Below are 105,472 nucleotides of genomic sequence, written 5' to 3'. Positions count from 1 at the left end.
ATCGTGCTTAGTAGCCCTTCATGGCCTAATCTTCCATGAAAAAGCCCGTACTGCTTCTATAAAAATTCTTGCAGCATCATTTTCTCAGAGGAAACGTGGAGCTTTGACTTTAGATCCATGATCCCCTGTGATAAAAGACTGCAAAGATCTCCATAATGTATTGTGGGGTGCAAAATAGTAGGGAGGGTGTTAATTAAAGTGATTTAAAAGGAGTAGGATCATTTCCCCTATCTCTGTGGTCAAATGCACATGTTAAAACTTCAAATCTATGCCCACATTGGCCTTGTAGCTTCTGTTACATAAGTGACTCTTCCCCCTTATTTTCCTACGAAGATAGCATTTTTAAATTACAACTAAATTTGCAACTTGTCTTCCCTTCAACCTTACATAACCTGCAAATAAGGCCATTTTTTTTCCTGACCAAAGTAACAAATATTTGCAATGTGTCAGCTTGCAGATAACTCTGTGTGCCCTGCTAGATCTTGCTTATAAAAGGCCATTGTCCGAGGAGCTTGAGTTATATCTATTCAGCCATGGAGAGAAATAAGAAGTTTCATTTTTTGGCTCTTGCTCTTGCAGGTAAGATAGAATTTTATAGTTGGATAGCAGTTTATTGGAAGATATCAGTATGAGTCAGTCCATTGCTCTATCTAGCTCACTGTTGTCTAGACCAGGGATTCCCAAACTTGGGTCTCCAGCTGTTTTGGGACTACAATTCTCATCACTCTTGACCACTGGTCCTGCTAGCTAGGGATGATGGGAGTTGTAGTCCAAAAACAGCTGGAGACCCAAGTTTGGGGATCCATGGTCTAGAAAAACTGGCAGTGGTCCTTCCAATTTATATGACCCTTTGCCAATTGGATGCCCTCCCATCAGCCTCAGTTTGGGGCCAATGGAATTGGTCACCCCAAACATCCTGAGGACACCAGATTGGCGAAGGCGAGGTTAAACATTCCCATGCTCAGCTCCAGTGCTGAAGTCAACTTTGCTACCTTCACAGGTGCAGTTCTCTGTTTAAGTCAAATGTGCCTTGAGGTTATGGAACAAAAATACACCTTAAAAAAACCCGTTGTAGGTGCCTGTAAAGGTGAACTGCGGTAGAAAAGTTGCCCAGATCAGTTTGTGTTTCCCTTGATAAAAGACTGTCTTCAAAATGCATCTATTATGTCCCTTTTCTTGTTCTTGGATCGTGTTCAACAGCTGTTATTGATTCTTTATTCATTCAGTAATGTGTACCTCACCCTTCCAATGCATTCCTGTTTTTGTTTTATTGGTTTTTGGGAGCAGTTTACAGTAGTCCAAAGTGCTGTGATCCATAAGAACAATACAAACAGTCTGAGGAGATAGAAATTCAAAGACTCCCTGGGAAAGAAACCCTCGTCTGCCTAATATGACAAAAGCTTGCTGGAAAAGGGAAGCTTTCACCAGGCAGTAAGGGAGAGGGCCATATCAACCTACAGTAATCTGGTGCAACCACCAAGAAGGCCCATTCTCTTGTCCCAGCCAGTCAGGTATCCTGCACAGCTGGGACATAGAGGAAGGTGTCTCCACCAGGTTTTAGGGAGTAGCAGGCTGGTTACAGGTACTGGAAGAGGCATTGATCTGTGAGGATGTCTACCTCCTTCGATCATTAAGTAGCAAAATAGTTCAAAACAGAATCAGAGAAAAGGGAGAAGATACTGGAAAGGATTAATGTTTTTTGATAAATTAACCGGCAGTCTATCATTTCAAGTGCCTTCCCTTCTTTGCCTCTTTACAAATAAGATCCTGCAGGTTCTTTGAAAAGGGTGGTTTCTGAGCAATTTGTAAAGAAACACGCCCTTGAAGAAGGCACTTTTGCAAATTTTGCAGGTGAATATAACAATAAACATGCATCCTTTCCAGCATCTTTGAGATACACTTTCCTTTTTTTTGTTTACATCATTGGATGCTTCTTGTTTCGTAAGATTTTCCTTTCAGCAAACTACAGGTGAAACTCGAAAAATTAGAATATCGTGGAAAGGTTAATTTCTTTCAGTAATCCAACTTAAAAGGTGAAACTAATATACGAGATAGACTCGTAACATGCAAAGCGAGATATGTCAAGCCTTTATTTGTTATAATTGTGATGATTATGGCGTACAGCTGATGAGAACCCAAAATTAACAATTTCAACTTTGGGGTTTTCATCAGCTGTACGCCATAACCATCACAATTATAACAAACCAAGGCTTGACATATCTCGCTTTGCATGTCATGAGTCTATCTCATATATTAAACTCTAGTAGCTAATGAAAACAATTGCTTACATAAATGGACTTTTCCACGATATTCTTATTTTTTGAGTTTCACCTGTAGTTCTCCACACAACGTGCTTTAGGCTGTAGCTCTTTTTTAGGAACAACTGGACTGGTTTCAGCTGGAAAACGGCAGCAATTCTGCCAGCTATCTACTAAAGCAGGTAAAAAATGCAATATCCCTCTTAATTCCTGTGACGGTGCCTTCCCGTTCTTGCCCAAAATGGGTGGCCAAATGTTGGCTTTGGGAATGGCACGTGGCCATTCTTACCAGCAGGCCATAAAGATTGTCAGTCACCCATGTGGAAAACCAATATAGGCAGCATCTGCTTTCCCCAAAATGAGAGATTTTTTTTTTTAAGCCACCAGTGGGCAGCACAAGCTTTTGCTAAGGGGTTTTAAATCGTTTTTATTATTATTATTATTGTTAATTCTAAGAACTTCTGTGCGAGTTCAGATCTAGAATTAAAATGCTTCCCTTATCTAGAGATTGCGTGGGATTACGCATTTATGTATTCACGGGGGAGAAAGCGTATGGGATACGATCTCATTCAAAATGTTTCTGTTTGCAAAGTGGAATACAATGAACAGTATTCTTAATGCCAGGCGGGATTAAGCATTATTCTAAGCATGCCATAGAACAGTTCCCAAAGCAAACTGGGTCCCTGCTGTAGCGCAATTGCCAGAATTGTAGCAGCACAATATGCAGATTGTGTTTATGAAGTGTTTTCATGGCACTTTAAATATCAGTACATGATGTCCCCTTAAGCTTCAATATTTAAAAGGCCACAAACATTCTTGGCATCAGGTCACCAAAGAAAAGAAAGACTTTCTGGGGGTGGTCTGGGAGAAACTGTTACACCTCATATTGAGGGAACTCTAAAATCTTGAAAGGGTGGACTGGAAAGATGACAGTTGCAATTTGCTCAACAAATACTCTGGTGTCAAGGTTCTTTTAATTCTGCAGAACGTATTCGTTTTCGGAGGGCGGCGAACGTGCACAGACTTGACCTCTATCTCTGTAAAGTTCACCATTACTCCGTGGGGTTAGGAAGCATTTTCAGAATGCCAGAAGTCCCAAAATGGTTTCGAAAGGCAATGGGATTGTGACCAGTCAAATAGCGCTAGGTGAAAATATGTAGACCTACAGCATGGAAGAAGAAGAAGAAGAAGAAGAAGAAGAAGAGTTTGGATTTGATATCCCGCTTTATCACTACCCTAAGGAGTCTCAAAGCGGCTAACATTCTCCTTTCCCTTCCTCCCCCACAACAAACACTCTGTGAGGTGAGTGGGACTGAGAGACTTCAGAGAAGTGTGACTAGCCCAAGGTCACCCAGCAGCTGCATGTGGAGGAGCGGAGACGCGAACCCGGTTCCCCAGATTACGAGTCTACCGCTCTTAACCACTACACTACTACACCACATGGAGATCTGCTAGAGCAGGAATGGGGGAATATTTGGACCCGCCAGATGTCAGACATGAATTCCCATTGGCCCAAGTCAGCTTGGCAAAGTATACAATGAGAGTTAAGTCAGAGATCTTTGTCCTACTGTTCTGCACACAGTGGCATGCCGTCAGTGAACTAGGGGGACTAGGCTAGTCTCCTAAATGTTCCCGGAGAATTAGAGTATTAAAGTATTAAAGCCTGGAGCCTCCTTCCCAAGGCCCAGGATGCTTCTGCCTGGCTTAGGGAGGGAGGGGTGATGCTCACATGCATGATATTGTGGCGTCACCACCACCCCAGTCTCTCTCTCAAGCTGGCGCCTCTGGCCCTAATTGTTGCCCTACGAAAAATTTCACCGCACGCTACTGACTGCACAATAGTTCCGTCCCCACAACTTAGTTATCCTAGGTGCATCTGAAAAGGAGCACAATCATCTGTACATTCAGAGCTCAGTAGGCCAGATCCTAAGTCAGTGTTCATGGAAATGCAGCCTTAGGTATCCTCTTCCACTTATCTTCCTTTTGTGTCAAGAATGAGCCCATGGTGGACTCTGGAGGGAGCAGTTTGAAGCAGACAGCAAGAGCAAAGGATTGGCCGAGAGTGATTGTCTAATAGCTACTCAAAGGTCAGGAACTAGGAAACAAGGGTGATCAGGCCAGGGCACAGGGAACAGACAATTCCCCCCCCCCCAATAAGCAGGGCCAGCTCAAGAAATTTCGCTGCCTGAGGCGAAGGACAAGTTGTGCATACCCCCAATTAGAAGCCAATTGGACTGGTAGTTGAAGCTTTCTCCAATACTAGTGAAAGGACACTTGAGGGCAGCAGGATACCGTGTGTGGTGGGGAGGCCACATGATAATCATAGCTCTGGCCACACACCCCATCTCATTATCTGCCGCCTGAGGCAGCTACCTCACTCTGCCAGCCCTGCCAATGGGCGTTCGGTGCTAACTGAACCCTTAAAAACTCCCTGGGTGTGGCTTACCCCTTCCAGGCCCTGTGGAAGGAATAAGTCAGACCTAGGGAATATACAGAATAATAGAGAAAATGGTGAGCAGGCTTGTTGGCATGTGAGGCCCACCGGGACGAGAACTCTGTGTCTCACTGCCCTGTTTCATGGGTTGTCTCTGGTTTGGAAGGTTCCAGGTTTCTGGGGTTGGGCTCAGTGTCAAGATTCAGATGTAGGATTTGGGCTGCTGTGCCTCTTGACTCAGTTGGCCTCTGCCAACTGTCAGTCACTGGGACCATGACCCCCGAGTTCATAAATTATACTCTGGTGGGTAGCTAGGTGCAAGGTAGCACCTCTTACCGGGGCTTTTTTTTCCCAGCCAGAACTTGCTGGAACTCTGGCACTTCTCAGGCGGGCGCCATTGCCATTCTAAGATAGCAAGAGGTGTTTGTGGTGAGTTCCAGCACCTCCTTTTTCCAGAAGAATAGCGCTGTCTATTATAAACCCATGGGAGTCATACGTATACTATAGAAGTGGATTAACTAGTTCCCAATACATTAACTGAAGAGTCGTCATGACCAGAAAGATCCCTTCGTTGGAATTGTGAATGTTGCTGCCATGCCACAGCTTCACTCCCACAATGGTTTATTGTGTGACTTAACCTTCCTGCAGCTTTGACATGCTTCTCATAAGAAAAGAGCCTCGCTTCGGAGATGGATTCAATCACTGATATACTGTTAAATTAAGTGGGGATAATTACATTGAGTTGTAATTTGGGAGCCAGCAATTAATATTTCCAGAAGCTTTAGTCAAAAGTGAAATGCTCCGTGCAGTGGGATTTTAATTGACTTTATATAATGTTTGGTGGCAACAGCAACTTCTTATTAACATTCATTCTTAGGAAGGAACTAATCTTGCATGCTCCACCTTATGTAATTTATTTCTAAGTGGCATTTGTGAAAATCACCCTAAAGAGGGCAATAGACCAATGGACTTTGGGATTATGACAATGGAGAGGGAAGGTCGCCATGAATGGCACCTACATTGGAGGGGCACTCCCTTTTTTCTTCACGTTGCCCAAAGATGTCTCAGAAGCTCTTAGGTCACATCCAAACCATACATTTTAATCGCTTCTGTGCTACTGTGACAGTCTGTCCTGATCCCCTGGCCTACCTGGCAGCCAGAAAGCATGCCAAGACCAAGTCCAAAATCCGAGGGCTGTTCAGCATCTGCAAAGTCCACAGTCCAAGATCCTAAGCCAAAGGTCAGGAAACGAGGTTTAGGGTCGATCCAATGGCAGATCAAGTTGATGGATTATGCTGAAATGGCTAAAATGACTGGAAGAATCAGAAATCAGGAAGATTGTATCCACTAATTTCTGTTTCTCCCCTCTTAGTTTTAAGCCAGGCTTGCACTGCGAGGGAAGATGGACTATATGGTTACTCTCTGACCGGAAAACCAGAGAAGACAGAGAAGGGCTGGAGGTAAACGGCAGCTTTTGTTATTCCTCTCCACCCCAATTCTTTGTGTATTTGATAATTTGTACACTGACAACACTTTTCTGATATCTCTTGAAGCCTTGCTTGATTGTGAAGGGGCCATATGCTTTGCAAATGGATGTGGATTGTTTAATGCTGAAAACAATGTAAAGAGCAACAGGAAAGTGCAACAATTGTGCATATGGTGCAATACATATGCTAGCACAGATAAAATATAGGCATCCCCAACATGCCATCAGAATGCTTCCTCTTTGGCTTCTCTGAGGTTGGAGAGGAACCAGCTGCAGACCTTTCTGCAACCACAGGCTTCTAACTACGGATCTTCCTTCCTGAGGGCAGACCTCTCTCTCTCTCTCTCTCTGTTTTCAGAGAGGGAAGTCTGATTTTAATGTATTTTAATATTTGTTGGAAGCCGCCCAGAGTGGCTTGGGGGACCTAGCCAGATGGGCGGCGTACAAATAAAATAATAATAATAATAATAATAATAATAATAATAATAATAAATTTTATTCTTTATACCCCGCCCATCTGGCTTTATACCCCGCCCATTCTTTATACCCCAGCCACTCTGGGCGGCTTACAGCACATAGAGATTGTAAAACATTAGACATTAAAAATTTCCCGATACAGGGATGCCTTCAGATGTCTTCTAAAAGTCAGTTAGTTGTTTATTTGCTTGACTTTTATGGAAGGGTGTTCCACAGGGCAGGTGCCACTACCAAGAAGGCCCTCTGCCTCGCACTATATCAAGGGGATACTCCCTGATATTGAAAAGAATAAGTCAATCTTTGCTCATGTGGAGTTCATAGCTGCATCTACACAGCTATTAAAAAACGCTCTGAAAAATAACCGCTTTAAAGCATACAATGGAAAATTACATAGAGTTCCAATTTCAACTCCGCAGCGCCATCTGGTGTCACATTGTTATAAGGCATTTATAACGTTTTTATTTTTACTAATGTAGTTGGGTCCATGCATGTAGTCTAAGATCCTTTGAGCTCGGTTCTACTTGTGGAAAGGGTGCTTGCGACACCTGCTAATGGAAGAGGGGTAGGCAAAGTCTGCTGATTCCTCTTTCCTTCTGTCCCCGCACCCTCAATCTGCTCTGGGACATTGTGGAACCATATGGAGTAGCACAGGAGAGGGAGATTAGGCAAATATTCCCTCTCTCCTTCTGTCAGAAAGAGCTTTTCCTGTATCAGAGGTGCTGCGCTTCATGGTAAAACTCCTTCTATGAGCAGAAGGGTATCTTAGGTTCCAGTCCTGAGTGTCTGGAGAGTAGAAACTATTAATGCTTTATTTTAAGAACAAACAATGGAGCCTGACTCATGGCATAATAATTGATTTGATTTCCGCAAACGGAATTGCAACGCAATGGTTCTGAATCAATAAAACTGTTCACTGGACGGGAACTAGATGACATAAAGTTGGGTTTAATTACCACAAACTGAATCACAGTGCAATTATTCTGGATGAATAAAGGGTTCACTAGACGGGACACAGAGTAATAATGGACATTTATGTCCCAGATGTCTTCTCTGCCTGTGGACCTGTGTAGCCATGTGGCATTTTATTGAATTATAAGGCCTTGATTGTAGAATTTTGATCCTGATTTAGCTGATCCGGATTAAAATCCCAACCGATTCATGGATCCATTTCCTTAGAGTCTCCATGTAAACTGTATTGTAAAACACTTTGCAGAAATGTCATAAAGCGGTGGGTAATATTCTTTCGATGGGATAAATTTAGACACATGAACTGTTCACTAGAGTGAGATTTTGGAGATGTATGTTTAGTTTTCTGAACTGAATGTTCAGAAAACTAAATATTTTTTTTCATTCTCCCTTGCTGACTGCTCATAGGAACAGACAATATAGTATGAAGATAAATGGCTGTGTATCTTTTCCAGGGTGGCCCTGTCAAGACGTGGAATAGCTTCCCTCTATGAAAATGACATTCCTCAACTTGCGTTGGATGTGGAGTTTCAGACAGAAGACAGAGTCAGGTTTAAGGTGAGTGAAAGAGAAAGCAAGCAAGGAAAGAAGTTGGTCAACTATCATTTATGCACAGCAACCTACTGATAACTGTATGTTTATTTTGTGTGTGTCTCTTCTTATTTGGAAACAGATCTATGACCCTAACAACCAACGATTCGAAGTTCCTCTCAAGATTGAATCCCCTCCTCTTGCTGCTGCTGACACCAGCTACGACATTGAATTTGCCAATGATTTATCTCTTCGGTTCAAAATCATAAGGAAAGCCACAGGAACTGTGCTGTGAGTACAAGCTATATTAAGTTTGCTTGCTGGGGAAAAAACAACAAGAAGAAGTGATGGAACTGAGATGAGCACCATTTCTCATGCATTACAGCTTGGCTCAGCATGAAAGGGAAAGAAAAATGATCCTTTCTGTCCTGAGTATAAGTTCTGTTTGTCACAGAAATAGCAGGGAGCAAATTATTCCTTGTCTTCGCTGAAGGCGAAGGTCTAGGGGGATAAAAATGCCAAGTGCACACATGCAGATGAAGAAATATTGAATGAGTATATTTTCTTTCCATAATCCCTCATCAGATGGGTGATTAGCTAATACTCTTCGCCCTCGTGCAGATATGAGTTAGTTTAAGGCTTCTTCAGGAAAAGGTGCATTATCTGTGTTTAGATCTTCACATGTAACGATCACACTGTATCAACCGCGCTTCATAGCCATGTAGCCATAGCCAGTCTCAACTTTTGGTCATGCATACTGTACATGCAGTGAAATGGGTGATCGTCATATGTTATAGCCTACATGTAGGATGGCATTTATTCTCACATGAAATCTGCGTAGGAAATTGAGAACGTGGGAAGGGGCCCCGAGACAAGGATATCATGTTGCTAATATCGTCTTCTAGGTTTGGGGCATCTGGTTCTGGTTTCTGAAATGTGAATTTAATGGCATTGCCGGCTTTACGGAAAGAGGAGACTGAGCAGTAGTTTAGAGGAAGCCAGAGGGCAGTCTTGGCTAATACGTTTATCGGCAGTAAAACAAGATGCTTGCTTGGCTGATTAACATTGCCTGGAAGGAAAAACAATATCAGGAAATCATGCTTCCTTTCAGGGGCTTATGTAAGTTCTTTCAAAATCTGCTTTTCTTTCTTTCTTTCTTTCTTTCTTTCTTTCTTTCTTTCTTTCTTTCTTTGGAGAATTAATTTTCAAGGTGATGCTTGGTTTGTCGCTTTTACCAAAAGAGGATGTGTTGAATGAAACATTAGCGTGGGAAAAAGACTAGCAGGGATTTCATATAAAACATGTTTAGAAAGGAGGGGGGAAGGCATAGACAGTGCCAGGGGGAGGCAAGGGGGGCTGTTAAAAACAACCCCCCCCCAGCAAGTCGCTCTCCTTCCACTTGTCTCCCCCCCCCCCAATTTCTGGACTCCTGTTTATTAACAAGTGCATTTAATTTTTCTTTCTCACTTTTCACCCACTTAGAAATATACTTTGCCCCTTCAATATCCCCTCCGCCATTTTTCCCAGTGCAATTATAAATTATCAGTAGAATCAAAGAATTGTCAAGTTGGAAGGGACCACAGACCACAAGGGTAATCTAGTTCAACCCTCTGCAATGCAGGAATCTTTTGCCCAACATGGGGCTTGAACTCGCAACCCTGAGGTTAAGAGTCTCGGGCTCCACCAACTGAGCTATATATGTCACCAGTAAAACAATTATAATCTGTAAAACGCTATTAGCAAAACAACTAAAGAAATAAGCTGAGCCGCACAATTGCAGCAGAAGTCTTATTACAGGATTCACAAAGTACTACAGCTACTCTACAAAACAATATTGGCACGAATTCTCCCCACCCTGATGACCCATAATCTTTCACTCTGTTCAGTTCGTTCTTGTATGCACTGTTCCCTGGCATGAGGCTCAGGAAAGACCCAGGCAGTAGCAACGGGGTGTGTGTGTGTGTGTTGTAAGTGGGGCACTGCTTCTCTCCCAGCTTCCAAACACAACTTGCCATCTACACTGCTACATTGGCTGCTACCAGAACCATGTTCTGCTGACCAGGCGCCACTGTGCCTCTTAGTGAAACGCCATTCAGATACATCAGAAGTATCAGGTGGGTGGGTGTGGGTGTGAAATGTCAAGTGTAAGGTTAAAATGATGATGATAATAATAATGATAATGATAATGATAATGATAATGATAATAATAATAATAATAATAATAATAATAATAATAATAATAATATGCCAATGCAGACTTTTCCAGCACAAGGAAAGCCTGGCAGGAATTAGAAAACAGTGGAGAGGAATATTTAGATAGGATCTCTCTGTGTGTTTTCCAACCAGGGGTTTCAAAATTAAAGCAGAATTTTGGATAATTGAGTGAAAAAGCAGGCAGTCATGGGGGCTTGCAGAAGAGCTTGTGGCAGGAAAAAGGCATTAATTAATATGCCAGAAAACTAACTCTCTCTCTCTCTCTCTCTCTCTCTCTCTCTCTCTCTCTCACACACACACACACACACACACACACACACAGAGAGAGAGAGAGAGAGAGAGAGAGAGAGAGAGAGAGAGAGAATGTGCAGCCAGCTGCAGCAATGTAAGGCCAGTCATTTGCCAATAAATAAAGGGACCAATTGTGCATCTTTGGAAATAAAATATTGCTCAAAGCAATCAATAAGCTGCAAATGAGGCCGACGGGCAGTTTTTCCAGCTGCATTTGAATGTCTGAATAGATGGTAAATTGTGTCTAGAGAGCAACACAAAATCCATCTGTACCTGCTGTATAATTTGTGGGCCCCTGCAGAAGCTCTGCCATTGCTCAGCCAGCTCTGAGTTCCCAGACCTTTTTGTACCCTTTATCTCTGTCAAGCAGGCCTTTTATTTTTGGATAACCTTGCCCCGAAAACCCTAATGCACCTTCCTATCCCACTATCTTTCTGGTATAATTCAGGTAACCCCATTCCAACAGATGCTGTTGACATAGTGACATGTAGATATTTACATCCAGGTTAAATCACCTCCCTGCCTTTTCTATACTATAATCACTGTGATAAGTAATACGACACATTACTTACTATACCACAGAGATTTAACAAAGACTGGCTAATTTTCATAGATAAATGGGTTAGACCGAATAAACATGCTTTTGACAGTGATATTAGGAGCTTTGCTCAGTTCCCTTCCATGATCTGGCTGGGAAGCAGCTATCCAGAGTTTTTCCCAGGCCAGTGTGACCGCCCACCACGTAGCAATTGTCACAACTCGGCGGTTTAGGCATTGGGTTAGTCTTTGGTGGAGGGGAGGTTGTAGCCCAGGTTTTCCCAAACTTGGGTCTCCAGCTGTTTTTGGACTACAACTCCCATCATCCCTAGCTAGCAGGACCAATGGTCAGGGATGATGGGAATTGTAGTCCAAAATAGTTGGAGACCCAAGTTTGGAAAACATTGCTGTAGTCTCTGCCTGCTCCTCCAGGTTTCAGGGGTATCCCCTTAAAGAGATCCAGTGGGAGTTGCTTCTGTCGAAGCCCAGCCGGGGATGGGGGCCATAGCATTCCTCAAAGGAGCCCCTATTTGGCATGTGTCATAGGGCCCCCTTCACCCCTGGGTTGACCCCATCTGGTATACACCAGTATCTCAATGGTTATATTGAATGCCTATGCCAAACCTCTGCATATGTAGTCAATAAAGTTGTGGCCTGATTTGACCCAAAATACTGCTTATTGGAAAAGGGACGTGGGTGGCGTTGTGGTCTAAATCACAGAGTCTAGGGCTTGCCGATCGGAAGATTGGCTGTTTGAATCCCTGCGACAGGGTGAGCTCCTGTTGCTCGGTCCCAGCTCCTGTCCACCTAGCAGTTCGAAAGCACAAGTAGATAAATAGGTACAGCTCCGGCGGGAAGGTAAACGGTGTTTCCGTGCGCTGCTCTGGTTCGCCAGAAGCGGCTTAGTCATGCTGGCCACATGACCCGGAAGCTGTCTGTGGACAAACGCCGGCTCCCTTGGCCTATAGAGCGAGATGAGTGCTGCAACCTCAGAGTCATCCGCGACTGGACCTACGGTAATGGTCAGGGGTCCCTTTACCTTTACTGCTTATTGGGGTGACAGTCATGGGGGCTGCTGGGGGGTGGGTGGGTCATGCAAATATGCTTTATCTGGCTACTATATTGTGTAACATATAGCTATGTTCTGTATCTAAGTGAAAAATCCCAATGGGAAGTTTTAAAATGTCAGACTTGCAAGAGAAATAGAGGCAGCATATTGAATGGGGACAAGTTAGCCTAGGGAGGAGTGTACATTCTTGATTGCTGTTTACATTATACTCAGTATTTCAGTTCCTGCAGAGAGATTGTTTGCAGTGACCAAAATGCATGAGCATCAGATAGTATTCGTAGGGGTTAATAGGCCAGGACTCTGTCAGAGGAGTTAAGTAGGCAAGGCTGCGATGTTAAATTGGGTAGACATCAAGAGATGACCTCCTGCAAATATGGTGGTTACATAGTAAGGACGGACGTCAGCGAAATACTCTACACGTGAATATTTTTTTTCAAACCTTGACAGCACCAGGTGTTAGGTGAAAAGCAGAGATTACATGCACAGCTTCCGTGCAACTGATTCTTACAATACTTATGTGCAAATGCCTCAACCCCAGGGCTGTATCCAAGGTTAGTTCTGCTCAGAGAAGACACATCAAAGTTAATGGAAGTGCATAAATTCGTTAATTTCAATAATAAGGGGTCGTTAATTTCAATGGGTTTACTCTGAGTATAACTTTGTTCGACACAACTTTGCCACCTTCAGGGAAGCCCCAACGTTTTCCTTCCGTTGCTCACAGTTGCAGGCTGCAATGGCACCGGGAGCATGCAATGGCACTGGGAACATGTTTTTTATGCAGGGTACCGCGTAGAGCTTTTAAAAGTATTAAGCAGTTCGCGAGATGAGCGCCGCAACCCCAGAGTCGTCCGCGACTCGACCTAATGGTCAGGGTCCCTTTACCTTTACCTTTACTTGCTTTTAAATAAATGCACACATGGATACTGTGCGGACCAACCTTTAGCTCTGATGAACGGAGTGGAACTGAGCAGAAGGCTATGAATCACGGGGATGGGGAAAGAGAGTACTTGAATTAGTTTGTATTTGGCTGTTAGTTTGTTAAGATTGTTCTGTGGGTTGTGAGTTCTGTAAGGCTTTGGGAATTTTATAATGATTAGCCTTTTAGATGTAGTTCTGGGATTTTCTGCACGAAAGGCAGATGTTCAGGGGTGGCCAACTCCCAAGAGACTGCGATCCACTCACAGAGTTAAAAACTGGCAGTGATCTACCCCCTTTTTTGGGGTTCAGGTCAAATTTGTTGAGCTTTTTTTTTTAGGGAAGCAGCAAGGCCCATTTTGGGGGGGTTCAAAGTTGTTGAGTTTTTTCAGGGAGGTAAAATATTCAACTTTTCTTTAGGGGAAACACAGTTGTTCAGTTTGTTTGGGGGGAGTCAATGATCTCCCAGTGATCTACCGCAGACATCCAGTGATCTACCGGTACATCACGATCTACCTGTTGGACATGCCTGTATCTATAGCATTCCCCACATTAAGTGCAGCCCCCAGCCTGGATAAGGTTGCCCACCTCTGCATTACAAAACCACCCAGTGATACTCCCATGTTACCATGGGGGTAAGCTTGTGTCGCAAATCCAACGCTAGGGGAATAACTGCTACCTCTTAACCTTACATCCAGTTACAGGTAGGTAGCCGTGTTGGTCTGCCATAGTCAAAACAAAATGAAATAAAAAATTCCTCACAGTAGCACCTTAGAGACCAACTAAGTTAGTTCTTGGTATGAGCTTTCGTGTGCATGCACACTTCTTCAGATACACTGAAACGGAAGTCACCAGACCCTTATATATAGTGAGAGGGTGGGGAGGGGTATTACTCAGAAGGGTGGTGGGAATGGGTGATCAGCTGATAGGTGTGGAAAACCTGTTGACGACTCTTAGCGGCTGCAATTGGTCTTGCAGGGAAAGGCAAGGGGTGAGATGGCTAAAGATAGCTTTGTCATGTATAATGAGATAAGAATCCAATGTCTTTGTTCAGACCAGGTTTCTCCATGGTTTTAAGTTTGGTGATTAGTTGCAATTCAGCCACTTCTCTTTCCAGTCTATTTCTGAAGTTCCTTTGTATTAAGACAGCTACTTTGAGATCTTTTATAGAATGTCCTGGGAGATTGAAGTATTCTCCTACTGATTTCTCTGTCTTGTGATTCCTGATATCAGATTTATGTCCATTTATCCTTTGGCGTAGGGTTTGGCCTGTTTGTCCACATGTAGACGACTGTTAACGACTGCAATTATTACAGGGTCTTACAGGGAAAGGCAAGGGGTGAGATGGCTAAAGATAGCTTTGTCATGTATAATGAGATAGGAATCCAATGTCTTTGTTCAGACCAGGTTTTAACCTTAGAGTTTAGGGTACTATCCACATCCTTTGCCCACATGCAGAGTTTCTTAGTCATTTGCATTCATGCCGGAAACCAACCATATGCCAGGTAATAATGGAGTTCTGCGTCACCTCACTTGTCGAGAAATTAACTGTGAAGCTGCCCCTTGGTGGTAGTCCAGTATCTTCCTTAAAGCCTTTATGGAAGGTGACCTGATTACATCCAAGTAACAGGATGCTAAATTAGATGGAGTGCTACTATGATCCTACGTGATCATTCTCGAATGGCCAACAATATATTTCCCCCTTTAACAACTTAGTGTGGGCATGCCATTTGTAATACAGGTCAGAAAATCTTTTCCCCAGCCAGACAATTTCTCTGCAATATTGACTCTGGTGCGACGCTTTGTTAAACGCTGCAGCTGGGAAAGCAAGAAACAAATAACCACATCTAATCAGAAACTTTGCTAATTTCCAATCCGCTGCTCTGGAGTTCATTTGTTATATATATAGATTCTGGTGGCAAACAAAGGCTGCGAGGGGGCTTCCTGCACAGAGAAAAGCTATTAGAATGATTAAAAACGCCATTGTTTTAAGCTGCAGTTCCTCCTGAAAGCAATGCAAATTGCTGCGTGGAATTTGTACAGCCCCCAACACAGCCATTCTTCTTGTTGAGCGTGTTCGATTTTTGCAAAGAAAGAGGTGATTCGATTTGTTTTTGTTTGAGGGCGATGTTTAGTAGGGTGATTTAGAAATCTGGTGTTTGTGTTGTGGTGTGTGTGCTTTAATCTAGAAATGCACTCTTCCAAGCAAATGCATATCGAGAATGTGCTTTATTTCCACTGAATGGGCAGCAGAGTTCTGCCAAGGCACAGATGTGGGATTTGGTGAGCTGTTTTCTTGGTGGATTGCATTCAATGCAAGGATCTTAATAGAACATGCAATTGTAAGAGAGGTGGGTAAGCACTTAATAACCAATTGGTTACTTTATTTAGTATTAGATTTGCATCCCACACTCCATCCAAGGAACTCAAGATGGCACACATGAGTCTACCGTTTCCCCATCTTTGTCCTCACAACAACCCTGTGAAGTAGATTAAGCTGAGAGACCATGACTGTCCCAATCTTATTATTTATACCCCACCCATCTGGCTGGGTTTCCCAGCCACTCTGGGCAGTTTACAGTACATATAAAAAATTGTAGAACATTAGAAATTAAAAGCATCCCGATACAGGGCTGCCTTCAAGTGTCTTCTAAAAGTCAGATAGTTGTTCATTTCCTTGACATCCAATGGGAGGGCGTTCCACAGGGCGGGTGCCACTAATGAGAAGACCCTATGCCTGGTTCCTTGTATCCACACTTCTCGCAGTAAGGGAACTGCCAGAAGGCCCTTGGTGCTGGACCTCAGTGTCCGGGCTGGAAAATGGGGGTGAATACGCTCCTTCAGGTATACAGGACCGAGGCCGTTTAGGGCTTTAAAGGTCAGCACCAACATTTTGAATTGGGCTCAGAAACGTACTGGGAGCCAATGTAGGTATTTCAGGACTGGTGTTATATGGTCTCGGCGGCCACTCCCAGTCACCAGTCTAGCTGCCACATTCTGGATTAGTTGTAGTTTCCGGGTCACCTTCAAAGGTAGCCCCGTGTAGAGCACATTGCAGTAGTCCAAGCAGGAGACAACCAGAGCATACACAGTATGTGGGCAGGTAGGGTCTCAGCCTGCGTACCAGATGGAGCTGCCCTGGACACAGAATTGACCTGTGCCTCCATGGACAGCTGTGAGTCTAAAATGACTCCCAGGCTGCCTACCGGGTCCTTCAAGGGCACAGTTACCCCATTCAGGATCAGGGTGTCCCCCACACCTGCCTGCCCCCTGTCCCCCCCAAAAAAACAGTACTTCTGTCTTGTCAGGATTCAACCTCAATCTGTTAGTCACCATCCATCCTCCAACCGCCTCCAGACACAGGACATTCACCACCTTCACTGGTTCTGATTTCAAAGAGAGGTAGAGCTGAGTATCATCCGCATACTGATGAACACCCAGCTCACCCCTTCTGATGATCTCTCCCAGTGGCTTCATATAGATGTTAAAAAGCACAGAGGAGAGGACAGATCCTCAAGGCACCCCATAAGTGAGAGCCCAAGGGTCTGAATACTCATCCCCCAATACCACTTTCTGGACATGGCCCAGGAGGAAGGAGTGCCCCCCCAGCTCCCAGATGGTCCAGAAGGATGTTATGGTCAATGGTATCAAAGGCCTATGACTCATTGCCCTAGACACTCCACCAGTCTGGTTTCTGAGCACTACGATTGATTGCGTCCATAGTCCATCTTGTCTTTGACTTACTCACCATGGTTCATTGAAATGTAGGATCATGGCCATTTTTTTTAATTGAGTAGACAATTTATTATTGGGTATTTATTTTATTATTTCAGTCTCAGAACTACTCTTTGTGATTATGAGCCCAGGGTGGATACAGTGTAAAAGCTTTAAATTGTAAAAATCACTTATCTCAAATAAAACCTCAAAGGCAAATGTGAAATCTCAGCAACACCTGAGCACACTTAATTTCATAGCTGGCCACCTACAACCCCCTACAAAGGTCTGAGTGAATAAGGGCAATGTTTACCTGGCACTGAAAGGTAAACAATGAAGAAGAAGAAGAAGAAGAAGAAGAAGAAGAAGAAGAAGAAGAAGAAGAAGAAGAAGAAGAGTTTGTATTTGATATCCCGCTTCTCACAACCCGAAGGAGTCTCAAAGCGGCTAACATTCTCCTTTCCCTTCCTCCCCCACAACAAACACTCCGTGAGGTGAGTGGGGCTGAGAGACTTCAAAGAAGTGTGACTAGCCAAGGTCACCCAGCAGCTGCATGTGGAGGAGCGGAGACACGAATCCGGTTCACCAGATTATGACATTGGCAGATTGAAGGAAGGGGGTCCCACAAATATAAAGATCTTAATACATGTGCGGACTGGAATAGGGAGAAATGTCTGGGGTTTGTATCCAACAAAATCATCCTGTTAGCATGTTTTGGCGTTAGTAGCTTGCTTTTAAGCACTCTGTTTTATTGTTAGTTTGGGTTATATTTTTATAACCAAAGTGAAGGGGGCCTATAAATGATGCTGGATGAAAAAAAAAAACCCAAAAATTATCCCCGTGAGAATGCCATGTAATGCTTACAAAGGGCATGCCCATTTATTTATTTATTCATTTGTTGTTGGGTTTTTTAAATCAAAAATCCAAGTTAGCTTCCAAGGAGATAAAATTTTCAAAATATGGGAGGCTCAAAGACTCTTGAGAAAATCGTTTTGTTTTGTTGTTGTTTTTAATCTAAGAGACAGGGGAACTTGGAGGAGAATTCAAAATGATCCAGAGAAGGGGGAGAAACCAGGATGTGACATTGGAATGATGCCTTGATCCTTTGCCACATTCAAAGTCTCTGTGATGTTTGGACGAACAGAATCCTGGGCTGTAAAATATAAGGAAACTATAAAATGGTCTTAGAGGAGAAGGTGTTTTGCAAGTTGCCTGGCTCCTGTCCCTTGGACGGGTTTTGCTCATTTGAAGGGGCAGTCGTGCAGGCATTGGCATTTCAGGCAGAATTGCAATGCGCAGCAATAAATGTTCCTTTGGGTTGTTTACAAAGAGGCAACTGCTGGAAGTTCATAGAGAACCCAGCCAAGTGCAAATGCCAGTTTCATGAATACTGTCATGATTTATCCAAGAGTCGCCATCAAAGTTTTACAACTATGAAAGTTTATAAAGCTCCCCAGCTGTACAGATAATAAAAGCAGAGGGTGGTAATGCCTGGAACTATTGTAGGAAGAAAGCAGGTTGATATCCTCAGGAGAAAATTAAATGGAACAAAGCTTTTGAGCCATGTGAACTCTTAATGTTCAGGGAATAAGTGACCATGTTTCAGCAAGCCACACTCCTCTGCCTTTCAGTCATCCATGAAATGCTCCAACTAAATTAGTTATATTCTGACTCCTAAAAATAAACCAAGCATTCCCCCACCTCGCTGTATTTATTTTCCAAGCTGGCTCACTGTTCCATAATGGTTACACTTTCTCCTAATGTTGTGGACAGAGAATGTCTTTCTGCACGTCTTCTGTACGCTGTTAAGTTCAAGAACCAGTCAGAAAGGCAGTCTTCAGCCTGCCACCACCCCTCCTGGGCTCCTGAGTCAGTCTGTCTTCCTGATGAGAAGCTAAAAATAGCGGCATATCTTTCTAGGCCTCCTGAAACAGTGTTTGGAACGAAGCACCTGTTTTCGAAAGGATATTTACAACAGCAAAACAAGGTACTTCCCAAGCGAGGGAGCTGTTGTATACTTAAAAATATGTGTGCTGCATCCTTTGCTAGAAACCTCATTTTGGTTCCTATTTCCTGCAGACCTTTGGGGAACCAGCAGAAGTAAGGGTGAACTTTAGAACAGAGCCACAACAAAATCTTGCGCTCTGTCCTCTGTGCTACATGCATTCACTGCCCCAGCCTTCAACCTGGGTCTTCCCTCTTCCTCCTCCTCCAAGACCTAGCACAGTGTTTTTTTTCCCTCTTCAGCCATTTTGAAGCAGATCATGCTGTGAGTGGGTGGCTTGACTGACCAGCCCCTCACTTCTGTATTCCACTCCCCACCTTTTATCCATGCCAGTGCATACATGCACAGGTTGGTTTGTTTGTTTTTGCAGTTTTGAGAGGTTGCGTCATTTTATCTTTCATTATGTTATGTAATTCTGCAAATCTGCAAGTGTTGCCATTTTGCCTACAAAACCATTAGCGCACACACAGACACACACACACACACACACACACACACACACACACACACCCAGGTTCAGTGTTAGAGGGAGTGACAGAACAAAGATGAATACGCTATCTGATTTTGGGCAGAAGATTGGAGTGGATCCTCTCTGTCTTGGGTTATTCCTTGTGGATCACGTTGAGATGTTTGAGATGGAAGTTTGGAATAAGATAACATGAGAGAAAGAGAGAGGGGGAGATTTTGAGGTTAGATTGAACGGGCCACCATTTTATGAGCTTTCACACTCTGTTTTTAATGTGATGGAATCATAGTCTTGCCATTTTCATTCAAATCATGCCAGAGACTCAGTTGTACACTGAATGCAGATTGTACAGTATAGTATAGGAATAAGTGAATTGCCATGACAACTTTAATAATAAATGTCAGCGTGTAGTGGTGGGCCCTTCAGATATAACTGGCGAAAGGAAACAATTGTATGATTCCTGCAAGTATTTATAGGAGTGTTCTGTGGGTTAAAGAAACAATTGAAGAGTTACACCCCCACATTACCCAGTTTCAGTTGTTGCCTTTTCGTAAGTATAACGTTGCCCAATGGCAAGAGGTTTGGACTGGAAGCTGGGCATCTTCAGCCGTGGATTCCTTGTGAGGTGCTGAGCACATCGCCCACATCTTGGCTCGGTTTGCAGCCAAATTATAACGGATTGTTTCATAGAACTCTTGTGAGAATGAACTTAATAAATACTGTACTGTGAAGACTCTTTTCACAGTATATATGTACTCAGTGCTTTTTTTCCTTAAATAAATGTTTAGGGGTACCCTCATTTTCCTACTCATATTGAAATACTGCCCCTCAATGAGGCCAAACTTAGAGGTATGCGTATCCCTGCATACCCCCAGAAAAAAGTACTGTATGTAGTTAATAGTAACTTGCTGACTAGGCCTACCCAATAGTTCTTAACAGAGCTTTAGCAATTCTTCATGTTGTCATAAGAGGTTTTTGCTTCTTTGCTTTTAAAATTGAAAGGTGGTTGATACAAACTCCTGAGGATATATTGTAGTCGCTTCAGCAATAAGAACAAGCCAACAGCTAATGTTCCCAATGACATATGCTTCAGCTGTCGGTGAGAGGTGACACAGGAGCGAAAATTGAAAACTACTTGTGCTATTGCAGTGATGGGGTAATGCTTTCCCCTAAAACATTACCAAAAGGTGACCCTTCCTCTCTGTTACCTCAGTAAAATCTCTGGTTCATGCCCTGGTTGTCTCTCAGGTAGACTACAGCAATCTTCTCATCTCTGGTCTTCCATTGTCGCACTTCAATTCTCTCATGTCTATCCAGCATCCATGTGCCAAACCCCATCCACCATTTTCATCGCTCTGGCCATGGGACACTCTTCCTCACATTCTTTGCCCCTCTCCCTGCATCTCTCAACACTTATATACCAATACTTGTCTGCAGTCTTCACTCTTCCAACTCCACCATCTCAAGGTCTCCAGCTCCCTCAAAAAGACTCTGCCTTTTCTTGTTCCATACTTTGTAAATTTGAACTGCCTCCCAAAGCATGTGTGAATCTGACTCCATTGTTGTTGTTGTTGTTCATTCGTTCAGTCGTGTCCGACTCTTCATGACCCCATGGACCAGAGCACGCCAGGCACGCCTATCCTTCACTGCCTCTCGCAGTTTGGCCAAACTCATGTTAGTAGCTTCGAGAACACTGTCCAACCATCTCATCCCCTTCTCCTTGTGCCCTCCATCTTTCCCAACATCAGGGTCTTTTCCAGGGAGTCTTCCCTTCTCATGAGGTGGCCAAAGTACTGGAGCCTCAACTTCAGGATGTGTCCTTCTAGTGAGCACTCAGGGCTTATTTCTTTGAGAATGGATAGGTTTGATCTTCTTGCAGTCCATGGGACTCTCAAGAGTCTCCTCCAGCACCATAATTCAAAAGCATCAATTCTTCGGCGATCAGCCTTCTTTATGGCTCCATTAGTACCTTCCAAAATCTCCTCAAAGACCAGCTTCTGTGAAGCCTAAAGGCATAATTCCCTACTTCCCATGTCCTGTTGTAACTCAGCCTATAACAAAGCATATATTCCCTTAGTTCATCAGTCCTCCCTTCTCTTCCTTACCCATTCCCTGCTTTTCCTGTAACAGATTGTAGGTTGTAAATTCCTCAAGGCAGGAACCTGCTCTCCTATACTCTGTAAAGCATCATACACACTAATGATGCTACATAAATAAGCAAATAATTTTTTGCCAATCATGTGGGTATGCAGCCCATAGGTACAGAAGCTTCTATCGGCAAATATGTGGGTGGCTTCCACTGTGAGGTGCACACTTTACAGCTACTAGGTACATCAAAGACTGGAAGCAATTGGCTTCTTCCTCCCCCTAATCCAGCAAAATTACTTTGTCACTCGCTGTTTGTTCAGTAAGCATGTTATGATAGCTAATGATCGCTAATGTTCACATAATCCAGGTACAACTGGATTACAAAAATAAATAAGGAATTATCGTCTTTCAAAGACAAAGTTCATTGTTCTTTCTTGATGGGAGGCCGTAAGTCATATGGAGCTAGCCACTGGAACCCACACAAATAAGGCATTTGTCTCAAATTCAGCAAACTCTGTTCTATCAAACTGTATGAACGCCATCTCTGAAAGGATCTAATACAAAAGCAATAAATAGCTGTGGTAATTGATTCATTTTGGGTGTGGAGAACATTCCACTTAATTCATTCATTGGTTAATTTGATCTTCCACTTCATTTTATCAAAGCCCCTAATAGCAAGTAATTTCTATTAAGAGAAATGCCAATTCCATGAGGTCCTTTTTCAGACAATTTGGTTTAATTTATTGTAGCAAGTCCGCAAGTTGATGAAGGCAGAGAGAAGGCCATACATAAATACACCGTTCAAGTCAAAAGGTTCGTCATAGCCCTGGTAACAACCAACGTAATGGAGAAGGCTAATTTGAATGTGCCTGTGAGTAACACAGGGGATCTAGCTGAAATAAATATAAAAGGGCCATGAGAGGAAAGAAGGCAAAAATAGAAAATCAAAGGGAAAAGAACCTTCTCTGTGCTTTGATCAGGTCTGATGTGTCCTAATTTTATCTTCTAGCTACTGTCAGTTCAGGGAGATGGTAGGCACCTCAAATCTTAATGGCCAGCCAGGAAAGGAGCCTCTCTCTCTCTCTCTCTCTCTCTCTCTCTCTCTCTCACACACACACACACACACACACACACACACCAGATTATGGTTGTATGCTTCACCGTTGCGCTGAGGGAAAGGAGTGCAATGGCAAATTTTCACAAGTGGGTCAGAGTGATAACCCTGGTTTATATCCCTGTTGCAGAGCAAACAAATGGGCTTTAAGAAACAGAATTGATTATTATTGTTGCTTATTAAATTTACATGCCACCCGTCATCCAAGGATCACAAAACACAAGATATGTACTGTAATAACAAACAAAAACAACACCTCCACGCACAGTTCAAATGGCCATAGATTAATTAATTAGCCAATTAACTGATGGAATCACTGTGGTGTGAGGGGGGCATCCTGTGTGGTCGGGGGGGGGTGAGGAAGTTACCTTCCTTGGGAGCTTCCTTCCCCAACTTTGGGTTTTGCTAGTACACACATTTATACCATACATTTGAAGCATATTGATGCCACTTTAAACAGCATTTGAAGCATATTGATGCCACTTTAAACAGTCTCCCCAATAATCCTGGGGGTTGTAGTTTGTTAAAGGTGCTGAGCTTTGTTAGGAGACCTCTATTCTCCCCCAGAGCTACAATTCTGAGTTACCATGAAGAGGGATTGGTTTTTAAATCACTCCGGTGACTGTAGTTCTGTGGGGAACCGGGTTCTCCCCCATCAACAAACTTCACTTCCCAGAATTATTTGGGGGAAGCCACGACTGTTTTTAAAGTGGTATCATAGTGCTTTAAGTATGTAGTGTGGACGTGGGCCAAAATGACCAGCAAGGCAGGAAGGATTGGTCCAGTTGTCCGGGCAATGGAGATGTCCTGGTTGCAGGCATCTGATTGGCCTCTGTGAAAACAGGATGTTGAACTTGATGGGCCTTTGGCCTGGATCGGGGGGCTTCTCTTATGTTCACACACACACACACACTTCAGAATCAGGGCCGTATGACAGCTTAGTGTGCTTCCAGTGACATCACTGCATTTGCCTACCATCAATTGCCTCACCCAAATTCTCAGCTGCATTTGAACTTCAGCTTTGTTCCTTATTGCTGAAAATTCTAAAAAAAAAAAAAAAAAAAAAGCCTCAACCAGTAGGGAACATACGCCAGAAAAATAAATGCACCGTAACAATGGGGATTCGGTATGTCTATGTGCATAAGTGCTTATTCTTAGTGACATTCTAAATGTCACCATGTGCTGTGCAGTGTGTTTGTGTGTGTGACCCACAGGCATCAGAAGAACTGGCAGTCAGATCAAGGAGTGATTTTGTTTCAGAGACCATATATTGTATTCGCATTTCTTTTAGCGATGTTTTTATTTTTATTTTAAAAAACTTACCTTTTATTTTTTTAAAAAAACTTACTGCCTGGTCTTTTACCATGTGCTATGGCCATAGGGCTAATGCAATAAATAAATTGAGGTTGAACTTACCTGTTTAATTTTTAGGTATGTTACTTTCAAGTATGTTGCTGTCTGTGACAGACGCCATAGTTTGTATCGGGCTTAATGAAATTCAATATCTAGCAAAAGCAACCGCATCACATTTATGCTTGCTCTTCTTTTTGACCTAGGTGGGACACGTCCCTTGCAGATCTGGTGTTTTCCCAGCAATACCTGCGCATTTCAACCAATGTCCCATCCAGTTCTGTGTACGGCTTTGGTGAACACCAGCACCCATCCTTTAAGCACAATATGAACCATATAACCTATGGGATGTATTCTAGAGACCAGTCTCCCAAAGTACGTAGTTCAATATTACATCTTGCACTCCTCTCCCAGAAAGAGCCTTGTGCCTTCTATACGTTTTTCTGCCATTTATTAATAGTAGCTATTAGTTAGGCTTCCCCTCACACATTAATCCAAGTTATTAACTATCAAGCACCACATTCTGCTTCTCTGTGAAGTTTTGGCTCATTTCACATAACCCTTGGCCATCTCGGATGAATTGTAGGCAGATGTTGATCGTTGTTTTTTTTAAACATGAATTATGTCCTTTTTAAATTAAGTCCATTCATATCCTCCAGTGGATCCTGATAGTTCTGCTTTAATTAGGACACTGTCCTGAGGAATTTAGGAAAACCTAAAAAGGGGAAGAGGTCAGATTTTTAAGACAACTGTTGATGGTTCCTGTTTGGGCAAATCATCTGAGGAACTTAAAGGAAACCAAATATTTTATTTTATTTTATTTTATTCTTTAAAATAAGACTAGCAAAATTTTAACTTAAGACTGTACAACTTCTTAGGAAGGTGCTATGCCAGTTCAGCAGCCTAGACACTGTTGCGATAACTATACCTAAGTAAAGCAATAAAACTAAAACTAGATGTAATCATTATTATTTTTATTTCAGATGAATGCAAATCTGTATGGAGTTCATCCTTTTTACATGTGCATAGAGAACGACGCAAACGCTCACGGTGTACTTTTCCTCAATTCCAACGCACAAGGTAATCAAAGGTTAACAATTGAACAGAACTGTTTAGACTGCAGTTCTTTAAAATATATATATATATATATTTGGCAAATAATTTCCCTTATTGATGTAATTTAGGGATGAGGCATACCTGAAGTCCCATGTCATATTACTACCTGGAACCAAATCCTATTGAACTCCATGTGATCGGATTTACTGGTGTGTGTTTGTGTGTGTGTGCAAGCGCGCCTAAGCTACAAGCTTAAAGCCTCTTTGCACACTGGAGAAGTGTTGCACCTGCATGCATGGATTCCTGGGTTTTCCCATTCACTTCACAGGAGGAGGGGAAACACATGACAACATTTTTGTATGTGAGGAACTCTAGCCATTCAGGACTGCTCAAGGCATTGCTGTCTGAGGAAAACGACAAAATGGCACACACACCATTCTGAGTACAGGACATGCAGCTGGATCTCATGTTAAAACGGACATGAGATTTTCTCAATGACACTGAAGCGCCTCAGACCCCCTAACTTAGGGGGTGTAGGGCATGTGACAACCCTTCACTTCCCTGATGCTTCTCACCACTCAGCCTCTATTGCTTGAGGTAGCCACTTCATTCTACCTAACAGACATGGGTGGTGCTGTGGTCTAAACCACGGAGCCTCTTGGGCTTGCCAATCAGAAGGTTGGCGGTTTGAATCCCCGCGATGGGGTGAGATCCCGTTGCTTCGCCATAGCTCCTGCCAACCTAGCAGTTTGAAAGCATGCCAGTGCAAGTAGATAAATAGGTAAGTGGCATTTCCATGCGCTCTGGTTTCCGTCACAGTGTCCTGTTGCACCAGAAGCGGTTTAGTCCTGCTGGCCACATGACCTGGAAAGCTGTCTGTGGACAAATGCCAGCTCCCTCAGCCTGAAAAGCAAGATGAGCGCTGCAACCTGATAGTCGCTTTTGACTGGACTTAACCGTCCAGGGGTCCTTTACCTTTACCTAATAGAAGGCCAGCTTTCACATGCACTGAAATGAAAAATGTATGGCCATACCTGTAGATCACATACCAAAAAAAGCCACTACTTAGTACACAATATAAAATGATCAAAGTATTGTAATACATGGTACCTCGATTTAAGAACAGTCCTGTTTACGAACGATTCGGTTTACAAACTCCGCAAAACCGGAAGTAGTAGTTTGCGAACTTTACCTTGGTCTAAGAATGGAATCTGAATGGTGGAAGGGCACTGGTGGCAGGAGGCCTCATTAGGGAAAGCGCGCCTCAGTTTAAGAACGGTTTCAGTTTAAGAACGGACTTCCGGAACGGATTAAGTTCATAAACCGAGGTACCACTGTACATTTCCCACCACAATTCAAAGTGCTGGTTTTTGACCTCTAAGGCTTAACATAGCTTTGGACCACAACACCTCCTGCCATGTCTCTGAGCCTACCTGGGTCCTTAATGTCATTGTAGAGGCTCTTCTCCAGGTGCCTCCTCCAGCAGAGGGTGACTGAAGGAGAGATGGTCATTTCACTAGTGGCCTCCTGGCCTTTGGAATGCTTTCTCCAGGGTCTCCAGGTCTGGTCTTGACTTTGGTGACATCTTTTTGCCACCAAGCCAAGACTTTTCTTTACTCATTAGATTGTTGAGGTTTTCATATCTGGTTTGTTTTTAGTCAGTTTTTAGTCAGTGAGTACCTTTTAGTTGGTCCAACTTTTTATAGTATTTATTTTTCTTGTATTTATGGAAGTTGCCTTGAGACCCTTGTGATATAAGGTAGAAAATAAAGGGACAATAATGGTCCAAAGTGCGGCTTTAATTCTAGACTGACCGATCTAGAACTGAGGCTGAAATCCTATGCAAATGTTCTTGAGAGTAAGGTCCATTGACCTCAATGAATTTACTTCTGAGTAAGGAAGGAGAGGGATTATAGGAATATAATTCTGTTAACATCTTCTAGAACTCAGTGATGACGCTAGTTTGTGTCTGCTAAATAAAGATAACCTCTTCAGTGAAAAGTGTTTTAATTTTTCTAAAATGGTATCACAGGATTCCCAAAGTCTCGCTCTCATGTTCCCAGAACCTGTAATAGGCTATTGTTAAATCAAGCAAAATGGGTCTGTTCCACTAAAAATTATGATTAACTGTTAAAAATAGATGCATGTGCTAAAAAACCCCACGAAAAACTGAAGTTGCTACAAATTTCCTTGGGGGTTCATACAGTTGAAACAAACCAATTTAGATTTGTCCTGTATTCTGTTGATGGGGAATAGCTTTGCTTGTTGCCATGGTCACCTTACTGTATTAATCTCGCCCTGTAATTTTCAAAAAGGAGAATCTTCCCTAAAGCAATGAAATAAAAATTCTTAGCCAAGCAGAGGCGACAAAAGAAGCATATTTTGCAGTCAGATCTCTATTTAAGCATTGTTAAAATGTCTAGAGTTGCCGAGTTGTTATTTTCTAAATAAAAAAGGAACCCTGACTTCTTCTTCTTCTTCTTCTTCTTCTTCTTCTTCTTCTTCTTCTTCTTCTTCTTCTTCTTCTTCTTCTTCTTCTTACTGTGCTTCAGAATCGTACGTCAAATCCTACCACTGCATAATCACTGGCTTTTTCCCCTGTTTTCACATGCACTGGGCTATATGCCTGCCAAATATGGGTTTGAAGGAGTGTCTGTTTCTGTTTAGTTAAATAATGCTAAATATTTTGAGCTTGCTTGTTGGGGAATGTGGGTGGGGTTACCTTAAGCCCCTGAATGACCTACATAGCAATAATAATAATGTACAGAAAAGTCAAGATCATTGCATAGGGATCCTTAGCTTTGAGGTAATTTATACTGAATGCAACATATCTGTTAACTTCTTTTAGATGTCACGTTGCACCCAGACCCATCTTTGACCTTCCGCACCATTGGAGGGGTTCTCGATTTCTATGTCTTCCTCGGCCCAACTCCAGAAAATGTAATCCAGCAATACACAGAGGTTAGTTGAAAAATCTGTTCAGGCATGCTGTGCTAAGAAAAGCATTTACTTGTTGATCTGGTTGTGGGTTTGCATGAGGTATTGCATTACAGTACAATGATGACAGTGAAACTCAGTGCGTCACCCCTTTGCAAAACAACAACAAAAACACACCCTCTTGATTTGTACTGATCTTTAAATCGACAACTATACTTACTTATTTGCAATGGGGTGGTTTTATTAGCCCCCTTGACTCTTGGTTGCATTTGTTGAGTTCCACTGGAAAAAAAAAATCTATCTTCAGAAGCCAGTGGGGCAACTTTAATATCGGTCCTATCTATGAATTCTAATACAGAGGTAGAAGGAATTGATGTAAAACATTTTTAAAATGTTATCAATCTGCTAAAAGCTAATGTTTATCAGTCTAGTATCTGGATGGCTTTCGAGGAGTAAGAACTGAAATAAATAATAGGATATTGGAACGATCACCAAGGGTTTGTGACCCATGTTCCATCTAGATTTGTTTATTTGGTTCCTCCTATTGCTCCCTCCCGTCTCTTCATTGCATTTTTCTGGCACATAGCAACAATATTTTCTCAAAGCACAAAAGGCCTTTTCCAGTATATAATCCTCAATAACTTGGAGCTCTGATTACAGCCCCTTTAACGCCACCTGTGAATCCTTGTTTTCATGAGAAGGTGCCAAATTCCACAAGAACGCATTGCTGTGTTACTGTTATGCACACTGCATTTCCTTCCTTTGTTTCACTCAGTCTGACTTGAGAGGGCTCCTTCCTAAGAGAGGCGTTGCTTGCAAAATGATTGGCTGAAATGCTCATAGCATTTACCTGTAATTCTCTGGTGAACACTTCAGAAAATTTACCATTGTTGCTTAGGCTTGTTTCTTAAGCAAGGTTCCTTTGGTAATTCCACACTGCTGCTGTTTTGGGGATGGGTTCAGTTGCAATCAACCCGTCACCCCAAATATCAGATAAGGAAACGGGTGAGGAAATGCCCCTGAAAATGTAGGATAACACTTGCCCTGATGCAGCACTCTCTACCCTCCAAGCAAATCAGGATGAATCCTCAATAATTCGATTGGTAGACAGGTATTGCAGAATTCATAGAATCACAAAATTGTAGCATTGGTATATGGCAGGCATGTCCAACAGGTAGATCGTGATCTACTGGTAGATCACTGGATGTCTGTGGTAGATCACTGGCTTTCCTCCTCCCCCAAAAAGCTCAACAACTTTGACCTGAATCCCCAAAAAGGGGGTAGATCACTGCCGGTTTTTAACTCTGTAAGTACCGGTAGATCACAGTCTCTTGGGAGTTGGCCACCCCTGGTATATGGGAAGAACACTTTATCTTCCCTTCCCTAGGATTTCTTCTCCTTCTTAGCTAAAAATTTTCGCAACTAATAATCCTGTTGCTAAAGAGTCCTGTGATACTTTGTAGATGAACTGCAATGTGGCGTAAACATTTTTTGGCCAGAGCCTGCTTTTGCTTGTGTTTCTTATCCTAAGTGGGCAGATACCTCATATATTGGGGTAATAGATGGAATAGTGGGGGCAGGGAGGAGCATTATTACCTCAGAGAAGCAGCAATGCAAGAGAGGTGCTTCTGCCATTGCAGTGTTCCCACCATAGGAGGTGGGGCCCACAGCCAACTGGTAATGAGTTGACAAAGCAAGACATAAACTCCGAGGAAAGGGCAATTGCTCTCTCCAGAGGGACTAGCCTCTCCCAATGTCTACTCAGCCAAAGTCTGATCATGTCAAAGCCACACATGAATTCTAACTCAACAGTTTCATGCTGACATCTCCCTTTGAAATTTCCTAGCTGAAATCTGTTTCTGAAGGCCAAACTGGACATGTGCTTATTATATATAAAGACAAGGGGCTTTTATATTAGAAAAAGTGCACAGGGGAAGGGAGTGAAACCCTCAACTGCTTTACCTCAGTGCACTGTTTGTTCTCTCTCAGCCTAGCTCTAATATTGGAAGTAAACTAGCAGAGATTATATGGTTCAAGCAGGGGTGTGTAAACAGCGGTTGTGTTGTGAGGTGCTGATTAATATATTTTATGCAGTTACTTTCACTGTCAGTGCCATTGATGGTAACTTTATTTTCTGTTTGTGCTGTACCAGTTATATTGTAATAATAGGAAAACTCATTGGGAAATTGCCTGCATAAATATAGTCATCATTCAGAATTTCTCAGGTGAAATCCTAATCAATTAGCAAACGTCTGGGAAGCCTGCCCCTGTTCCCTGATGTCTGAAATTAAAATTTCCCCAACTCAGCACAGTGGGAGCAACTGAAAATATAAAGCTTGGTCTTGATCTCCGTTGATACCCAATGGCAACTAGGGTGGAGCTGTAAAAAATAACCTAAGCACCACCTCATATTTCCAAAATAAACACATGACAGGCTAGCAGTAATGGATACTGCCCCCGAGTTCTTTGCTACAGTGGAAATCGCAGTGGGAAGTCTGAGGAAGTGCTCTGAGGTAATTTCACTGTGAAATTATTTCTGAAGCCAGCTTCCTGGAAATCTTTAAACGCCAGATGCTATTATTAGAACATTATTCAATTGGGGGAATATGTTGACTGCAAATTTTAAAAGCAAGTGATGTGCCGAGGGAGACAATTTAGTTTGTTCAGACCTGGCATGACTTTTAACCTGCGAGATTGCTAGCATTCAATCCCTTCTTCTTCTTCTTCTTCTTCTTCTTCTTCTTCTTCTTCTTCTTCATTGGGGGGCTGAGGAGAGATGATAATAAAAAAAGTCTTCACAATTTTTTTTTAAAAAATTAGCTTCTAGAGTCCTGGGAACGGTAGTTTGTTATGGGTGCTGGGAATTGTAGCTCTGTGAAAGGTTTTTTTTGGGGGGGGGCATGTGCTTTAAATGGATGGTGTGTATGTAATTAATGTGCATAGTACCCAAGGCCTGCCAAGCTGCTTTGGCACATTAAGCCAAAATCCCACAAGTTCTACTCCTTCTCCCTAGCAGTAAAATTACAATAACTTAAGTAATTAACCATTTTTTTTTTTTGCCCTTTCAAGACTCCTACGATCAGCTACCTGAGGCAGTCACCTCACTATGTACTATGGTGGGGCCGGCCCTACCACTTTTCATTATACGTGGCGTTGCTTTTTCGGAAAGCGGCTCCACAAAATAAACCTTCCAGCACGTAGAAAGTGATCCTGCCCAGCCTGCAGACTTCCTCCCTGATTTGTCAACTTCATTTGGGTGCACTTTTAGGTTTGCATAACCTTCACCTGAAAAAACATGTCTTAGTGGCGAACGATAGAAAAGATTGCCATGTCCTCAGAGTTAAGATAAATCGAAAGGGAACATATTCCACGGTTTATTTATTAGAAATTATTTTTCAAAACCAAAACTAATGTATTTTATTGTTGTGCTCTTTTGGATAACTTTTTAAAGCCAACATATCCTCTGAATTACACCAATTGTTTCCAAACAGATATATTACATTCTCATAAGAATTCAGCTGTGAAGCTTTTTCAGAGTTATCCCTTTATGAATGGTCAAATGCAGGAGACACTGTTTGCAGGAAGAATTCACACACAAAAAATTCCTCTTTGACATTCCCTCATCTCTTTGTTTCTGGCTAAGTAGCCTATAGATTTAGTCCTTCCACAGTTTCAGTTATTTTTTCTACACCCTCTATTGTACTTTTGCAAATTATTCTATAGCCTTTGTTCTGCCCAGTTTTGCAAAGCGTACCGAAAGCTCTACACCGAGGCTGCATTTCAAGGAAATAAAGCTCTATTCTGGTAACATCAAACGTAAATTCCAGGTCTACTAAATTCTGCTCTGCTTCAGAGGAACCATCTGGAATATGTGCCAGATGTTGGTTGCTTTATTGGGAAGCTTCAGGGGGGGTCCATTTGAAAGACCATCTAAGGCGTAATTAGACTAAGGAACATTTGTTTCCACAGCTGTCCTGCTTTTAAATTCTTCTCTTGGACTATTCTGTTAATTCAAAATCAAGTTCACCTTAGGTGCTCCAGCCTAATGAACTTGGGAAAGGAATTGTTTTAAAAGTTAAGCCCACCTTGCAAGCAGTTTTCTTGTAATTGTTCAACCCTATATGATGTTTCCTCAGGGGGGCTCTGGCAGAATATAGCCTTCCCTTAGGTTACACCCGATGTTTACAAGCTCAAGGATGCAGTTACATAATTGAATCTATAACAGGATTATGTATGGGTCACGCTGCCTAGAGAAGGACTACTATAGCCCAAACCAGGATGCTCCTAAAGGCATGCTAATGCAGATGAAAAGTCTAGGTTATTGAAGGACGCACCCTTGAGGTCTAACATCAATATCAACTCAGTACCTAGTTGGTGAAAAGGTGCTGCAGAGGTCTGACTTGTAGACAAAAGAAACTTTAAATATATGGTGTGGATGTGACCTGAGATAATGTCATGCAGGGGTGGTACTTAAGTGTTTGGGAACACATACCCTCAAATATTTAGCAGCAGGGTACATTGAGGCCCTTCAGTTATCGAGAGGAAGCATTAATGCTGTGAGAAAGACTTTCAGTGCTGGAGTCTTTCTCTGAACTCCTGCTGAACTCTTTCTCCTGCAGAAGTATGACTGAGAAGCTTAGTTTGATCATGCCCTGAGATGATGCATGCATTTTGCCATTGCTCTTGCCAGGAACCTGAGAAAGCCAGGGAAACTCAGGGGTTCCTGCAAAATATCCTCCCAATACCAGCTGGGGGGCTGGGGGGGGGAGACGTCCCAGCTCTGACATATATGTTTAACAAATTGCATAGGTGCAAACCTAATTAATTAGTCCCCATAACTTCTCCCAAGTCCAAAGAAAGCAGACACCCCCAGTGGCATACCAAGGGGGGCGATGGGGGCGGAGCACCCTGGGTGCCAGCCTGGGGGGAGGGTGACACTCGGCACTGCCACCCCCCACTCCCAAGCCACCTCCCAGCACCCCTTCCGTGTGGCAGCAACTTTTAAGGCTGCAGCGCGCGCTGCAGCCTTAAAAGTTGCCGCTCGCGCCCGGCATCTGGGGTGGACTGCGCATGTCCGCACATGCGCACTCCACCCTGGATGCTGCACATGTGTTGTGACGTCAGGGTGCGCGCACATGCACACGCGCTAGGGAGCAGCGCCCCACCCCCGGGAGGTGCCCCCGCATTTGCCGCTCCGGGCGGCAAAGCGGCTCCCTACGCCACTGGACACCCCGCCCTTTGCACTAATTAATTCTGGAGTCTGGACGGTAATGGAAGCAGCTTCTAGCAAGCCTCTTCTCCACCTTTCCCCATGAAGAATGTCTCAGTCGCTATGTGGTGGGAATCTTGTACTGATACGTCTGTAACAACCCAGTACTTGATTGTTATTTTTATGTTAAAAGGGTTCACTAAGGGCCAAGTAGCATACCATGGTAGAAGCATAAGTTGCAGCTCTACTGTTGTTTTTCCTTTAATGAATTATAGGTGAAGCGGGTATTTATTGGGACCACAGCATACACGAAGGAGGTTGATCCCTTCCTTCTCCAAACATGATTGGGACGAAAGACACACCCTCTTCTTGTTCGGCTGTGATGCTTAGAAAATAAGTTCCCATTAGTGCCAAGAAGTAAACCTATTTCTGTCTTCCAGCTTTCCAGCCAATGAGTGCAAAAGCAGTGAGATAATTAAAAAGCACTAGGCAGATTTTAAATGACATAATTTCTTTTTTTGTTCATATTCCCTACAAGAAACTCACAACATTTTTGATCACAGCATTTCTGGCTAAGGGACGGTGCCGGATTTATGTAAAAGCTAAACAAGCTTTAGCTTAGGGGGCCCCCCAAAAAATTAAAGGGAAAAAACTGGATGTACATTTCCAAAATATAAGATAAAAAACAAATAAAATAAAACCTACATACAGCAACAGTGTTTTGTGTTGTGTAGGCTCCTATGATGTAAGTAATGGGCCCCGCCTGCTCGCCTGCTCCCTAAAATATCACTGGTTTGCTCATTTCTATATACAGTGGTACTTTAGTTCTCTAACTTAATCCGTTCCAGAAGTCTGTTTGTTGTTGACAAAGGACAGCTGGACATATAAAGGGCCCCATTACCTTCAGTAGCTTAGGGCCTCATCAAACCTAAATCTGGCCCTGCTAAGGGACAGTAGACCTTTGAGTCATAACTAACTGTGTACATAGATGGGAGGTTACTTGTTAGCTTTCAGAATCAGCAGCCAGGTGAAAAGTGCATTCAGTGCTGAAAACCTCTATAACTGGTTCCTCCCCGCTCCTCCCAAAAAAAAACCACATCCCTTTCCAAAGCTCTTCTTACTAATTCTTTCCACGACAAGCCAACTCCTCATTTCTTATGTTGCGTTATTCTGATTAGTAGCTGAACACCTGTACAATGCTATGATTTTGATAAAGCTTCAAGAGTTCAGTTTTATGGTATCCAGTTGCACTTCCAACATAAGATTATAAGATTATATACTATATATAAGATAGCAATCTTTACAGTGCTTTGGCATTTGGAGAAACCTGCAGTTGTCTGCAGCTCATCCCTGCGGGTGGCAAAGACATCTTGTGTGATGGTTTCAAGGAGTGCACAATTGTTATTTTGCCATTCAACAATCTGCAAATGCTTAGCTATACCAAATCAAGTGCCTGAACTATGAGTAAAGTAAAGGTAAAGGGACCCCTGACCATTAGGTCCAGTCGTGTCCGACTCTGGGGTTGCAGCGCTCAACTCGCATTACTAGCCGAGGGAGCCGGCGTACAGCTTCTGGGTCATGTGGCCAGCATGGTACCTATTTATCTACTTGCACTTTTGACGTGCTTTCAAACTGCTAGGTGGGCGGGAGCTGGGACCGAGCAACAGGAGCTCACCCCATTGCGGGAATTTGAACCGCCAACCTTCTGATCAGCAAGCCCTAGTAGTCGATTACAATTAGCTGAGCTTTTTTTTGTGTGTGTGTGTGTGTGTGTGTCTGACCTCAGGAGTTGAATGCAAATAATTAAAACTCAGAGAGCTCTGAATAAACACCAACCTTTTGATGAGGTAGCTTAGCAGACTGTGGCATTAAAAATAGTATCATTCTGGGCTGGAAAGTTCAAAATGTTGTATTGATTTAATTAAAGGCTTGCTAATTGGCAATGGCTATGAAGAAACTGGGGACTGGACTGAGCCAATATGTGGAAGAAAACTCAGGGTATTTTTTCCAGCATTTAATTAGCGGAACAGTATTGCTATACAAATGCATGGAACAGCCACCTGTCAATGGGAAGAGCTAAATATGATCTCTCCAATGTGCCATTTAGACTTGAACTTTAAATGGAGGTAAATTGAAACAACTAGGGTACTGACTATAGCAGGAGCAAGAAGGTAGTTTTAGTAAATTCCAGGCACAGTTGAGGCTTGTATTGGATAGAAAGAGGCAGACACCAGTCATTGGGTGAAATTAGGACACAATTTTGTAATAATAATTAAAAACTTTTATTTATATCCCGCCCTCCCCGGCCGAAGTCGGGCTCAGGGTGGCTAACATCAGATACATAACATTGGTATAAAATCAAACAATAATGAAATTACCTCCCAAAAACATCTCAAAATCAAATTCAAGTCTAATTAGATGGCTTTCCACAGGGTTAGGGTTGGGAACAGTAAGTGCTCCAATGAACTGAAATTTCAGCCTTCACGACATAGGAAAATAGCCAAGTAAACATCTATTTTGGTGGAGGAGGGTCAAGATATACATGAAATTTCATATATAGCTATATAATCCCTAGTATAGTAAAATAAGACCTTTGGATCAGGCTTTTTTTTTTTTTTTTAAAAAATGTTTTTTATGAACCGCCCTAGTAGGGCAGTAATTGTTCCTTGATAATTTGTCACCCCCTCCATTATGGAACGTGGGGCAGAGCGCCCCCTACACCCCCCCTTGCTACGCCCCTGCTTTACGGGCCTGAAAAGGGGGCTGCAGTATCTGTCTTACCCACCACAAAACACCCACTGCTGAAGTGATCAGTGATGTTTATACCCCAAAATGAAAATCCATGTGTTTCTCATCATCTGACAAAAGCCTGAACAAATATGCATTGGGTGAAGAAAATAAGAACGGGATGCTTTCTCTCCCACTTTGCCCTATTTAGCATAGATCTCCTCAACACCCTGTCATTCAAGGCTACGAAAGTAGCAAGGACTGCAAAATCAGGCTTCTGTAGGATTTTATAAGGCTGGCTATATTTGAGGTGGAAAATCCATCAGAAGGTGACCTGTATCCAGTAGTTCTATAACGATATTCTCATCTTGTGAAATTACTAATTACTAGGATGGCAAAATGTTGAGAGGCAAAATCAGCTCATGGTAGCTATTCCACAATGCTGGCTTTGAGACATTTTGGCACCTCTGTTGAAAACGATACTTCATCTGATTTCCACCCACCCTACTCGGTAATGATAGATTAAGAGGGGGGAAAGTGCTCTCCTTCAGGGTGGAATCTTCTCCTCGACAAAACTGCTTCTTGATAATGCTGGTTGTGTTCCTCCTCTTCAAAAGAGCTATTGTGCGAATATTCCTTGTGGTACTTTAACTACAAAACTTTGCCTGCATCTCCGTGACATCTTACTTGTTTAAAAGGCCTCTAATCAGCTTCCCTAGCTCCCTTGCCTGCTCAAGGTGCAGAGAAAAACTAACACCCAACTAAAATAGATTTGAAAAGTATTTTTCTTTCCAGAAACAAGGTTTGCAATCCTTTGCACAATACCTAGGATCAAGTCCCCTTGAACTCACTACTTCTGAGTAGAAATATATGCTCACTCTCCACAGATTGTGACACTAGACTCCTGCTTTGAAGTGATAATTTCCCCACAGTTCCAAGGTTTGCACTACAAAGAATAGAATTACAGTGGAACCTCGGTTTTCGAGCATCTCGGAAGCTGAACGTTTCAGAAGCCAAACGCCAAAAACCTGGAAGTAATTGCTTCCGTTTTTTTAACGCGCCTCGGAAGTTGAACGGCTTCCACTGTGCGTTTTTCTTGTTTCTCAATGTATTTTGCCGACTGCCCATTGCTGCTCGGTTTTCGAACGTTTCGGAAGTTGAACGGTCTTCTGGAACAGATTATGTTTGAAAACCGAGGTTCCCCTGTAGCACTTTGCTGAGTATAACACACCTGTTAAATTTACCTGAGTCTCATATTAACAGAAAGAACTAAAATATGTAAATTTCTCTGTCACTGTATGAGATTCTGCAGTGCACTTAAAAAAACAAAAACAAAAACAAAAATGTTCTGCTTCTGTTTTTTGCTTTTAAGGCTATTGGACGGCCACATCTTCCTCCCTACTGGTCTCTGGGGTACCAGCTCTCACGATGGGGATATCCTGACATTGGTGCAGTAGAACAGGTTGTAAAGCGCATGACACAGTATGGCATCCCCTACGTAAGTGGGCATTTTGCAATGTGTATTTAAATTGGTTTCGCAGGGGGAAACAATGAACAAGAACAGATTGTATCCCTAAAGGAATAGTATTGATAATGTTTGTTGGTATTATATTAATTGTATAATTGATAGGGCATGGGATAATTTCTGTGCCAGCTTTTATTATGATAGCAGCCTGAGCAAAAAGGTAAAAGTTAACCTTTGTGCTTTATTCTTCTTAAACACAACATATTTCTGTTGCAATTGCCAGGATGTCCAGTACGGAGACATTGACTATATGGACCGTAAGCTGGACTTTACATATGACAAAGAAAAGTATGCTGGCCTACCGGAATTCATGCAAGAGCTGAAGAAGGATGGATTGCATTATGTCATTGTTCTGGTAAATGAGCTTAAGCACTAACCTTGTTTACGTTGCTTTCTTTCATACGACTTGCTGTATGAATTGTGGCATTGAAGCAAAGATTCTCTCCTCTACTTTCTTTTATAACAGGATGCCCCCCCCCGGGTAATGCACATTGTGCTCTCAGTATGCCCTGTTCAATTTTTTTCTTTTTTTTTGGGGGGGGGGGTCCCTAGTGAAAATATGAGAATGGGAGGGGTGGAAAGTGAGTGAGTACTGTGTGGGAGAGGAAGAAAACACAAACACCATTATGGATTTGGGGGGGGGGTGCTGTACAGCAGGGATGGAGGGACATCAGGCCTGGAGGCCACATGAGGTCTTTTAAGCCTCTCTCTCTGGCTCTCAGGACTTACCCCTCAGGACTGTACCTTCCTCAAGTGCCTCACTGGAATGTATCCTCTTGCATCCAATGCCCTGCCTACTTTTGCTTTTGCCCCCCCCCCCAACCACCATTGGCATGGCACCCCCAGAAGGCTCCCCACAGGGGAATGAGACCGTTGGGTTTGAAAAAAACCTCCCCACCCCTGCTATGCAAAAATTCTGTTATATATCCAGCTCAATGTATCTCTCTGTGAGGGTCTGCATGAATATGGAAAAAGGAATTTCCTGACTACCTTGAATCCACTAAAATCACTGCTTTGGATTTTGTAAGGGCAGGGGCAGGGGCGTAGCAAGCCTCTGCGCTGCCTGGGGCGGCGGCGGCGCAGAGGCAGCACCCTGGGGGAGGGGCACGACACGTGCGTCGTGGCGTCGTGACGCACGTGGATGCCGCTGAAAGGGGGAAAAGGGGAAGCTTCCCCTTTTCCCCCTTTCCGTTGCTTTTTTCGGCATGAGGGGCGGGCCAACGAGGAGGGGGCATTACGCTTGTTGCTGGCATGATGCCCCCTCCTCGCTGGCCCACCCCTGCCAAAAAAAAAGCGGCGGAAAAGGGAAAAAAGGGAAGCAGAGCAGGCGCTTGAATGCGCCTGCTCTGCTTCCCCCCCTCCCAGTGGTTTTTTTCTGCGGGGGGTGGGCCAGCAAGGAGGGGGCATCATGCTTGTCGCTGGCATGACGCCCCCTCTTCACTGGCCCACCCCCCGCCGAAAAAACCCGCTGGGAGGGGGGGAAATGGAAGCAGTGCAGGCGTGTTCAAGCGCCTGCTTTGCCTCCCCCTTTCCCCCTTCCAGCGGCTTTTTTTCTGTGTGAGGGGGCGGGCCAGTGAGGAGGGGGTGTCATGCCAGCGACAAGCGTGACGCCCCCTCCTCGCTGGCCTGCCCCTCGCGCTGAAAAATAGCCGCTGGAAGGGGGGAAAGGCGACATGCCCCCGTTCGGGGCCCGCCCGCCCGGCGGGGCGGGGCAAGGGGCGGCCAAAGTGTCACCCCCCCCTCCCCTGGAACCCGGGGCGGGTTGCCCCCCTTGCTACGCCCCTGGGCAGGGGGAAGTACATTGGTTGTCATGATCATAATCTGTTCAGAAGGCAGAAGTTAGTTCTTAGGCCATCTTGTGCCCTTTAAAGCCAACTCACGTTACCAGAATGGTGTGGGAGATACTTCTGTGAAGTTAGATTCTTTACTGCTCTGAAAATGTCTGTTGGGAGGAGCCACTGAGACTGGCCAAGTGACATAGTTCCTGTTCATGTCAGCCTCAGGGAACCACATCCCTCTAACTGTCATGGATGCTCAGATGAAATGTGCAGCATAAATGCACAAAACATCGTTATAACGCTAGCCTAATAGTTTCCCTCTCAATGCTAGCCTAATATTTCATCTCTAATTCAGAATCCATAAGCATGCCAGAAAACACAGTTCTTCAGTTTAGTAAATCCATCACCAAAGGAAGCACATTAAGAATTCTTAATGCATCCTGCAGACTAATAGGACCCGGTGTTTTAATTGCAAGAATACCGATTAAAGCTGAAGAGCACTTTTTGCTTTCTCCCAAGAGCTGTGCTGATGAAAACATGTCAAAAATGGGTCTTTACTTAGAATGGAAGGGGCATAATCTAGGGACAAATGCAAATGTTCTCAGCCACAGCTGCCTCTGTGAGCTACTAGGTGGAGGGAGACAGTCTGCTCCCCTATTCTAGAGACCAATACATGCAGAATAAACTCATTCCCTTATTAGGAGGTGAACGTGTGAATGGCAAACGCATTTCAGTGTGAAGTGCAAGCTAGTAATGAGTGACCAGGAGAGGGATGTTGTGGTTTTGATTAACAGCTCAGTGAAAACAGGGTTGTGGTGTAGCTGCTTCGAAAATGGCAAATGCCCTGTTAGGGATCATCAGCAAAGCAATCAAGAACGAAACCGCCAAAAGTAGGTGGGTTATATGAGTTCTTTGTGGTGTAAGTGGGCATTATTGTCTTGGAAGATGTTTAGTAAGGGAGAGACATTGCACATTCTTTTGAAAATCAAGAAAATATTTTTTTAAATACATTTTTTAAAAAGTATGAAACCGCCATCTGAAAAATGAATTTCTGGAAAAGGTGTGGCATAGAACAATCAAAATTATCATGTGTCTGGAGCAACTCTCCTATGAAGAAAGTTCATCATGTTTGGAGCTTTTTAGCCTAGATACAGTGTTTCGCAAACTTGGGTCTCCAGCTGTTTTGGGACTACAACTGCCATCATCCCTAGCAAGCAAGACCAAGGATGATGGGAATTGTAGTCCATAAACAGCTAGGGACCCAAGTTTGAGGGACACTGGCTTAGAAGAAATGTAAATTTAGGGGGAGAAACATGATAGAGGTGGCTTTAAAAGAGAATTGGAAAATTTCATGGAGGATAAGGCTGTTAATGGCTACTAGCCATGATGGCTGTGTTCTACCAGCTGCTTGGAATCACGAGTGGTGAGGGTGCAATTGCACTGATGTCTTGCTTGGGGGGCTTTCCATGGGCATCTGGTTCTCAACTCCGAGAACAGTGTCCTGGACTAAATGGGCCTTTTGCCTGACCCGGCAAGGCACTTGCTATGTTCTTCCTACGCATCTATGATAATTAAGCCAACGTATAAAGCCAAATTAGCTATGTAGTTGTACCCATAATGCTATCAAAGATTTTGAGTTTCCCTTTAAGGTCAGGTTCCTCTATTTATCTTTGACCGTGGTGAACTCCCAATGAGCAGTGACTATCTACTGGTTCCCCTTCATGGATCACTGCCTTGTCGTGGCGAAGGGGCTTGAATTACTCAGGCAAGCTATGGACAGGTCAAGATGGACAGGTCATAGCGGAGAGTTTGGACCAAACGTGATCCACCTGGAGAAGGAACTGGCAAGCCGCTCCAGTATCCCTGCCAAGAAAACTCCATGGACAAAGACAACAGGCATATAAAAGATATGACGCTGGAAGATGAGCCCCTCAGGTCGGAAGGCGTCCAACTTGCTACTGGGGAAGAGCGGAGGACAAGTACAAGTAGATCCAGAGCTGATGAAGCGGCTGGGCCAAAGCCGAAAGGACGCTCAGTTGCGGATATGCCTGGAAGCGAAAGGAAAGTCCAATGCTGTAAAGAAAAGTATTGCATAGGAACCTGGAATGTAAGAACCATGAACCTTGGTAAGCTGGATGTGGTAAAAAATGAGATGGCAAGAATAAACATTGACATCCTAGGCATCAGTGAACTAAAATGGACAGGAATGGGCGAATTCAGTTCGGATGACTATCATATCTACTATTGTGGGCAGGAATCCCGTAAAAGAAATGGAGTGGCCCTCATAGTCAACAAAAGAGTGGCGAAAGCTGTACTGGGATGCAACCTCAAAAATGATAGAATGATCTCGATACGAATCCAAGGCAGTCCTTTTAACATCACAGTAATCCAAGTTTATGCACCAACTACCAGTGCTGAAGAAACCGAAATTGATCAATTCTATGAAGACTTACAACACCTTATAGAAATGACACCAAAGAAGGATGTTCTTCTCATTATAGGGGATTGGAATGCTAAAGTAGGAAGTCAAGAGATAAAAGGAACAACTGGCAAGTTTGGCCTTGGAGATCAAAATGAAGCAGGGCAAAGGCTAATAGAGTTCTGCCAAGAGAACAAGCTGGTCATCACAAACACTCTTTTCCAACAACACAAGAGACGACTCTACACATGGACATCACCAGATGGGCAACATCGAAATCAGATTGATTATATTCTCTGCAGCCAAAGATGGAGAAGCTCTATACACTCAGCAAAAACAAGACCTGGAGCTGACTGTGGCTCAGATCATCAGCTTCTTATAGCAAAATTCCAGCTTAAACTGAAGAAAGTAGGAAAAACCACTGGGCCAGTAAGATTCAATCTAAATCAAATTCCTTATGAATACACAGTTGAAGTGAAGAACAGGTTCAAGGATTTAGATTTGGTGGATAGAGTACCTGAAGAACTGTGGATGGAGGCTCGTAACATTATACAGGAGACAGCAACGAAAACTATCCCAATGAAAAAGAAATGCAAGAAAGCAAAGTGGCTGACCAATGAGGCCTTACAAATAGCGGGGGAGAGAAGACAAGCAAAATGCGAAGGAGATCGTGAAAGATACAGGAAATTGAATGCAGATTTCCAAAGAATAGCAAGGAGAGACAAGAGGGCCTTTCTAAACGAGCAATGCAAAGAAATAGAGGAAAATAACAGAATGGGAAAAACCAGAGATTTATTCAAGAAAATTGGAGATATGAAAGGAACATTTCGTACAAAGATTACCACAATTAAGGACAAAAGTGGAAAGGACCTAACAGAAGCAGAAGACATCAAGAAGAGGTGGCAAGAATACACAGAGGAATTATACCAGAAAGATATGGAGGTCTCATACACCCCAGGAAATGTGGTTGCTGACCTTGAGCCAGACATCCTGGAGAGTGAAGTCAAATGGGCCTTAGAAAGCCTCGCTAACAACAAGGCCAGTGGAAGTGATGATATTCCAGCTGAACTATTTAAAATTTTAAAAGAGGATGCTGTTAAGGTGCTGCACTCAATATGCCAGCAAGTTTGGAAAACTCAGCAGTGGCCAGAGGATTGGAGAAGATCAGTCTACATCCCAATCCCAAAGAAGGGCAATGCCAAAGAATGCTCCAACTACCGCACAATTGCACTCATTTCACACGCTAGCAAGGTTATGCTTAAAATTCTACAAGGCAGGCTTAAGCAGTATGTGGACCGAGAACTCCCAGAAGTGCAAGCTGGATTTCGAAGGGGCAGAGGAACCAGAGACCAAATTGCAAACATGCGCTGGATTATGGAGAAAGCCAGAGAGTTCCAGAAAAACATCTACTTCTGCTTCATTGATTATGCAAAAGCATTTGACTGTGTCGACCACAGCAAACTATGGCAAGTTCTTAAAGAAATGGGAGTGCCGGATCACCTCATTTGCCTCCTGAGAAATCTCTATGTGGGACAAGAAGCTACAGTTAGAACTGGATATGGAACAACTGATTGGTTCAAAATTGGGAAAGGAGTACGACAAGGCTGTATATTGTCTCCCTGCTTATTTAACTTATATGCAGAATACATCATGCGAAAGGCTGGACTGGATGAATCCCCAACCGGAATTAAGATTGCCGGAAAAAATATCAACAACCTCAGATATGCTGATGATACTACCTTGATGGCAGAAAGTGAGGAAGAATTGAAGAACCTTTTAATGAGGGTGAAAGAAGAGAGCGCAAAATATGGTCTGAAGCTCAACATCAAAAAACTAAGATCATGGCCACTGGTCCCATCACCTCCTGGCAAATAGAAGGGGAAGAAATGGAGGCAGTGAGAGATTTCACTTTCTTGGGTTCCATGATCACTGCAGATGGTGACAGCAGTCACGAAATCAGAAGACGCCTGCTTCTTGGGAGGAAAGCAATGACAAACCTAGACAGCATCTTAAAAAGCAAAGACATCACCTTGCCGACAAAAGTCCGTATAGTTAAAGCTATGGTTTTCCCAGTAGTAATGTACGGAAGTGAGAGCTGGACCATAAAGAAGGCTGATCGCCGTAGAATTGATGCTTTTGAATTATGGTGCTGGAGGAGACTCTTGAGAGTCCCGTGGACTGCAAGAAGATCAAACCTATCCATTCTCAAAGAAATCAGCCCTGAGTACTCACTAGAAGGACAGATCCTGAAGTTGAGGCTCCAGTACTTTGGCCACCTCATGAGAAGAGAAGAATCCCTAGAAAGGACCCTGATGTTGGGAAAGATGGAGGGCACAAGGAGAAGGGGACGACAGATGAGATGGTTGGACAGTGTTCTTGAAGCTACTAACATGAGTTTGGCCAAACTGCGAGAGGCAGTGAAGGATAGGCGTGCCTGGCGTACTCTGGTCCATGGGGTCACGAAGAGTCGGACACGACTGAACGACTGAACAACAACAATCTACTGGTTTGTGTTGTCCTTCTGAATGAGCCTCCACATTGTGAAATGCACCAGCTTCCTCTGGACTTTGGATTTAGGAGAACGGGGATATTTCTGGGAGCGGATGGTGGGGTGACCGGGTTCTTCTGACCTCCTGACAGCTGAGTTACTGCTGCTTAGTGGAGGGAGATGGGCGAGGCAATGGAGAAGCTATAACTCATCTGTTTGGAAGTCAGGTAAGCACAACCAGTTCACCATGCTATCCACTACTGGCATTGGGTTTCAATGCATGGAGAAGTGGAGGCAAATTTGGAAGCAGTATTCACATCATAAAAAATCACTGTTGTGTTGTTGTTTTTAAGTGAGTGTATCATGAAAAATATATGAGGCAATTTCAGTCGCTCTTGGCTACCACCCCTTTGCCTCCTGGCAATTCCCCCCCCCCAAGAATGTCAGGGCTTACTCATCATCCTTTGCTGCCTGCCTTGAACAATGGCCCCATTTTCGCCTCTGAGTCAGAGCAAATGCATTGTTTCCATACAAAGGTTGATGCTCTAAAAGTAACAATGGTTATCAAGCAGAATGATAAACATCTATTCCAGCAGAATGACTTTAATGAGGAAGGTTGCCTGCTCTTTATCAACCCCCACGGAAAAGAGAATTCGTTGCAACAGCAAATGGAAACAATTTAGAATTCACTAAACAATTAAAAACAATATTCAGGAACTTTGGCATACAAAAAAAACTAGGGGTAGGATTAGTTCTGAAATGGTATGTTTCAAGACCGGGTGTATGATCTTGAGGACTAGGACATTAAGGATTTAAGATCAGTCCCACCGAGGTTGAACATGGTGGGATTTACTTCTGAGCAAACAGGCTCAGGTTTGGGCTGTTTGCTCCCAGTATGAATGTGATCCGGTTTTGTCAAATGTTGCTTATTTACAGTAGTCCCCACTGCATGCACTGGGGGGGGGGGAATGTGCATTATTCTTGAGTATATGTTTATCAAAATTATATCCTACTCTTCTGCCAGCTTACGCATCCAGGGCCGGACCTTTAACTCCAGCAAAAGAACTGCCTTGTTGGTGTGCCATTCAGACAATTCTCTGGACCCTTTCCTAAACTATTCTGTCAGTCTCTAATATGGCACTCATTCCCTGAGGAATAGGTAGGGGCATGTGAAAAAGGCAGGGAGTTTATTTGGAATGCAAAATCAGTCACCAGAGCCTTTTGTTCTCCTTGGTGTGAGGCTGGAGCTGCATAATATATTAGATTTATGCACTACAATAACACTTTTGGCTACGAGGTATCAGAGGTTCAGATTAGGTGTAGATAATTAAACTGAGTTGTTTTAGAGTGTTAATGTCCCCTGGATATCACCTGTCTGGGTTTTAATTACTACGTAAGGGCAGCACTTTTAAAAAACACCACATCTGAGGGGTTCTGCGTAAGTACACCCACTGAACGTTTGGACTCCTCAAGTCTGTAGGTGCCATGCTTCCCCCCCCCCCGAAAGTATTGTACAGTCTGCCAGAAATAAGAGTATTGTGCCCAAAAGCACAGTATTTATCGTAAAAGATTTCCCCCCCCCCCAAAAAAACGAGACAAACTGAGCCGTTATTTAGTTATTAGGAAAGGAATGGAATGAGATTAAAGGCTCAATTCTATGACCCGCTCTTAGCACTTACATGTTTAGGATTGTGCCTGCTGTGTTGGAACGATCTCATGTGTTGGCATTGTGCTGGTACAATAAGCCACGCCAGGACGTCACACTGGTGCAACAGTGTGGCTCAGAGCTCCTGTGCCACCACCGCTAGAGTGGCATTGTGCAATGCTCTTACGTGGCAATTAATTGGATGGAAAGGAAACTCAGGACAGAAGAAAGAAAGTGCTGTGGAATTTTCTCCTGCAGGAGACAGCAATGGCAATAAACTTGGATGCTTTAAAAGAAGATTAGACAAATTTGTGGAGGGTAAGGCTATGAGTGGCTACTAATGGCTGTGTTTTACACCCCTGGTTTTCAACATCACGATATATTGCTGATATATAATTATGTCTGAAATAAGGCTGGAACTATGTAGAGGCGAGTTGTAGGACTGAATGATATCTGATTTTCAACTTCATGATATATCACCTGCAAAACATCACCATATATTGATATATCACAATGTCTGAAATAAGGATGGAGCTATGTGCTGTAGAGACATTGGCTGGTTTCCCCCAACATTGTTATATGTGCATAGCACACACGTAAGCATACAACATGATTTACAACATATTGCCAGGTCAGAAATGATTAAACCAATATCATGAGATGGACTACACAGATATGAAAAATGCTATAAAAAGAATGCTATAAAAATATAGCTCCCAATGCAATTTAGCAGTGGTGCAGTTAGATGTTTTTTTGTTTGCTTACTTTCCAAACCCCTTGGTCCCTTGGAAAGAAGATAATCTGAATAGTTTGTCACTAGAAGATTAATCGTAAAGAACCCCAACATGGCTCATGCCAAATCACAATTCGTTCTCATGGCAAACCGTTCAGGCAGTGTGTGTTAGTTACATTTCCAAAGTGCAGCCATACCCAGTGCACAATTTGAAGGTGCACGATGTGACAACTTCCTAAGTATTGGCTTCATTTGGTGATCAAGTTTTTAAGCTTCTTGGAAATTCTCTATTCAAGAAGTTTAAATTCCTATAAATACTCCGGTGTCCTAAGAGTCGGTAGTCCAGTGCCAACAGGATTTTTCTGGATTCACACTTTGACTGAAGAAGCTTCTTCTCGCTCTCTTTTCATGGCCTCTTCTGTGATAATGTTCTCTGGTGGCAACCTGGTAGCTTCCACTCAGAAGTGGCCTAAGCAATTTCATACGTGATGGGAATAATCCAAATGGCACCTCCATGGTGGTTAATAATATGGTAAGAACATGTGGTAATAATTAATTAATTGCACATTTGCCACCATTTAACGGTACCCCAAAAACCTGTTGCATGTTGAAATTGGCTACTTCATCTTGCCTAATGGTAGGGCTGGTCATGCTTCCATCTTTGGCATTCTGTTAGCCTACCAATAGTTTCTTCCATGCCATCATTTGGAAATAATGTTACATAGCCGATGACTATGTAGGGAAGGATTTATGTTGTGCTCTGTTAATATAATATATTTGCATTTCTGTCACCTTAAATTTTAACTTTAAGGCTAATAGGTTTCTAGTGGATGATTTCCAGGTTATTGTCATACCCAAACAGTAGTTCCATTTTGTTCAGTATAGTCAGGCATCTCAGACCCGTTCTTCAAAACCGGTATTGTTGCAGTGTTTCTATTTCCTATCCTTTACTTTTGTTCTGTTTTGTTCCCTCGTCAGGATCCTTTCCTAAGTAAAGATCAAGCTAGAGGGTCTTACCAACCCTACGAACTTGGGGAACGATTGGGAATTTGGGTAAAAAATTCAGATGGAGTGACTCCAGCTGTTGGGCAGGTAGGTATGTATGGGGCAATCCTTTAGATTGGATAAGGTTGTTGTTGTTGTTGAATAGTTTACATTGCTATAACACAGTTTCCCAAACTTGGGTCTCGAAGTGGTTTTTTTTGGACTACAGTTCCCATCATCCCTGACTACTGGTCCTGCTAGCTAGGGCTGATGGGAGTTGTAGTCCCAAAACAGCTGGGAAGCCCTGGTGTATCATGTTGATAGTTATGTTATCATGGCAACAATGTTCAATCACAGTAGCAGTAAAGGAAGAGAGACCAACACCCATTCCCACAATACCATTGCCACACACTAGTTATGACACTGCTCTTGATGATTTCATATGGACATAGGACATCAAGTCAAACATTGGTCCATCTAACCTAGTATTGTTGACAGTGACTGGCAGCAGCTCTCCACAGTTAATTGGACATAAGCAATAGTATCCCAAGAAGAAGCATTTCCTTACCTTCTGCCTTAAGGGACATCTTTGTGAGAAGAAAAGGCTAAAGAGGAAACCCTACACAAATCCGGAGTAGAGTTTCTAAATCCCTGGCGCCTTGTACACCTCCTTCTAGCAACTCCTGCACCCAAGCTGGTGCCAAATGTATTGCTCTGCTTCCCTTTGGACCACATCAGTGAGGCCGAGAGGGAGGCAAAAACAACATGGGAGACAGGAGTTACGAGTTACCTGTCTCAGCAGCCACCGCAGATGCTGTTATTCTCCAGCGGTTTTACTTCACCCCTGGAGGCACACAGATGCCAACAAGTGGTACACTCTGAGCTTGCATCCCACGCAATCTCTTAAATTTTCCATGTCCATTAGCAGGACCAAAATGTCCTTATCTTTATATATTTCATTCTCACTTCCAGGCCTTGGCTCCAGGAAATTCAGTGTACCCTGACTTCTTCAACCCCAAAACAGCTGACTGGTGGACCCAGATGTGTGTTCAGTTCCATAATGTCCTTCCTTATGATGGTATTTGGATGGTACGTTTGATAATATTTCCCTCTATATTTTATCTCTCTCTCTTCCCCCACCCAAAGTACACCATACAACCTAACCTGTTTCTTACGTTTTTTTTATTTTATTTGGTTAGGATATGAATGAACCCTCAAATTTTCTCAATGGCCAGATCCCAGGCTGTGCTCACAACAACCTCAACAATCCACCTTACATTCCCAGTAAGTGACTTTTGAAAAACAAATATCCTTTACCTGATTCCTATAGCCACTTGCAGCATCAAAAGGTTTAGTAGACACTTACTGAAAGAGCCAGAATCAGTCCTTCTAAGACATCCCTGGTATTTCACCATTCATCTTGAGCTACGTATATAGAACTCAGGGCTTGATTGTCCCTAAGGGAGAAGATAAAAAGGGGCTTGTATATAAGTGATACAGTTGTTAATGATTCCGACAGTAGGTTCTCTTCCAAGGTAGCTACAGTCTCTATCATGATGTTGTTAATCACATTTGTCTCTTGCCATTGTACTACACTGTGGGCGAATCCATGGTGCCCTCTGTGGAGAAAAATGTGTGGAATTCCCCTTCAAAAATTCAAGGCCTGTACAGGACAGACAGGTAAATGGCTACTTGTGTTGGATAGTGCCCCTGAAAAATACCTAAGCCAAGGATGGGGATGAGCCCCAGCCAGCATGACCAAAGGCCATGAATGACGAAAGCTGTAGTCCAGTAACATCTGGAGAGCATAAGCTCTCCTCCTTCTCTTCATCACTTTTTCCTCTTCTCCCATCCTTGCGACCACAACTGTTTCAGCAGGATGAAGAGTGTTGGAGGTTGGAGTGGAGTTGTGGGGCAGTAGCAGTCTCATAGAGTTCACTTGCACTCTTTACAACTACCTCTCCAATCCAATGGTGTCAAGACCCACCAGGGTTAGAAATATCGACGTCCATTGGCTCTGATGTGGTGAGACACCAGAGCTGCTTTGGGAGCAATTTCCCCAGGCTCTGAATTGGCTTTGTTCACTCAGGCTGACCATTGAATCAGGGTCTGAATTGGCTTTGTCCACTCAGGCTGACCACTGAATCCTCATACCCAGGTTAGTCTATAAAGGGCCTCCTGTCTGGGGTGGGATTTGAACAAAAGGTCTTCCTGGTGCTTCAAAAAAGTTGCTTGTTCCTTAGCTCTGTCTCCTAGCTTTTTCTGGCCCTCTGCCACAACTGGTTCCATGTTCCTCACTCCCCTCTGACAGCTACCTACAGCTGAGCACTGACAGATGGGTGAAACACAGAGAAAGTGAAATGCTTTTTAAGTCTTATTGATTTCACTCACCCTAATTGTGTTTCTAGAAACCACATAAATCACGAAGGGCAAGAATATGAGAACACTGGTATTCAAAATTCCAGGCATGACTGCGGATTTGAATATTACAATGCCTTGCCTGTTGCAAGGATAGGCAACCTGGTGCACTCCAAGTGTTCTTAACTACAGCATCTATCATCCCTACTGGATACAGCTGTGGGGAGTTGTGGTCCAGAACATCTGGAGGACATCTTCTTTATTGATTTTGACAGTTGCTCAATATTTCACATTCAGTGTCAGCTGGAAGGGGCAATGGGACAGGTACTTATTTGAGAGAGGAATCATATCTATCCTAGTAACCTGGGTGCAGAGTTCAGTGTCCCTATGCAGGCTGCAGTACTCTCTCTATATGAAAGAATTTGGAAGGTTAAAACTCTGTTCTAGGAAACCAGAAGCCCTACAGCTCCTGTCAGCCATCCAGCAATTAGTTTGGTCAACATCCTTCTAACAAACCCTGGCTGTTTTCAGGAGCCTAATTGGCAGCAAGCAGTTGATATCTATTATGTGCTGCTGACAATGAAATATCAGGGGGGAAATCCAAAACGGAAAGCATCATTATGGAACTGCCTGTCACTGAAGGCTTAGTCGTGGTGAACTGTGAGTGGGGAATCTCTTCCCTTTATTTGAGGAAGGGAGCAAAATTCATGGCTGGGGATTTTATTCTGATAATATTCTCAGCCACGAATTTTGCCACAGTGAATAGTATTGAAAAAATTGGACAGTTTGTGGAATGATTTATGTGATTACTGTGGGACAAGTTCATGTACAACAAAAAGAGTGTTCTTAGTTTCTAGTCTAGATACAACCCTTATTGTTCCACAGCCAGACACCAGGAATAATCATGGGAATAAATGTAATTATTGGTGAATGTATAAAGCAACCCAACAAAAACTTTCAAGTTTATTTCTTATGAATCAACTTTACTTTTTTAAAAAAAATGACTGTGAATGTGAATGGACTTGTTACTCAATAATAATTTTTAATATTTTGTATTCCACTTTCAGGAATTTCTGATTCTTCTCTGTTTCAAAACACACTGTGTCCAGATTCTAAAACTTTTCTGGGAGATCTTTATGACACACATTCCCTCTTTGGATGGTCTGAAGCCCCACCTACGTTCCAGTAAGTTCTCTGAATGTCTTCCACTAAACGCTCTGAAAATCTTTAAAAATACGTTATGCAGTTTTCATTTAAGTTTTTTTGTTCAGGAAGAATTGGTACCACCTGAAAACTTGAAATGGGCTGTACTTAGGATTTCACATTGCAAATGCAGGGGGTGGACTTGAGAGCAGGGCAAACCGCTCCCAGTCCATATAAAATGGGCTGCCCGGGTACTTTATGTACTTCAGTATAATTTACCTCAGTATAAAGTAATTTCATATGTTCTTGCAGAAACTATTGCCAAAGTTATTCCAGTAGTGGTAGTTAGGAGGGAATTTATCACAAATTGGCTAGATAAGTGCTGTCAGCGCCAAGGATTTCAGGTGCATGTTTTCAAGGATGAAAGTAAAAGATGAGAGGGAGAAGCAGCAGTGTGGTGGAAATTAATTCAGAAAATGGCTAGTAAGGAAAGTGTTTTACACACCCACACCCACACATACCTTACCACTGTTCTAAGCCATACTCTCCATTTTTATAAAATTGCTATCAAGGTTTCCTTCCACACATTTGCACTTAGTGTATTGCCTGCCCTAGTTCGTTTGGGAGATTGTCAGGTCTAGCTATTGCCTTGCATGAACTGTGAGTACACTCTGGACCCCATACCCAAGGCTACCTGAAGTTGTGAGGATGATTAGTAGAGAGCCAATGTCATGTGGCCAGCATGACTAAGCCGCTTCTGGTGAACCAGAGCAGCGCACAGAAACACCGTTTACCTTCCCGCTGGAGCGGTACCTATTTATCTACTTGCACTTTGACCGTGCTTTCGAACTGCTAGGTTGGCAGGAGCAGGGACCGAGCAACGGGAGCTCACCCCGTCGCGGGGATTTGAACCGCCAACCTTCTGATCAGCTAGCCCTAGGCTCTGTGGTTTAACCCACAGCACCACCCGCGCCCTTCGATAATAAACATAGTGAATAGCAAACTGTTTTTAGGAAATCTTACCTACAATTACAGATCTTTTCGCTCAGGAACTGCTAATGAGCGTCCACAGAACACTACAGTTCCCTGCGAAATAGTTTGAAAACCTTACTACCTTAAAAAAAAGAAAAAGAAAACCTCTGTTAAGCAAGTGTTTCTCCATGAGTTTCTGCAAAAGTTAAAAAAAAAATCATAGGAAGTGATTGCAGCAAATTTGAACTAGTTTTCAATTGGGGCTATAAAAATCTCCAGATATTGCCTGAATCAGGCTTCTGCAACCTAAGATCCTCCTTGTATTTTGGACTTTAAAGTTTCAGCCATCTTAGGGAAGGCTGGTCTAAATTACCATTTTACACTGGACCATATGAGTCTGTTGCTTGTATTGCTACTGTAAACCACTTATTGCAGTTTTTTATAAATAGCAAGTGGCCCAGAAGTTGACTGACTAAATAAATAAATAAATAAATAAATGTTCTTTGAGCAAAGTGCCATACAAACATTCCCAAGTTCATATGACGAGTCCGTGGCAGAGGTGGGATTGAAACACAGGTTTCTGGCCAGCCTTAAAGCAAGCAAGCACATTTTTGCAGAGCAGGGAATGCTCGGTGCTGCTGTAGACTCAAGGCACCTGTTGCTCTGAAACTAGAGTGGTTGAAAAAAAGGAAGCTAGACTCTTTTAAGGCCTGGAAAAAAAGGAGAAACAACACAGAAGCACCATGCTGTTTTCAATAGAAATTGAAACTGGATAAAGTAACTTTAAGCTGCATTATGAGAAGAATGAACCCGGAGGTGCTTACGCTATGACTCTTCAGTTCCTATTATTGAACGTCCACCTACCCCAGAGAGATTTAAAAGAGGCTATAGGTGAGCAGTCTCTATAATGAATAGAGTAGGAATCAACTGGAGTTCATTCTAACAAAGAGCATTCAGAACCAAATCAGGACTCTCCCCTCTTTTCATATAATGGCTAACTAAGGGCTTTATAGCATCAGAAGATTCCTGGGGATGAGCCCGGCTCCACTTTTGAATTATTCCCCAGGGGTTTGTAACCAAGCATTTTACTTCCCAGGAGGAAGTCTGATTTAAACAGCGTACCCGCTGTGTCTGTTGTACAGAACTAAGCCAGCAACTAAAGGTCAATTTTGACCTTCTCTCACGTGTGTGTCATTTCAGCTCCACACAAAACACACTCTACAAAAGCATCTCTAGGTGATCCTCTTGCCCTTCAGGGGCAGAACAGTTGCACTCATATGCAAATGCTTTATTTGGCTAAACAAATAAAAGGTTGGAAGACAGAAAGGTGTTCAAAAATGAATCTAAAGTGGAAGCCAATGGTGTACAGTAATAGAATTTGGCAGCATGTGTTCCAAGTAGGAAGTAAAATTCTTTAAGCAAATTTGCTACAAGGATGGGTGTGGGTGTATATATAAACAGTATATATGTATATATGCATTACATATCGTACTTTTCCGTGTATGACTATATTTTTTCCTAAATTTTTGAAGTTAAAAATGAGGGGTCGTCTTAGGAGGAGGGATTTTGGCAGGCACTGCATTTCTCACCTTGTGGGGTGACTTGCTGCACCGACCAAAATTCCTTCTTCCATACAAGTATTAAAGGTGAAGGAGTCTTCCTCTCTTGTGCAGCTGGTCACTTTCCCCAGCTGCACTGACTTCATGCTCCCCAAAACCACAAAGGATCGTTGTGAAGTCAACATGACATTAACAACACTGTGCCTTCTTTCCTCTTGGTCCTGTTTAATTATTATTAATTACAGCGTTTCCGTGTGCTGCTCTGGTTTCGCCAGAAGCGGCTTAGTCATGCTGGCCACATGACTTGGAAGCTGTCTGCGGACAAACGCCGGCTCCCTTGGCCAGTAAAGCGAGATGAGCGCCGCAACCCCAGAGTCTTTCGCGACTGGACTTAACTGTCAGGGGTCCTTTTATCTTTACCTTTACCTGGTTCTAGGCAATATGGCACTGTGTTGGGAAGCATAGAGTGCTCACGTGTTGCGAATAATGATCAAGATTTATCATGTATAAATCCTTTCCATGTTGCAGTTTTGGGAAACAGCAAAAGATGTGGCGATAGCCACTCTCTTAGATGGCTTTTGTTAAGAAGGGGCGTGGGTGGCGCTGTGGTCTAAACCACCGAGCCGCTTGGGCTTGCTGACTGGAAAGTCACCGGTTCGAATCCCCGCAACGGAGTGAGCTCCCGTTGCTCTGTCCCAGCTCCTGCCAACCTAGCAGTTCGAAAGCACGTCAGTGCAAGTAGATAAATAGGTACCGCTGCTGCGGGAAGGTAAAGAGCGTTTCCATGCGCTCTGGCTTCTGTCACGGTGGTCCGTTGCACCCGAAGCAGTTTAGTCATGCTGGCCACATGACCCGGAAAGCTATCTGTGGACAAACGCCGGCTCCCTCAGCCTGAAAGCGAGATGAGTGCCACAACCCCATAGTCACCTTTGACTGGACTTAACCATCTAGGGGTCTTTTACCTTTTTTGTTAAGACTAAGGCTGTGTAGATACAATATACATTTAAAGCACATTTGAAACACATTGCCAAGAATTCTTTGAGAGCAAGAATGTGCCTAAAATTAAAGTCATACTGTGTTGCACAGCCATATATACATGGAGGAGAGAGAGTTCTATCAATAGCTGCTATATGCAGATTCCAGGGTAAGAGGAGTAGTTCCCTGAGAGCCACTTGCTGGGGAGCAATTGCTTGTTGGCATTTGGGTGACCTGCTGGAAGCAGGATGTTGAATTAGAATAGGGATAAGGGAACTACAACTCCCATTTGCCCCAACCAGCATGGCCAACTCAGAGCATTGTAGCCCCACAACACCTGGAGGACCACAAGTTTCCCATCTAGTTCTTAAGTTCACACAAGATTCTGCTTCCGATATCAGGTAAGCAATACATTTATATCAGTAGTAAAGGTGGGCCAGGAGTGCCTGGTGTGCTCTGGTGCATGGAGCCACGAAGAGTCGGACACGACTAAACGACTATACAACAACAACAAAAGGTGGGCAGGGAACAGTTCATCCACTGTGTATAAAGTTATAGAAAAATATGCATCAGTGTTAATCACTGATCCACATCTGTTCAAGCAGCTGGTGTAGTTACTTCACAATCTAACCTCCAGCCATGTTTACTGTTAATTAAACCCACCATTGGAAGCTCTTTGCTGGCATGGTAGTGGTAGGTTGAATTGCAAGCAGTGTTTACTGTGCTGATTTCAGAAGGTGCCAACCTCCACATGGATCCATTCAGCAAACACTTGGTTGAAAGGCTTGGCTGTAAGAAGGAGCGTAATCCAGTCAGGATTAGAGGCAGTTGGGGTCAGTGAGAATGAAACCTGACATATGTAGCAAGCTGGTGCAATACATTGCTGTGAATGTCAGGATTTGGGAGCTAGCTAGTCTGCATGGTTGGGAATGAGGGGCAACAAGGAAGTGGGAAACCTTTCTGGCAGTACTAACAACGTCAGGGTTAAATTCGATCCATTCACAAGGTGTTCATGTGTATAATATAGTTAGGATGTCATCTCCTGCCTGAAAGCTGTGCTGCCACAATATTTTATACAAGTTCCAGTTTGGTTATGTAGATGCAAGAGCTCATGAATAGACTCCACTGGAGTAGAATGAATCTAATCATGGATATAAATGACTGATGCTCACTAGCTGGCAGTTTTAAAAAGCTTGAAGCAACCAGCTGCCCAAATCCTGCTGGAAATTCAATAGAAGTTGGCTTTCTGCAATCTTCTACATTCTGAAAACTCCTTTGTTAGTTATTAATACAGGATATTCTGTTAAATAAAATGACATCTAAAAGTGAAAGCACATTTCAATGCATAGAAAGGGTTGGCCAGTTTGTTTTCTTGTTCAGCAAGCAGTAGCCCCTAAATTACTTGATCTTTTTTTTTTTTTTTTTTTTTTTGCAACTGTGAGATACCATATACTCTTTGAAGTTCAAAAGAGAAGGGAAGCATTCATCTGGGAAAGAAGCCTTTATCGAGAAATTACAGTACTATGTCGCGCCAAGATAGGAAATCCAACGTCAAATAAGGATTACATTAGAAATAGCTGCAGACATTTCAAAGTTGCATTTGAAGTTTTGGCTGTGCTCTGGTTTTATTTTTGACTTCCAAGCTAAAGGACTCTTTTGTGAAAATGAATTCCCAGGGCTTTGCTGATGTGGATGCATTTTTCATTCCCAGGGCTATCAAGGAAGCCACAGGAAAGAGGCCATTTGTGTTGAGTCGCTCTACATTTGTTGGAAATGGGAAATATACAGCGCACTGGCTAGGGGACAACCATGCTCTTTGGGAAGATATGCACACATCAATAATTGGAATTTTGGAGTTTAACCTTTTTGGAATTCCACAAGTAAGTGGTTTTGAAGGCACGTTAGGCAACCGTTTGCGTACAATGTTGTACCATTTCAAAATGGCCACAAAAGTTGGCAATAACAACAGAAGCAAAGGAATATAAAGTGTCACTTCAGGGGATGGTGCTGATGTTGTGGCATGGTTCAAATGCTGCACTTGTAGGATCCACAGAAGCATGACCACAAAGAGGCATTTTTTCCATTCCCTATATCCTGTAGCAGTCCTACAGCCTCCCCCACTTCTCCTGAATGTCCCTCTGGAATGGCATGGGGCTCGGGAGATTTCATTGGGAAGGTGAATCAGAAACCAAGCAAGATATATACTTGCATAGTTTCAAAAAACTATACTGGATTTTGAAGCCTGGAAGAGAGGCAGACAAGTAGCCTCCATGTTAGTAGACCATTCAGGCCAATGAATACTTTGCAAAAAGGGAAAAATGACAGACTATGTTACCAGTTTGGGTAAAGGTAAAGGGACCCCTGACCATTAGGTCCAGTTGTGTCCGACTCTGGGGTTGCGGCGCTCATCTCGTGTTACTGGCCGAGGGAGCTGGCGTACAACTTCCAGGTCATGTGGCCAGCATGACTAATCCGCTTCTGGTGAACCAGAGCAGTGCATGGAAATGCCGTTTACCTTCCCGCTGGAGCAGTACCTATTTATCTACTTGCACTTTGCCGTGCTTTCGAACTGCTAGGTGAGCAGGAACAGGAACCAAGCAACGGGAGCTCACCCCATCATGGGGATTCGAACCGCCGACCTTCTGATCAGCAAGCCCTAGGCTCTGTGGTTTAACCCACAGCACCACCCGTGTCCCTTACCAGTTAGGGTAGCGTATGCTATTAAGTTTACATTTCAGTGCTAGATAACTACTTTTTTTGCATGGAAACAAACTTAATTAAAAATTTCTGCAGGGTTCTGTTGGCATACGTGAGAATAATCTGGAAGATGAAGCTTGAGCATTGTAACCTCAGTGGTTTGCACAAGGAAGTGCCTCTTACAAAACAATTGGCCTTCACAAGCCATAAGCGCCAATTTGTCCTACTTAAATCGATATATTCTCCAAAGCTCAGCAATCAAACACCATTTAACGTAACAAAGTTCTACGTACACAGAAATGTCCATACCTTGATCCATATACAAGATCTTTTGCTGGCCCATTCATTCCAAAAAAGGGAGCCAAGCTGTCCTCAGGAAGGGATTTGCATACATACCAGTTGCCTCTATTGCAATGAATGAATCCAACACCTGTTACAGACATACGGACTTAAGTAGCAAGGCCTTATGAAATCTAGTATAAAGAGCATCATGGTTTATTTTGTATGTATATTGAAAAGGTCTGATGGGCTTCACCTCCTTAGCATCGAGAGATCAATAGACAATTGCAGCACTGCAGCTGCTGCCTACAGTTGACGCTGACCTTTTGCAGTAGGTAACTGGTATCCAAGCGAATTGTGGCTAGTTTACAGCATGAATGGCAGGAAGCACTGATTTTTGGTCTGTCTTCACAGGTGGGTGCTGATATCTGTGGCTTTTACTATGATACCACTTTTGAACTTTGCCTGCGTTGGACACAGCTTGGTGCATTCTATCCATTGTCCAGAAACCACAACGCAATTGGTCAGAAGGTAAGTAGGTGCCACTTAGAAATATTGCAGTTTGGACATTATACACACACACACACACACACACAATGACAAATGCTCACTTTTCTGGGCTTGGTACAAATTTGGAATGTTCTCCTCATTTGTTTTGACATTCAGTATTGTAGGACTGATGCAATTCTGATGGTTGGCTTGGACAGACATTTTTATATTATGAGCAACTTTGATCATTTGGTTTCTCAGTTTGATTCATCCTCTTAATCTTTTTACAAAATTTTTCGAAAGTATCAGCCAAGTCACTAGCCTTGTGGAACAAACACGTTTCCTACTCAAAAGAAATCATTTTGGCTCAGGTTTGTGCTGAGGTAATTTGCTATCTGGTCACATCAGGGTCTTATGACAGCTTGTCAAGCACTGCTGCTATTGTGAACAAACTAGCACCCATTGAATGTCTATTGACCCAGCTACTGTAAATAAGCAGTGTTGACAGAAAAAAGGGGAACATTAAAATTATGTCTCTGGAAACCAGCTGATTCAGAGAACAGCATAATGTTGGTCAACTGCTTGAAACACCAGTCTGAAACATAAAATGTAGAGGCCAAGAGTTTTGCTTTCTTTGCAAATGTAATTAAAAGGAAGAGGATGCTTTGGTTTTACCTGAACAATAAATTTTTAAATAACATTTTTTGGGGATGAATTTATTTGCAACACTTTTATCCCATTCTACTTTTGAGATGCTCAGGACAATATTGGTTCTCTGCCTTCTTTAATCCTTACATGTGTGTGTGTGTGTGTGTGTGTTGTCTAATTGGGGGGGGCAGGGTGTCAGATAACCCCAACAGATATTGAAAGTATCTCAGGGGTGAGGAGATGAAAATAACAGCCATTCTCCCAGCACAGCCATTCTCCCAGCAACATGTGCAGCAGTCGCATACATAAACATAGTGTACGAAGGGATTCTACATGTATATTAAAGCTGGTCAAACTGGGGAGGGGGGAATCATTAGCAACCTTCATGCAATGCATTGTTCCAATGAGGGGGGCATCTGAACCCTCCCCTATATCATGAGATGAATTGTGTTGAGAGTTGTGGTTGGCCCAAAAGTTACCCAGCAAACTTCCACGTATGAGCCGGGACTCAGATCGCCCTGATCCGTACCACGACATCTCACTGGTTCCTGCTCCCAGGACCTTCACAAAAACATCTTTTTTTAAAAAAAAAAATTGTGATTGGATTAGTTCATCCCTGACCACTGATCCTGCTAGCTACGGATGATGGGAGTTGTAGTCCAAAAAACAGCTGGGGGCGCAAGTTTGGGAAACCCTGGCTTAGTTAAAAGCCAAGCAGCTGATGAAAGAAGAATACCGTAAGTTTACATGCCAAAGCTTGTTTTTCCCTTAGCTTTCAGGATGGGGCAGGGGGTCCAATAAGCTTGAATGCATAAATATAAATAAATGCAAATCAAACCAAAATCCTGCTTTTTCACAGGAACAAGACCCTGGAGTGTTTGGGCTTGAATTTGCCACAATTGCACGATCAACACTTCAGATTAGATACTCCCTCCTGCCATACTTGTACACCCTGTTCTTTGAAGCTCATGCCTTTGGAAATACAGTAGCCCGAGGTTTAATGCATGAGTAAGTTACCCATTCATTTTTCCTCCTTGTCATGGGTTTTTAATCAAAGATATGTTATTAGGTATTTATTTTGTTGATCGTAATGATGATGACGACAAAAACAGGGCTAAGTGTTCTCCACAGGCACAGCAACAGCAGGTTGCAATGGAAATATAATATTTACAGGCATATTTTAAAAGTCCATTGCTTGCCATTCAGAATTCTTTGTTAATGGAAGGTTTGTGGCTAAGTCAATGATAAACTGTTTGAGGGTCTCCAAACGAAATTCAGTTACAAAACATAGCTCAGTTTCATCCAGGGTGTGATGACGGGAATTAAAAATGATAGTGTAAAGGCAAAAATCATGTATAAGCCTGGCCCTAACATGAGGCAGTGGGATGAAGCTGCCTCAGGTGGCAGATACTGAAGGGGCAGAAGCAGACAGACGTGTATGTACCACGTGGTCTGTCCAATGCTCCTTAAGTTGGCCTTCTGTCCTCAGGTACACTGCTCCACCCCTAGCATCAAAGTAAGATTCAGCTGCCGGTCTGGTTATAGAATCATAGAATCATAGAGTTGGAAGAGACCACAAGGGCCATCCAGTCCAACCCCCTGCCATGCAGGAAACACCATCAAAGCATTCCTGACAGATGGCTGTCAAGCCTCCGCTTAAAGACCTCCAAAGAAGGAGACTCCACCACACTCCTTGGCAGCAAATTCCACTGTCGAACAGCTCTTAATGTCAGGAAGTTCTTCCTAATGTTTAGGTGGAATCTTCTTTCTTGTAGTTTGAATCCATTGCCCCGTGGCCGCTTCTCTGGAGCAGCAGAAAACCACCTTTCTCCCTCCTCTATATGACATCCTTTTATATATTTGAACATGGCTATCATATCACCCCTTAACCTTCTCTTCTCCAGGCTAAACATACCCAGCTCCCTGAGCCGTTCCTCATAAGGCATCGTTTCCAGGCCTTTGACCATTTTGGTTGCCCTCCTCTGGAAACGTTCCAGCTTGTCAGTATCCAAAAGGTTGACTTTTCTATGTGGAATATGCAGAGGCACAATCTTCTCTGCCTCAGGCAGCAAAATGTTTCTAGCCAGTTCTAGTCATTAGATTGATAGGATGTTCTAAATACCTTTTGGTAAGCCCTCCTTCAGTCGAAAGACCTCCTGCAATTATATACCCTGCCCACAGGTTGAGTACACCAAACAGTGAGCTATTCATGCATCACAGTTTTCATGCAAACCAGTCTCCACCGCACACTTTTCTCTTCTGTGCTTCAAGCAGCCAACAAGAAATATTTTGTAGCACATGACAACGGCCAGTCTACACAGAGAGACAAGTTTGTGCCAGGTTTTCGTGCCTGCTTAGTGTCATTGAAGCAGCTGTCTGCTGGAAACCAGAAATAGCTGTGTGATGAGGAAACATGAGATGGCTGCCTCTGGGAGCAGATTTTGGTTACTTTTGTTGGGAGACAGAGGAAGCTAATGGGGTTAGAAACCTTGGATTTTTTACCTCGGGTAGCAAAAAGGCCTGCTCTTGGTAGTTCTAGGTTTTTAGTGCCACAATTAGGTGTGCCTCTTTTACCTCCTGAAATGGTATATAATACCAGGCAGATACCCCCCCATGGAGCCTGCTAATGCTATGGGCCCAGCACACTATTTGAAAACATTATTTGGGTTGTGTTTTTAAAGGGGCTCGTGATGTAGACATGCAGGTCTGAGTTTGATCGATTTCCTCTTTATTTTGGATGGTTTCCTTTTTATATTGTGACAGCATTGAAACTATTTAATCATGCGCGTTATGCTTGCATTGAGAGCAGTGTTTCTTAGTCACCTTTCATTTTATCATTTAAATCACATTATGAACATATTTGTCTTGCCTAACTGAGGAGAAAGGGAGAGCAATAGCCCAGTTTCTTTTCCATTGAAAGAGCAAAACATAAGGTGTCTCTGTCTGTGAAGTTTGTTTTGCCACACAGCTAAATAGAGGAGGAAGCCCTGAAGGAAGCCCTGGAGCATATTTACCCTTGCACATTGTGACCTCACAAAGTGTCAATTGCTTCAGAAAAACGAGTAGCTCAGATACCTGTGGGCTCCTTTTTTCTTCAGAACTTTAATGGTGCCACCATCCCTTTTCCGAACCCTCTGTGCGCACATATGACAAGCTGGTCTTGAGCTTCCTCACAGTTGCTGTAAACGCCAATGCAGCTCAGATTACCGCCGAGTTTGATTTCATTTCTGGGCGAGAGAGAGATTGTGACTCAGAGGCAAATATGCACCCCATGTGTTTGACTCCTGCTAATAAAACATCAGGCAGCCGCTGGTATGCAGCAATGCCATGGAATATTAATGAGAACAGCTTTCTGAAGCTCAGTATAGAAGCCCCCAAATCTGTGTCAATGATATCAGATAGGTAAGCATTTTCTTTTTGGAACATACCGGTAGGTAGGCTGACTTCAATACACAGTGAAACCATTTAACCCACAAATACCTACACAAACTGGCAGTGGCTTTCCATAGACCCTGACAGAAGAATTGCCAAGCCTTGCCTGGAGATGCTGGGAATTGAGTCGTGGAATTGTAGGGTGGGAGGGGACAACGAGGGTCATCTAGTCCAACCCTCTGCAATGCAGGAATCCTTCCCACAGCTGTCCCTGGGTGGGCTCGAACCGCCAACCTCCTGGTTAACAGCCAGATGCACTGACCCATTGCACCACCTGACTCTGGAACCTTTTCCATGCCAAGCATGTGCTCTGAACTATGGCCCTTCCCAGGGGCGTACCCAGGATCAAAACTATGGGGGGGGGGGCAAGCCATGGTCGTTCAGGTTCAAAAACAAAAACAGCTTCAAAAAACAGAAAAGCTTTTCCCCCCAAACAGAAAGCCCCAAATGGCAGAAAAACTCAGTTTCCCAGGATCCTCAGTCCTCGCAAAGGAACTACTCACCATGCAAGGGAACTCAGTTTGCCAAGCTCCCTTGCAACGATGAATTCGCCCCCTGATACTGCCCAAGTCTCAGCCTGCATCCCCATTTGACCAAGCAGGGTGCAGGCTAGGATCCGGTTTCTGATAGGCACGCCAGCTCTTTGTCAGCATGAGGGAGGGGGAAACAGCCGGCGCAACACACACACACACACAGAGTGGCCAACTGCCTTGGCAAGAGCGGAAGAGCTCAATTGTTACTGAGATTTTGGGAGGGGGAGAAAGACCAGTCTTGAGCTTTTTTTCCTTTTAGGTTGCCGATAACCATTTATTTTTATTTATTTTTTTGCTTCTGGGGGGGCAGCTGCCCCTCCTGCCCCCCCCCCCGGGTACGCCCATGGCCCTTCCCCTTTCAATGAAGGAAACGTAACATTTCCTATATTGCTGTACCTTTGGCTTCCACGGCACACAAACTGGTAACCAGCAGGGGTGTGGCAGGTGGGGAAAATTAAAACAGAAATGCCCCGGTCTGGTGGCTCCAGTTCAGGAGCTCTGAGGTTCTGTGGAGCTTTACACAGGCAGGGGCTTCTTAATTTTTCCTTGCAGAGGAATGCTTTGCAGTCATGGGGCATTTCCTGGCATTAAAAAGCATAAAGTACTACATGTTTATACTGTGTTCCATGTTGTATTATGCCATTCACATTCTATGTACAATAAACTGAATCCTAGTCTATAGAAATAAATACTCATCTTATTGAATTGATTTAAAATAAAGGAATCTGTGGTTTGGCAGCTGCTGAGCTAGAACAACCTGACCAAGCCTGAAGTGCCTACCAAAAGGCTGTTGAACATGAACCAAGGCAGTTGCATGGCAAAGCAAGGCTTAGAGAAATTTGTATTACTGCCAAGTAATCAAAGTACTGAGCTGAATATTATTGGGGAAAGTGGCTTCCTTAAATATGAAGAACTGTTTCAGCTATCTTTTATTATCTCTGAAGTTTTTATCTAAGAAGGTTGTACTGATTACAGAATGGAATTTTAAGATAATGTTTAAGATAGTACATGGGGAATAATGCAAGTAATTTTATTAATTATAATTGGCACTGCACTTGCCAGCATGCTGAGTGTTTTAGAGCAATTTCATTTATTCTGTCAGCACAATACAATTTACTGAATGTTGGGTATGCAGATATCAGTCTGGAAGACAGTTTTGTTAATATTGAAGGGAAAGCCTAAAAAGAATGACAAAAACATAGCCTCTGATGCATTTGATTATGGTTAATATTATTTTGCCAGACCACAGGCAGCATAACTGAAAAGGAGGGCATAACTGGGTACAAAAGTACCATAATTCCACATCCAGCCAGTTAAACAGGCCAGACTTCTGGCACCTCCATAGGCTTCACTATCAAATACAAACAACAGGAAGGAAAATGAAACTAAAGTAACTACTTTGCCTTGAAGGCACTATGTCAAAAATTTAAGTGGTGTTGATAGGGAACACCCCCAAATTTTCACAAGAAATATATCATAATATAAAATAAAATAAGGTTATGTTATGTTTGGGACCTAATGATTCAGCAAAACTGGTTAGAGTCAAAACATCTCTTTATGTGTGTGTGTGTGTTTAAGATTAGACTTTATCTCAAGGAACACACATATTGGTTAATCATGAGTTATTCTTAAGGTGGGGACGCAGCTGTCGGAGACAGCAAGGATACACAAGCTTTGAAAAAACACATTTGACATGTTCTGGAATGTTGAAGGGTATGTACTGTACAGTGGTACCTCGGTTTATAACCATAATCCATTCCGGAGGTGCATTTGTAAACCAAAACAGGTTGTAACCCAAGGCGCACTTTTGCCAATGGGACCTCAAAAAAAAAAAAAATTGTTCGTGATCCCCCCCAAAATGGGTTGCAATCCAAAAAAATGGTGCAAACCAGGACACGCACTTCCTGGTTTGACGTGTTTGTAATCCAAAACGTATGCAAATCAAGACGTATGCAAACCAAAGTACCAGTGTATAGGGCAGGAGCTCTCTGCCAGGGTATAAATTACAGACAATTTGGAACTTTTACATCTGCATTTATTATGAATTATTATTTCTAATACAAATGTTGGTAGCTCCATCCTATTTGGAAATTGTAGCCAGGGAGCCTTTGCAAGCCGATAGAAACATTCTGCAGACACAGGGGAACGTCCAAACAAATACCAGTATGAATTTCCACATATTGAGCAAATTATACAATTCTTGTTCTAGGTTTCCAGCTGACCCTCAGACCCATGAAATAGACACAGCTTTTCTTTGGGGATCTGCATTTATGATTGCCCCAGTTCTTCAAGAGGCAAGTACTGGAAACACAATGGCACTGGGAGGAAGTGGAGATGGGCATGTCATTCATAGTTTTCAAACAGATACAGGATGAACTTCTGTTTGCTCATGGCTTTGCTGCTGGTGCATGATCACAGTCAATTATAGAAAATGATTGAATCTCAGAGATAGTCATTATAAATTGATCCTAGTCAATTTTCAGAAGAGATTGGATCCAAGTAAAAGTGAAGCATTGAATACTAGCTCTCACCCAGCTGCTCCCAAATTTTCCTGCGACTCTTGCCTCCCTTCAGAGATGTGTGTTTGCATTCGTAGTAAATGAAATTGCTAGAAATTAGCAAAAGGAGAAAAGGGATGGGAAAACACTGAGTTGTAAAGCAGATTGAAATATATTGATATTATTTTTTTAAAAAAATAAATCTGTAACACTGCACTGAGAAAAGGTTTTAAACCACCACGAATACTGATTCATGCATCAGTTATTCTATGTATATAAATCTATTACCTTAAGAGTGCTGCAGTGTGTACAGAACACAGTAATGAACTTATTGTACTGGCACAACGAGCCTTGCATTTACTTTCTACCCTTGTACAGCAGGCCAAAAAATTAGATCATAAATCTGCCTTGCTTAAAATGCAGATGCCTAATTGTCAGGGCTGGCAGCCTGGAGGAAAGCCAAGGAGTGGGAAGGTAGCAACAGGCAGTCTTCTGTGCTCAGTCTGATACCTGAATCATTAGCTGCACAAAGCTAGGTGAAACCCTTTTGGTCATTAGTGCCATGTAAACTTATGGTACATGGTAGGGACGCGGGTGGCGCCGTGGGTTAAACCAGAGCCTAGGGCTTGCTGATCAGAAGGTCGGCGGTTCGAATCCCCACTACGGGGTGAGCTCCTGCCGCTCATTCCCAGCTCCTGCCAACCTAGCAGTTCGAAAGCACGTCAAAATGCAAGTAGATAAATAGGTACCCGATCCGGTGGGCAGGCCCAAACAGAGGGGGGGGGTCAGGCCTCCGATTCCATAGGGGGCCTCGGTCAGCATATTCAAAATCGCTCACCATTATTTAAATGTAAATACTTAAAATAATCATTTTCCCTATGTATTTTTTAAAAGCACTATTGTATATCTATATTTTCCATTTTGTCTTTATATGCAGATATGGTTCAAGCCTTGAAATCCCCAGGGTAAAAAAAGGGGGGCACATTATTTACCTGGCCCAGGCCTCTGCCTGGCTCTGCAAGGGCCTGCCAGTGGGAAGGTAAACGGCATTTCTGTGCGCTGCTCTGGTTCGCCAGAAGCGGCTTAGTCATGCTGGCCACATGACCCGGAAACTGTACGCCGGCTCCCTTGGCCAATAAAGCGAGATGAGCGCCGCAACCCTAGAGTTGTCCGGTCAGGGGTCGCTTTACCTTTATCTAACTTATGGTAACTGCAATACTGTGTCCTAGCTATGGTGGTGCCTGTAATGGTGGCACTGAAACACAGACGAGAGCAAGTGAACCACTTCCTCCTCCAGCTTGTGCCTGTCTTACACTAATTAAATCAACCCACAGTTGTGATCATAGTGAAGCCAAAACAAAAAAACCTAAGTTCCAAAGATGGTGGTCATTGCACTTTTGAAATTTGACTGGATAGCATCACAATTTGTTTACCAGTGGTATAGTTGTATCTGTAGAAATATCAAACCAAAACTGAGGATATCAACATTGATATAGCTGAAATGTATAAAGCTGATCTAACTCTTTTATGTTGGTTACAGGGAGCAAGATCAGTAGATGTCTATTTCCCAGAAGCACCCTGGTTTGATTACTATACGGTATGTATTTGTAAAGATTACATTATGTTATATATCATCGAGTGTCTTACACAAAATCTCACTGATCTCCAGTCAGCTGGCATTTTCATTGTTTTTCTTCATGTGCCATTTACTAAACTTACTCATTTCCATTTTCAAAATCATCACAGAGTCCATCTTTTATGCTGAACTAAATCTGAAAATGTTGAAATTTCAAGGAGCCTATGGAATTGCGACTCAGCTGAGCAATGTTTTCTTCCACTTTATGCACTGATTTCCCCCCTTTGCATTTTATATATAAAGGTGTGTCTTTCTATACTCTTGTGTGTAATATACCCCACGCAGCTTTGGCAATAGGCTCAGGACTGAAAATAGAAAGTGCTACTTTAGACAAAACTTTGTTGTTGTTCAGTCGTTCAGTCGTGTCCGACTCTTCGTGACCCCATGGACCAGAGCACGCCAGGCACTCCTGTCTTCCACTGCCTCACATGCTTAAATTCATCATCACAAGCTAGTTGAGACAAAAGCTATCTAGATGGATTTAAGAATTCATTTAAGTCACAGAGGAAAGGTATACCCAAACCTACTAGCTAAATGCACCCTGTAAGTGCCTAGGAATGTTTACCAGATGTTGAGGATAAGAAGCAAGAGATGGACATCTCCATCTTGCTTTGTTTATGAGTTCCTCAAGAAAATCTGGTTGGCCATTGTTGAAGATACAATGCTGGACCAGGTGAACCATTGATCTGATCAAGGATAAGCAGGATGCTGCCTTAGGTTCCTTGGAGGAAAGGAAGGAGATAAATGTAGTAAAACAAAGGAAATAAAATCTTATTTTTCAGACTAGTTACAAATATGTTTATTTGCATATATGAGAAGCTATAGGTCCCAGAAGGTAATTTGCATTTTTGTTTCAGTAAACACTGTAGTATAAAGAATATGCAATTTTGAGTTCAGATTAAAATCCTGTTTACATGCCAATTGTGGAAATGGCTTTATGTATTAATTTTTTTAAAAAAAAAACTATATACCACAATTTCATTTTTAAAAAGCAGTTTACAACAGTTGCAATACAGTAAAAGCCACAAAAATAATAAAAACAGATCACCAGCTAACTATAGCTATTTATATAGCCAGAGATGCTGCTACGATTGCTTTTGAAATAATTTTTCAGCTGTGTCCAATTTTTGGGTAGGGAGATAAAGTGCCAGACTCATCGCACCGTAAGCGTGTCAAAGTTAATGCCCCACTGGAAAAGATTCCACTCTTTATCCGAGGAGGATATATTTTGCCAACGCAAGCACCAGCCGTAAGAACTGCAAAGAGGTAACTAACATAATTACCTTTTTAAAAATAATCAAATTAGAAAATTCGCCTGAACTTGGTACCATGCTGAAATTTGTCTGTGTTGTGCAACAAGTGTCAATTTCTTATAAATTACTACGGTAATGAGCGTAATCTTGCTTTGCACACTTAAAACCTTCCTGCTTTATCTTCAAATGAAGTTAGATTGCTTTTTGCTCCATGACATGGCAGAAATGAAATACGGGGCTGCAAGCATCAATGCATGCATGACATTTGGGAGGTGGGTTTCTGAGTAGCCCATGCCTCAATCCATCTCTATCCAATCTCTATCCCTAGTGCTTATTTCAGGGTTGTTTTTAGCACTGGAGATTCAGCCTTTCCACAACTACCTAACATGTCCAGCTGTGCCTTCTTGGATTTTTGTAGATTGTGGGAGCAAGTTTTGCCTCAATGCTTTAGTTTTTTCGGGGGCGGGGGGTGCACCTATAGCAAACCTGTATGTTCCTGATGAGTACATTAATGTTGCACCACAACCAACTTTGCAAATTTTCTATTAGTGTATGAGTAATAAAAATTTCTATTAGTGTATGGGTAAATAAATGCTAAATCATAGCTGTAGCTATCAATGAATTTAATAGCCTTCTCAGTTATTCAGGTACACCTCCAGGTCACATTTTTGCTATAATGATATGACCAAGGAGGCTGAAAATTTTGGATTTGAACTATAGCCTTTGAATTCAGTCTCATGCTCTGCATATGCTTTGGTCTCCCGTCGCTATCTATGTCAGATGCTCATAGGGCACTTTCTTCTCCATTACTGGATAGCTCCCACTTGCTCACAGGACCATATTACTGGGTCGTGCTTTCTTGTGTTTCATAATTGTTTCGTTGTTGTTGTTAGGTGTTTTGTGTTTTTATACTGTAAGCCGCCCTGTGATCTTTGGATAAAGGGTAGTATATGTTATAAGAGTTTTAAGGTCATATATTTAAAAATTACCGTATAAATTTTCTAAATAATAATAACGCTAATGATAATGAAATGTCTATGGTTTATTATTGTGTTGCATTTTGATGTACCTTGATATATACTAGTTACAGGTAGGTAGCCATGTTGGTCTGCTGTAGTCGAAACAAACAAACAAAATCCTTCCAGTAGCACCTTAGAGACCAACTAAGTTTGTTATTGGTATGAGCTTTCGTGTGCATGCACACGAAAGCTCATAGAATCATAGAGTTGGAAGAGACCACAAGGGTCATCCAGTCCAACCCCCTGCCAAGCAGGAAACACCATCAAAGCATTCCTGACAGATGGCTGTCAAGCCTCCACTTAAAGACCTCCAAAGAAGGAGACTCCACCAAACTTGGCAGCAAATTCCACTGTTCATACCAATAACAAACTTAGCTCATACCAATAACAAACTTAGTTGGTCCCTAAGGTGCTACTGGAAGGATTTTTTTTTTGTCTTGATATATACTGATGTTTTGTACATGATTTGTGCATGGTTTAGTTTTGAATGTGGAATTTTAGGTCTTTTATCAATTCCCTTTAGTTGGGATTGGCAAACTGCTTAGAGATTTCTGATGAAATCTGAAGCCGGATAGGATTTAATCAAATAAATAAAAAGACTGTATCACCCACATTTCATAATTAGTTTTAAATTAATAATCCAACAGCCGACTGAATCCATTTGGACTCATTGTTGCCCTGGATGAACAAGGCCAAGCCGCTGGTTCTCTCTTCTGGGATGATGGCGACTCTGCCGGTGAGTGTTCAGAAACGCTGTAGTACAACTCGTATTGTATCTAAAAAAAATTTTATAAAGCGTAAAAGTGGCAGGGAAGGGTCTGACATACTAACTGTCCCTTTAACTTGTGAGGAGGGGAGGGGGGAGGTTATTATTGAATAGGCAAGCACATGTTGTCTCAACGTGTCCTTTGTTATGTATTACAGTAGTCTAAAAGGAAGCTGTTCCTTTTCCTTGTTAGATGACCTAATACTAACATCAGTCTTGTGATTTGTGTTTTGGCAGACACGGTCGAGAATGGAAATTATTTCTACGCCAGATATACATACAGAGAAGTAAGTAGAAAAAAAGCACTTGGACAAATAAGGTGTGTATGCAGCGGATGTTGGTAGGGATTGAGAAGGGAAGTTCAGGAAGCAAAAGCTAAGTTAGGAGTAGAAATGAGTAAAAATTAGGCTGGGGAAGTGGCAGTCTCTGCTAGGAACAGGTGAAGGATGGAGAAATGGGGAAGGAGGTATAGAGATGGATGGGCATCCTTCTTCTATTTAGGGAAGACGTGTATCAGTTTTAAGACAAAATAAAATAAAAAATTCCTTCCAGTAGCACCTTAGAGACCAACTAACTTTGTTCTTGGTATGAGCTTTCGTGTGCATGCACACTTCTTCAGATACACTGAAACGGAAGTCACCAGACCCTTAAATAGTGAGGGAGTGGGGAGGGGTATTACTCAGAAGGGTGGTGGGAATGGCTGATCAGCCGATAGGTGTGGGGTGAGATGGCTAAAGATAGCTTTGTCATGTATAATGAGATAAGAATCCAATGTCTTTGTTCAGACCAGGTTTCTCCATGGTTTTAAGTTTGGTGATTAGTTGCAATTCAGCCACTTCTCTTTCCAGTCTATTTCTGAAATTCCTTTGTATTAAGACAGCTACAAAAACAATGGGGACCCAGTGAATCCTCTTCCTGATATCGCTGATATCGCTGATATTTTCCTGATATTTTCCTGTTTCTGATATTTTCAGTCTTCAAGGATGCAGATACTATAACCTTCCCCCTCAACCTCACCCTCTGTAGAAGCTGCTCCTCTTCTTTCTAATATCCTAGCAAATGTTTGAACACTGCAGGCATCTTTATCCTCCCTTAATGTCCCTTCCAAGTCAGCTTCATGCTGTTAGTAATATTGGCAAACATGTAACAGGCTGTTGGCTGACCATCTCTTTGTTAGGGAGATTGCTTGTTGATAGCCCGAAATGGTTGGTTTACTCAGTGGGAGGTATTGGTTGAGAGATCACTCTGAAAGGAAAAGCCATTACAGATTGGGGGGGAGAGAATAATGTGGGGTAGCTGATCTGCTGCCGGATAAGAGTTTTACCCCACTTAGCTTCTACCTATATATTTGTAAACCAAGCAGTTCTTACAAACATGGCACAAATCCTCTATGTTCTCTCACCCGAAAGGAAACCAAATCAAGGTAGAGCTGCCCTTGGAAGTTTTCGCTGCGTGTGGGAGACACACAAAATATCAAGCATTAGTGTTGCTGTAAGTCAGCATGCATATCTTTCTATGAAGAAAAAATCAGAATATTAGGGAGGACTGAATTACTTTCTGATTGCTGCAGCAGAGAAAGATTCCTTTCCCTCCAGTCCTCCTCTACAGAGCTGCCTATTGATGATGATATTACTCAGGTCTGCAGTCCCAGAAAGATGCAATTGGCATTCAGTCCCAGAAGTATGCAATTAATAGGAGCCATTTAGAAGAACAAAATGACATTAATATTCCTGTGGTGTTGTTCCCAGACCTCCCGCTTACAGCACTGACAGTGAATTGGAGAAGAGTGATGACTATTTTTTCTGCGTGATTATCTCTGCAGAGACCGGCATCGGATATTTCGTCTTAATACAGCAGATGCTTTCCCAGCATTAAGGCTCTTCCTTTGCTCTTTCTTCAGAGAGCTTTTATCGTGTTGTCTTGCACAAAACTGGCGTAGGCTGAATGGCAAAGGAAGGAAAAGATTAGACTAGGCTTCTGTCTTTGGCGTGGCGCGCAAAATGTGCCAAAGGCAATTGAGAGAGGCGATAGCCACTTTTATATTCTGCAGGAAATCGGTTTGCATTTGATTGCTGGCTCTGTGGCACTTCTATTTCTCATTGCTTAAATTGGATTCTCCTCCAGTACCTGAAATTACAACCTGCATTTAAGCCAACCCTAACCGCCAAGTTAACATTGCAAATGTGAGGTAGTTAAATCAGCATTATAATACTGAAGAGGCATGAAATGCAGTGATATATAAGAGAGCCTTAGAGAAATGTGTGTGTGAGTGAACAGACTGGCAAACAGACACAGAGACACACACTGTTGAACTTTCTTCAGGTGTCACACCTATGAGTCACACCTACCATTCCTAAAAACAACATTAACAAACCTGCAGTAGTGAGAGAGGTGGGAAGCAGGGTCCATTCCATCAGCTCTGCTGAAAGGTGCTCTGGAAGCCTTTCCTGCTGAAGAGTGAAGTACACACACATTCTTTACTACGGTCCAAAGACCCACAAAAACACTCCCGAAAGCAAAATGCAGCAGGAATACAGAGAAAACATTTTATTAAGAAGAGTGAAGTGAGCTTAATAAAACCCCAATATGATAAACAAAGAGTAATGAAAATTTCCAAGAGCAGTGATCATACTCAAAACTGCATTACAAAGTCAACGGGGGTGGGGGGGCTTCAGCCCAAATTCATGAGGTTGGGGAATCTGGAGGAGGGCCCTCAATAACAACCAGAGCAGGCAGGGAGAAATATGTGGCCAAAGATGCTCAGGTCCCAGGCTATTTATATGTAAAATAAGTAAGTAAGTAAGTAAGTAAGTAAATACAGTGGTGCCTCGGGTTACAAACGCTTTGGGTTACAAACACTTCAGGTTACAGACTCCACTAACCCGGAAGTAGTACCTCAGGTTAAGAACTTTACCTCAGGATGAGAACAGAAATTGAGCGGCGGCAGCAGGAGACCCCATTAGCTAAAGTGGTACCTCAGGTTAAGAACGGTTTCAGGTTAAGAACGGACCTCCGGAACGAATTAAGTTCGTAACCAGAGGCACCACTGTAAATCTTCATATGCTCTAAGTTTCTTACAGTCTATTTCGTCTATTTTCCACTAAAACTGTCCTTACACGTCTTAATTTTATTCTGATTGAATAGCTGGCCCTGTTTAAGACTGTTTTAAGTAAGAGACACTTAACATCTATTCATTTCCCATCTTCTTTTTCAAAATAGAAAGGAAACAAGGCAACTATCCATAACTTGAAAACTTATTTATTTATTATTGCATAAACTTTATATGCCGCTTTATTGTAAAAAACCTCAAAACAGTTTACAAAAAGATAAAACAATAAAGGGGAGAGGGGAGAAAATATCACAAGCATGCTTTAAAACATACAAAAGTTAGAATACCGAAACGCATTAAAGTTACCTCAGCTTTCTAAGCATCCGGTTAGGCTTGTGTAAACAAGGTGCCGAAAATAGTACAGTGAAGGTGCCTGCTTGATCTGAATAGGCAGGGAGTTCCCAAGGGCAAGTGCTGTCACGCCAAACAATCAAGTTCCTAGAAATGTGGAACAGGTCTTATGTGGCACCTATACTAGTGCCAATTCTGACTGAAACACATAGTGGGCACATGCAATCATTAAAAAACAAATATATAAAAAATCACGTAATAACAGGTGTAGAGAGGAATGCTGCAGTCAGAGGATTCTAGCGAACCGCTGTTGGAAACTGACAAATCTGTCCAGCAAAGTAATTAATACCTTCTCAGTAGCTGGTTTTGTGGGCCTTTTATTGCTTGAAATGTATTTGGAAGTTGCTCAGTCATTGGCAGCTGTCCCCTTGGGTGTATTTCTTCAGCTTTTAGTGCTAAAGGTTATCTCTCTGAGAGCAGGTGTAATAAAGTACAGCACTCAGAAGTTGTATCCTGTGCCAACACAGGGCTGTGCTGATTGTGTTTTGACGTGGTTTACAATGCACAGTGGTACCTTGGTTCCCAAACTTATTCGGTTCCGGAAGTCTGTTCCAAAACCGAAGCGCACTAAAACCAATATATCTAATCTACCATATATTTTAAATGCTGCTGTATACGTGTATATACGTGTATGGTATTTGATGTGCAAATTTTAATGTATTACTTTTGTATTGTTGATTTAGTGAGCTGGTCTGTGACCGTAAAAAATAAATTCAATTCAATTCAACCAAGGTGTGCTTTCCCATAGAAAATAATGCAAAATGGATTAATCTGTTCCAGACTTTTTTTTAAAAAAAAACCTAAAACAGCCATTTAACATCTAACAAGACCATTGATGCATAAAATGAAAGCAATAATCAGTGTACTGTAATATAAAATAAAATAAAATAAAATAAATAAGACAGTATTGTAGATGATAAAAATTAAAATTATTTGTTTTCCCTTACATACAGTGATAGTCATTGTTTAGATGGGGAGCTTTTATCCATTTCTGCAGTCACACAATCAATCAATCAACCAATCAATCAGTAGCTGAACTACACAGTCACAAAAACAAGTCACAAAAACGAAGTCACAAGCCACAGTCACAAGTCAGTCCCATAAAACAAAGAACAAGTCATAGTCAAAAAAATCGAAAAAGCCACACAAACAAAAACATAATTTACAAACGGAACACACTCAACATGTTCTGCTTCCAAGGCAAAGTTCACAACTGGAACACCTGGATTTGCAGCGTTCTATTTTAAAGTTGTTCATAAACTAACTTGTTCTAAAACCAAGGTACCACTGGATGACTATCACTCTGCCTACAATGCACAGGAGACAGGGGCTGGAATCATGTGCTGTTAAAAGGGTGTCTGAATGGCCTCTCAGGTTTTTTTTTTATTCTTTGAACAATTCGGGGGGGGGGGGGAACCACCATGTTTCTTGCCTTGTTTATCAGAGGTTTCCCAGACCTTATCTTCTTCTTCAGTATCTTTAAAAAGAGGGCATATGGAAACCACGGTAACTACTTTAGGAGAACCCATAGAGAGGCGAATAAGTAAGCCATTAAATTACAGCTGTGGTAGCTAGTGGCTTGTGGAAGACAAAGTCTCTCTTGTGTAAATGTGCTGTGATGTATGTAGCAGCTGGTCCTTTGTGTTCCAATTTAGCTGAATGTTTGTTCATCTGTACCTCTGTCACCAAACTGGAATTCTGACAGCAGCACAAGACAGTTCTGTGTAGGACTTTTTAAAATAAATAAATAAATAAATAGTGATGCCTGCATCGTTTCGCCATTGCACTGTGTGTCTAAATCAGGGGTCAGCAAACTTTTTCAGCAGGGGGCCAGCCCACTGTCCCTCAGATCCTGTGGGGGACCGGACTATATTTTTTTTGGGGGGGGGAGAATGAATGAATTCCTATGCCCCACAAATAACCCAGAGATGCATTTTAAATAAAAGCACACATTCTACTCATGTAAAAACACACTGATTCCTGGACCGTCCGTGGGCCGGATTTAGAAGGCGATTGGGCCGCATCCGGCCCCCGGGCCTTAGTTTGCCTACCCATGGTCTAAATGAATGCCTAAAGTATTCTCCTCCTGAATTATTTTAGGGGCACTTGAAGACAAGTATTGTTAACAACAACTACCGTGGAGTCGATTCTCTGATATACGATACAGTTCAGATCCTTGGTGTGGCCTCAAGACCTAATGCTGTCGTTATGAATGGAAAAGGCATCCGCAGAAGTGACATACATTACCAGGAAAATGGGGTAGGCATTGTGCTTGTGAATTACCGGTACTTAAAACATTTATGGTTGTTACTGTTTCTGTTTTGCTGCAGTTAATCTTTGGACAAAAACTATGTTATTTATCTCGCTGTCCGTAATGTGCTTTATGTAATTAATTAAGTACATTACATTGTCATTACATGACTCCACTCGGTTAAATTGTGTGGGGTTCACTATTGGCAGTAGTACACTGTGTGGTGGTTCACTGCAACATACCAGAAAGGGCAGGGGGTAGCCTGAGCTGAGTGTGGTACAAACGCACAGGCTGGAGCGCCGGATTGGTTCTGGCACAATTTGTTTCACACCAGCAGTGGCGTCTCCTTCCTGCTCCCCATCTATGTCCCAGTATGCTGTAGTTACTCAGGCTGGATCTAGACACGTCAAAGAAGCGTTTCAGTTAAATGCGTTGCAAACTTTGCACGAGAAATCGGGTTGTCAAAAGCGGAACTCCACAGCGCCATCTGGTGTCACAGTGCTAGAATGTATAAACAACGCAAATAAAGTGCTTTTTCTTTGCCGATGTAGCTGAATCCTCAGTCAGACGGAGGTCAGGTGAGCCATCCCATCCCATTTGCTGTTGACTACTAGCAGATGGGTGTCTGCTGGTGTGTGCAAATCCAGATAATGTTGAAGGTTCTCATGTTGAAGGTGGTTTGCTGCTAAAGGGAAAGCCACAAAATTTAAACCATCACTATATGCTTGTGGGACGTGGGTGGCGCCGTGGTCTAAACCACTGAGCTTTGGGCTTGCCAATCGGAAGGTTGGCGGTTCGAATCCCCGCGACAGGGTGAGCTCCCATTGCTCGGTCCCTGCTCCTGCCAACCTAGCAGTTCGAAAGCACGCCAAAGTGCAAGTAGATAAATAGGTACCACTCTGGCGGGAAGGTAAACGGCGTTTCCGTGTGCTGCTCTGGTTCGCCAGAAGCGGCTTAGTCATGCTGGCCACATGACCCAGAAAAAACTGTCTGCGGACAAACGTCGGCCCCCTCGACCAGTAAAGTGAGGTGTGTGCCACAACCCCAGAGTCGTTCGTGACTGGACTTAACTGTCAGGGGTCATTTACCTTTACCTTTTTATACACTTGCTGCCATGACCTATGGACATGAGGAATGGAGTAGGAAATGGAGGGGGGCTTTCTAGGGGAAAGTGCCCCCCCCGTTACCTATTAATCAAGCTCAACAGTTTGGCTGCTCCCCATAGTGTTAATATTTATCCAGCATGGACGTGTGAATAGTTCTTTCTGTTCCATTTGGCAGAATGTGCAGTTAGCATTTCAAAAACAGCCACCGCAGTAAGAATGGAAAACTTTTCTGTGCGCATATGTGGGAAGGCTGCCTGTCTTGTTTCGTGACTGCTATTTACATAAGCTCACAATTACATGTTTTCCAAGCAGCTACAAAATGGCAGCTGTCAGCACATCATTAGGGCATTGTGTCACAACATTGTTAGGGCTACAGTGAATAATAATAATAATAATAATAATAATAATAATAATCCAGGGCTGGGTAAGGGGCTCAGTTATAATTCCTAAAACAGTATGTGATAAAATAAATTCAGCCAGAATTTTGCTTACAGTGGAGAATAAAGTCCCTCACATCTGGGACAGTTTCTAGGCAGGCTTGATCAAAGTTGGTCCCAAATCCAATTCCTCACCCCAGAGTTCTTGAAAACATCCTCTTCCTTCAGAAAAGGGACCTGGTTTTCTGCTGCTTTCTTGGCAGTGATGGAGGTGGGGTGGGAAATTTCTCCAAAATTTCTGAAAGGAGCTGCTGCTTACCTTAAACTGGATCTTGCCAGAAAGTATGGCCGGTGAGAAACTCTGGTAAGAACCTACTTCTTGAAATGCCTTGGTCACAGCATGAAATTGTGTTTTCCCCAAGGCTTTCTAGGTAGCACAGCCGGTGGGAAGTTGTGGAGTGAGCATTGTGCTACTGAGAGTGGTGTAGGGTGCTTATTTTTAAGTTTAAAAAGGATGGTGGGGGAATGGGAAGCCCTTGTCCACCTCAAAATATGAAGTAAGGTAAAGAGCAACTCCTTCCTGAAAATTTCAGAGAAATGCCTCCCCCCCCACCACTGTGATATTTGGGGAGGATTTCATCCCATCACCACCCACCCAACAATTCATCAAAAACTGGAAAAAATGAAATTCTTAGCATAGCTCTTGGCTTGAGCCTAGTGCCTTTCATTTCAGAAATTAATGTCAGACCTGGAGTAGGAAGATTGAATTTCCCCTAATAGAGATTTTTCCACTCCAAATGCCTTGTAGTTGGCTATTTCACTCCAAATATTTTCTGTTATAGGATGCTTTACAATTGCACTGCCCTCAAATGGCCCTTAAAGCCAGTAAAAGTCAGAAATCGCTTCTGAACACACCATCATATTTTTCTGGAAATAAATCACTAAGGACGCAAGCAAAAATAATAATAATAGTTTTTGCTGTGCTCTCTAGCTGGGAAATGGAGTCAGGATAAGAAGCCCCATTGCTTAATGCTGTTTCTGTAACTTACAATACTGAACAAATTGGTTGAACAAAGAACTAGAGAAAGAGGCTTTGCGTGGAAGAAATGGGGAGGCCGACACTTTCTATTTTAAAAATGTCAGACTTTATCATTATAATTACTTTAGAATATTTTTCCCCTGCCTGCATTAAAAATATACTGGAATTAGGAAAGGTGCCTATCAGATTACATATCAAAACCAATACTTTTTGATTGGGGGGGACTGCTCAAGAAAAAACAGGTGGCAGATGATGGGAATGACCTCTGCATGAAATGCTGGAGAACTGTTGCCAGTCAGAGTGGGCAGTATTGGGCTATAAGGACAAATAGTCAACATAGCTTCTTGCATTCCCAAAGCAAAATATTGTTTTGCCAACAGAAAAGAGAAATTATGTATCCTTGGGGAAATAGTTTCTGGAATAAGGTACAGGTAGGTAACCGTGTTGGTCTGCCATAGTCAAAACAAAAAAATAATTAAAAAAATTCCTTCCAGTAGCACCTTAGAGACCAACTAAGTTTGTTCTTGGTATGAGCTTTCGTGTGCATGCACACTTTTTCAGATACACTGAAACAGAAGTCACCAGACCCTTATATATAGTGAGAGAGTGAGGAGGGGTATTACTCAGAAGGGTGGTGGGAATGGGTGATTGGCTGACGGGTGTGGAAAACCTGTTGATGGCTGCAATTAGTCCTAAAGGAAAAAGCAAGGGGTGAGGTGGCTAAAGATAGCTTTGTCATGTATAATGAGATAAGAATCCAATGTCTTTGTTCAGACCAGGTCTCTCCATGGTTTTAAGTTTGGTAATTAGTTGCAATTCAGCAACTTCTCTTTCCAGTCTATTTCTGAAATTCTTCTGTAGTAAGACAGCTACTTTGAGATCTTGTATAGAATGTCCTGGGAGACTGAAGTGTTCTCCTACTGGTTTCTCTGTCTTGTGATTCCTGATATCAGATTTATGTCCATTTATCCTTTGGCGTAGGGTTTGGCCTGTTTCTCCAATATAGAGAGCTGAAGGGCACTGTTGGCATTTGATGGCATACACAATGTTAGAAGATGAGCAGTTAAATAGTCCTGAGATGGTATGTTTGATGTTGTTGGGGCCAGTAATGGTGTTGTCCGGGTGTATGTGGCAGCAAAGTTGGAATAAGGTAGTTGATCGGAATAAGATAAGCCCAGGTAATCAGTATTTGTCCAGAGGATATTGGTTTAGTATGGCTACAACAGGGCCATCCTCTTTTCTTATTAAGATCTCTCATTCTTATAGAAAATAGTGAGACTCTAAGGCAGCGGTGGCGAACCTATGGCAAGCATGCCAGAGGCGGCACTCAGAGCCCTTTCTGTGGCCACACACACTGTCGTCGCAGCACAGAGTTATATGGCGATCCCAGCTCCGGTGCTATCTTGAGCCCAGAACGAGGCTTGGCTACAGAAGCTCTTATGGGACGGCGGACGTCTTCACCCCACGGCTAAAGAGTCGCTCGGAATGGAAAGGGAGCAGGAATGGAAAGGGAGGAGCTGCCATGTCAGTGGCAGCCTGACAAGGAGGGCAAGTTGAGGTTGGAAGCAGCACGTAACGTGAAGGAAGGCGAGAGGGTGCTTGTGGCTCTCTGTATGTGTGTGTGAGAGAGGGAGGGAGGCAGTGTGCGAGCCTGTGTGTGCCAAGTGGATGGATGGTGGAGGGAGCCAGCCCAGCACCAGAGTTCAGAGGTTCCTTTTGTCAAGTGAGGGGGTTCCCTCTGCCATTGCAACCCTCGTTGCCTGCCTGCCTGCCTGCCAGCCAGGCAGAGGGACCCTGGTTGGAGCCCTTTCCTGCATGGCCATAATGCACCCCGTTTTCCTCTGCCTGGTGGAAGGCAGCTGCATGCACTCCACAGTCCACCCACGTTGCTTCCCATCTCTGGCCATGCCACCCAGTTCCCCCACTTTGTGTGCTTCAGCAATGGAATCATATTATAGAGACCCCTCTTAATGAAGGAACACTCTTACCTACACTCTTACTGCTGCACCCAGCAAGAATAATCACTGCTGAACACAGCATGGATTTCCCCCAAAAATATAAAAGAGCTCCTGCTTGGAATATTGGTTTTTAGGGCTGCCATTCAATCCCTTTCCCACTTTTCTGGGAATAAACCCCAGTGTGACATGTAAGATATAGCTGAACAGATTTTCAGAATTCCTCCCTCCCCAAAAGCTCAACAACTATGGCCAACCCTCCCCCAAAAGCTATACAACTCTGGGCAGTCTCCCACAGGGAGTCTTATACATGGGGGTGTCATACACAGAAAAATACAGTAAATTGCAGTGTTGGCACTTTGCAATAAATAAGTGGGTTTTGGGTTGCAGTTTGGGCACTCGGTCTCTAAAAGGTTCGCCACCACGGCTCTAGGGGCCTGAATTCACCAACCTCTCTGTATGATTTGCTGTTCTTAACAGGATAGGCTTGTGCTTTTGCACACATCTCCTTTAAAACCGTAGACAAATCGTTTACAAATGGATATTAGAGAGAACTTTAGTTAGACTGAATCATAAAAAGATGTAGCCTATTTATTTTTCATGTTGAAATCAGTAATGTTGCATTTTAGTTGTTTTGGAAGTGCTGGAGAGTTCTCAACCATTATCTGCAAAAAAAGAGGAGAGGACAGCGTCTGGGTAGTGACCTTTACCATGCCTTAGACTTCAGGTGTCTAGACTAGGTATCTTAGCTTATTTCTGCATGAGAGATATGTTATACCAGTCAAAATATGGTGGTATGATTCCAACAAAATGAAGCACTTAAGTTTCATTGTTTCATAAAGTAATTAAGCATGTGTTTAAACCTTCCCCTATGGGGTCCCCAAACGTTTAGCTTTGGATGGATTGTTCCTGTTCTGGTCATTCCTAACACTAGAGGTGGTTTTCTTTAAACCCATTTAACATTAATTTTGTTTCTTTCTCACTAGAAACTTGTTGTGCACCTTTCTGTACCACTTGGGGAAGAGTTGGACCTCATACTTCAATAGGATGCTGAAGAAATCAAATAATTTGCTTTGTGATTAAATCTGTAATTTGCATGTCTTCATGAATTCTCTTCTGAATTAATAAACACCAGTATCTCACATATTTTTGTGAGTGTCCCTTGTGTCCTCCTTTCTAGCGAATTACAGGGTAGGTTTTTTTGAGAAGCATAAATCAATGTGTCATTTTTTAATGTTAATAAATGTCTGGATTCAAAAGTAAGTGGCCCTCCTGCTGGACTTTTTGAAGTCACTTCCAATTATATGAGTTATATTCAACTAACTATAATGGCCACAACTAATTTAGGTCCTTTGCAGTGTCTACTCTTAAGTAGAAGTTAGTTGAATACAATACCATGAATGTCGCATCTAGGCCATTTTGCTATGACAGCCACATCTACTTTCACCTAGTATCCTAGACTAGATTTCTGTACCCCAAGGAGGATCAAAAAGGTTGATCCTCACCAAAAAGATTGACCTCATCATCATCAGGCAAGATTAGATATACGGTGGTTCAGTTTTTAATGCAATTCATCCCTTGATGCTGCAGTTGTCAAATGCTGATGTCAGGGTGGGTGTCAGGAGCAGGTCAGCAGTAACTCACAAGGTGTCAGTGAAGTTAACTCTTTATTGAAATAAACAAAATGGCTCAGGCCCCATGAGCACAGCAACCCCTCCCAGTAGATCTTGCCCCAATGAGGCAGTTGTGAGGACCAAAGGTCCCCACCTTCCCACAGCTCCTTAAGTATCCTCCTCCCTCGGGTAATTCCCAAGTAACCTGAGACTATGATGCCTTGTCTGTTTTTGCTCCACCCTCTTTATACCTCTTCTGGTTCTGAGAGACCAGCAGGAAATAGAATTGGTTGCAGCAAGAGGGGAAGACAGCCTCGCTTACTCACCAGCCTGACTAATCTCTGCCTCTTGGGCTCCCCTCTTCTCCAGCTTCCGCTTCTGCCTCTGATTCTGGACTGTTCTCTGCCACAGTCTCTTCCTGCTCACTAAGTCCTGTTGCCTCTTCAGCTTTTGGCACTTCCTCCTCCCAGTCTGCTCCCTCTTCTCCTTCTGACCACTCAGTGTTGTCCCACCACCAGTCCCCTAGCTCTGAGCCTTCTTCCCTTGAGTCTTCCCCAGCTGGCTCCTTGCATGATTCCTCTGCATCCAGCCAGTCCATGACAGCTGAGCATCGGTGTGTAAACCAGGCTTAAATGTTTCAAGTCATCTAAAGCAAGCCAACTTTTGAGAAGAGAGTGAAAAATATTGTTCCACAGACCCGGCCAAAACACTTTTTAAAAAGCTGCTTTCATGTATGTCTGGGGGGTCTATCTAGAGAGGGAAATATATTCAGCTACTTAACATGAATGTAAGTGCGATATATTTTAAAATGTTTAATTTATGCTGCAGCTTGAATTATTTACTCGGCTCCCTGATCAGCTGATAAGTTCAAACGCACATACTTTCTTTGCCAAACCTTAACTTGTCTAATGGTTCATGCTTTTTTCATGCAATGCATTACTCTAAAAGCACCGAAAGAAAGCTCCAGAGATAACTGAACAAGGGAAATGCATTGGACCAAATCATGCTCACTTGACACATTGATGCTCTTGGGGGCCAATCCTTACAATATTTTTTGTATGCAGCCACCCAAGTATAAAAAGAATGTACCTCGCATCAGCTGCTAATGGCATATGCAAGTTGAAATCACAGCTTTTTGTAGCAAAGTACACAGGCTCAGCTGCTTGCAAGGATCAGTCTCCTCTTTCTATCACTTTTGACAATAAAAGTGACAGTTTAAATGAAAGTTGACCATTCACAACCGATATGAGATACCCGCCACACATGCTGCATGTTTCAACTAGAGAGAGTCAGCCTTCACAATACGTTAATTTCCTAAATCAGGCAGCACATGAGACACTTTTCAGACTTCACCTTACAGATAGCTTACCGGTACCTTCCATGCAGTAGTCTAGTTGCAAATTCAGATGTTCCGTGTCCCTTCATGATAGCCACAGCCACGCCCCTTCACTCCTTGCTAAGATTATGCGACCTTCTCAGATTATACCATAATCTTATAGTTATAAAGTCATAATAATTAGGGATGCATTGCAACAATCCGTGCTGATCTCCATGCATTACCTTTCAGCTAAATCCATTATTTTTAGTACATATACATGGATAAATGGTGTGTATCTTCTTTCAGAAAGATTTGAACTGTGTTTTCCATGACATTCCAGTTGAATGCAACAGGACACGAACACCTTCTCCAGATTGACCCTAGGAGCTCATCTTCAGTGACTCACTCACCTCCTTTTGTTCTGATTGGCTCCAATCAGCACAAAGGGTGAGAAGACAACTTCCCAGTAGATAAACACTCCCTTTTCATGCTGCTTGGGCAGCTCTAAGACACTAGAGACAGAAACCCTGTTGAGAGAGACCCACCTCTATTCTCAAGGTCTAGAACAGAGGTGAGTAGATGGTCACTTAGAGATCTATTACTGGCAGGGGCGTAGCAAGGGGGGCGGGGGGCGGTCCACCCCGGGTTACAAAATGGAGGGGGTGACAAATGATCAAGGAACAATTTTTTAAGAAAAAAATGTTTTGAATTTTTTTTTGAATTTTTTTTTAATGCCTGCTCCAAAGGTCTTATCTTACTATACTAGGGATTATATAGCTATATATGAAATTTCATGCATATCGGTTAATATCTTGACCCTCCTCCACCAAAATAGCTGTTCACTTGGCTGTTTTCCTATGTCATGAAGGCTGAAATTTCAGTTCAGAGAACACTTACTGTTCCCAACCCTAACCCTGTGGAAAGCCATCTAATTAGACTTTAATTTGATTTTGAGATGTTTTTAGGAGGTAATTTAATTATTGTTTGATTTTATACCAATGTTATGTATCTGATGTTAGCAACCATGAGCCCGACTTTGGCCGCGGAGGGTGGGATATAAATAAAAGGTTTTATTATTATTACTTGTTATTATTCCTTTGTAAGAAAATATGAAATAACGTAAAACCATTTTTGCGGGGGGGGGATCAATGGGGGGGTTGACTAGAAATTTTTCGCACCGGGTACCACCTGACCTTCCCATGCCTCGGGGGAGGGGGGGTTGACAAAAAAATTTTGCCCCCGGGTACCAATTTACCTTGCTACGCCCCTGATTACTGGATGAATTGCTGTAGTTCAGCAAGGGGTTCTAACTCCTGATTGTATGACAGCAAGAGCCTCTCACCCAACAAATGGGGATATTTGGACTTCCTGGTCTACAGTAAGATGTAGATCTCTATATATGGAGATCATCCCCGTGTATGTGGCTTGTGGGGTGCAGCAGGTAATTGGCTCCATCCTATGAGCTTTCGTTTTGCTCCCCCCACCCCAATATTTTCTTTGGTTTGTGGACCTCAAAGTTCCAACAAAAAGCAAAGTGTTTCCTGCAAGCCTGAATTCAGGCCACACCTACAATAAAATGCTTGCTCACTTGGCAGAATGCTGTGGGCCAAAACACCGAGAACTGGCTTTTAGCCTTGCAGCCATAAAGAGAGCACTTCAGAAATTGCAGTGTGACAGATGGTAAAGCACTAAGATGTTTTGTTTCATCTAGCGTCTGATGTCGACCGCACTCACAAGTTTGTATAAAGTTTGCTCAAGACAAAAATGCACCGTGCGTAAAAGTGCCCTAATGGAGCCTCCCTCTGCTTTAGCCACAATTACAGAAGCCCTGAATGCAAACTTGAGGTGTAGGTTTATTTCCATTCATTCTCAGTGCAAAATCCTCACAAGAAAAGTGCTTGCATCCCTTTAAGAAAATGCCTCTGTGTGTAGATAGTGACCCTGTGTTTTTGAAAATCACACTTATCAAATGCATGGCGGCTGAAGTTAACTTGGGAATAAATGACTACCATGGCACAAATGTCACTTTGCCGACAAAGGTCCGTATAGTTAAAGCTATGGTTTTCCCAGTAGTAATGTACGGAAGTGAGAGCTGGACCATAAAGAAGGCTGATCGCCGAAGAATTGATGCTTTTGAATTATGGTGCTGGAGGAGACTCTTGAGAGTCCCATGGACGGCAAGAAGATCAAACCTATCCATTCTTAAAGAAATCAGCCCTGAGTTCTCACTAGAAGGACAGATCCTGAAGTTGAGGCTACAGTACTTTGGCCACCTCATGAGAAGAGAAGACTCCCTAGAAAGATGGAGGGCACAAGGAGAAGGGGACGACAGAGGATGAGGTGGTTGGACAGTGTTCTTGAAGCTACTAACATGAGTTTGGCCAAACTGCGAGAGGCAGTGAAGGATAGGCGTGCCTGGCGTGCTCTGGTCTATGGGGTCACGAAGAGTCGGACACGACTGAACGACTGAACAACAACAACAACAACAACAAATGGCACAAATGCGCATGCCAAAATGTGACTTCTCAGTGCAAATCTCTGAAGGATCACAATGTGCCTTTCTCATCTGAGCGCTGCATAAGGGCACCCACAATCAAAGGCTTCCCATTTTCAGGGAGTCTTGGAACCCACTAAATCTGTCAAAACATTCCTTGCCTGAGCCCTTCAGCTCATGTGCCTTTGCTATTTGCCATCTCATCTCCTCAGCTGCCTAATCCCATCTGATAATAAACTGAGGAATGGATCTGAGTGCCACAACCAAAATTGAGCTCTCCTGAAGTGCCACACGCCTGCCTGCTTCGTCTTGCTTGACAGCCGCAAAGCAAGACACTTGTATGCAGATTGTGCTGGTTTTGTGAAACTTTTGCTTGGCTTAAAAACTGGCCAGGTTCTACCAGATGTGATGTTTGGGGAAATTGCACTGAAGGACTATTTTGTACTGAAATTTAGGATATACCATAATACATTAGGCTTTCCCACCCAATAAGGTATTTTAAAATGCTTTAAAAAAAGAAAAAGAAAAACCCACACATCACTATTCTAACAAAGATTGAAACCAGGATGAAGGGTTGGGAAATTCTCACTCCAAACAAAACAAAGTTCTCATAACTTCCCCAATTAGACACCCAAGTTTCTTCGGAGACAGACAGGATTCTCAGGCAACATAAAATCAGTGCTTCTCTAGCTCTCCAAAAGCGATATCATTAGGACTGAGGGTCACTTCACCGACTGCCCTAAAATTGCAGGTTACTGAGCCAATTAGAACAACTCAGAAGTGAAGGACAACCTGGAGAGCCACCAAGGCACTGTAATTTTGACCATTTAGGAGCTTACATTGCTAGTAAAAGAAACCTAGTCTGAAAGATTCTTGTGACCTTGCCCTCTGGTATGGGGCCCAATGGCATAATAATACCACTGATCTCTATGCACTAAAAAATAAACTCCTAATGAGCCCAATGCTTGTGATTTCTGTTTTTAATCTTTTGATCAGCGGCCATGTTTTTCCAAGGTATGAACTGTGAGCTACATGCCATCCTACCATGGCTTTCCTTCCACCCCGCCCAACTGAACTGTTTTGTGCCCAATTCAACCTGCAATGGTTTTGAAATAAACGTGCAGCCAGCCAGTGGGAAGATAGCCATTAGCAATGTTGCTGAAGTATGTATTTTTTTTATTTGGAATATGGACTATGCTGGCTCATAATGTTCAGTGTGAAACAAGCAATATGAACCCAGTTCTTCTCAAGATTTGAGTTTAATCTGAGCTAGAAAAGACCTCTATCCACCCACTTTTTAATTTCACCATCCACTCATTTACTTAACTTTTGCCTCTCGCCTGCCATTCTACATCGTAGCTATGATACCCCATAGTCTCCGCGCCCAGTGTGACAAAACTGGTTGAGCTGGTAGGGAGCAGAGGGAGTGGGGGCCAGGGAGAGAAGGAAGAAGATGGAGGGAGGGGGAAGAAAGTTCCTTATGCTGTCCTTTCCACTGCTAAGCAGCAGCAACAACAAGGAGTTGGGTGGGAGAGGGCTCCTGCAGGAGGAAGCAGCAATTACAAATGAATTTAGAACTCTAGAGCCCAATGAAGGTTGCAGTAGCCCACCCATCACTAGTAAGCATGGGCCTAACCCACGGTCTGGACCATTCACATGCTGATAGCATTTCCTCTAGAATTTCAGACAGGTCTCAGCTCTGCTTGGAGATAGTGGGGGGTTCAATTTGTGACCTTCTTTGCAGAAAGCAAAGCAGATGTTATCTCATTGAGGTACAGCCTTTCCTTAAAACCTCACAGCAGTTTAGTGCAGTCGAGAATCACCAAAGGGTGGATGTTTTCTCATGATCACTATACAGTATACTGAAGGGGTCGTGGGCAAGATCTGATTTTCTTGTGATATATTTATGCACATTCTAACGTTTAACATCAAGTAGTCCTTAAAGGGTCCGGAAAGATATTAAAATGAGAGGATGTGATCTGGCTTCTCCAGTTAACCCCTGTATTTGACACTGCCTCTCCTTTAAAATATGGTTAGCTATGCCCTGCCAGTCCTTTGAATTGTTCCCAGTGCCGTCACTAGAGAGCTTTTTCTTTACTTTACCTTGTATTCATAGTATTTTCTGCTTTGATTTATCATTACTAAGAATCTGGTTACTTTCCTGCTAACTATCCCTAAATTACCGAACATTAAATAGTGCTATCTTTTACACAGAAACGTGGAGCACTCCTCCACATTTCACTCTGGAAATTAGTAACATTTCTCATTAGCATGATTCATTTGCTGTTTTTCAGCCAGACTGTGAGGTTTTATAGGCAAACCTGTATTAATTGATTTCTTTGTGTGAAACACTGCATCCAGTGATTCATTATACCGTGTTTGGGGTGATTTGTGGGTGGGGGGAGTTGATCTTTTAAAAACTTTCCTGGCAACAAATTAGATTTACAAAGCCAATTGTGTTTCTGTTATATACATACATACCTGGGTTCTACACAAGGTTTGCTTCTTACGTCCAGTGGGATGAAGCTCAAACACTTGGGGTGCATATACCGGTACATAGCAGTTAAAACTATCTCCCCACAGAGGTGAGTCTTGCTCCTTCATTATGTGGCTTCCATCAAGTGCTGAAGACACACATCTTTATGCTGGCCTCTGACACCTGAAATATGATGTTTTTTAGGACTCATTCTTTTGAATGTAATTTGTTTTAAACTGTTTTTTAATACTGTATTTTTGAAATTGTTGTATCCCACCCTAGGACCTTGCAGTGAAGGGCAGATAAAGGACGGAATAAATAATAATAAATAATTATAATTCTGTAAGGTCCACAGAGAGTCAGATTGAAGCTGGCGGTCCAGATATTTTAGATCTGACTGGCTTTGGGTAAGGAAGGAGAACAAACACTTGCACAAGAGATATTTGTCTTTGACAGAGGTACACTTGATAAGTTTTGAATGGTTGCTATTATTTAAGGAAGGTGTGGGGAAGCTATGGCCCTCCAGATGTTTCCAACTACAACATTCCTCTGTAACTCAAAAACAATTTATCTGTCATAGTTCAAATGCCTTGGTTTTTAAATCCATTTATTTGGAAACAGTAGCCTAAGTGATACAGAGCATTAGGTACTTCCACTTCCTTGGAAGCTGTGGGTATTGTGGGGGTTAGCAAGCGCATTCCCCACTCATGAAGCCAGTAAAGAGATTAAGCAATCAGGAGACAATTAAAGCCAATTAGAACAATTCTGCAGCTGTGAAAGGAGACCTTTTTGTTTCAGGGATTTTGTCCTTACAGCATACGTAATGAGAAGCTTATGACTAAGTAAAGACTTAAGGGGAAAAACAAGGCTGGAACACTAAAAATAGAACATTTTCCTAATTTGTATCCCAATTCTAGAATATTATTTTTTAAAAAAATAAATAAATATGGATGTGCACCTGAGAAAGTCATGCTTTCTCGTTCCCTTAGTAGCTTAAATACAATAAAATATCCTGTTTATATCAAGCCAAAGCAACCAAATCTCCCTGAATATTTCTTCCATCTTAGCCACCCATTCAGCAGAGCTAGGCTGCTTCAACTCACCAGCATTAATGGGCTTAAGTGCATCTCACTGTGTGGGACCCCAGCCATCTTGAACAATTTAAGGACTTGGGCTGCAATGGCTGTTGTATCCATGCAAATCCTTTAGTCTCAGTGATTACATGAGTGCTTAAACCTGCTGAACCAAGTGTATGATTCCAGCAGTAACCTTTAAATAAAAGATCTACTTAGCAGGGCAGGATAATGTTTCTATACAAACATTTCATTCGCTAATGACTTACTTTCATGTGGAACTGGGCTTATAAAAACACTGATGCTTTCATTTTCATTCGCACTAATTTCGTTTCGGTGGCAATTATCACATGCAAATTTCAGATGTCAAGCTTGACGCTGACAATTGGAGCCTAACAGCTAAGTCTTCCAAATGCCTCACTAGTCCATGTGTGCCTTTCTTGAGAATATGCATATCATTCCTTCCTATAGTAAAACCGGGTGGTCCTATGCTTGACATGAAGAGTCTGAAACAATAGTGAGTTCTGTATTCTGAAAGTATGTGTGCAACAGAAAGATTTTAGTTTGTAAATTAAAAGAAAAAATAATAAGAAAAAGAAAACTGCCCTACAGTAGAGTTTGCCTGCTTGAGCCCATACGTATTTACATTCGCAAGGCTCAGCAACAGCAACAGCCTTCGGTCTCATTGATCCAGTATTGCAGAATGCTCTGCCAATAGGGTTTGAGCAGGAACCTTCTGTTTCAACTTTTAGATGTCTGCTGAAAGCTTTGGTATTCTATCAGGTCTATGCAGGCAACTAAGAATATCTTTTTCTACCATAGCTGTCAAGTTTTGGATTTGAAAATAAAGGATCAGCAGTCTCACCTATCCCGGGCACAGTCACATGTCAGTGGTGGGCGGAGCCAGAAGCAAAAGTGGGCGGAGCAGCAATGTAAACTCCAAGTGGGCTCGGAGCAGAGCAAAGAGGAGGGCAGCCACGTGCTCCGCGCGATGGAGCCCCATCATCTTCTTGTCTGATCCCATCAAAACAGGACAGGAAGCAGCAGCTGCTCAAAGGCAGCCAGGCTCCACCCACCAGCTAACCCTATTGGCCGGCTGAGGGGCTCGGCGGCAACGGATAGAGGCTGATGCAGGGGGAGGAATACACCCCCCCTGTAAGCACGGGAAACGGCTCCCACTTGCTTTGAGGGCTGAGGCTTTTCTCTCCAAGTAGGCGAGGTCTTCCCACCCAGTCCCTGGCCAGCAGGGGAGGAGCTGCTTCCATTAAAAACAGGAAATTTAAGGGAAATAAAAAAATAAGGGAGAGCAGCGGGAAACTGCTTGAAATAAGGGAGAATCCCGAGGGAAACGGGATACTTGACAGCACTGTTTTCCACAATAGTTAGCTGCTGTCTGTTTTCATGGCTGGCCCAAGACACTTTAGCACCTGAGGCAGCAAACCACAAAACTGCACCTCCCCTACCAGGGAAGAATAGGGGAGTGAAGAACTATGTCAGGATCAAGGGTGGAGGGGTGGGGAGAGGGAATAAAGATCAACAACAGGAACAGGGGGTGGGAGAAGACAAGCAATGCCTCCTATTCCCCAAGACGGCTGTGGAGGCAGCATGGCAGGGGACTACCAAGGTGCCAGATCCGGTCTACAAGGAGTGCACTGCCCACAGCAGCAGTGGGAGATGTGTTCCTTGGCGACTGAATCTGCCACCCCTGGGGATCCTGCTGCCTGAAGTCACCTCACTTTGCCTCATGGGAGGGCCGGCTCTCTCTGTTTTTAACTTTTTATTTGCTTTTAATTGTACGGTTTTGTGTGCTGTTGTAAACTGCTTAGATTTTTTATTTTATTTTTTAGAATAGAGGCCCATAATTTTTTTTTATAAACAAATTGCCCTCCATTTGCAAAACCAGTCTGTACAATAATCCCTTTCTTGTATAGGAAGTATGCAGAGTTAATACTATTTCATCCACTTATATATATTTAAATTAATAGGAAAAACTTTTTGTGTAACTGGGAATTTTAAATTGCAAGGGATTATGAAATCCCCACATCTTAGTATTTGATGAACAAGTCACTGACAAAGCTTCAATCTTCTTTCCTCTTTAAATCAAGAAAAAGACTGACTTCACATTTCCCTCCAACTGCTTCCATCCCCTTAATTGAATTTCCCCCTCTCCTTTATTTCCATGCCATTACCCTTTGAAAGGAGCTGTGTTAATAAAATGTAACATATATTTCTTGTGGAACAAACAAAATAAAAGCATGGGGGGAGAGCACAACAGAGGAGGTAAAGTAGTTTTGAGGTATTACTAAATGATATGTTATTTATAATTCACTGAGAGAATTGAGCAATAAGGCAGATGAATAAATGACATGCAACTCAATAAGAAAAACCAAATGCTATTCCCTTAATGGAATTAAGAGTATGGATGGATCTGAGCCAAGACCCTTTTGGTCTTGCACAATATTAGTTTAATTAAAGGTGTGATAGAGAATAATAACAATATGCAATTGCAGAGGTGCCCATTATGTGTCGTATTAAACCACAGAATAATTACCCTTTGAAGTGTGTTGCAACCAGTGAAAACCAGAGAGGGAGCAATATGTAACATGCTAACATTATTACAACCCATTAGTTTTCTTTTAGATGTACGCAAAGGCCAAATTCTCCTGCCTTCACTTATGCCAGGATCCTTAGTTCTAAGGAATGCAAAACACTCTACAGCCTGGGGCCTAACACTCCAGGTTCCTGGGGGCCCAGAGAGCCCCTTGTCCCCTTGCTTTCCCACGCAAATCACACTGCTTTTCCATTCTTGGCCCCACTGCATACCTTTTCTTCTCTACTTCTTTACGTTCTCAAATATTTCTATCCTACCTTCTTTTTCCTCGCCTGTTGGTATTGCCTTTTTTTTTTTTTGTCTTCCTCTCACCTTCTGCTTAAGTTTGCTCTCTCTTCCATCTTAATATCACTTCTCTGTGACTCCTGCCCCCTCTGAATGTCAACTTGCCTGAAATAAAAAATGGACATGAAATCTGCGGTACATCAGCCTCAGAACCTGATATAGCTGGCAGACCTAATGTGGGCTTCCAGACCACTCCACCTGGCCTTTGTGATCATCACCGTACCACGAACCCTCAGCAGCCCTGCTCTGTGTACCCCCAACCACCCCAGGTTATTTTGCTTGGTTGGAATGGCCCTTGACAATTGATAATGTCACTCGTTTGCCTGGATGGAGGATAAGGAGGCAGGGTGGGGGGTGGAAACACCTGACTTCTGCATAATTGGGGGAGTACAGCCTACTGTGCAAAGGCAGGAGTCACAATTGTGGCTCTGCTGTGCACTATTCCCAATATGTATGGATAGGCACCTTCAAAAGAGCCCTTTCAACCTACGTTGCTTCCTCCAGTGAAAAGCAGGACTAGGACTAGAGGCCACATACACAAGCCATTACTACCCTAGCAGCTAATGAAGAAGAGGGAAAGGATGGGAAAGTTAAGCTATCCTTGGAAACTTTCATGTTGCGAAACATCAGTGTCATTCTACAGGGTTTTGTGGGAGGATTCAACTCCCCACTCAATATTTATGCAAAATCATGCAGGTCCCTAAATTCAAATGTAAAAAATGTATAAGTAAGTAGCACTTGAGGTTTGTATTTTTAAAACAACAACAACAGCAGCAACAAAAATCGTACAGTGGGAAGCTTGAGGTTCCGAAGCACAATTTTGCTATCAGTTGCCAGAACAGGGCTTCTGAACAGTAGCTAAAGCTCATGCAAAACAGAGGAGGGAAACTTCCATATATAGTATTAGAACTCTGCAATTCCATGTTTCTTTTCACTAAATAACAGTGCTGTTTTTTTAGGAGTGCAAAGACTGAGTCACGAAAGTTGTCTTTTCCTTGAGATGTACTAATTAATGACCTACCAGGAAGAAAATGGGGGCGTGATCAATGTTTGCATCCTGTGGCAGTCAAGTTCAATTATACCCTGAAACTTGGAAGAAGCAATGTTAAAGGTAATTTATTCAGTGCTACACATTTCATTTATTGTACTTTGGGCAGCCTGTTTGTAAGTCATCTTTCCTTTCGCCTTGAAATCAGTGTGAATAATTGCCACACAGCCCAGGCATCCCACATTGTGTTGGCAGCACAGGAAAAGGCCTCCCACAATGCCAGAGAAACTTTAGGTGGGCTGAATAGTATCATCCTGCCCTAGTTCAGAAGAGAATTTATGGTATTTGGGTTTGTAAAATCACACTTTTTATAGGTACGCTCCATTTCTAAAGCACTAAACACACATTGTATCATGCTTGCAGCAACTACTATCTTAGAATCATAGAATTGTAGAGTTGGAAGGGACCATGAGGGTCATCCAGACCAACCCCCTGCAAAGCAGGAATCTTTTGCCCAATGTGGGGCTCAAACCCACGACCCTGAGATTAAGAGTATCACGCTCTACCAGCTGAGCTATCACTTCGTACAATGAGCTTCATTTCACATCTGACATGTTTCCTATATGGAGATAACTTCAGGGTAAGGGGGGGGGGGAACATGTACAGCATTTAGTATGAATGAAGACGGGTTCATTTACTGCTACGGTTTTTGCTAGTGCTATATCGATTACAATGATGGTGGATGCCTGCCCCGCCACTGGTGGAGAAGCTGGCACCAATCACTGGCGGAGGAACGGGGGGCGGGGGAGCGCACCGCCCCCTGCACCATCAGGGAGGGGGCTACCATCGCAGCCACTCCCCCGGACACACGCCGCAAACCCCCACTGCGGGCAGCATGCCACACCCCCAGGATGCACGTCACGCCCCCGGGACGCATGCCACGCTCCCCAGAACATGCCAGCCACGCCCCTGCCTGCTCTCCGCCCCTGGTGCCGGACCATGCAGCTTCGCCACTGGCACCAATTTCGGATGAGATCTTGCCCCAAATCTGGGCTGATGCCAGTGCCACTTCTCTACCAGCAGCAGAGGCAGCGGAGCAGACAGGGTGCTACCATGGGGGCTTCCTCACCCCACCTAATGGCTTGGCTAGCCCTGGTGACAGGTGGGTAGCCGTGTTGGTCTGCCATAGTCAAAACAAAATCAAAAATTCTTTCCAGTAGCACCTTAGAGACCAACTGAGTTTGTTCTTGGTATGAGCTTTCGTGTGCATGCACACTTCTTCAGATATCTGAAAGCTCATACCAAGAACAAACTCAGTTGGTCTCTAAGGTGCTACTGGAAGGAATTTTTGATTTTGTTTTAGCCCTGATGAGTCTGTTTAAAAACAAGTGAATTCAGGAGCCCTGGTCACAAACAGGGATGGAGCCATAATGACTCCTCCTATCATTTGTTTCTACTCCTTACATCCCATGAAGTTCTGATGCTCTAATGTATTTGGCAACTAGCTGCTGACATTGCTGGAAGAAACTATGAAACCTTTCTATAATTAACTGTTAAAACAATCTATATCAGTTTAGCATTCCAGTTTTTAAATAAGCAAACCTAATGTGCTTCTAAATATCATTACAACAGACTGAGAAATCATTAAAAACGATTAAAGTACTTTAAGTATAAATGTAAGTACATTTATAAGTACATTAAACTGTAAGCTGTATTTTAGCTTAAATTCACATGCATCTCTTTCTCACAAATTAGATGGCTTTTCATTTTTATTACTGGAATCATGCAGTTTTATGCTCAAATAAGGAAAAAAAACCCAAAATCTTCCGAGTGAAATAGAGAATTTTAAGTTCTGCTCTAAATGTAATAGAACTTTCTTTCTGTAGTTTTGTTTTATTCAAGTTTATGGCATTGCTTGGAACTTTTGTTTCTTCCCAGATGTGCCTGGGGTTACATCATTAGCCAAATATCATATATTGGCAAAGGTTCCAAAGCCAAAAAAAGTCAATAGTGAAGCAAACTCTCATTGGATAATCTATCATAAAAACAAGTCAGAGAAATCCAAGCTGATTTTAAAAATGAACAGTTCTTACTGAGATATTAATAATTCCTAACTGAAACATGGATTGATGAAAAGCATATGCTTGGCTACAGTGGTTTGGATACCAAACAGCTGGAGTTCAAGTGAGTTTTAATTTCACTATCCCTTATTAACAAATAGTTTGTGTCGCAATATAAGCTTCATCTCTGAGTTCAGCTTATTAAAATACTGTTTTGCAGGCTGGCTTGCTGATGAAAGGTTTAAGGCAGGGATGGCCAACCTTTTGTGCCTGTGGGCAGATTTGAAAACCAGAAAATAATAATAATAATAATAATAATAATAATAATAATAATAATAATACCCCACCCATCTGGCTGGGTTTCCCCAGCAACTCTGGGCAACTTCCATCAGAATGTTAAAATACAATAATCTATTAAACATTAAAAGCTTCCCTAAACAGGGCTGCTTTCAGATGTCTTCTAACAGTCTGCTAGTTGTTTTCCTCTTTGACATCTGGTGGCAGGGTGTTCCACAGGGTGGGTGCCACTACTGAGAAGGCCCTCTGCCTGGTTCCCTGTAACTTGACTTCTTGCAGCGAGGGAACCGCCAGAAGGCCCTCGGCACCTCAGTGTTTGGGTAGAACGATGGGGGTGGAGACGCTCCTTCAGGTATACTGGACTGAGGCCGTTTAGGGCTTTAAAGGTCAGCACCAACACTTTGAATAGTACTCGGAAATGTACTGGGAGCCAATGTAGGTCTTTCAAGACTGGTGTTATGTGGTCTCGGCGGCCGCTCCCAGTCACCAGTCTAGCTGTCACATAGAGAAGCTATCACTGGCACCACAACTAAACACAAACTGCAACCATTCTATTGTCTCCAACAGAATGCCTCTTCCAAGCCTTATGCCATGGAGACAGAGGACTATGTGGACATCAAGAGGGTGTCTATATACCAACGGATGCCACCTTGGCTTAGGGGGAGAGCTTGCAGCTTCGAATTGATTCTTTGGTGGCCAACTCTTAGAACTGCAGCTAGGGGTGCTCTGATGACCTTGCAAGACAGTGCATGTCCTGATTTCTTGCCCCCATGCGGTTCGAAAGCATGCCAGTGCAAGTAGATAAATAGGTACCACTGTGGTGGGAGGGTATACGGCATTTCCATGCGCCCTAGTTTCTGTCATCGTGTTCCATTGTGCCAGAAGCAGTTTAGTCATGCTGGCCTCATGACCCATAAAGCTGTCTGTGGACAAACGCTGGCTCCCTCAACCTGAAAGCGAGATGAGCGCCACAAGCCCATAGTTGCCTATGACTGGACTTCACCGTCCAGGGGTCCTTTACCTTTTTTTTTTTTACCTTTTGCTCCTTGCACAGGCATATTTAATTGTTCATAAAAACAGCTGGTCATAGAAGTGCTATTGAATAATACGTACATGTGGTACAAAAACATGTTTATGTGTTTTTACGGATTAGTATCCCAGTGCTGAAACTAAGGGTCAAAACAAAATCGAAAATTCTTTCTAGTAGCACCTTAGAGACCAACTGAGTTTGTTCCTGGTATGAGCTTTCGTGTGCATGCACACTTCTTCAGATACACTGAAACAGAAGTCACCAGATCCTTAAATATAGTGGGGGAGTGGGGAGGGGTATTACTCAGAAGGGTGGTGGGAATGGGTGATAGGCTGATAAGTGTGGAAAACCTGTTGACGACTCTAAACGGCTGCAATTAGTCTTGCAGGGAAAGGCAAGGGGTGAGATGGCTAAAGATGGCTTTGTTATGTATAATGAGATAAGAATCCAATGTCTTTGTTCAAACCAGGTTTCTCCATGGTTTTAAGTTTGGTGATTAGTTGCAATTCAGCCACTTCTCTTTCCAGTCTATTTCTGAAATTTCTTTGTATTAAGACAGCTACTTTGAGATCTTTTATAGAATGTCCTGGGAGATTGAAGTGTTCTCCTACTGGTTTCTCTGTCTTGTGATTCCTGATATCAGATTTATGTCCATTTATCCTTTGGCGTAGGGTTTGGAGGCTCACAGACAACTTTCCAATACCACCTTTTACATAAAATTGGACTCAGACCCCACGGAAGAATACAAAAAAGAACTGAACAAGATTGTTAAGGAGCTACCCCCACACATCCAAGAACAGATCCTCATGAACACACCAGCAGAACCTCGACCAGGAACTTTCTATCTTCTACCCAAAATACACAAACCAGGAAATCCAGGACGCCCCATCATCTCAGGTATTGGCACCATTACAGTGGGGGTTTCCGGTTATATGGACTCTGTTCTGAAACCATATGCCATCAGTGCTCCCAGCTACGTACGTGACACCACAGATTTTCTGAGAAAAATACAATCTTTGAATAACCTTCCTAACAATACTATTCTAGTCACTATGGATGTGGAATCTCTGTATACCAACATCCCACACAACGATGGTTTACAAGCTATAAGGAACACCATTTCAGATAAAACCACAGCAGACTTTGCTACGAAACTCTGTCATTTTGTCCTTACCCACAACAACTTCAAATTTGGTGAGGACCTGTTCCTTCAGATCAACGGCACAGCAATGGGCACCCGCATGGCCCCACAGTATGCCAACATCTTCATGGCAGATTTAGAACAACGTTTCCTAAACTCCTACCCACTCAAACCTCTCTTGTACCTGCGTTACATTGATGATATTTTTATTATCTGGACACATGGTCAACAGACCCTGGACACCTTCCACAAGACATTCAATGACTTTCACCCCACCATCAACCTAACTATGAACCAATCTATGCAAGAAATACACTTTTTGGACACTACTATAAAAATACAGGATGGACACATAGACACCACCTTATACCGTAAACCAACTGACCGACAAACATATCTACATGCTTCTAGCTACCATCCCAAACATACCAAACAATCCATTGTATATAGCCAGGCCCTACGTTACAGCCGCATCTGTTCCAACTCTACAGACAGAGACTCTCACCTAAGAGATCTACAGCAAACCTTTTTAGAACTAAAATATCCACCTGATGAAGTTAAACAACAGATCGACAGAGCCAGACTGATACCCAGAGAGAACTTGCTGCAAGACAGACCCAAAAAAGAAAATAACAGAACACCACTAGTCATCACATACAGCTCCCAAGTTAAAACAGTACAACGCATCATCAGAGATCTACAACCTCTCCTAGACAATGACAGTTCTCTTTCTCAAGCTCTGGGAGGAAGACCCTTCATCGCATACAAACAGCCACCCAATCTCAAACAGCTCCTCACCCACAATAATACAAAAACAGGACTCAACATGGACACTGGTACCAGAGCCTGCAATAAACCCAGATGCCAACTTTGCTGCCACATAAACCCGGATAACACCATTACTGGTCCCAACAACATCAAACACACCATCTCAGGACTATTTAATTGCTCATCTTCCAACATTGTGTATGCAATCAAATGCCAACAGTGCCCTTCAGCTCTCTATATTGGACAAACAGGCCAAACCCTATGCCAAAGGATAAATGGACATAAATCTGATATCAGGAATCACAAGACAGAGAAACCAGTAGGAGAACACTTCAATCTCCCAGGACATTCTATAAAAGATCTCAAAGTAGCTGTCTTAATACAAAGAAATTTCAGAAATAGACTGGAAAGAGAAGTGGCTGAATTGCAACTAATCACCAAACTTAAAACCATGGAGAAACCTGGTTTGAACAAAGACATTGGATTCTTATCTCATTATACATAACAAAGCCATCTTTAGCCATCTCACCCCTTGCCTTTCCCTGCAAGACTAATTGCAGCCGTTTAGAGTCGTCAACAGGTTTTCCACACTTATCAGCCTATCACCCATTCCCACCACCCTTCTGAGTAATACCCCTCCCCACTCCCCCACTATATTTAAGGATCTGGTGACTTCTGTTTCAGTGTATCTGAAGAAGTGTGCATGCACACGAAAGCTCATACCAGGAACAAACTCAGTTGGTCTCTAAGGTGCTACTAGAAAGAATTTTCGATTTTGTTTTGACTATGGCAGACCAACACGGCTACCCACCTGTAACTGAAACTAAGGGTGTTTAGCCAGGAATTGTGCTCAGGATGAAGCCCCCAGAGGGTGCTATGGACACTCTCAACCCACCAGCCAATCCATGATAAGTCTGGGCTGCCCAAAAACTCCCTCCATAAGTCCAAAGTGGTTTTGCTTTTGTCTTTGTTGCCTCATCCAACCCTGCCTGAGACAGGCGCCCCTTCCTTCTCTCTCCCCTCACCTTGCATATTCCAAAGGGAAGAGTCCCCTCAGTGCCTGTGGGATATGCAGGACAGCTGGGCTGGGCTGCCCCTCCCTCCCTCATGTGCCTCTGCACTCCTTTGTAGTGGGTAGTTCCCTCCCTCCCTCCAGGGCTCCCCAGTTGGGGTAATTGTTCCCCCATCCCCTGAACATGGCTGTTCTGATCTGTAAGTCTTTAAAGAGACATGAGAAGCTTCTTTTGCACAACCTTGTGATAAAGTTGTCAACTTGTGTGTTTGCTTTTTCACAATTCAGATCCGAGTCCCCCTGCTGCTTCTTGTGGGGTGGGGTGGGGAGAAGAGGGAAATTAGACGCGAAGAACTAAAAGCAGACCGAGAAGCAAATAACCCTGTGCTGTGGAAAAGGAAGTGTGGCAATTTCTTATCCTACTAGGGTAAGTAGGATTTGGAGTGTTAACATATATGCATATTTACTCATGAGTTCAGAAGTAAACCCTGGTGACTAGTGCAATGCCTATGCATGCTCCACTCAGAAGTAAGAATCACTGGGTTCAAGAATAAGCTGTAGTGAGTTTGAGTTGCCACTGCTATAATGGGCACGTTGTCAAAGAAAGCCTCAGAAGCCAAATATTGGAAGAGAGCAAAGATGTGTGTGTGTGTGTGTGTGTGTGTGTGTGTGTGCCTAACTGTGACTTTGACCTGGGTGAAAGAAAGCCTAGTTTTGCCCCTGAAGCATGCTGCAAACCAGCCCTGTGTTCTGCTTGTTCTTCTAACCAAACAATGGCAACACTGGGCTTCTGCTTCTTAAACACTGGCATAGAGGGTTATGGACGTGCGTTAGTCTCAAATTTTTCCACTGTGCCCTTTAGTGCAATGGATTTCAGAAGTGGTCGTTACTGTTCAGTGCAAGCAGCTGTCTGTTTATTCTAGTGTGTTGCCCTAAAAGGGGTTCCAGCTCCTAAGTCAAATGGTTTTACACTACTATGAGATCCAACTGTGCAACAGTGATGTTGCCAGAGAAAGTACTGTGCTTAAAAGCTTTAGAGAAGAATGACTTTAAGTCTGGAATGCAAAATTCATGAATGTTAGCAGAGCTTAGAAAGCAGAAGAGAATCATCTATATTGCATTATGCTTGTGGCAATGAAGCCTGTAATGTTGATTGGCTGAACTGCTAATGGTGGCTCAGAATCTTTGTTAACGGAATTGAACAACCTGCTGTCCAGATTCTGTGGTGGAAGGGGAAATGGTTAGTTTGGCTGGGACTGGAACCTGACCTCACACTGGATGGCTGAGGACTGAAATGAAGCCCTAGGAGGCAGGGAGACTAAGGAAAGGGGACCTTAGAGGCAATGACACTCAAGGAATGGTGTGTAAGAAATATAGCAAGAAAAGGAACATAAAGGAATTGTAGGAAGTAAATGAAGTTTAAGGAAAAGAGGAGATAAGAAACTGAGGCATGAAGCTGCTAATAAGAGAGGAAGTGGAGAAATTTTATAACACTGGGGCTGTCTGCTGTGGCAGGGAGAGAAGAATGATAAGGAGGCTAGTTAAGAAACAAAGTGGTTAAAGGAAGCAGGACCAATTCGGCAGTAGTCTGAAAAACAGGGACCTAAGAAACAAGGGGTGATGAAGAGAACTGGAAAGTTGGACTGGAGCTGTGTACTACTGGCAGGGAGGAAGTGAGCAGATGGAGAGGGGAGCCTAGGAGGTCATAGGATTGCCAGAGTAGTCTGGAATTCTGCCAGTTGTGGCTTTCATTGTATAACTGTTGCATCCCTGAGAGAGTAACATGGCGAAAGAAGCAGTGAGGTAATGGAGAGGCTGTATTTCACATTGATTTGAACTAATCAACTCATTTTTTAATCGCAGGCCCCTAATTTCAAATTGAATGTACACATGTACAGTATGTCTCCAACTCCTCGAAAGATTCAATCAATGGTGTCTCCAAAAATTTTTACACTTCACTTGGGAAGATAGGCAAACTAATATCAGTGTACTGGAAGAAGCAAAGACCACCAGTGTTGAAGCAATGATTCTTCAACATCAGCTTCATTGGACTGGTCATGTTGTGCAGATGCCTGATGATCGTCTTCTAAAGCAACTACTCTATTCCAAACTTAAAAATGGAAAGCGTTATGCTGGTTGTCAACAAAAGAGGTTTAAAGACTGTCTCAAGGCAAATCTTAAAAAATGTAGTATAAACACTGACAACTGGGAAACACTGGCCTGCAAGTGCTCCAACTGGAGAACAGCCTTTACCAAAAGTGTCATGGGCTTTGAAGACACTCGAACTCAGGACGCAAGGGAGAAACGCGCTAAGAGGAAGGCACGCTTGGGAAATCTACACTGTGATCAACTCCTGCCCGGAAACCAATGTCCCCACTGTAGAAGGACGTGTGGATCCAGAATTGGCCTCCACAGTCACTTATGGGCTCATTGTTAAAACCGTGTTTATGGAAGACAATCCTACTTGGCTACGAGTGATCGCCAAAGAAGGAGAAGAATATTGTCATGTGTGAATGACTGCATTTGACGTTCTCTCATATAAACATGAATATGGTGCAGAAAGCAGAACCAAGCCACTTTGAAATCAAATGCATGTTCTGACCTTTCATATAAATTACAGTGAATTTCACAAAATAAAAGGAGATCTGAAGGAGAGATGGAAGTAGGTGGGGGCAGCAATGGAAGCTAAAATGATGGGATAAATAAGAGAAACAGGTGGTTCCCAGGAGAGACCTGAAGGCACATGAACTGCTGAAACAAATTGGGAGTAGCAATGACTCCTGATTCATGTGGCTGTATGGCATATGGGATAGGAGCTTTAAGGATGATAGGCAGGATGGAATGTGGAGTGTTCCTGTTCACTGTTCCAGCCAGAATATTCTATAATATTCCACTGTATTCCCGCCCCCACAAACGCAGCTTTCCATTCTCCCTCCCCAACACCATTCCATGGCCACTGATCATGCTCAGTCCTCATTATACGCTTTGAGGGAGGTTCCCTTTTTGGGTCCCCCCCACCCTGCTATCTAAAGTTCCCCCAAGCCTGCCAATTCCTTCCCTCTTTTGCAAGGATGGTATCATTTTGGCTACATAAGGACCAACAATCAGTTCTGAACTTTTTATTTCAGGCAAATCTCACAAAGTTGTTTACATAGAAATAACAAGACAGACAAGAAAGTAAAGAAAAAACTCAGATTCCCTCCTCTCATAGCAAGATGGTACCTGAGAAGCACTCTGGTGGAGGGAAAGGCTGCTTCAGATGGGCAGAGATCCAGGCTGTTCTGTCTTCTGGTTGTTCTTGCTAAAAATGTCAAGACACACGCTAGTGCTAAAAGAGACGTCTCTTTTCTACTTCTTCACAAATGCATATTGGATGGACCCAAGTCCAAGTTTGTTCTTGGTATGAGCTTTCGTGTGCATGCGCACTTCTTCAGATACACTGTTGTATAGTTCAGTTGTAGTTAGAGCTTCATTCCATTTTATGAAGATTGTATATAGCAAGCATTTCCATGAAGGAACTTCAGAAGCCAAGGGAACAAGTGAAGCCCTGTAACAAAATGTTGCAGTGTATCCCATGCATGTGTGTGTGTGTGTTATCTGAGGCTATGGCTGATGTGGATGGAAAAAGTTGTTGTTGTTGTTTTAAAAAAGGTAGCTCAAAGACAGGAATCCCTGCTCTCAGCAGAGCTCTCCTACCTACCGCAGGGGTATAACTGTGAATTACACAGCAGAATTGTTTAATACAATTCTCTAACTTTTAATGTGGGGATAAAAGCAATAGATAACCTGGCAGAAGTGTAAGCTACTGTTTTAGCCCAACTTGCATGTTCAAAAGCGTTTGGACAACACTGCAGGACCACCTTAACTTCTCTCCACTACAACCCCTTCCAACCTGCAATTTGAGAACAATGAACTGCATTTCCTTAGGAATTTGCATTACCAGGGTTATTTTTTAAATGTTTCACACTAATAACTGTGTTAGAGCAGAGTTAAACACCTCTCTAGTTTTCTTGGTGACAGGGAAAAATACATTAGTGCCTAATACCAGCTACTGTTACCATTTAGGATTTCCCCACTCATTTTTCTGAGTACTGTATTGCCTTCAGAAGAGGGGTGTCCGTGAAAAATAGCATCATAATGTGAACCAGGAATTGACCTCTCAACCACTCAATATTCCCTGTTGGTTAGTTATCATGGGGCTGCAGATTATTTTTGTACTTATGCATACCTCAGGGTTAAACCCCCCCCTTCCGTTTTGGCCACCTAAGAATGACCATGGGAAGACGAACTGGCATGATTATTAAATACTCCATCTAATAGTGATGGTGAGGCAGCAATCCCATGAACACATTCAGCAAAGCAAACTCTCTTTCTGTGTGTGTGATCTTATTTCCAAATGCAGATGCACAGAAATAATTTGTTATCAGATTTCTGTAGTAAGCTGTTACCCCTTCAAACTTGGAATAGGCTATAAAGCTCAATAAATAAAACAACAGGAGCAAGCAATTTTGGCTACATTCCTATGCCCACTTACCACTGAAGTCAATGGGACAGACTTCTGAATGGGATACCGTATTACTTGTGAAAATGGTCTCATTAATTCCTGCAGGCTCTGAAGTTGGTAACAATCGGGTTTGGGAACGTGAGTGCTTTTCTGGACACCAGCACCATAAATACTTTTCAGGAAAAACAGGAGCAACTGCGTGGCATTTCAAAATTCAGTGGTGCAGTTTAGGGCATGTTAAGACTTTGGACTTAAAAGCACATTACTTCACTTACTTCAAAACGTGGAAACCCATTCCTGCTGTGCTTGCCCCACCCCTCTGCTGAATGGGCCTCTGTTCTGTTCTGACGGCTCCTCTGTTTACATTTGAGGCGCGTCTCCTGAATATCCTTTCCTGCCCCAGCGCTTTCGGGAAACCAATGCAGCACATTTTGTCTTTGGCAAGCGGCAGAGGAATCCCTACTGTCGATCCTGCCGCTCTCTGTTGTGCAAGCCACCCCCGCGCCGTCATTTCTTACATTCGTCCCCTGGGCCTCGCTGAACTCTCTGGGGTTATTGCGTCACACTGTTTCAGACGTCCACGTGTTCTGCCTCTTTGCTAAAAGGCAGAGGAAAGCCATTCCTTTACCATCTTCACGACTTGAATCCGGTTTTGCTGTATCTCGCACACATGCGTTGCCTCTCCCCGCCCCCGTCTCATTTGGAAGCTACTCTGGTAACGACGATGCCAACAACTTCCCGAGAATGCATTTGCTCTTTAACGTGCTATTTCTATACTTTTTTCTAAATTAACGTGAGATGACTCACGCATTAGGAGGTGGGGAGGAGAGCTTGCTGGGGGGGGGGGATAGCCCATGTTACTGTTTTGTTGTGCAATCTTTGCTGCCGCTAGGGAAGGATCCTGATGCCAACTCCCCTGCATAAAGGGGGAATTGCACAAAAACTCCCGCGATCTGTCGGAATTTCCGCTATGATTCCATTGACAAGTGCGTGCAACAATTTCACAACCCTCTTCCTCTTCTTCGTAATGGGGGCGAGGGGAAGGAATTGTGCATTTATTCCAAACGGCATTTCCTGCCAAGCTGTTGGAGCCAAACACAAGCCAGTCCCGCGCAATGGAATCCTACGCGTGTCTACTCGGAAGTAAGCGCCATGAGGTTCAGTGGGACTTGGGAGTAGCATGGCACTGCTCCCTGACTTTCGTGGGCAGCGCAACAGCTGCCAATGGGAATGGTGGGGGACGGGACACGTGCGTGGCGATGGGCTCTCGCAGATGCGTGTACGACGCGTGTCTCAACGCGGAAGGCATCTACAGACGCGCGCTGAAACTCTCATGGGGAAGAAATGACCGTGGCGCCGCCGGCCTGCCAAAAGGCCCCTGGGCCAGTTTTAAGGTGTCACCCTCGTCGCGAACTTTAGACCTCCAACTCCTCTATTCTTACCCAACGTTAAATGCATTATTCATCCTACCAAACACACGCACACACACACACACACACACAAAACCACCCCGTCACCACGCACAAATGGTAAGGCAGGTTCTGGGTTCGAATCCAACCCTGCTTCCGTTTTCGCTCGGGCTTAGGGGTCCTCTTCTATACCGCCATGCCTTCCTCTGTGAGGGGAACCAAAGTAGAGCGTCTAAGATCTCCGGCTAAAGCACTTCACAGCCCAGTCAACACGCACGTGTGAGCGCAGCTCGCGGGGACGGTCGTGAGGAGCGAAGCGTGGTGCGCGCGTCACGTCAGCATATAGGACTGCAGCCTAGCTGCTACGACACGGAGGAGCCGGCGGGGCAGGCGAAATAAAAGATTGTCGTCGTTATTTCACTGAGGCGAAATTTCTCGTCAGGCGCGGCCGCCGAGTAACCCTCGCGGAAGGAGAACAACTCCCTGTGTCCCTGCTGCGCGGATGTTTTATAGGACGGCCCTTTCGCCCGCC

The 105,472-nt window shown here is 43.1% G+C and overlaps 1 protein-coding gene across 1 annotated transcript; it reads left to right on the top strand.

Annotated features, from left to right (window-relative positions):
* The first annotated feature begins 468 nt into the window (after positions 1–468).
* LOC117054267 (maltase-glucoamylase, intestinal-like) lies at positions 469–81,009 on the top strand. Its single transcript, XM_033162937.1, has 23 exons — positions 469–579; positions 6,065–6,152; positions 8,077–8,179; positions 8,295–8,443; positions 24,122–24,290; positions 24,899–24,995; positions 27,820–27,932; positions 37,217–37,342; positions 37,593–37,724; positions 47,411–47,524; positions 48,389–48,505; positions 48,616–48,700; positions 50,842–50,959; positions 56,135–56,303; positions 57,814–57,930; positions 59,396–59,544; positions 64,711–64,795; positions 66,540–66,596; positions 67,771–67,901; positions 69,555–69,643; positions 69,911–69,960; positions 75,234–75,392; positions 80,848–81,009. The coding sequence occupies exons 1-23, from the start codon at positions 534–536 to the stop codon at positions 80,905–80,907; spliced, it is 2,523 nt and encodes an 840-aa protein (XP_033018828.1). The 5' UTR covers positions 469–533; the 3' UTR covers positions 80,908–81,009.
* Positions 81,010–105,472: the final 24,463 nt, after the last annotated feature.

The sequence above is a fragment of the Lacerta agilis genome, chromosome 10, assembly GCF_009819535.1.
Source record: "Lacerta agilis isolate rLacAgi1 chromosome 10, rLacAgi1.pri, whole genome shotgun sequence".
Taxonomy (NCBI): domain Eukaryota; kingdom Metazoa; phylum Chordata; class Lepidosauria; order Squamata; family Lacertidae; genus Lacerta; species Lacerta agilis.
This window is presented reverse-complemented; position numbering and strand designations above follow the sequence as displayed.

Coding starts and splice junctions, on each gene's coding strand:
- LOC117054267 (XM_033162937.1), top strand. CDS start 534: ATGGAGAGAAATAAGAAGTTTCATTTTTTGGCTCTTGCTCTTGCAG. Junction 580..6,064: donor TTTGGCTCTTGCTCTTGCAG/GTAAGATAGAAT, acceptor CTCCCCTCTTAG/TTTTAAGCCAGGCTTGCACT. Junction 8,180..8,294: donor AAGACAGAGTCAGGTTTAAG/GTGAGTGAAAGA, acceptor ATTTGGAAACAG/ATCTATGACCCTAACAACCA.